At 38.4% G+C, this 144,179-nt stretch overlaps 2 protein-coding genes and 8 pseudogenes across 2 annotated transcripts; 4 read left to right on the forward strand and 6 right to left on the reverse strand.

Annotated features, from left to right (window-relative positions):
• The first annotated feature begins 8,832 nt into the window (after nucleotides 1-8,832).
• On the forward strand, nucleotides 8,833-9,772 carry LOC139031503 (olfactory receptor 4C6-like; annotated as a pseudogene).
• Nucleotides 9,773-15,032: 5,260 nt separating this feature from the next.
• On the reverse strand, nucleotides 15,033-15,920 carry LOC139037043 (olfactory receptor 4C11-like). The gene has a single exon (XM_070472884.1). It carries the CDS (start codon nucleotides 15,918-15,920, stop codon nucleotides 15,033-15,035), a length of 888 nt encoding a protein of 295 aa, XP_070328985.1.
• Nucleotides 15,921-26,342: 10,422 nt separating this feature from the next.
• On the reverse strand, nucleotides 26,343-27,256 carry LOC139037045 (olfactory receptor 4C11-like; annotated as a pseudogene).
• A 10,924-nt stretch (nucleotides 27,257-38,180) lies between these two features.
• On the forward strand, nucleotides 38,181-41,163 carry LOC139037435 (cold shock domain-containing protein E1 pseudogene; annotated as a pseudogene).
• Nucleotides 41,164-55,067: 13,904 nt separating this feature from the next.
• LOC139037046 (olfactory receptor 4C3D-like) lies at nucleotides 55,068-55,992 on the reverse strand (annotated as a pseudogene).
• Nucleotides 55,993-69,681: 13,689 nt separating this feature from the next.
• On the reverse strand, nucleotides 69,682-74,038 carry LOC139031507 (olfactory receptor 4C3D-like; annotated as a pseudogene).
• Nucleotides 74,039-79,987: 5,949 nt separating this feature from the next.
• Nucleotides 79,988-81,376, forward strand: LOC139031510 (endogenous retrovirus group K member 7 Gag polyprotein-like). Its single transcript, XM_070456921.1, has one exon. The coding sequence runs from the start codon at nucleotides 79,988-79,990 to the stop codon at nucleotides 81,374-81,376; it is 1,389 nt and encodes a 462-aa protein (XP_070313022.1).
• A 3,940-nt stretch (nucleotides 81,377-85,316) lies between these two features.
• LOC139037437 (endogenous retrovirus group PABLB member 1 Env polyprotein-like) lies at nucleotides 85,317-86,874 on the forward strand (annotated as a pseudogene).
• Nucleotides 86,875-101,855: 14,981 nt separating this feature from the next.
• LOC110150352 (olfactory receptor 4C3D-like) lies at nucleotides 101,856-102,813 on the reverse strand (annotated as a pseudogene).
• Nucleotides 102,814-122,678: 19,865 nt separating this feature from the next.
• Nucleotides 122,679-123,604, reverse strand: LOC110123255 (olfactory receptor 4C3D-like; annotated as a pseudogene).
• Between the last annotated feature and the right edge of the window lie 20,575 nt (nucleotides 123,605-144,179).

Here is a 144,179-nt window from a genome sequence, read left to right on the forward strand (position 1 = left end):
CAGTATTCTTGCCTGGGAAATTCCATGAAAAGAGGATCCTGGCATCCTCCAGTCCATGGGTGTCAAAGAATCTTACATGACTGAGCAATGAAACACACATCAGGACATAAGAAAACATTTAAATAGTATTGTTAGGTAGTTAGAATAGAAAAAGGAGTCCAAACTAGCTGTGGCTAAAAGACAAAGAAATGAAAAAGCCTGTGAAAATAGAACAAAGGAAGGTCCGCGGGCCAGAGTGAGAGCCTCAGGTGAAGCAAGCAGCCCTCCTGGCTAGCCCAGTTTACATAGGGCAGGCTCAGACACAAAAGCAAAAGCATAAAAAGAGGAGCCAAATTTGAGCTTCTGGCTTCTCAGCTCTTCACGTCTTTTGAGTTGCCCTATCCCCACTCCTCAAAGATGTATTTTCCTTAGCTTGCCAAATAAAACTGAACTGTAACACAGAGCTGTAACACTCGTCCATCCATCACTTCAAGTCTTTGCTGTGGCAAGACAGAACCAAAGAAATTACAAACTCCCCTGATAGTATCAAGTTAATGAATGGGAGTCTGCAAGAAATCTGGAGCTCAGTGGAGGAGTTGCTAAAATAATTATGATTGAGAAATAAACAGGAAAAAAAATGGCAACTGCAAATTAAGAAGTATCTATTGGAAATCTAGGAGGTAATGTAAGTCAGTTTGAATATCTCAGAGTAGAGAATCTTGATACTTAGGAATTATTTTAAAGAACCAAGTCTTGCTTTCCACTTTTGTTGTGAAACTGCTCAAGGATATCAATTTAACACCATCAAATAAAAGACAAAGCCGGTTCCAAAAGAAGAGGGGAAAATGCATGCTAACACGCATATGACTCTGCTAGATGATATCATGAGTGTCCATTCTGTAATTGAGATGACAGTGCAGAAACAAATGATTGAACATTTAATGCTGTGATCTATATTTCTGCCTGCACAGCTGCTTGCCAATTGGCTCCAATGATGTCCTTGCCCCAGGGAACACCTTTTATTAAGGTAGGTGGGTGGAAATTCACTGAATTAGGGATTAACACCACCATCAGAGGAGAATCAGCCTCAAGGGGTCAACTAGAATGATGCAAGTCTGTTCCATGTCACAGCTGCTCAAACTGGCACTGAACTCTTATAGTCCAGGTTCGTCTCCCCAAGGTGAACAGTACATTCATAATATAATTTCTAAGAAGCTGAAAGAGAAATGTTTCTACTTTGACCTCAAACTACACCCAACTGGGATGCAAACAAGGATCTAAATGATTTGGGAAGCACTGTACTTGAGCGACTTTTAGCAATCATCCCTAATTAGAGAGAATGTAAATCCTTTGGTAAACCAGAAGTGGAGAAGGAAATGGCAACCCGCTCCAGTATTCTTGCCTGGAAAATCAAAAAAGTTTATTTCTTCATTAAGAACATAAGTATTTAAGACTTCTCTTTTAAATCTCTCTTTGAAAGCAATAAAAATTCTAATTCTGCAAATTTAACCAAGAAGTAATAAATGGATGATGTCTGCTTCATTTATATCCCAGACAACTTTTCTTCATTGTGAAGAAAAAACTAAAAGGAAAGAAAACAACAACAACAACAACATCAATTTGGAATAATTTCTCTTGGTTCTTGAACTCCCTAAAGTTACCTCTTGTGAATGAAACTTGAGTTGGTAAGATCTTAGGTTAGATCTCAGATGACCTTATAATTTTTATTTATAGAATTTTCTTTTTTTGACCAACTCTTATAACTAAGTTCTAAGAAGCATCTTTATTACTTAAGTATGTCATATGTAGAGTGTTAGTTATTTCACAGAAATATAGCATAGAAATTACTTTCAACATATGGCAATCATTAATTAAATGAATTACAGTGAACAAGTAGCTAGAGTACATATATCATTCACACTCAATATCTCTTTTCTTTATCTGTAATCAATATTTATTCTCCAGCTTAGGAACTTCAGTTTTAACCTGAGTTACAATAAGTTGTTTTGCTTGATCTGCTTTTGTATCCTTTTGAGCAAACTTAAAAATTAAATGAATAGCTCTCTTATAAATGAAAATTGCTAAACAAACTAAAACATGTATTTCAAAAAACAGCATTCATAAGTAGCAAGAAAGGAAGTGGGTAATTACTGAGAAATAGTTACTAGGAATTTATTTGAGGTCCTTTATTCCAATTTCACTTTCTCTGCTTCTCCCTCTCTCCTCTGCCCCCTTTCTATTTCTCATCTCTTTCTCCATGTGACTTTGCATCTGTATCTCTCACTCTCATTTATTATTATTTTTTTTCTTTCTTCTTTTCCCCACAGTCCAAGACTTTTCTCTCTTACTCTTGGCTTCTACTCTGTTCAGGGGGGGAAAAAAGTACTACCTTTTTTTCTTAAAATGTATTATATTTAGTCAATAACATGTTGAATTCATAGTTTTAAGAATGAGAATAATTTTAATATCTCTCTATATGTCAAAACATAAGTACTGCATTTAGTTGTAAGTAGACCTACATATAGGAATGACCCTAGGGATGGTGATGCTGGTGGTTTAGTGATGTTAATGGGGGCAACTTAGGGGAACACTGGGTAAACACAAATGAGCTATTGTAGACTTAAATTTTTTAAATAACAATATTATTGTCACTTTCATTCTGAAAATGTCTACTGGAGTTAGTTGCACTCTACTAGCTAGTCCTTAGTTTTATGAAAAGAGAAAGGAGCTAGGAAGATATTTGTATGAAGAGACTGTTTTGAGTTACTATTAATTTCCTCTTTCATACTCGTTAGTGTTTGCCTTACATATTGCGGTGCTCCTTAAACAGATGGAGAAATATACCGTATTCATGGATTGGAAGAATCAATATTGTCAAAATGGCTATACTACCCAAAGTAATCTATAGATTCAATGCAATCTCTATCAAACTACCAACGTTATTTTTCACAGAACTAGAACAAATAATTTCACAATTTGTATGGAAATACAAAAAACCTCGAATAGCCAAAGTAATCCTGAAAAAGAAGAATGGAACTGGAGGAATCAATCTGCCTGACTTCAGACTCTACTACAAAGCCACAGTCATCAAGACAGTATGGTACTGGCACAAAGACAGAAATATAGATCAATGGAACAGAATAGAAAGCCCAGAGATAAATCCACGAACCTATGGTCACCTTATCTTCGACAAAGGAGGCAAGGATATACAATGGAAAAAAGATAACCTCTTTAACAAGTGGTGCTGGGAAAACTGGTCAACCACCTGTAAAAGAATGAAACTAGAACACTTTCTAACACCATACACTAAAATAAACTCAAAATGGATTAAAGATCTAAATGTAAGACCAGAAACTATAAAACTCCTAGAGGAGAACATAGGCAAAACACTCTCCGACATAAATCACAGCAGGATCCTCTATGACCCACATCCCAGAATTTCAGAAACAAAAGCAAAACTAAACAAATGGGACCTAATGAAACTTAAAAGCTTTTGCACAACAAAGGAAACTATAAGCAAGGTGAAAAGACAGCCCTCAGATTGGGAGAAAATAATAGCAAACGAAGCAACAGACAAGGGATTAATCTCAAAAATATACAAGCAACTCCTCCAGCTCAACTCCAGAAAAATAAATGACCCAATCAAAAAATGGGCCAAAGAACTAAACAGACATTTCTCCAAGGAAGACATACAGATGGCTAACAAACACATGAAAAGATGCTCAACATCACTCATTATCAGAGAAATGCAAATCAAAACCACAATGAGGTACAATTACACGCCAGTCAGGATCGCTGCTATCCAAAAGTCTACAAGCAATAAATGCTGGAGAGGGTGTGGAGAAAAGGGAACCCTCTTACACTGTTGGTGGGAATGCAAATTAGTACAGCCACTATGGAAAACAGTGTGGAGATTTCTTAAAAGCTGGAAATAGAACTGCCATATGACCCAGCAATCCCACTTCTGGGCATACACACCAAGGAAACCAGATCTGAAAGAGACACGTGCACCCCAATGTTCATCGCAGCACTGTTTATAATAGCCAAGACATGGAAGCAACCCAGATGCCCATCAGCAGACGAATGGATGAGGAAGCTGTGGTACATATACACCATGGAATATTACTCAGCCATTAAAAAGAATTCATTTGAATCAGTTCTAATGAGATGGATGAAACTGGAGCCCATTATACAGAGCGAAGTAAGCCAGAAAGATAAAGACCATTATAGTATACTAACACATATATATGGACTTTAGAAAGAGGGTAACGATAACCCTATATGCAAAACAGAAAAAGAGACTCAGATGTATAGAACAGACTTGTGGACTCTGGGAGAAGGCGAGGGTGGGATGTTTCAAGAGAACAGCATTGAAACATGTATATTATCTAGGGTGAAACAGATAACCAGCCCAGGTTGGGTACATGAGATAAGTGCTCGGGCCTGGTGCACTGGGAAGACCCAGAGGCATCGGGTGGAGAGGGAGGTGGGAGCGGGGACTGGGATGGGGAATACATGTAAATCCATGGCTAATTCATATCAATGTATAACAAAAACTACTGTAATGATGTAAAGTAATTAGCCTCCAACTAATAAAAATAAATGGAAAAAAATAAAGAGAGACTGTTTTGAATTCCTTAAGTGATAAATCTAATTGAGTTCAATACTCACAGAGTTCTATAAGCTATGAATGCACTGAATACATATAAAATTGAAAAAGCAAGTGCAAGCACCAGAACCATCTAGGTACTCAGGTGTTCCCTGGAGAATGTATATATTAGTATACTAAACAGAATTGAGAAAAAAAAAGCTAAGCCACAGTGTCAGGTTTCCTGGAATTTAAATTTAAGTCATACTACTCACTAAGTCTGAGACCTCAAGGAAGTGACAAGGTCTATAAATAATAAATGCTAATTATTATTATTACAGTTATTAGAAACAGGTATATTTATGAATTGACAAAGTAATTCTCACTGTTATTTATCTATGAAACTGGTTTAAATGTTTGTTGAAAGTTTTTCTGAATTATTTTCTAACATACAATGTATTCTCATAGGATGTAAGTTATAGAAATAAAAAAGCTCTCTGGTATAATATTGTTGAGAAAAAACATTTTGAAAGAATATATGAGTATCTATTTGGTTTAAAATGTTTATACTCTTTGATTCTGCAGTTCCATTATAAACATGTTTTTCTTGTAGAAACAGCATATACATTACATATAATCACAAGAAAATTTAATTGTACTTTTGTTAAAATATAAGAAAATTGAAATAAGGTAAATATTCCTATTCTGACATGGAGTGGTATCAATGATAATTTTTCTCATTAAAATGTAAAGTATAGTGTATATGTGTACCTACTGTATAATTATATTGTTTAGCTGCATGTATAAATATGCAAATTCAACATTTCTAAATACAAATGTACATATTAAAGAGTAAATCACTTCATTAAAATAGCTATATGGGCTTCCCTAGTGGCTCAGTGGTAAAGAACCTGCCTGCCAAGCAAGAGATGCAGGTTCAATCCTTGGTTCAGGAAGATACCCTGGACACGGAGATGGCAGCCCACTCCAGTATTCTTTCCTGGGAAATTCCGTGGACAAAGGAGCATGGGGGGCTACAGTCCACGGGATTGCAAAAGGGCTGGACACGACTTAGAAACTAAACAACAAAAATAATAGTCACCTAGCTAAAAAGTGTTGCAGAAATAAACTCTCAAACTGGTGTGTGTCAGCCAAGACCCTTGATCTCTCTTTTATTTGTACAATGTCTCTTCACTCTACTTTTGGGCCTTGGTCTACGTTGTTCCCTCTGTTAGAAACAGACCTACCCGTCCTGTCTTTTAGCCATGGTCTAGCTTTGAGGCTTACAATTTCTTTGATATTTTATTTTCTTTCATGCATTACCTTCACAATGATTCTTAATTTAATGATTTTTTAAATTTATCATCCCTGCCTTTATATAAATAAATGAATCACATCTTACAAACTTTCAAAATATTTGTTGTCAACTTAAATAATTAGGGAAAAGTGAGGGAAGTAGACTGGCAAAGAAAAAGAGACATTAATTTAAACTTTCCCTGTCTTTATTTTACCTCCTTACTGACCCACTGTGAAAGGAAATATCAGGAAGGTAATGGGTTGTGTGATGCAACCCTGGACAGGAAAGTCAAGGTACTCTTTAATTCTTGGTTTTGGCTGAAGCATATCCAGGAAAACAGATGTAGACAGTCAGGACACAGCATCGTTGTGCCTGGTGACAGAGAAATATTGCCAGACTCTCACGTCAGAGTTGCTCTCAAACCCAGAGATGAGCTGGCACCAGCATGCCCTGTGCTCCATGGCTCACTGCAGCTTCCTTCCAGCTGATAAAATGCCTTGGAAATGTAGCAGGTAGGACACCCTGAAAATGGTTGGTAAAAAAGAAATGGATAAAGGCAGTAAGCAAAGCGATCAGGAAAAAAAAGTGTGAGTCCTGCTTTTCAAAGTTTTTCTGTATGTATTACCTCCTTGGACCTTCACAACATCTCTGTAATGCAGGAAGTGAGTACGGGAGCTGGGAATTATAGGAGTCAGTAGTAGGATTTTGGATTAATCATATGCCTGCCAAGAAACTGCAAGGAAGTTAGCACAGGTTCTCTAACGCTCAGTTGCTACTTCAGAAAATCCACACAATTAAAATGCTTACATCATTTGGTTGTTTGTGACGACTGAGAAACACCAAAACAGAAGCTTTGCACATTTCCCTCAGGTAATAAGCAATACATATGCAGCATCTACAGTTTCTCATTTACTAATTGCACTGGTGCCGAAATTGAGGCTTGAGGAAGCTGAGGTTGTGTACAAAGCAGTAAATGGACTGGCAGTGACTTAGAGTTATTAATAGGTTTGCTGTGTCTGGACCCAGTGATATTCCCTGTAAACAGAAAGGCAGATATGAAAAACAAAATGATGTGAGTCTGGCAGGAAGTGGATGAGATGACAGTGAAATAAATAAAGTGATGAAACAAGGAACACTGAATAAAGAAGGGAGGGGTGCTGATGACAGGAGTTGAATGTCAGGTAGGAGTCACTCTGGTCATAGGACAAAAGGGGTACTAGATACTATTTAGAGCAGGGGCTTTTTTTTTTTTTCTTTCCTTTTTTTTTTTTTAATCAAGAAACAAATCACCTTTCTAAGGAACTCTTGCCGAGAGGCATAGTCAATGAACACGATTAAGGGTGACTATTTGTATATGAAGAGGACAGTTTCCCTCCCATCGCCTCTCATGAGTGGACCATCCTTCCACTGAAAATGAGGATACTGAGGCTAGAGGTGCCAGCAACATGCTCAAGTGATAGGCTAGATTAGTGGCACAGCCTGGAACAAAACACACTTCTCATTTCCTGACTCCTGAGCCAGGGCTCCTTATAATTCACAAGGGTGCTCTCAAGAAAGATCTCAGCTCTTGGGCTGGGAGGGAGAGGATGACATTAAGCAGTGTATAAAATGGGACTTCCGTAGTCTCCTGAGGACATTTTGCATTTTCTGTAATGGGTAGGGGTGGAGCTGGTGGTGTTGTACAGCCAGACCCTTCATCATTTGCCAAGAATTATAGTCCAAATACCAATTTGGAGTTATGCTGCTTGCAAAATTCCTAAAATAAGGCAGCCAGCTTCCCCGAAAAGTCCCAATAATAGGAAGCATATTTTCATTGTAACTGTTTTCCCTAGGTTGCAACAACTCTCCTGAAATACCACATAAATCTGTTGTCTTTTCAAGTAGTGGAAACAGTGGTTAACAATTTGAGCTGTGTGATCAAAATGCCAGCTTCATAGCATGTGAGTTACAAAATCTTATGCAAAAGATTTAACATTGCAACATTTCAATTTATCTTCTTTAAAATGGGAATAGTAATGGTACATAGTTCATATGGTATCATATGAGGTTTAAATGAGGCAATGTGTATCTTGGGACCTTGCCCAGCAGCATAGTTAGTGAACCTAAAAACTAATTATTGAATTATCCCTAATGCATTCTAGAATTCTTAACTCCATTTAGGGAACAGAGAAAACTGAAAGGAATGACTAGGACTGATTCAAGTTTGAGTGGATTACATTGTGGCCTGGGTCTTTGCTGGATTGTCATGCTTTGTGATCTTCATTAATGAGCAACATATTATTCAGAGATTATAGTTTTAGATGCATTTCATTAATTTAATATTTATAAGTAAGGCACTGAATTACTAAAGAATCATCATAACATTTGAAAAGAGTAAAGAAAGAAGAAGCTACTTCATATTTATTTGGAGATAAAGCAGGATTAGACAGTATATGGTAATATACTTAGCACAATGATTGGTAAATGATAAAATCACAACGTAATGACCAGAGGAGAAGTATTGGTATTTGAGGGCACTGATTCTGGAGTCGGAAAATATGGTTCACATTCTGCTTCACCACTCATTTGCTGTACTACCTTGGCTATGTTGCCTCAAGTCTGTGAGAATCAGTTCCCTCATCTGTAAAACAGAGTCAGTTATGGTGTTATTCTAGTGCCTGGAGTGGGTAGGTGCTGATAATCAACAATAACAGTAAAAGGGACAAATGCATTTCACATGGAAAAACCATTTAAAAAGAGAAGGAAAAGGCCTGGGGAGAACCTAGCACTAAAGAAGCAGCTCTCTTTTAAGCTCTTTATTTAGCAGGTTATTAACAGTTAAACACTGGATAATGAAAAAAAAGACACAAAAAACCAAAACAGACAAACAAAAAAGCCCATAAGTTCGGTGAGATCCTGGAAATACTTGAAATCAAATAATCACTAGTCATAAATCATGTGCTGCTTTTTCAGGTCTTCTAACTCTTAGCTGGAGCTCCTATCAGCACCTGACACATGGGACAATCAAAACAACGTGACGGAATTCATTCTTTTGGGCATTACGTGGTATCCAGAGCAGCAGAGAATACTCTCTGCCGTGTTTCTAATCATGTATGTGTCCACCGTTTTGGGAAACCTCCCCATTGTGGTAACCATGGTAATGAGTCAGCATCTGAGATCACCCATGTATTTTTTCCTTACCTCCTGTCCCTTATGGGTGTCTCTTTCTCTTCCATCATTGCCCCCAAGTTGGTTGTGGACTCCTTCTCTGAGAGCACTACCATCTCCCTGGAAGGCTGCATGCCCAGCTCTTTGCTGAGCACTTCTTCGGTGGACTGGGCATCATCCTCCTCACCGTGACCGTTGGCTATCTGTAAGCCTCTTCACTATGTGACCATCATGAGGCCTTGGATGTGCTGCCTGTTGCTGGGAGGGGCCTGGGTGGGGGATTTTTCCATGCCATAGTACAGCTTCTCTTTATGTATCAAATACCCTTCTGTGGTCCCAATACAATAGACCACTTTATATGTGATTTGTTCCCCCTATTGAAACTGGCCTGCATGGACACCCACACCCTGGGTCTGTTAGTCATCCTCAACAGTGGGGTGATGTGTGTGGCCATCTCCCTCATCCTCATCACTTCCTATGTGGTCGTCCTCTACTCCCTGAAGTCCTGCAGCTCTGAAGGGCAGCGTAAAGCCCTCTCCACCTGTGGCTCCAACCTCACTGTGGTCATCATGTCTTTTGTGCCTTGTATGTTTTTGTACGTCAGGCCTGTGGCCACCTATCCCAGAGACAAGGTGATGGCTGTGTCTGATTCCATCATCACACCCATGTTAAATCCCTTGATCTACACCCTGAGGAATACAGAAGTGAAAAATGCCATAAGAAAACTGTGGATGAAACAGGGGAGTTTGGTTGGCAAGTGACTGTCATGCTCAGAATGTCATGTGTTTCTGTTAAAGAGAACTCTGTTCTTTCAGAAATGTGGGGGTAATAAAACTATCCATTCTCCACTAACAACCAGATAGATTTCTTAAAAATATAAATCTGATTTCTGATTTATAGTTTTTGCAATTTAAAGATTATGGTACTCTTATTGCTTTCTATTATTCTTTACCTTCCCATTGCCTTCCTATTTTTTCACTTTTCCTATTTATTTTTTAATTATAATCACATGATGTCTCAGAAAATATCTCAATAGCTTAAATCAAAATGCAAATAAATGCAATTATTTTAAAAGAAATAATAGAAAGGAGAATTGATGGAAAAGTTAATTACAACAAAATTGTCAAATTTCTTGCTATTATTCCTATTTTTTTAGTTTTATTTTTAATTCATTTTCATTAACATAATTCCAAATGGATTTTGATAGTTCTATCACAAAGCTGGAAAACAAACTATCATTATCAGTACATCATTATCTGAACAAACTTCAGTAATGAGAAAATACAGCCATCTCTCAGCAGAACTACTTCCAGATAGGAATGTTTTCTGATGGTTTCTTTTTTTGTGAAAAAGTAAACTTTTTATAACCAAAGTTTAGTATCAAATTTAGATGTTTTTCTAGGACTCATTCTTAGTGACCCCCTGACTTTTGAAAGTGCAGTGTACGCAGTTTTAAAATCTTAATGAAGGTGATCTCTTATTTAGGTTCGCTAGTTCAGTTTGGAGAGGGAGGTGGGAGGGGGGACCGGGATGGGGAATACATGTAAATCCATGGCTAATTCAATGTATGACAAAAACCACTGCAATGCTGTAAAGTAATTAGCCTCCAACTAATAAAAATAAATGGGAAAAATAAAAAATAAAAAAAATAAAAAAATAAAATCTTAGAACCATTTCATTTGTTGTTTATCGATTATTTAGAATCTCCTTGCCTTGTACTAGAATTTTCTGGTTAATCTTTCTACTTCCTCTAAATCTCCAATCACATCTTGAGTGCCTCACCCGACCCCTCAGCGTACATCAGACATCCTGAGATTTGTCATTTGTCCTCGAGACTTCCCTGGCGGCTCAGACGGTCCATCTGGTACAATGCGAGAGACCTGGGTTCACTCCCTGAGTCAGGAAGACCCTCTGGAGAAGAGGATGGCACCGCGCTGCAGTACCCTTGCCTGGAGAGCCCCACGGACAGGGGAGCCCGCTGGGCCTCCGCCCGCTGGGCCGACAGAGTCCGACGCCGCTGAGCGACTTCACCTCGCTCATTAGGTTCACGAGACAGTTTGCTTCTCTCTCCGCCAAAACAAACCTTCATCTCGCTTAGCTGACTGCTTCTCTCCAACTTCCGGTACTAGATGAAGTGTCATTACTTTAGAGAGCCTTCCTCTGCGACTCTATTCAATGGTTCTTATATTCTCACCGTTACTCTCTATGTCAATGTTTTCATTTTCTTAGTAACAATGACCAAAAGCAAGTTTCTTTTGTATCATTATCCTCTGACTTTTATTACTTTCCATGCCGGTCTAAACTGGACAAGTCTCCAAGAAGGGATTTTTTTTTTTTTACTTTTTTATTTATTTTTGACTGTGCTGGGTTTTCTTTGCTGCATGGGTTTTTCTATAGCAGAGGCAAGCAGGGGCTACTTTCTAGTTCCTGTGCGTGGGCTTCCCATTGTGGTGACTTCTTTTGTTGCGGAGCATGGGGCCTAGAGCTTGTGGGCTTCAGTAGGTTCGGTTCACAGGCTCAGTCGTTGTGGTACCCGGGCTTGGTTGCTCTGTAGCACGTGTGACCTTCTTAAATCAGGAACCCGTGTCTCCTGCATTGGTAGGTGAATTCTTTACCGCTGAGATACTAAGGAAGTGCAGAAGGAGTTTTTAGGGGTTTCAGTCCTTCCACTGATTCAATTTTCAATAATTATCTGTTGGATGAATATAAAGCACAAGATCCTATATTTTTCAAGTAGCCCAATTCAGATGGTTGAGGCATAAAAAGAAACAAACATTAAAATTAAAAGTAACTGAAACAAAAAGGCAGAAAGTGAACATGATAATACAGTTAATGGAAATGGAAGGCTGTAATTACTTCATAGAAGGTACTTCATATTGGGCAGCCAGAAAAGGATTCTATTAGCATGTGTGTTTTAAACTGATTAGAATTCTGTTGATATTACCTTAAAAATATTATGAGCTATATTAACATTTTAATACGAATGAGCTGAGTAGTTACAAAAATGATCAGAAGAAAACAGTCATGTGAGGATTAGTGAGCTGAAGATTCTAGAGAGAGAAAATTCTAATTCAAGAAATATCATGGTGTTTTTGAGGAAATGTAAAATAACAGAGCAAGTGGAACATAGTGATCCAGGCAGAGAGAGGCCAGAAGCAAGATCAAAAATGTATGAGGGACTCAGATTCATATATTCAATGCTGACACCTCTGAGGTTTTATTCAAGCATGGGTAAATAATTTCCCCAGTATATTAAATTTGAGTAAACAACAAGAAAAAAGAATGAAAGTTATATTTGGATTATGTCTTGCTTACTTAAGATGACACCACCCTAATGGGAGAAATAAAGAGGAACTAGAGCCTCTTGTTGAAAGTGAAAGAGGAGAGTGAAAAATCTCTCTTAACACTCAATAAGATCATGGCATCTGGTCCCATCACATCCCATGGAAAATAGATGGAGAGAAAATGGAAGCAGTGACAGACTATTTTCTTGGGCTCCAAAATCACTGCAGATGCTGACTGTAGTCATGAAATTAAAAGATGCTTGTACCTTGGAAGGAAAGTTATGATAAATCTAGAGAGCATATTAAAAATCAGAGATGTCATTTGACAACAAAGGTATGTGTAATCAAATCTGTGGTTTATCTTGTAGTCATGTATGGATGTGAGAGTTGGACCATAAAGATTGAGTGCCGAAAACTTGATGCTTTTGAACTGTGGTGCTGGAGAAAACTCTTGAGCATTCCTGGGACAGCAAAGAGATCAAACCAGTCAACCCTAAAGGAAATCAGTCCTGAATATTCATTGGAAGGACTGATGCTTAAGCTGAAGCTCCAATACTTTGACCACCTGATGCAAGAGCTGACTCATTGAAAAATACCCTGATGCTGGGGAAAATTGAGGGCAGGAAGAGAAGGGGGTGACAGAGGATGAGATGGTTGAATGGCATCATCAACTCAATGGGCATGGGTTAGAGTGACTTCTGGGAGATAGTAAAGAAAAAGGAAGCCTGACATGGGGTTAACAGAGAGTCAGACATGACTGGGCAATTGGACAACAACAACTTAAGACCCAGTAACACTTAATGTAATCCTTATAGGACCAGGGGCGTCCCTAGGAGCTCAGCTGGTAAGGAATCTGCCTGCAACACAGGAAACCCCAGTTCAGTTCCTCGGTTGGGAAGATCCCCTGGAGAAGGAATAGGCTTCCCACTTCAGTATTTTCTTGGGCTCCCCTGGTGGCTCAGCTGGTAAGGAATCAGCCTACAGTGCAGGAGACCTGGCTTCAGTCCTTAGGTTGGGAGGTCCCCTGGAGGAGGGCATGGCAACCCACTCCAGTATTCTTGCTTAAAAAATACCCATGGACAGAGGAGCCTGTAGTCCATGGAGTCCCTAAGAATCAGACATGACTGAACAACTAAGCACAGCACAGCATAGGAGCAAATGGACATGCTTTAAAAACAGAACTTTAGACATAAAATTAGAAAAATGGGGAGTGTTTATTTGGAGGGAGCATATAACAAGTTTACAACTTGTGAATATGATATTAAAGGCTCTGACAGATGTCATTTTTGGTCTTAAATATTTTTCTTTTCCTGTTACTACTTTTTATATTAGAGCATAATAACATTTTGTCTTCATTTGATAGAAATGCTTCCCTTAAAGCAATACTTAAGTACTTGAGTATTAAATGATACTTAAATATCACAAAATAATACTCTTGGTGCCAATTTGAATTGGAATTGTAAGCTCAGGTTCTAAAATAGCATGACAGTACTTTATCATGAGATTATATATTGGTTGTGGTAGTGGGAGTGGTGAGTGAACATTATTTATATATTAAGCTATCTTCAAATACACATTTTTTGAATAACCTCATATAAAAAGTAAGATCCAATTTTGAGAAGTGCTAAGCTTTCAATTTCAGGTTCTTCCCAGAATCCTGAAACTTGAGTTTTCAGATGTTTTGGGGAAGCAAAAGAACAAAATGCTTCTTTCCTGTACACAAATAAATAGAACAGTGAAAACTTAATGATATGGGAATAGCCTGAAACTTCATTATTTCCTGCAAATGTTCATATTCCCAAAAGTGCTTCTCAAAGTATAAGGAAGATGAAGCTTCTTCTCTCCTTACGTAGATAAAACGACCACTTCTTTTCACTTGTCCTCTCTTTATAAAGCACCGTTTTCTGTCCTCTCTCCTGCCCTTCACCCTCCCTTCTGCACATTCCTGCTGCCAAACTCTTGTTTCCTCTTCCCTCTCCTTCATGAAGAGCAATGTGAAAGACTCTGGAGGGCAACTGACTGACTGGCTGTTATTTCCTATTAAGCCAAATAATAAGACTCTTCATCTTCTTAACTATTCATGATATTTTAAGAGGTTTTTCAGTGATAGTCTAGGTTTTCACTGATAGTTCAAGCTTTTGTAGGAGTTTGAGGGTCATCAGTGTAGATACACCAGTGAGGTGGATTCAGCACTGATTTCCAGAGTAACATTTTATCAGAGAATCTTCTCTAATCATTAGGTTGTCAAGACAGAAACCGTGATTCTGTAAAGTTCCAGTCCCTTATGGATAAGCTCTTATGACCACATTCTAAGAACTAGAACAAAATCTAGAAAAAGAATCAATGTGCACACACACACACACACACACACACACACACACATATTCTGTCAGTCCATTTGTCTTTGAAGAAATATTTGTACAGGGAACTAAATTATTATGTGAATATTGTCTGATGTTGATAGAATTATAGTAAGAGTCATCAGAGGTTGTTCAAAATTGTTATGGGTTTTATTTTCTAATCCAAGCCTCTCAGAATAAGGATGCTGTGTATCTCTGTCTTTATATCCATGCAGTTGGAGGCTAACTACATGTATTTCTTTACTTTTGCTTCTGGACAAAAAATATGCTATTTCTTCTGTCCATAAAGCAGAACTAAATCATTAAGGAAATATACACAAGTATTCCTGTATATACACTTATCAACTGAAGTCAAGCTTTGCTACACCATAACATTTTCATGGCATTTTCACTTCTTCATTCCATAGTGTATAGATTGGTGGGTTAAGCAAGGGTGTCCCAATAGTATAAAATACAGCCACCATCTTGTCTATTGGAAATGTGGTTGGTGGGCATGTGTATATGAATATACATAGGCCAAAAAATATGACAACCACAATGAAGTGGGAGGTGCATGTAGAAAGGGCTTTTCGCCTTCCTTCTGCACTGTGGTTTCTCAGTGAGTACAAGATGATAACATAGGAGATAAACAGCATTATGAAACACACCATGCGTATGGCCCCACTATTAGAAACAACAAGCAAATTTATCACAGACATGTCCATGCAGGCAAGTTTCAACAAGGGCTGCAAGTCACAGAAATAGTGGTCAATCACACTGGGGCCACAGAAGGGCAACCTCAAAGCCAGGAAAATCTGTGCTGAAGAGTGAATACAAGGCACCACCCAGGCTAGAATCACTGGTACACCACAGAGGTGCCAGCTCATGATGGTTGTATATCGCAAGGGTTTACAGACGGCTATGCAGTGACAAAAGGCCATGAAGATGAGCACAAAGATACCCATGCACCCAAAGAAATGGGCTCCAAAGACCTGGATCATGCACTCATTGTAGGAAATTGTTTTATCCTGAGAAAAGGCATCCACAATTAACCTGGAGGCAGTGGTTGTAGAGAAGCAGGCATCAGCAAAGGACAGATAGAATAGGAAGAAATACTTGGGACTCCCCGGTATCCTGCTTGTCTTAATAGTCATTACAATAAGAAAGTTCCCCAACAGTGTTGCAAAGTATAGAATCAAGAAGACTCCAAATGTCTCTTTCTGCTTTCCCACATCCTGTGTCAAGCCAAAGAGAATGAATTCAGTCACACTCTTATTCACTGACATGGCAAAGACTGTAGATAAGATGTAGTTGACAAAGGTTTAATCTGCAGAAAGAAGAAAAGAATAGACATCTCGGGAAGATAAGTGGACTGAATTCTGAAGTCCTAGTTTGTGTTTCATTTTCTGTTTGTTCCAAATACCTTTAATCCAATATGAATCTCTGGAAATTTGCACATGTCCTAATCTCTCCCAGATCTATCTATTGATTCAGAAGTTAGCTGCCTTGGATCAAAGATTTTTGCTTCTTGAGAATATCAGAATGAATGGTCTTTAATTTTTTTTTATTCCAACCAAGATTGAGAACTCCAGAACTAGTACTTTCCTTGGGAAATGACTTTAACACTTCAAAATTTAGCCTTCAGACAAGAAATGGAGTGCAAATACTTGCCATATCTTATTCTGAGTTTTCCTAAAAATTTAAAGACAATTTTGTACCCACATAGACAGCAATATACACATGTATATTCCAGGCATTATATATCTTTTCTATGTTCTCTAAAATCTAAATAGCACTATTTCAATATTAAGTACTAATATTATGAGAGTCCCTGCTGAAGAAACCATTCTTAGTTTGGCTCATTTTTGTGTATTTATACCTGACTCCATTGGGATCTTGGTTGAAATATGCTTTGACAATTTTTACCTATGCCTCTTGTGTTCAAGATAGCTTCACTGGTGGTCATAATATAACAAATGTGTGGATAATACACTAAGGTTTATATAATTTGGGAAACTACTATTTACCCTCTTGACTATACTCCTGAACTTACCCCACTAAAGTACTGAGCCTTTCTGCCTATGGATTTGACTTGTAAAATTTCCAATATGTGTATAATCTAATATATGATCTTACTTACACATGTCTCTCTTCACTGTAAATTTTCCAGAATACTTTCCTAAAAATATTGTTTGGAAAAAAGCCTGCAGTTCCAATATACAGTAATACAATTTTTCTATTTCAGATATGTATTAATATCATATATAGTTTGACTGAAATCATCTTTGTAGTTTCTGACTTTCACTTAGAATCATCATAACAATTTTCACATATTACTATAATTTCCATAGTTTAATTATTGACTTAATGATATAATGATATATAAAGTTTTAGAATATTGCAGAAAAATTAATGCACATACAAGCAAAACAAAGAAAGCTTATTGTATTATCTCATTTGGTTAGCAAAACTGTATTTTTATTATATGAATATTAAGTTATATTACAAGCCACATTTTACTTTTTACCACATCTTTATGAAAACATATTGTCCTTAGTATCTTTTATCTTTTGTTGTCATATTTTGTAATCTTGGTATTTTATTTACAATTAATATTAATCTAGCAAAATGATATTTCTTGGTAAAGAATACAGTTGCTGGAGTCAGTTTGTCTGGGTTCAAATTCCAGATTCACTATTTACTAGTTGCAAGATCTTGGGATAATCACTTTAGAGATAATCATGGTTGCTATGCAGATAAAATGAAGAATGATGTGGCTCATAGTAAGTAAGAACTCTGTAAGTCAGTCTCTACTACTTGCACTTTTATGACTTTGCTTCTTTTCTTCTTCTATGACTTTGTTCCTTTTTATAAAATACAAGCTGTCAATTTTCCCATTTTAATATAGTCTATATTTTGAAAAAAATTTAAAATAGTAATACAGTATCCACTCACCTTCCATAATTCCATAATTATCTTTCATTTTAAATACATAATTGAAATTATCTGGAGTTATTGTAAGGAATGTGGAAAACATTCTCCCTGTTCCTAAAAGTTTAATATGAGTTTTAAGGTACTTGGAGATAAGATCACTAATTATGAAAGTCATCACACAATCAGTGCTATAAGAGTAGAAACCATCTGCAGAGAGAAAAGTACAAATTCCTAAAGAGTACATTGGTCAGTGAAAAATTCAGAATTGTGTTAAAGAGATGAACTTTCTTTTTTTTTTCTTTTTCTTTGTTTTTTCTTTCATTTATTTATATTAGTTAGAGGCTATAAATCCATGTCTGATTCATATCAATGTATGGCAAAAACTACTACAATATTGTAAAGAGATGAATTTTAATTGAAGAAAGTCAGGTTTTAAATCAGGTCTGAGAGGTGAGTTAGCATAGAATCTGAGGCCACACAGCCTAGATTCACACTCCATTTGCTGCCTATGAGGGTATATATTCAACAAATTCCTTGATTCTATGCATTTCATTTTCTCCAGCTGTGAAAATATATGATAAAGCATTCTACCTTTAAGGGTTGCTATGAAAGTTGGATAATTCAGTATGTGCAAAACATAGAGAAGATGCAGGTATGCAGTACCTTCAGTTGCAGTGGTTACTTCCATTATGATTATGAGTGTTAGCTTTCCAAGAGGGATTTTTCATTTTCCAAAAATACCAATTCCAAATTTTTATTTACCTATAAAACAACTGCACAACTGTTTTAAACATTGTTTCTTTTCTAAGTAGCTGAAATCATATCGGCACTGTGTATCACACCAGTTTTCTCATGGTGACCAGAAGTTAGGAATGATGCTTTCAGAAGTTTTAACATGTATTTAAATATAAATAAATAAAAGTACATAACACCTTCAGTAATATGGGCCCAATATAAGAGGAAAGTAGAAGAAATATAGGCCCTTGGATGTGAAAAATTCTAGAATCCAGAGATAAAACTCAGAGGAGTGAGGGCTTTGGAAGGAGAGAGGAAAGCAATATTTTAATGGGCATGATACTGCTGCTACTAAGTCATTTCAGTCGTGTCCGACTCTGTGTGACCCCATAGACAGCAGCCCACCAGGCTCCGCCGTCCCTGGGATTCTCCAGGCAAGAACACTGGAGTGGGTTGCCATTTCCTTTTCCAATGCATGAAAGTGAAAAGTGAAAGTGAAGTCACTCAGTCATGTCCAGCTCTTCATGACCCCATGGACTGTAGCCTACTAGACTCCTCCATCCATGGGATTTTCCAGGCAAGAGTACTGGAGTGGGTTGCTTTATCAAGCAAATAAAAAGAAAATCAAACTGAAACTTTGAGTTTAGTTGGATTATTCTGATGCTGGGAAATATTGAAGGCAAGAGGAGAAGGGGGTGACAGAGGACAAGATGGTTAGACAGCATCACCGACTTAATGGACATGAATTTGAACAAACTCCAGGAGATCATGGAGGGAAGACAAGCCTGATATGCTGCAGTCCATGGAGTGGCAAAGAGTCAGACATAGCATAGCAACTGAACAGCAAAAAAGGCCTAGTAGAAAAGCTTCAAAAACTAGGTTTTCTACCTAGCCAGAGGCCATGAAAACAAGAGTGCATTGTTTAAATATTTTTTGTAGGGATATATAAAATGTAGAGGCCTTAAAAGATGTGAACAGATTTTATTATGATTTATTCATTACCTAAGAACTATAACTAAGTTGTTTAACAAAATTGTCATAAAAAAATTGAATTGGACTTTAAGTTTATCTCCAATAAAATGTCTACCTTCTTGAAGATATGCAGCTTCCAGGAGAGATATGTCTTTCTATCCCCTACACTAAGAAACTAAGTGGGAAGCATACAAGTTAATCTACTGTGGTCCCAACGAAATAAAGTCTGGACCTTCAGTGACCCCGGATATGATTTGTTGGTGATTTGGATTTCTTACTTCCTTCCCTGGAGAAGAAAATACCTACCCACTCCAGTATTCTGGCTTGGAGAATTCCATGGACTGTATAGTCCATGGGGTTGCAAAGAGTTAGACATGACAGAGCGAGTTTTACTTCTTAGAGAAGGGTCTTAAATGCTCATTTTTTATTAGTCTCATGCAAACCAGTAAAATTAGATATATCTTTCCTATATTTAATAGGATCAAGTGCTGTCATTATTATCATTTTTAAGGCTTTATTTTTTATAGTGGTTTTAGGTTCACAACAAAAGAAAGGTTCAGAGATTTCCAATACAGTCCCTGCCCTAACACGTATATAACCTCCACCCCATTATCAACTATCCCACCAGAGTGGTGTATTTGTTATACTGATGAAGCTATACTGACACATTGCAATCACCTAAAGTCCGTGGTTCACCACAGGGCTCACTCTTGGTGTACATTCTATGGATTTGAATAAATATGCAATGGTATATGTCTATTATTATAGCATTATAAAGAATATGTTCACTGCCCTAAAACATGATCATTTTTATATTTCTAAAACATAGCACACAGTTAAATCTTTTCACAAAGTAATTCATTTTCATTCAATTCTAAATAAAATGTCTCGCACAAAAAATTAGTGGATGAAAAGCAACACTTTGAGTGAGATGTCTCTGTGTGTTTTGATTGTAAGAATTATTAGCTCCTACATACCATAAAGTCAGGCTGATATTTCATAAACATCAGTACAAATGGTCATCTAGTGGTTAAGATTCCGTGCTCCCAGTGCAAGAGCACAGGTTCAATCCCTGGTCAGGGAACTAAGATTCTGCATGCCATTCAGTTCAGTTCAGTCGCTCAGTCGTGTCCGACTCTTTGCGACCCCATGAATCGCAGCACGCCAGGCCTCCCTGCCCATCACCAACTCCCGGAGTCTACTCAAACTCATGCCCATCGAGTCGGTGATGCCATCCAGCCATCTCATCCTCTGTTGTCCCCTTCTCCTCCTGCGCCCAATCCCTCCCAGCATCAGGGTCTTTTCCAATAAGTCAACTCTTCACATGAGGTGGCCAAAGTATTGGAGTTTCAGCCTCAGCATCAGTCCTTCCAATGAACACCCAAGACTGATCTCCTTTAGGATGGACTGGTTGGATCTCCTTGTAGTCCAAGGGACTCTCAAGAGTCTTCTCCAACACCACAGTTCAAAACCATCAATTTTTTGGCACTCAGCTTTCTTCACAGTCCAACTGTCACATCCATACATGACCACTGGAAAAACCATAGCCTTGACTAGACAGGCCTTTGTTGGCAAAGTAATGTGTCTGCTTTTTAATATGCCGTCTATTTTGGCCATAAATTTCCTTCCAAAGAGTAAGCATCATTTAATTTCATGGCTGCAAGCACCATCTGCAATGATTTTGGAGCCCAGAAAAATAAAGTCCAAAGAAAAAAAGAAAGAAAAGGAAAAGTGAACATTTTAAAGATATGACACATCATAAATGCAATAAAATGATTACTATAGTTTTCAAGAACAATGACTGAAATACTCACCGTGGCTCTCAGAGTCCTCTAACTCAGTGCCAGTGCTTCTGCATGCAGCAGCCAAGCCTGGCACTGTCAAATCATGTGCTTGCTAATGGCTATCCATTTTAAAGGGCATGTTTGCATGTGTGTGTGTGGGGGGGGGGGTGTATTTACTGAACTATGCAATCCTTTCAGATTTGCTTTAATATTTTTTGTTTTCATTTGATTTTACCATCTAATAAGGCAAGTTCATGTGTGTGAGTGTGTGTCTGTGTGTGTGTGTGTGTTAAATTTTTACTGGAACAGCTTTGTTTTACAAAGTTGTATTATTTTCTACTATATGAGAAACCCATAATTCCAAAAGATACATGCACCCCAATGTGTATTGCAGCACTTTTTACCATAGTCAGCACATGGAAGCAGCCTCCATCAACAGAAAAATGGATAAAGATGAGGCACATATACACAATGGAATATTACTTAGCTATAAAAGGATCAAAATTGTGCCATTTGCAGAGATGTGAATGGACCTAGAGACTGTCTTACTGAGACAAGTTCATATTATTCTATTTTGTTTCCTTCAAGTTAAGCTGGGAGGCAGGATTTAGCAGAGAATAGTCAGAGGGGAACCAGGACTGGGACTGAAGCATTTGTGCTCCATGCCAATTCTTGCTGACTCTGTTCCACACTGTTACATAAAATATCAGTTTCCAGCCATCGAGGAGGAGCCAGCATAAAACCAGAAAATCACAAGCAGGTAAAGAAGTAAACCTCTGACATGTTCAGTGCATGTTCTGACTAGTGAATGGGTGCAAATTTCAGGACAGGCCAAAGAGATCATCAGTTTAGGTGTATATCTGAAAAATAATAGTGAGGAGTAAGGGATAGAGTGATTAGACAATGGTGGCAGGAATCAGAGCAAAGGGGAAACACTGATTGTGGGGAAGAGCCAGAAAAAGAAGAAGAATCAGGGGATGAGACAGGACAAACCTCACAAGACAAGGGTGAACGAAGACCCATGTTAGGGATAAAGAGTAGTTTATCCCAGGGTTTCACTAGAGAGTTGATCTTTCTCTTCTCCAGTCCTCATATTATCGCTTACTCCAATCCGAGAAAGAGAATGTAATTTGGGGCTGTAAGTAGGGGTGATGGTGTGTCCTGGACAGAAAATGTTAGCATAATAATTAGGGCAATAAGCATCACAACATCACCAGCATCAGTGCATACTCACTGAATATCATTAATCCATGCTCTTTTCCTTTTCCTACCCCGATGCTTTGTAAATAAGAAAGGTGTATGTATAGAATACTGTGCCTCTGCTCCCTTCAATGTGTCCCCTTTTTGGATAAGAATTGGGCCTGAACCAATGTTTCATAAAGCAGAGACCAGTGAAAGAAGAGGATCCCCCAAATATTAGAATCCTCTCATCTCTGAGAGAAATGCATTTCTGGAACTTGAGGTTTCTCAGGAGACAGAACTGGACAGAGGCAACTGACCTAAAACCCAGTCTTGAATGGGAGGCAAGAAAAAGGAAACTGTTCAGTTGGGCTTGAAAACTTACCTTTTTTCTTTGTGGAAAAAAAAAAAAGAGCTATGAGCTCTTGCTCCTTCAATTCTGATTTACTATGACGATGAATCATGCTCTATTTGCAACATGTACATTGTACTCCAAATAGATCCACTCTGCTTTCTGTCGCAAGACCTATGAGGAGAGAAGATACTCCATAGACACCAACCCTTCCTATAAGGCCTGAGTTAGACACTTCAAAACGGTCTGTAATACTGGCAGAAAGATTCTTACTCTGCTCTTATAAATTTATAAAATAAATAGGAAATATTCTCACTAGTCTGTGATAAAGCTATCTCTAAATAGCCAGACCATTACCACAAATCATTCCCTTGCAGAGCATGTGAATTAAACATTCCCCCTTCCTCCAACAGATATTTATAAGGATTTCATGAAAAGTTCTTTGCCGAGGCTTTGAAGGAAAAATGTCTTCATGCTTCCCACCCAACCCTGAAGGATTTGCTAAGTGAGCTATTTAATTCAGATAATCCAGAATCACAGCAAACCATGAGGCCAATTAATCCCAGACAAGAGTGTTAAATGGGAGATTCTGCCCAGAGAGCCCTCCTCTCATCCTATTCTTTTTTTTTTTTTCATTTATTTTTATTAGTTGAAGGCTAATTACTTTACAGTATTGTAGTGGTTTTTGCCATACATTGACATGAATCAGCCATGGATTTACATGTGTTCCCCAGCCTGATCCCCCATCCCGCCTCCCTCTCCATCCCATCCCTCTGGGAATAACTGAGAGACAGAGAACAGGCTTGCAAAGATCCTTAGAAATTATCTAAGGATAATGCATGAGCACTTGTCTCATGCATCCAACCTGGGCTGGCGATCTGTTTCACCCTTGATAGTATACTTGTTTCAATGCTATTCTCTCAGATCATCCCACCCTCACCTTCTCCCACAGAGTCCAAGAGTCTGTTCTATACATCTGTGTCTCTTTTTCTGTTTTGCATATAGGGTTATCATTACCATCTTTTTAAATTCCATATATATGTGTTAATATACTGTATTGGTATTTATCTTTCTGGCTTACTTCACTCTGTATAATGGGATCCAGTTTCATCCATTTCATTCTCCTAGTTTCATATTCTAGAAACTGTTACTCTTAGATATATTAATTATTATATAAATCCTGATGATACCAGTGAAATATAACTAATGACAGTGAAAACTACTAATTTAAATTTCTATAATTCCTATAACATTTTGAAATCAGTCACTAGGATATAGGAAGGAAGAAGATAAAAATGGAAAGAAAAATGTTTTTACATACTTTTATATTTAAAAGAACTTCTTAAAATATGATTTACATACAATAGGCTGCACTATTTTAAACATACAGTAAATAACTTATGACAAATATATACACTCATATAAATGCCACCACATGAAAGGGGAATATTAATTTTGATCTTCTAGTCAAAGGACCAGACTATGGTTTTCTGTATGTCTTCTCTTCATAACTATATTCTTTATTTTTCCTTCCGCTCTTTATTATTTAGTATTATAATATGGTTCCTTCTTACGTAAGACAGACAACCCATTCCATTCTCCTCTCTAGCCTCTGGTGGTTATATATGTTTCTACACTTATTTATTTATTAGCTCAACAGGTACTTGACCATTTAGACTATGCCAGGTGCTATTCTAGGCACTGAAGATGTAATATTATTCTTAAGACACAAATTCTTACCATCATAACCAGAAAATAAAATGAATAAACTGTATGACAGGTTATAGAATGATAAGTGCTAAGGAGAAAAATTAAGCAGAGATGGAGAAATAGGAGATAGAGAAGGTTACTGGATGGGCATTGCAATTTTATGAAGTAGTCTGAAAAGTCAGTATTGCGAAGATACATTTTAATTATAGCTCAGAAGTATTGAGGGGATAAGCTATGAATATATCCAGAGGAAGAATAACTGAGAGACAGAAAACAGGCTTGCAAATATCCTTAGAAATGATCACAGCAAGAGGACAAGTTACTATCTTTAACCATAAAAAGTTGTTAACAGAAGAGAATATAATCAGATCTTACACACTCTGATTGTCAGAATCTGAAGGTCCATGAGTGCTGAGATTCCCAAAGAGACATATCATGCAAAACATCTCAAAGTGGCATCATATGAGTTCATCTGCCACAGTTTACAGTCCAGTTTTCAGATCTATAGGGAAGTCAGTCAGTACAGTCAGTCAGTTGTGTCCGACTCTTTGTGACACCATGTACTGCAGCACGCCAGTCTTCCCTGTCCATCACCAACTCCCGGAGCTTGCTCAAACTTATGTCCATTGAGTCTGTGATGCCACCGAACTACCTAATCCTTTGTCATCCCCTTCTTCTCCTGCCTTCAATCTTTCCCAGCATCAGGGTTTTTTCTAATGAGTCAGTTCTTCCCATCATGTGGCCAAAGTATTGGAGTTTCAACTATAGCAAAATAGTCTTGATTATATTTATTCTCAGAGATAGACTCAACATCTGTTCCCTTGTGGGCTGGTTCCTACTGTTAATACTCATTAGTTAACATTACTCAAACAAAAATGTAAATTTAGTGAGATACATGAAAAATATGAGCTTCTCAGGTGGCACAGAATCTGCCTGCCAATACAGGAGATGCAAGAAATGCAGGCTTTATCACTGGGTCACGAACATCTCCTAGATAAGGAAATGACAACTCACTCCAGTATTCTTGCCTGGAGAATTACATGGACAGAAGAGCCTGGCAGGGTGCAGTCCATGGGGTCTCAACACAGTCAGACATGACTGAGCAACTGAGCACACACACACACATTATGACATTAGTTCTATTTTATTTGTCAATTATTGCCTTTTTCATATGTATGATCTCATCCATGAGATGTTACTATTTACAATATAACTCTAACAGCTTTATAAAATGGTCATCCATTCAGAAGTAACCAAAGATTAGGGAAGTATCCATGAACTTAAAATACAAGAACAGTAATATATAAAAAGCTAAGAAATATGAAAATGATAATCGGCATGATGAACAAAACATATTAATGTATATATAGAGAAATTATGTATCAATACAATGAATATCTTTGTTATGAATAGAATTATCTGATTTGAATAGGAAGTGAGGCGTTATTTCCCTGTACATAGTCAGGCAAAGGAAACGCTAATTTTTAAGAGTATTAAAGAGAGGAGACAAGCACCAAATAGAGGCTTAACTAGTTGATATTTATGCTCCTTGGGGACCATAGGTTTCTGGGTGTGACATTATGCTATTGACTTTTAAGCCAGAAAGTATAAGATATAGACACAGTCATTGCAGATCTGGTTTACCAACAAAATGGATGATAGAAATCAGGGACAAACTATTAAACTTGAACAAGAAACATAAACAAACAAACAAAAAATGATGCACAAAACCAGAAGGTAAATGTATAGAAAGAACAGGATATGGCTCACAAGTAGAAACATCAAAGCAGACAGCAGAAGTGAGGAGTGGGCTTGTGCCCCCACAAAGATGATGGAACTTCGGTTTCTTTCTCTGAGACATTGGTTAAAATAATACAGATTTTGCTGGGTGCTCATTCTGCCTGTTCCCCTAAATGCTGGACTGGAACACAGTTATACTGTCCACAATAGAATGAGAACATTTTTTGTTTTCCATCAATCCAATTATACTTAAACTCTGACAAAATGAGCAGTTGGCATCTTCTGCTCTTTGCCATCTCGAGTCAGACTTTGTTGCACCATAAATTTTTCATGGCCTGTTTGACTTCTGCATTCCTCAGAGTGTAAATCAGGGGGTTGAGCAAGGGTGTCACAATAGTGTAAAACACAGCCACCATCTTGTCCACTGGAAATGCAGTTAGAGGGTGAACATATATATTTATACACAGAACAAAGAATAAGACAATAACAATAATGTGGGAGGTGCATGTGGAAAGGGCGTTCCTTCTTCTGTCTGTGCTACAGTTAGTCAGAGAATGTAAAAAGAAAACATAGGAGACAAGCAGCAACAGGAAACTCACCATGCAATGACCCCACTGTTAAACACTATGAGTAGGTTGATGACATAAGTATCCACACAAGCTAGTTTCAACAACGTCTGCATATCCCAAAAATAGTGATCAATAACACTGGGGCCACAGAAGGGTACTTTCAAAGCCAGGAGAATCTGTGCTGAAGCATGGATACAAGACCCCATCCAGGCCAGTTTCACCAGTGAGCCACAGACACACTGGCTCATGATGGCTGTGAATGCAGGGGCTTGCAAATGGCCACATAGCAATCAAAGGACATGAGGACAAGTACCAAGATCTCCATGCACCCAAAGAAGTGAAATGCAAAGATCTGGGTCATGCACTCATTGAAGGAGATGGCTTTCTTCTCAGATACAGAATCTACAATCAACCTAGGGGCAGTGGGTTGTTGAAAAACAGGCATCAAAAAAGGATAAATAGAAAAAGAAGAAGTACATAGGGCTCTGAAGTGTCTGGCTATATCGTATGGTCATCACAATTAGAAAGTTTGCCAACAGAGTCCCAAGGCATAGAAATAAGAAGGTAACAGATACTACTTTGTCCTTTAGTAGATTCTGTGTTAACCCAAGCAGAATGAACTCATTCATACTGCTGTCCACCTCCATGGTTATGGTGAATATAGAACAGACACAACTGAGAAGTGGTTCATCTGCAAAAAAAAAAAAAGTTGGAGAAATGGTGACTTAGCAGTTGCAGTGTATTTGGATGCAGAATTGCAATTTTTAGAGTTCTAGTTTCATCAAATGTATAACTTAGTGTTTCTCAGTTTTCATACACTATACTCACTCAGGAATTTTTTTAAATGTTGACATGCTTTAAACACTGGCATTGATTCAAGGTCTTCTTATGGGTTGCCAATTTTTTTTAGGGGGGGAGCAGGGAAAAGCTCTCAAGTGATTGTGCACACTACCATGGTCTGAAAACTAGTGAATTTGTTTATGATCTTAGTCAGATTATTTTAATGTCTTGATGCTCTTTCCTTATATGACAGAGAATCTAACAGATACATTATTAAGCATATGCATATGATACATATATGTGCATATAATTTGTATGCACATCAATTACTGAATAATAATACCCTTACATAACTTAGAAATAATATATTTGGAGATTCTTTCCTGAGTGAATACACTTCTTGATTTGAACAACAGTTTCTAGCCATTATTCCTGATCTCTTCAGTATCTTTGTTGGGTTATACTTAAGAAAGAAGCTTATTTTTCCCTCCTTAGGCTCACTGCAACTCTAACTTTACCTTCATTGCCAGCTAGGGAACATGAGATATTTAAGCAAATCATTGAGGCTAGCAATATTTTGGAAAATTGCTATTTATTTGACATAAACCATTACATTTGTTAGATGCATGCTAGTAAATTTCACATTCTGTGGACTCAACCTGTTATTTCACTTTCTATATTTCTGTAACTTGTGTACTATCCTCTTTCATATCTGATTCTCCTACCACTGTCATCTAGAAGATTGCATTCTTTCAATTTTTATCTCTTTAAAATGTAAGTTTAAAAATTTATTTCAGAAATTCAACATAAAAATATATCTCCTTGCTCTCCTTTACTTTTTCCTTATGTAAGTATATCTATATAATTTCAATCATCTTATATTTTCTGATTTTCCTTTTTTTTTCCATTTATTTTTATTAATTGGAGGCTAATTACTTTACAACATTGCAGTGGTTTTTGTCATACACTGAAATGAATTAGCCATGGATTTACATGTATTCCCCATCCCGGTCCCCCCTCCCACCTCCCTCTCCACCCGATCCCTCTGGGTCTTCCCAGTGCACCAGGCCCGAGTACTTGTCTCATGCATCCAACCTGGGCTGGTGATCTGTTTCACCCTAGATATACATGTTTCGATGAGGAGAACATAGGCAAAACACTCTCCGACATAAATCACAGCAGGATCCTCTATGATCCTTTTTTAACTTAAAAGCCTTTTCTCTGTTAGCTAAACTGTATTTGTAGTGTAACTATCTACTTAGCAATTATAAATAGACATGATGGTAGTCACTCGGTCATGCTTGACTCTTTGTGACACCGTGGACTCCACCAGGCTCCTCTGTCCGTAGTGTTCTCCGGCAAGCATACTGGAGTGTGTTGCCATTTCTTCCTCTGGGGGATCTTCCCAACCCAGATATCAAACCCAGGTCTCCATTGCAGACAGGTTCTTTACCAGCTGACCACAAAATTAGGGGAGCTCAAAATTAATGTATCAGAATCTTAAAGTATAAATTCTACCATTTATTTTTTGTTTTTCCAAATTTTCATCTTAATTAAAATATTTTTAATAAACTCTTCTCATATAGCTTGTGCTTATTTTAATAGTTTAATCAAAGGTATGCCAAGGGGATTGCTAATATAAATATCACTATTTTAAGTCACATGGACTGTGGCCCACCAGGCACCTCTGTCCATGGGATTTTCCAGGTAAGAATACTGGAATGGGTGGCTATTTCCTTCTCTGGGGGATCTTTCTGACCCAGGAATTGAGCCTACATCTCCTTCATTGCAAGCATGTTCTACCACTGAGCCACCAGGGAAGCCCATAATTATTGACACTATTCTCAAATAATCTTTCGATTTGGTTGCTTCAATATTTCTTAGAAAATTAATTATTGTATGGGTATATCTGCATAATAAAATTTCCAAAACTTGCAATGTATTACAGGGTGAGAAAAGTGCCCTTCAAAAATTCATACTTAATAAATCCCATGGTGGTGTTAACCACTCAGTCCTGCCAGACTCTTTGTGACCCCATGAACCCAACCAGGCTCTTCTGTCCTTGGGATTCTCCAGGCAAGTGGGCTGCCATTCCCTTCTCCAGGATATCTTTCCAAGCCAGGGATCCAACCCAGGTCTCCTGCATTGCAGGCAGATTCTTTACCATCTGAGACACCAGGGGAGCCCATAAACCAGAAGTAAAAGTTAGTTCCTTACACATTCTGCTGAGTTTTCAGATATATATCTATATATACTGTATGTATACACACACACATATATGTGAAATATTTTTATGTACAAATTAGGTCATTTTCCATTGTTTATAAAACTATAGCAATATGGCATAAATTATAAATAAAAAATTAACTTGAGGCATTATTATATTTGCTTAGTTAACAGAATTAAAATTATGAAATATATATTTTGATTAGCAATAGAGTATAACATTTTTGTATATTTTAATTTATTATATTTCATTTGTTTTGAATTTTGTATGCTATGTCTGTTTAATTTTTGATATCTTTAAGTTTTGAGCTCTTTTTTTTTTTCAACATTATGCAATAAACTCTATCAATTTTACACTCCTGTTTCCGTTTTAGTCAATCATGCCTTTAAAATTTAATGTCAAATGAGCAAATTTTAACATGAATTTTGATGTACACTTCCTCCTTCTGATTAATCATCGATTCTTTAGTGATTCAATAAAATCACTGCTGATGGTGATTGCAGCCATGAAATTAAAAGACACTTACTCCTTGGAAGGAAAGTTATGATCAACATAGATAGCATATTAAAAAAGCAGAGACATTACTTTGCCAACAAAGGTCCATCTAGTCAAGGCTATGGTTTTTCCAGTGGTCATGTACAGATGTGAGAGTTGGACTATGAAGAAAGCTGAGCACTGAAAAATTGATGCTTTTGAACTATGGTGTTGGAGAAGACTTTTGAGAGTCCCTTGGGTTGCCAGGAGATTTAACCTGTCCATGCTAAAGGAGATCAGTCCTGGATGTTCATTGGAAGGACTGATGCTGAAGCTGAAACTCCAATACTTTGGCCACCTCATGCGAAGAGTTGACTCATTGGAAAAGACCCTGATGCTGGGAGGGATTGGGGGCAGGAGGAGAAGGGGATGACAGAGGATGAGATGGCTGGATGGCATCACCGACTCGATGGACATGGGTTTGAGTAAACTCCAGGAGTTGGTGATGGACAGGGAGGCCTGGCATGCTGTGATTCATGGGGTCACAAAGAGTCAGACAAGACTGAGCGACTGAACTGAAATGAACTGAACTGAATAACACCATCAACTCAGTCATCAAATGTGTACTGAGAACCTGCTCACATCTGGAGTCAACTTACAGAGCATGAAAAGGTGTCCTCAACCTCCTCACAACGATTCTGGTGGGATACCATTTCTCTATGTAAGATTCTTAATCATTGAAAAACTACACACAACTCTGCAATAATACTAAATGAACTTTAACTCGATATCAGAAAGATCCTAGAAAATAAGTTGATTGGTCGTTAAAGGTTTAAACATGGGAAATAAGTGAAATTATGGTTTAATTGAGTTAAATTGCAATTTCCAAAAAGTTCTCTGAAAATTAAATATTCAAAAAGTTTATACAGGGTTTCCCTAAGTAAGATAAAAATATCAATATCAGTAAATCAAACTATTTAATTCTAGTAAAGTTACACATCTAAACAAAATTGATTTTCCATGCAGTTGAGCTAAAATAATATTAGTTCACTATGAGAAACTAGATATATCAAAATAATTACAAACTCTGATTGGAAGTTGCAATTTTCTCTGCTGATTATTAAAAAAATAAAATAAATCAATGATTATTTAACTTTAGTACATTAGGTTTCCAGTAGGGGATAAAAGCAAAAGAGGGAGCCCTTTGCTATGAGAAGAAGAGGAGTTAGGATAGAAGAATGATTAAATACTTTTAGAAAGGGAACATTCATTGCTTCAGGGAAAATAGATGCTCCCATCATTAAAAACTGCACTCTCCTTAAATCCAAAGGTTTTAAGAGGCAAATTTTGGGTAGGTAACAGATAACCATGACATCCAGTTCAACTAGTTCTATTTTATTTTAAGTATGCAAAGAGAAAGTTTGGAGGACATAAAAAACAGAAAAGGATCATTGACAGGATGTGTGCATTAGTTTAAATCAATATTACCTGAGAATTTTATTATTGAATTCAGCCATTATCTCCAAACTTTTCTGGACCACCCTGCCTCTTTGATTTGGGAGGGCATCATGGTAGTAGAAGGTCTTTTTCCTTCCTTGATGCTTACATTTTACTTTTACCTACTGAACTGTTAACTGATTCAAATATATTTGGTGCCAAATTTTTTCCATTCTTCTTGTTAAATAACCATCTGCCTCTACCTCCTATGTTCCATATTGTGTGTGTGTGTGTGTGTGTGTGTGTGTGAGTGTGTATGATTGAATAAGGCAATTCAAGATTAAATATTATTCTTTTTCCATAATCTTATCATTCAAACACATTTTTTCTTGTGCTATTTCATTTGACATACACATTTTTTTTGCAAGGAAACTGGACTGGCCATGAGATTCATCCATTTCTAGTTACAAAACATGACCTGTGATACAGAGTGTTTTAATTAAGGTACTTAGGGTAGAGCTAGAAAGGGATGTTACTACATAGACTCTCTCTCAGCATTCACCCTACATCTCATGTAAAATATCAAATTCTAATCATCACATAGATTGCATCTTAGAAAAGAGAAATCATGAGTCATGAGAGAAGAATTGCAATTGATACCTTAAATTTCTGTCCTGACTCCAAAACTAAGTGCATTAGGCTAATATTAAAGCAAAAAAAAAATTAAGATCTAACTAGATAATAGTGAAGAGGAGGAAAGAAGCAGCCTAATGTAGTCAGAACAGGAGAGAGGAGTGAGCGGGTACCAGGGAAAGAAGAGTCGGGGATGGGATATAGAAAGACATAGAGTGGGAAGGAGAGCAAACATCTTAGAGAAAGTCATTTTATCTGAGATTTCATCCCACAGTTCAGCTTCTTTCTTCCTGAACAACCACACCATCACTTACCCCAATTAAAGAGAGACTGTTGTTGTGTGTTGTCTCAAGGATTGTCAAGGATCTTGAAAACCCAGGTGTGTAGAAAGTGGAGCCCAATTTCATACTCTGTCCCAGAAAGATCAGCACTGACCATAGACTTTGAACCAGGAGCTCCCCGAGAGAGAAACTTCTGCCAAGCTGGCCTTCATTCCATGTGTTGCATCCTCTGTGAGCAGAGATGCATTTGAAAGGTACTTCAACTATGTGCTGAGTCCAGGGAAGGCCTAGGAAGCCTGGACCACCATAATTCTTCATTGGTAGAAAAACTCCGCAGGAGTGCTGTCATTTGTTAGAAGACAAACTGAGTATAGATTCCAAGAGATCGGTGTTTATGGCTCAGATGATAAAGAATCGCCTGCAGTACAGGAGACCTGGGTTCAATCCCTGGGTTGGGAAGATCCCTTGGAAGAGTGCAACCCACTCCAGTATTGTTGCTGGAGAATCTCATGGACAGAGGAGCCTGGCAGGCTACAGTCCATGGGGTCACAAAGAGTCAGACATGACTGAGAGACTAAGCACAACACAGAAGAAAATATTTCAGACCGATTGAGAAACTTGCCTCTTTTCTTAAAACCAAACAGATGACTTCCAACAGAGTGTATGTTTCATATCTTCAACTTTCATTTACTTAGAAAGTGAATTTTGTGAAGCTTGAATAAAACACACAAACTATACTTCATTGAGATTTGTCATTGCCTTCTATCACAAGTGATGTTGGGATGTAAAGAGTTTATGAAGAAAAGGAACTCTTCATGTAGCCATAATTCACACAGCTCCTTTCTGGAAACAATGGGTCAGACAGAACAGCAAGGTCTATATAGGAGCAGGGAGAACGCTCTGAAAATGGAGTGAACTTCTTAATTTAGTTCTTGGAAACTTAATTGGAGTAAACTATTCCTAAACTCTGAGGCCTAAACTCAGGCCTACAGAGCAATAGCTTTAGAACCTAAACATATATCTCTTGTTGAAATTTAATAAAAGGTGTTTACCCACCTCCCTCCCCACAAAAAAAAAAAAAAAAAAAAAAACTTCAACAACCCAGATAATCATGATGTTGAGAAAACGCACCTAGAGCCAGACATCCTGGACTGTGAAGTCAAGTGGGCCTTAGGAAGCATCACTATGAACAAAACTAGTGGAAGTGACGGAATTCCAGTTGAGCTCTTTCAAATCCTAAAAGATGATGCTGTGAAAGTACTGCACTTAATATGCCAGCAAATTTGGAAAACTCAGCAGTGACCACAAGACTGGAAAAGGTCACTTTTCATTCCAATCCCTAAGAAAGGCAATCCCAAAGAATGCTCAAACTACTTCACAGTTGCACTCATCTCACACTTCAGTAAAGTAATGCTCAAAATTCTCCAAGCCAGTCTTCAGTGATATGTGAACCGTGAACTTCCAGATGTTCAAGCCAGTTTTAGACAAGGCAGAGGAACCAGAGATCAAATTGCCAACATCTGTTGGATCATCAAAAGAGCAAGAGAGTTCCAGAGAAACATCTATTTCTGCTTTATTGCCTATGTCAAAGCCTTTGACTGTGTGAATCACAATAAACTGTGGAAAATTCTGAAAGAGATGGGAATACCAGACCACCTGGCCTGCCTCCTGAAAAATCTGTAAGCAGGTCAGGAAGCAACAGTTAGAACTGGACAAGGAACAACAGACTGGTTCCAAATAGGAAAAGGAGTACATCAAGACTGTATATTGTCACCCTGCTTATTTAACTTATATACAGAGTATGTCATGAGAAATGCTGGGCTTGATGAAGCACAAGCTGGAATCAAGATTGCCGGGAGAAATATCAATAACCTCAGATATGTAGATGACACCACCCTTATGGAAGGAAGTTATGAAGAACTAAAGAGCCTCTTGATGAAATTGAAAGAGGAGAGTGAAAAAGTTGGCTTAAAACTCAACATTCAGAAAACTAAGATCATGGAATCTGGTTCCATCATTTCATGACAAATAAATGAAGAAGCAGTGGAAACAATGGCAGATTTTATTTTTTTTGGGGGGGGGGGGTCCAAAATCACTTCAGATGGTGACCGCAGCCATGAAATTAAAAGACACTAACTCCTTGGGAGAAAAGTTATGACCAACACAGACAGCATATTAAAAAGCAGAGACGTTACTTTGCCAACCAAGGTCTATCTAGTCAAGGCTATGGTTTTTCCAGTAGTCATATATGGATGTGAAAGTTGAACTATAAAAAAAGTTGGGTGCTGAAGAATTAATGCTTTTGAACTGTGGCATTGGAGAAGACTCTTGAGAGTCCCTTGGACTGCAAGGAGATCCAACCAGTCCATCCTAAAGGAAATCAGTCCTGAATATTCATTGGAAGGACTGATTCTGAAGCTGAAACTCCAATACTTTGGCCACCTGATGCGAAGAGCTGACTCATTTGAAAAGATCCTGATGCTGAGAAAGATCGAAGGTGGGAGGAGAAGGGGACGACAGAGGATGAGATGGTTGGATGGCATTGCTGATTCAATGAACATAGTTTGGGTAAACTCTGGGAGTTGGAGATGGACAGGGCGGCCTAGTGTGCTGCAGTCCTTGGAGTCACAAAGAGTCAGGCGAGACTAAGTGACTGGACTGAACTGAACGGAACCCCCAACTCCAGTTTCTAATAGCTCAAGAAAAAGAAAACTTTTCCTTCAGATTCAGAAAAACTGTGAGCCGTAAAGATATTTAAAGATATTTAAGAGCAAATGAAGAGTAATTTCAAATTCTGGCTGTTTTCGTGCTAATAAAATAATTAGATTGTGAATTATTATTTCCTCCTTTTGTGTGTGTTTCTCTTGTTGAATTTCATAAATTAACCGAAAAAAATAGCGTTGAGTTTTTCACTCACCATCTGTCCCTTTCCCATGTATTTATCAAAAATTTTCTTTTATTGGATTTATGATGCTGCTGTCGTGTCCAACTCTGTGCGACCCCATAGACAGCAGCCCACCAGGCTCCCCCATCCCTGGGATTCTCCAGGCAAGAATACTGGAGTGGGTTGCCATTTCCTTCTCCAATGCATGAAAGTGAAAATTGAAAGTGAAGTCGCTCAGTCATGTCTGACTCTTAACGACCCCATGGACTGTAGCCTACCAGGCTCCTCCATCCATGGGATTCTCCAGGCAAGAGTACTGGAGTGGGTTGCCTTGGCCTTCTCTGTGGATTTATGATAGCCTAAGAAAAAACAAGTATTCTAACATGAGCTTCCTATGGAAAAATCAATTTTATACATGAAACATATGTGAGAATTTGGAAAAGCAGCAATAAAACACTGGAGACTAATATATTCTACAATTATTGAATTAGGAGTTTCTTATTGTTTCAATTAATTATTTTGAAACTATGAATGTGAATATTGAAGCCCTGACAAAGCAATTTAAAAGTTATCAAAATGCTAAATAAATACCAATCTGTTAGTAACTATTCACCACATATTATTTTATAGGCCTTTCTTTTTCATCAATGAGCTGCAAAATTTATTAACTTTTTTCTCACAATCTAAAATAGATGTAATCCTTCCTATGTATATAAATAATCACTTTCTTGGCATCCTGAATATCCTAAGTGACCCTCTGCTTCAACAGATTCCTCATAGCTTTTTTCACTTCTGTGTTTTTCACTGTGTAAATGATAGGATTTAACATGGGACAGAGGATTGCAAAGAACATAGTCACCCACTTGTCCTCAAGGTAAATGGCCACAGGACATGTGTAGGTGAACATACAAGGACCAAAAAAGAGAACCACTACTATAAAATGGGACACATGTAGAGAGGGCTTTTTGCCATCCTTCAGAGCCATGGAATTTCAAGGAGCTCAGGATAGCTATGTAGGAGGTGACTAGGATGACAAAAAGAAGCAAACACATGCCCCCACTGTTGGCTGCTACCACTATTCCCAGCCTACAGCAGTCGCTGCAGGCAAGTTTCAACAGTGAGAAGAAATCACACAAAATGGTCAATGATATTGGGACCACAGAATGTCAAGTCCATTGAGAAAAGGATCTGGACTGTACCACGCAGGATCCCTCCAATCCAGGCCACCACCACCAGGAGCTGGCAGAACTCCTGTCGCATGATGGTTGCATGATGACTGTGTAGTGCAAAGCGTTGCAAATGGCCGCATAGTGGTCATAGGCCATGCCAGTGAGGACAGTGATCTCTGATCCTCCTATGAAGTGCTCCAAAAAGAGCTGAGTTTGGCAGCCACCCCAGGAGATGGTTTTCCTCTGGTACAACAGATCAATCATCATTTTGGGCATGCTCACAGAGGTGAAGGAAGTATCTAATGAGGCCAAGTAAGTGAGAAAGAAGTACATGGGAACAGAAACTGTGGGACTGAGGGAGATAGTGATGACAATGAGCAGATTGGCCAACACAGTAAACAGGAAGATGAACAAAAAGACAACAAAGAGTATTTTCTGCAGGTGTGGATTCTGTGGGAGTCCCAGGAAGACAAATTCAGTCACTTTGTTGGGAGGCCCGAGGACATCCATTCAGTAAGTAATACCTTTCTGAGCCTGTATTACCTACAAAGAATAAAGAATGATACTTGTTAATCATGAAAGCATTGTTATCTGACTGTCTCAGAATAAAAACAGTGCAGTCACGGTGACAGTGGAGCATATCCTTGGTAATTTGCCCCAGTTCTCCTTTCAAGTCTTTCTTATTTTTTCCCATGATGTTTTCCATTTCTTCAAACACTCAGAGCTTGTCACCTGTAAAACATCTCTAGGACAATGTTTGAGGTTATAATTTACTGATAAAGCATTGGGCTGTCTCCATGAGATCTGGATTCTCCTAGTGGTTTCAACTCTGTGACTCTATAGTCATCTAAGTGCTCCGAACTTCCATGAATTCCTCTGTGTCTGTGAGGCTACTAATTGTAATTTTCAGATGTGTCTTATAAGCTGAGAAGTGCTACACACAAGTAAGAGTTATTTCCTCTTGCATGAAAATTTACTTTTGAAATCTCACATCTGTGGAAAGAAAATTATGATCAAGTGTCTGTCATAAACAGGGAGTTTAGGGAAGTGTACATAAGTCCTTGTTGACAAAAACTCACTGGTACCTACAAGAACACGTTAGCTATTCAGGCGTGTTTCATCACTGTCCCTCCCATAGTGGCTGGCATAATGTCTACAGTGTCTGAAACCTACTAGGTGATGAGTGTTTGACACTGAATTGCCATCTTCCAAGGATCAGCATATGCCTCCTTCTCCAAACCATAATCTCAGATGAAATCCAAGTGTTCTTGTCCTTCGGCTCTGTTCATCTATAATCTCTCTACTTTATGAGAAAATTAAATAGACATTTGAAAGGAAGCTGCATTCTAGTGTAATAGCTTCTGAGTGAAAAAGTTGGTTTAAAATTCAACATTCAGAAAGGTAAGATTAGGCATTTGGTCCCAACACTTCATGCCAAGTAGTTGGGGAAACAGTGGAAACAGTGACAGACTTAATTTTCGGGGGCTCCAAAATCACTGCAGATGGTGACTGCAGCCATAAAATTAAAAGAGGCTTACTCCTTGGAAGGAAAATTATGACCAACCTAGACAGCACACTAAAAAGAAGAGACATTACTTTGACAACAAAGGTGTGTCTAGTCAAAGCTGTGGTTTTTCCAGTAGTCATGTATAGATGTGAGAGTTGGATTATAAAAAAAAGCTGAGGTACCGGGCCGTGCTGCTTATGGCGGCGCTGGAGAGGGGGCGCTGAGCTGTTGGGTATGAAGTGTAACAGAACAGACTTTACCACCTGAAACTGCTGCTTCAAGTTCAGATCAGGCAAGGAACAAACCTCGAAACAACCAACAAGACCAAAGAAGAGTACACTTAAGTTGAAGACACAACACTTGATCTGAAACAAGAAGTTTGTGCCTACTCAACAGCTTTGAAAGAGCACTTCCCAACGCTGCTAGTAGTCTTTGTTTTCTTCAGTGCTGTACTGTGAGATTGCCCGGTGCAGCAGCAGTTGTATTCTTTATTAGCTTGATAGATCGTTTTCTCTCGCTCTTTTTTTTTTTAATACTAGCAACTTTCATTCTTTGAAACGTCTGCTGAAAAAGAAGAATCAGCAAATACTACTGAAAGTGCAATATTTGATTATCACTGCGAGATGAGCTTTGATCCAAACCTTCTCCACAACAATGGACATAATGGGTACCCCAATGGTACTTCAGCAGCACTGCGTGAAACTGGGGTTATTGAAAAACTGCTAACCTCTTATGGATTTATTCAGTGTTCAGAACGTCAAGCTAGACTTTTCTTCCACTGTTCACAGTATAATGGCAACCTGCAGGACTTAAAAGTAGGAGATGATGTTGAATTTGAAGTATCATCTGACCGGCGGACTGGGAAACCCATTGCTGTTAAACTGGTGAAGATAAAACAAGAAATCCTCCCTGAAGAACGAATTAATGGACAAGTTGTGTGCGCTGTTCCTCACAACTTAGAGAGTAAATCTCCAGCTGCCCCGGGTCAGAGTCCAACAGGGAGTGTATGCTACGAACGTAATGGGAAAGTGTTTTATCTGACTTACACCCCTGAAGATGTTGAAGGGAATGTTCAGCTGGAAACTGGAGATAAAATAAACTTTGTAATTGATAACAATAAACATACTGGTGCTGTAAGTGCTCGTAATATTATGCTGTTGAAAAAGAAACAAGCTCGCTATCAGGGAGTAGTTTGTGCCATGAAAGAGGCGTTTGGCTTTATTGAAAGAGGAGATATTGTAAAGGAGATATTCTTTCACTATAGTGAATTTAAGGGTGACTTAGAATCCTTACAGCCTGGAGATGACGTGGAATTCACAATCAAGGACCGAAATGGTAAAGAAGTTGCAACAGATGTCAGACTTTTGCCTCAAGGAACAGTCATTTTTGAAGATATCAGCATTGAACATTTTGAAGGAACTGTAACCAAAGTTATCCCCAAAGTACCCAGTAAAAACCAGAATGACCCATTGCCAGGACGCATCAAAGTTGATTTTGTGATTCCTAAAGAACTTCCCTTTGGAGACAAAGATACAAAATCCAAGGTGACCCTGTTGGAAGGTGACCACGTTAGGTTTAATATTTCAACAGACCGTCGTGACAAATTAGAACGAGCAACCAACATAGAAGTTCTATCAAATACATTTCAGTTCACTAATGAAGCCAGAGAGATGGGTGTAATTGCTGCCATGAGAGATGGTTTTGGTTTCATCAAGTGTGTGGATCGTGATGCTCGTATGTTCTTCCACTTCAGTGAAATTCTGGATGGGAACCAGCTTCATATTGCAGATGAAGTAGAGTTTACTGTGGTTCCTGATATGCTGTCTGCCCAAAGAAATCATGCTATTAGGATTAAAAAACTTCCCAAGGGCACGGTTTCGTTCCACTCCCATTCAGATCATCGTTTTCTGGGCACTGTAGAAAAAGAGGCCACTTTTTCGAATCCTAAAACCACTAGCCCAAATAAAGGCAAAGAAAAGGAAGCTGAGGATGGCATTATTGCTTATGATGATTGTGGAGTGAAATTGACTATTGCTTTTCAAGCCAAGGATGTGGAAGGATCTACTTCTCCTCAAATAGGAGACAAGGTTGAATTTAGTATTAGTGACAAACAGAGGCCTGGACAGCAGATTGCAACTTGTGTGCGACTCTTAGGTCGTAATTCGAACTCCAAGAGGCTCTTGGGTTATGTGGCAACTTTGAAGGATAATTTTGGATTTATTGAAACAGCCAATCATGATAAGGAAATCTTTTTCCATTACAGTGAGTTCTCTGGTGATGTTGATAGCCTGGAACTGGGGGACATGGTCGAGTACAGCTTGTCCAAAGGAAAAGGCAACAAAGTCAGTGCAGAAAAAGTGAACAAAACACACTCAGTGAATGGCATTACTGAGGAAGCTGATCCCACCATCTACTCTGGTAAAGTCATTCGCCCCTTGAGGAGTGTTGATCCAACACAGACTGAATACCAAGGAATGATTGAGATCGTGGACGAAGGGGATATGAAAGGTGAGGTCTATCCATTTGGCATAGTTGGGATGGCCAACAAAGGGGACTGCCTACAGAAAGGGGAGAGCGTCAAGTTCCAGTTGTGTGTTCTGGGCCAGAATGCACAGACTATGGCCTACAACATCACACCTCTGCGCAGGGCTACAGTGGAGTGTGTGAAAGATCAGTTTGGCTTCATTAACTATGAAGTAGGAGATAGCAAGAAGCTCTTTTTCCATGTGAAAGAAGTTCAGGATGGCATTGAGCTACAGGCAGGAGATGAGGTGGAATTCTCAGTGATTCTTAATCAGCGCACTGGCAAGTGCAGTGCTTGTAATGTTTGGCGAGTCTGCGAGGGCCCCAAGGCTGTTGCAGCTCCACGACCTGATAGGTTGGTCATTCGCTTGAAGAATATCACCCTGGATGACGCCAGTGCTCCTCGCCTGATGGTTCTTCATCAGCCAAGCGGACCAGATAACTCAATGGAATTTGGTGCAGAAAGAAAGATCTGTCAAGCTGGTGTCATTGACTAACCACATCCACAAAGCACATCATTAATCCACTATGATCAAGTTGGGGGGATTCTGGTGAAGGGTTCTGAATATCTCCCTCTTCATCCCTCCCAAAATCTGGAATACTTACTCTATTGAGCTATTACACCAGTTTTAACACCTTCCTCGTGTTATGTTTAAAAAAATAAATAAATTTAAGAAAACCATTTTAAAATTAAAAAAAAAAAGCTGAGCACTTATGAATTGATGCTTTTGAACTGTGGTGTTTGAGAAGAGTCTTGAGAATCCCTTGGACTGCAAGAAGATCCAACCAGTCCATCCTAAAGGAAATCGGTCCTGAATATTCATTGGAAGGACTGATGCTGAAGTTGAAGCTCCAATACTCTGGCCACCTGATGCGAAGAGCTGACTCATTTGAAAAGACACTGATGCTGGGAAAGACTGAAGATGGGAGAAAGGGACAGCGGAGGATGAGATGGTTGGATGACATCAGAAACTCAATGGACATGAGTTTGGATAAACTCTGGGAGTTGGTGATGGACAGGGCAGCCTGAAGTGCTGCAGTCCATGGGGTCACAAAGAGTCGGACATGACTGAGCAACTAAATTGAATTGAACTGACACACTCTCTAGAGTGAAGATGGAAATATTTAATTGACCCTTGGAAAATTCATTTTATGAGTCATTTTACTTTCAAGATAATTAGTTTGCAAATTGATAATTTATATTCTTCAATATTATGTTCTCTGTGTGTGTGTGTGTGTGTGTGTGTGTGTGTGTGTATGCTCATGAATGCTCAGTAGTGTCCAACTCTTTACAATCCTATGGACTGTAGCCCACCAGGCTCCTCCATCCATGAAATTTTCCAAGCAAGAATAATGGAATGGGTTACCATTTCCTGTTCTACACACAATTTAACATAGTCATATTCTGTGAATTTACAGTTTCAGTAGACTTGCTAAAAAAAAATATTCTTGCATAGGTGTTCAGTACACAAGGATCTATCAAGTAAAGAAAATTACTCTTTTTCAGAGTTCTAAAAATAACCAAAAAAATTAATGAGGAGAACAGAAATAGTTGGCTAGAAAATTTAGTCAATGCACTATACATATATATACCAATGACAACAAATAGTATTTAGTTAATTCAGTTGCTCAGTCATGTCTGACTCTTTGTGACCCCATGGACTGCAGCATGCCAGGCCTCCCTGTCCATCAGCAACTCCCAGAGTTTCCTCAAACTTGTCGATCACAAAGGTGATGCCTTCCAACCATCTCATCCTCTGTCGTCCCCTTCTTGTCCCGCCTTCAATCTTTCCCATCATCAGGGTCTTTTCAAATGAGTCAGCTCTTTGCAGCAGGTGGCCAAAGTATTGGAGTTTCATCTTCAACATCAGTCCTTCCAATGAATATTTAGGACTGATTTCCTTTAGGATGGACTGGTTGGATCTCCTTGCCGTCCAAGGGACTCTCAAGAGTCTTCTCCAACACCACAGTTCAAAAGATTCAATTCTTCAGTGGTCAGCTTTCTTTTTACTATGAAATCCATTACTTAATAGTTCCTACTACAAGTTCATTCATTTGACAAATATTTATTGGACACTTACTATATATATTGGACTTACCTGGTGGCTCAGACAGTAAAATGTCTGTCTACAATGCGAGAGACCTAGGTTCAATTCCTGGGTCGGGAATATTCCCTGGAGAAGGAAATGGCAACCCACTCCAGTACTCTTGCCTAGAAAATACCATGGACAGAGGAGCCTGGTGTAGGCTACTGTCCATGGTGTCACAAAGAGTCGGACATGACTGAGCAAATTCACTTTCACTTTACTATATATATTAGGGTATACTACTCACAAAATTTCATAAAATTTTCATTATCAATTGTTATTAATTCCTGAAATTTTATTACCAAACAGCAGCAGCACATCCATCTGTGATATGAATGACCTTCTCACTCTTCATGCTTTCTCCCATCTTTCTAGAGCATCCATTATCCGTCACTCCTAGTTACAGGATGAGTATGTGCTAAGTTGCTCCAGTCATGTCTGACACTGAGATCCCATGGACTGTAGCCTGCCAGGCTCTTCTGTCCTTGGGATTCTCCACACAAGAATACTGGAGTGGATTGCCATGCCCTCCTCCATGCCATCTTCCCAACCCAGGAATTTAACCAATGGTCTCTTGTGTCTTCTGCACTAACAGGCAGGTTCTTTACCACTAGCACCACCTGGGAAATCCAGTTACAGGATACTGCAATACTAATAGAGTGAGAAATTTGGGGATATAAATTTGCCAGAGAGAAGAGAAATAAATATAATCAAATGTATTTGGTAAAACGTGTCTTTCTCTTTTGAAGATTAATAAAGAACTTTACTTTTAATTATCTAAGATGAAAATTTTATACAAATATGAAATCAAATTGCAGCAGCTTCATTGTCAGTCCCCATTCTGAGGTAGGATTTCACAACAGATCAAAAAGACTAGAGTGTAAATAAAGTAATATTTAAACATAACAACTGTGAATAAATATAAATTACTTTCCTTGTTTTTCCTTGACTCCACAATACTCTTTCAAGGAATAAGCCCTAGTGTAAAATATTTTTAAAAGAGAAAGATCCCTGTGTACAAATATGTTCAACACAATTATTAAGAGCTATGGAAAATTAGAAACAGTGTGGAGAAAATTAGAAACAGTGTTCTTCAAAAGTGAAGAACAAAATAATTAAAATATAATCACTTTTTTTAAATAATACATAGTTTTTAACAAAGTTGCATTCAAAATTGTGTGTTGTCATAGAAAATGAAGTTGTAATATTAAGTGGGGAAATTTTGGATGCATATTTGAATTGTATAGTTACTCTAAATTATTTCAATGAAACTAATTATATTATTATTCCAATGAATTTAAATATATATTTAAAATATAAAAGACCCCAAAATATTTTTACTTCTAAAGTGTTAGTATTGTAGTTGAGTTTAATTCTAGCTTGATATTTTGTATGCTTAAGAAGGATTTATATCTCAGGTAAGCTTGGGTGAGCAACGATCATATTATTTGCAACATACATTTAAATATGAGAATCTAAGATTATATAATTTCATAAAATGATCTCACCTATGAATATGCCTGACATAGGTCCATGGTCAAGCCCCAGGCAGCTGCTAGTTCACTAGGAAAGAAGTATTAAGTTATAAGATTAAAAATGCCAACTAGCTCAGCTGCAATACGTGTCTTTTTTGATTTATAAATGGTATCATTGGATAAGCCTTAAAAACAGTACCACATATCCTCTTTGTGGGCAAAATCTAGGAAGTTTCTTATCTGTGACTAATTGACCTCAGGGGTATTTCTCCATCATTAGCAGATCTTGGTAACAACCCAATTATTTCAAATAAGGCATCTGAACATCAGAGAAGAGCTTTTACAATATTCATCTTCAATTTTAAACTTCATCCTTAAGTCTACATGAAAACAAAACACCATCACAAAATACAAAAGAAAAGCACCAAGTTGATGATTTATAAACTTGGATACTTGATAGTAAATGAGCTTAAAAATGGAGTCTGAATTTTTGATACCATATAAATAAAACACTTAGGTGTGTAGCTATCTGATTTTTAGATTTTATTGGACTATTTTATTTGTACTGATCTACCAATTATGGTAATCATAATTTCTAAATATTGCTTTCAGATGTACACTAAATGATTATTGTGAACTCTATTGTATTATTAACACTTCACGCTAGATAAAGTTTACAGTACTTCTTCAAAATAGATGTTTCTTGTTCCAGTTCTGGAATTAGACTAACATGATAATAATGAAAATTATTCCATTGTTCAAATATATCCAAATATGGTAGAATGCACTTGCCATTTAAATTTAATCCTACAGCATATCCACAATATATAAAAAAATTAGGAAATAATACTCACAGTTTGTATAAGAAAATGTAAGAAAGGAAATAAAATACCATTTACCAAGGGAAAATAAGAAGCCATATAACTGAATCATAGCGCAGGACCCTTATCTTTAAATTATATTTTTTATGACTAAAGTGTCATGAGACTCTTCAGCTGCCACCAATTGTGAAGTCCATTTTAATTACTTAGTCAAAGAAATAAAACTGATATTAAAATTATTTGGCAAATAAATTCAATACAGAAATATTTTTATGTAAAATCACAGTTATTGCAAGATGTTCAAATATGCTTCTTTAATAAGAACTCTAGATAACTCTGTAGATAACTCTAGACGGACCCTCTTGAGAAACTTGCATGCAAGTCAGGAAGCAACAGTCAGAACTGGACATGGAACAGCAGACTGGCTCCAAATTGGAAAAGGAGTACATCAAGGCTGTATATTGTCACCCTGCTTATTTAACTTATATGCAGAGTACATCATGAGAAACTCTGGGCTGGAAGAAGCACAAGCTGGAATCAAGATTGCCAGGAGAAATATCAATAACCTCAGATATGCAGATGACACCACCCTTATGGCAGAAAGTGAAGAGGAACTAAAAAGCCTCTTGATGAAAGTGAAAGAGGAGAGTGAAAAAATTGGCTTAAAGCTTAGCATTCAGAAAACTAAGATCATGGCATCTGGTCCTGTCACTTCAGAGGAAATAGATGGGGAGACAGTGGAAACACTGTCAGACTTCAATTTGGGGGGCTCTAAAATCACATCAGATGGTGCTTGCAGCCATGAAATTAAAAGATGCTTACTCTTGGAAGGAAAGTTATGACCAACCTAGATAGCATATTCAAAAGCAGAGGCATTACTTTGCCAACAAAGGTCCATCTGGTCAAGGCTATGGTTTTTCCAGTGGTCATGTATGGATGTGAGAGTTCAACTGTGAAGAAAGCTGAGAGCCAAAAAATTGATGCTTTTGACTGTGGTGTTGGAGAAGACTCTTGAGAGTCCTTTGGACTGCAAGGAGATCCTACCAGTCCATCCTAAAGATCAGTCCTGGGTGTTCATTGGAAGGACTGATGCTCAAGCTGAAACTCCAGTACTTTGGCCACATCATGGAAGAGTTGACTCATTGGAGAAGACCCTGATGCTGGGAGGGATTGGAGGTAGGAGGAGAATGGGAAGACAGAGGATGAGATGGTTCAGTGGCATCACCGACTTGATGGACGTGAGTTTGAGTAGACTCCGGGAGTTGGTGATGGACAGGGAGGCCTGGGGTGCTGCGATTCACGGGGTCGGAAAGAGTCGGACACAACTGAGTGACTGAACTGAACTGAACTGAACTGAACTGACAAGTACATGCTTGTCACCATCCCCAACTCATGGAAGACTGAAATCCATTCAACCATGGCCAATTCAATGTTCATTCAGCCTGGAATTTAATAGTTACAGTGCTAGACAGAGAGGTTTCTTGAGAACCCCTAAATTGCCCTAGTCCAGTTCCCCAAAGCTTAGAGAAGCATAAAAGGGGAAGAGAGCATACTTAGATGTAAAACAGTGAGGGTTGTTCATGAAAATCATTTTCAAAGAAGAGTTCTGGAGCTATGCAGTCTGTAGTAACATAGATTCTGCACTTGAGAGACAAACCAGAAAGAAAGAAGAACAAAAATGTATGGATCATTTCACAGCTGATGAGAAAGTAGTTTTGGTCTGTTTTGATGTTTGAGAGTTTTAGGAACTAATTTCACAAAAAAAAACAGGTTCATATCAAAATGTTTTTATGGGCAGATTCATGAACTTCAATAGGTAGAGAAACATGTTCTCAAGATAGCAAAGCACTCAAGAGAGAGCTCATGTCGTATTAGTCCATCCGAAGGAATGTTTATCCCAGAAGGATATCTCATATGTTGTTTATGAGGAATGGAAAGTTCTAGGAGGTAGGCTGCGGTACCATAGTTCAGTTCAGTCGCTCAGCCGTGGCCGACTCTTTGCGACCCCATGAATCACAGCAGCCCAGGCCTCCCTGTCCAGCACAAACTCCCAGAGTTCACCCGAACTCATGCCCATCAAGTCAGTGATGCCATCCAATCATCTCATCATCTGTCCTCCCATTCTCCTCCTGCCCCCAATCCCTCCCAGCATCAGGGTCTTTTCCAATGATTCAACTCTTCACATGAGGTGGTCAAAGTATTGGAATTTCAGCTTCAGCATCAGTCCTTCCAATGAACACCCAGGACCTATCTCCTTCAGGATGGACTGGTTGGATCTCCCTGCCGTCCAAGGGACTTTCAAGAGTCTTCTCCAACACCACAGTTCAAAAGCATCAAATTTTTGGCCCTCAGCTTTCTTCACAGTCGAATTCTCACATCCATACATGACCACTGGAAAAACTATAGCCTTGACCAGATGGACCTTTGTTGCAAAGCAATGTCTCTGCTTTTGAATATGCTATCTAGGTTGGTCATAACTTTCTTTCCAAGGAGTAAGCGTCTTTTAATTTCATGGCTGCAATCACCATCTGCAGTTTTCTTTGGAACCCAAAAAAATGAAGTCTGACACTGTTTCCACTCTCTCCCCATCTATTTCCCATGAGGTGACAGGACCAGATGCCATGATCTTAGTTTTCTGAATGTTGAGCTTTAAGCCAACTTTTTCACTCTCCTCTTTCACTTTCATCCAGAGGCTTTTTAGTTCCTCTTCACTTTCTGCCATAAGGGTGGTGTCATCTGCATATCTGAGGTTATTGATATTTCTCCTGGCAATCTTGATTCCAGCTTGTGCTTCTTCCAGCCCAGAGTTTCTCATGATGTACTCTGCATATAAGTTAAATAAGCAGGGTGACAATATACAGCCTTGATGTACTCCTTTTCCAATTTGGAGCCAGTCTGCTGTTCCATGTCCAGTTCTGACTGTTGCTTCCTGACTTGCATACAGGTTTCTCAAGAGGCAGGTCAGGTGGTCTGGTATTCCCATCTCTTTCAGAATTTTCCACAGTTTATTGTGATCCACACAGTCAAAGGCTTTGACATAGTCAATAAAGCAGAAATGGATGTTTCACTTGAACTCTCTTGCTTTTTTGATGATCCAGTGGATATTGGCAATTTGATCTCTGGTTCCTCTTCCTTTTCTAAAACCAGCTTGAACATCTGGAAGGTCTTGTTTCACATATTGCTGAAGCCTGGCTTGGAGAATTTTGAGCATTACTTTGCTAGCGTGCGAGATGAGTGCAATTGTGCGGTAGTTTGAGCATTCTTTGGGATTGCCTTTCTTAGGGATTGCAATGAAAACTGACCTTTCCAGTCCTCTGGCCACTGTTGAGTTTTCCAAATTTGCTGGCATATTGAGTGCAGCACTTTCACAGCATCATCTTTCAGGATTTGAAGTAGCTCAACTGGAATTTCATCACATCCACTAGCTTTGTTTGTAGTGATGCTTTCTAAGGCCCACTTCACTTCACAACCCTCCAATTTTGCCTCTAATTGAAGTAGAAACAAAAATAGCAATATTTATGACAATAAACCCATTAGCTTGGGTAGAAATACAGAACTTAGAAGCAACTTGCAATTTGAGCTGTTTAAGGCTCTAGAGTATAATGTTGCATAATGTAGAATAAAACTCATATCTCCTGTTTCCAAAAGTGGTTCTCTTACTCACTATCATATATTCTTAATAATATGCTTTCTGAATATTTTTCTATCATGGAGTCTGTTAATTTCTTAAATAATATATTATTATGTGTAAAACAGATAGCCAGTGGGAAGCTGGGAAAGACTGAAGGGAAAAGGAGAAGGGGGTGATGGAGGATGCAATGGTTAGATAGCATCACTGACTCAATGGGCACGGATATCAGCAAACTCTTGGAGATAGTGGAGGACAAAAGAGCCTGGCATGCTGTAGTCCATGGGGTTGCAAAGACTCAGGCACAAAATAGCAACTGAACAACAACAAAATGGAAAGTTGTAGAACACAGGGAGATCAGGTCAGTGCTCTGTGATGATCTAGAAGGGTGGGAAGTGGAAGTGGGAGGGAGGCTCAAGAAGGAGTGCATATATTTATACATACATACATATATATATATATATATATATATATATACATATATATATACGTATATATATAATTTTAGAGCAAAAATTAACACAACACTGTAAAGCAATAACTCCCCAAGTAAAAAATAATACATAAAAATAAACATAGCAAAAAATAAACATGTGGTACCCTTGAAATAAGAGGCTGGACCTTTCTGTCAAAAAAGGTAGCTATACACACTTCTGTGACATATATACACATTTATACTTGAGAAGCACATTTCATTTTTGAAAAGAGCCAGAATTAACTCATAACAAAGCCTTCTAAGTTATCTAAGTTAGCTGAGAAATGCTTTCTTCGGTTAACTGTGGAGTATTGATTTTTATCTGGTTTTTATTATTCCTTATAAATAATCTTCTAAAGATGTTGGAAAAGATTGAAAGCAGGAGGAGAAGGGGATGACAGAGGATGAGGTGGTTGGATGGCATCACCAACTCAATGGACATGAGTTTGGGTAAACTCCGGGAGTTGGTGATGGACAGGGACGCCTGGCGTGCTGTAGTCCATGGGGTCGCAAAGAGTCCAAGACTGAGCGACTGAACTGAACTGAAAGTAGTTTTCAAAGAGGATTGCAAATTCAGTGAACTACATGTAAGCCAAAATTCTAACACTTATATAGTAATATGCTTCTTTCTATATAACAGTTCACATCATCCTCGATACTAGTAAGTCATGCAGATGTCTTAGAAACAACTGCTTAGACTTTTAAGCATAAAAACAACTTTTATGAATATGTATTTAGAAAAGAGAAGTTTTAAATTTCTATGATATGAAAGAGGTTCTGATGAAATATCTCTTCTCTGGTATCTTTGAAATGGTTAAAAGAGTATCAGACTTAGATTTTGAAGAATGCATATCTGAATACTAGCTCTGTTTCTGATATTAGACAGATAATTGAATAAAGACTTTCTGCTCCTTTGGATTTTGTGTGAAGCCCAATTGGATGAAATAAGTTATATCCTTCCTTGGTTCTGAAGGAGCTGAAGTCACGTATTAGAACCAGATAAGTTATGAAAGAAGAGAGGGGATTTTTTTAATGTATTGTAATTTAATCTTTTCCTTTATCCAATCAATCAAAACAATGTATAGGTGCTAAGTCGTTCGAGTCATGTCCAGCTCTTTGTGACCCTGTGGACTATAGCCCACCAGACTCCTCTGTCCATGGGATTCTCCAGGCAAGAGTACTGGAGTGGGTTGCTATGTTCTCCTCCAGGGAATCTTTCTGACCCAAGGATCACACTTGCATCTCTTGTTTCCTGCACTAGTGGGTAGGGTCTTTACTTCTAGCCCCAGCTAGGAAGCCCAAACCAGGAGTATAGTGTACCAGTTTATGTCCAATGTAGCACATACATTGTGATGACCAAGTTTAAAAAGGCCTAGTTTCCTGCCCCCAGTGATATAACATATAAAGATGCATCAAAAAATTCCAGTCCAATGGAAAAACAGCTATTATAAAAATATTGGCAAAATACTAAGGGTAACAGGGTAGGAATATACCCATCAAAATGAAATCAGAGAATTTAGTTCAGATTTAAGGAAATAGTGATAGACCAAATAAAGATGGAAAGGGAATTCTATGGAAATATGCACCATTATGAGGTCACAAAGGGAAAATTATTGAAGCACAAAGGAATTTACACATCAAGTGTGAATAGATCAAACTGTGAATAGAAGATCATTGACTTGGATTGTATAAGAAATCACAGAGATGTCTTTCAGTGGCTCTTTACTTGGATGTTCCCATTTCCTGAACTATGAGTGCTGAGGCTATCAAATGCTGAGTCTCTAGCTCTGACATCTACCCTTATTTTCAAATTTTTGTTTGGCATATCTCCAATTTGGGACATCTGCATTTGAATATCAATGTAGTATATTAATAATAATTTAAAAATTCCACAATTTAAAAGTGTACCCTATCTTGTTAAGTTGTACGCAGTTCAATGCCATTGCTCAGACAATAATCTCACAGTGTTCTTCACTCCCTTATTGATTTCCTATGACTCATTCATGCCTTTGGCAAATCCTGTTGTCCCTACTTTCAGAATGTATCCCTGATTTGATCATTCCTGCCCCAACTCCATCCTGGCCTCTGCAGCAGCCTCCTGAGAGTTTTGTCTTCTTTTCTTCTGTCCTCTAACAATTTGTTATCCTGAAGCAGTCCAAACAATTGATCTTCTTTCAGTCTTGCTCTGATTGTATCTCTCCAGTGTTACAGTTTAATATATCACTTTCAACATTTACTGTAATAAGACAGAAATCTCCTTTTATTTATTCAAAGAAACAGAGGCTTACCCCATCTCATTAATTTCCCAAAAGTCAAACATGTTAAATGATAAAACCAGAATTGGAATCAAAGCTTTACTTATTTCAAAACACTATAATTTCTTACATAATAAAGATACACAGCTGTGAAGCCCAATTCCAAATATAAGGTGTTTTTGTCACCATCTGCAGGCTTGATGTGATGTGATGTGGAGGCTTCAGTGTGACTGAAGACTTTTTACTCAGAATTCATCTTTCATCCAGGATGACAAGGAACTGCTGACAGACTGCACTATTACTTGTAGAAATATTTTATTTCATTTAACTGTGTCTCCATTTTCTCCACGGAGTCTCTGATTATTCAGAAAACTGTTATTATTTACACTGTAGATTGTCTAAATGAAATTCAACAGTGCTCACAAAGAATCAAATGTTCACCATGTTAGGATAATTTATGCAAAAACAAACAAAAAACAAAAAACAGCAAACCCTATGTATACCTAGGAAGATAGCAACTAGCCATTCCCTAGGGAAATTTATTTTATTAACTACTTTTCCAACTAACTCCAAAATAGAAAATACCATTCAGTTGCTTAATTCTTCTCATTCTATCATGTTGGTGTGGCCAGACTAGATGACTTGAAATTTGGGGAGACATTATTATGTTTTATTTTCTTTATTTTATGCATTGTTTTAAGGCTAATGAAGGACCTACCCCAAATTTTATAGCATTTCTTAAAAGGGTATCATCTTTTTGCCCCAATAGAGTTGAAGATGACTGTACATGTTATCCATTTCTAACTACCTGTATCATTAAATCTTAGAACTGAAATCTGTCCAAAACTGATTCTTGATCAATTAAGTACACCAGGATTTTTCCACTAAATTTAAAAATTACGTTGTTCAGTTGCTCAGTCATGTCCAACTCTTTGTGACCTGTGCATGCAAAGTCTCCCTCAATAATCCTGTTTCAGTTCAGTTCAGTTCAGTCTCTCAGTCATATACGACTCTTTGTGATCCCCGTGGACTGCAGCATGCCAGGCTTCCCTGTCCTTCACCATCTCCCAGAACTTGCTCAGACTCATGTCCATTGAGTCCATGATGGTATCCAACCATCTCATCATCTGTGTAGAAACACTACTAAATCATATCACTGATTAAGGTCTGTAAGTTGTGATGAGATGATTGGATAGCATCACCAACTCAATGGACATGAGTTTGAGTAGGCTCTGGGAGTTGGTGTTGGACAGGGAAGACTGGCATGCTGCAGTCCATGGGGTCACAAAGAGTTGAACACGACTGAGTGACTGAACTGAACTGAAAATGTAACAGTGATAGAAGAAAAATATTTTATAACTATTTTCAGACTATTTACAGTTAAGAACGAAGTACCAGACCAGTTGTTTTGCTTCAGCAAAGATGAATATATCATGTATTTTTCTACTTGCCATTGCAAGTTCTTTTTTCTTTTTAGTTAGTATTCAATGTATTCTGCCTTGATGTTTGGTCTATACATAAAAATTTATCACCAATTCAGATATAGTGATTAAATATTTATCCAATTATTAAATTGGATAATACTACCTATTTTAATGACTTCCCAGGTGGCTCAGATGGTAAAGCATCTGACTACAATGTGGGAGACCCAGGTTCGATCCCTGGGTTGTGAAGATCCCCTGGAGAAGGAAATGACAACCCACTCCAGTACTTTTGCCTGGAAAATCCCATGGCCAGAGGAGCATGGTAGGCTACAGTCCATGGGATTGCAAAGAGTCAGACATGACTGAGCGACGTCACTTTTCACTTCACCAATTTTAATACACAAAAATATGCTATGGCTGAGGGCATTGTAATTAATAAAACAGGGTAATATCATATGAAAGTTTCCTCTTGCATGAGTATTATACTCATATAACAGATTTCACAACAGAGACAGTGACAGTTTAATAAAGTAGTTATAGTCATATTCAGTCCCTTCATGGATCACAACCTTGTCTTGACAAAGCAATTTGCACAACTCAATGAAGCTATAAGCCATGCCTTGCAGGGCCACCCAAGATGGATGGATCATAGTGAAGAGTTCTGACAAAATATGGTCCACTGGAGGAAGAAATGGCAGCCCACTCCATATTCCTACAAGGGGAACCCCATGAATGGTATGAAAAGACAAAAGCTATGACACTGGATGAGCCCCCCAGTCAGAAGGTATCCAATATGCTACTGGGGAAGCATGGAGGGCAATTACTAATAGCTTCAGGAAGAATGAAGTGACTGGGCCAAAGCAGAAGTGATACTCAATTGTGGATGTGTCTGGAGGTAAAAGTAAAGTCCAATGCTGTAAGTGAAAATATTGCATAGAAAACTGGAATTTTAGGCATATGGATCAAGGTAAATTGGATATGGTCAAGCAGGAGATGCAAGATTGAACATAGACATCTTAGAAATCAGTGAACTAAAAGGGACTTGAATTTAATAAAGATGGCCATTATATCTACTACTGTGGACAAGAATCCCTTAGAAGAAGTGGAGTCAGCCTCAGAGTTAGCAAAAGAATAAGAGATGCAGTATTTGGGCAATCTCTAAAACAACAGAATCATCTCAGTTTGCTTCCAAGGCAACCCATTCGACATCAGTGTAGTGCAAGTCTATGTCCCAACTACTGATGCTGAAGAAGCTGAAGTTGATTGGTTCTGTGAAGACCTACATGACCTTTTAAATCTAATACCAAAAAAAAAGATGGCATTTTTATTATAGGGGATTGGAATGCAAATGTAGAAAGTCAAGAGATATTCAGGATAACAGGCAAGTTTGGTCTTGGAGTAAAAAATGAAACAGGGCAAAGACTAACAGAATTTTGTCAAGAAAACACACTGGTCATAGCAAGCACCCTTTTAAATGACGCAAGAGATGACTCTACATATGGATATCACCATATGGTCGATATCACAATCAGATTGATTCACTGCAGAACTTGACTGCAGCCATGAAATTAAAAGGCAATTGCTCCCTGGAAGGAAAGCTATGACAGATCTACTGTATATTAAAAAGCAGACATGGCACTTTGCAAGCAGATGTCCATATAGTCACAGCTATGGTGTTTCCAGTACTCATACACAGATGTGAGCTTTGGACCATAAAGAAGGCTGTGCCCGGAGGAATAATGCTTTTGAACTGTGGTGTTGGAGAAGACTCTTGAGACTCCCTTGGAGTGCATGGAGATCAAACAAATCAATCGTACAGGAAATGAACACTAACTATTAATTGGGAGAACGGACGCTGCAACTGAAGCTCCAATACTTTGGCAATCTCATAGAAAGGATCAACTCATTGGAAAAGACCCTGATGATGGGAAAGATTGAAGGCAAAAAGATAAAAGAGGCAGCAGAAGATAACATGGTTAGATAGCATCACTGATTCAATGGACATGAATCTGAGCAAAATCCAGGAGATAGTGGAGGACACAGGAGCCTGGCATGCTACCATTCATGAGGTGGCAAAGAGCAGACACAACTTAGTGACTGAACAACAAAAACAACATGGGCTTTCCTGGTGGCTCAGTGGTAAAGAATCTGCCTGCCAATGCAGGAGAAACTAGTTTGATCCCCGGGTTGCAAAGATCCTCTGGTGAAGGAAATGACAACCCTCTTCAGTATTCTTGCCTGGGAAATCCCATGGAGAGAGGAGTCTGACTGGTGACAGTCTATGGGGTTGCAGAGTCTGACATGACTTAACAACTGAGTACTCACACATAACTCTCCCTATGTACATAAATCATCACTTTACTGGCATTTGGAGCAACCTAAACTACTCTCCTCTTCAACAGATTCCTCATGGCTTTTTTCACCTCTGTGTTTCTCACTGTGTAAATGATAGGATTTAACATGGGAGTGAGGATTGCAGAGAACATAGTCACCACTTGTCCACAGGATGAGTGGCCACAGGACGTGTGTAGGTGAACACACAAGGCAGAAAAAAGAGCACCACTACTGTAAAGTGGGTGCCACGTGTAGAGAGGGCTTTGTGTCGTCCTTCAGAGCCATGGATTTCAGGGAGCTAAGGATGACTATGTAGGAACTGAGTAACATGAAAAAAATGAGCAAGCACATGCCCCCACTGTTAGCTGCCACCACAATCCCAGGTATGTAGGTGTCACTGCAGGAAAGTTCCAACAGTGAGAAGAAATCACACATGAAGTGGTCAGTGACATTGGGACCACAGAAGGTCAAGACCATCAAGAAAAGAATCTGCACAGTGGCATGTAGGATCCCTCAGATCCAGGCCACCACCACCAGGAGCTGGCAGAGCCCCTGTCGCATGATGGTCGTGTAGTGCAGAGGCTTGCAGATGGCCACATAGAGGTCATAGGCCATGACAGTGAGGACGATCACCTCCAATGCTGCCAGGAAATGTTCTACAAAGACCTGAGTCATGCATCCTCACCAGGAGATGACTCTCCTTTGGTGAAATAGGTCAACAATCAATTTGGGGGTGGTAACAGATGTGAAGGAGGCATCTAATAAGGCCAAGTAAGTGAGAAGGAAGTACATGGGAGCAGAAAGTGTGGGGCTGAGGGAGATGGTGATGACAATGAGCAGGTTGGCCAGCACAGTGAAGAGGAAAATGAACAGAAAGACAATGAAGAGTATTTTCTGCACGTGTGGATTCTGTGTGAGTCTCAGGAGAACAAATTCAGTCACATTGTTGGGAGGCCTGAGGACATCCATTCAGTAAGCAACAGCTTCTTGGGATAAAGAATGATACTCATTAACCATGAAAGGCTTGTGATCTGACTTTCTTAGAACAAAATAGTCACTGAGGAACATGTCCTTGGAGCTTTTGCACTGTACTCGTTTCAGTTCTTTTTTATTTTCACCATCATATTTTGCATCTCTTTAGACATCTTGTACCTGTCACTTGTAAAACATCAGTAGGGCCACATTTGGTGTGTAATTTGCCAAGAAAACACTGGGCTGTCTACATGAGATTTGGATTCTCCTACTGGTTCCAACTCCTTTGGACTAAGTCACCTCAGTGTCCCATGCTTCCCAAGCCCTACTCTGTGTCTGTGAGGTAACAAATTGCAATTTTCAGAGGTATCTTGTAAGCTGAGAAGTGCTATACGCAGGCAAGAGTTATTCCCTCTTCCATGAGAATTTATATTCCAACCCTCAGGTCAAACTGTGGAAAGAAAAAAATATGGTTAAGAAATATCTATCACATGAAGGGAATTTAGTGAGATGTGTATAAGTCCTTGGAGACACATGCTCCCTAGTACCTACCAGGACACATAAGCTATTCATCACTTACCATAGTGCCTGGAATGTCTGCACTGCCTGAAACCTAATGAGTGATGAGTAAGGGCTTGGTATATAAATGCCCATTCTCGAAGGGTAAGCATATGTCTGCTTCCCCAAACCATAAACTCAGCAAGAATTCAAGTGCTCTTGTCCTTCAGCTTTGTTTATCTGTAATCTCTCTACTTTATAAGAAACAGATAAACATTTGAAAGGAAGCTACACTCCAGTATAACAGTTTCTGACACACTCCCTAGAGTAACCATCAAAGTATTTAATTGCTTCTATGAAAGTGCACATATTGGGTCATTTTTCTTTCAAGATAGTGTGTTTGTTTATTGGTTTTTTTTTTAATTCTTCAAAATTCTGCTCCACATACAATTTAGCATTGCCATATTCTATAAATTATAGCTTTAGAAGACTTGGATTAAAACATAAACTCTTGCATAGATATTCAACACACAAGGATCTATCAGGCATAGGAAATCCTTATTTTCAAAGCTCTAACAATAAAAATTACTACAATATTGTAAAGTAATTAGCCTTCAATTAATAAAAATAAAGGGAAAAAACAATAAAAATTTAACAAGGAGAACAGAAAGAAGTATTCTGCTAGATAAATTAGAGTGATACCTAATACACTATACATATAAACATATATATCAATACACCAACTATCAAAGCATGTGTATGATCCATTGCTTACTATTAACTCCTATTCCTTCATCAAACAAATATTTATTAAACCCTTGCATATTAATACATATTAATGTATGTTGCTCACATAAAATCATGAAAAGTGATGTTATTGAATTTGTATCATCAAGCAGCAGCAGCACATCTATCCATGACCTGCATGCGCTTCCCGCTCCTTTATGTTTCTGCTCCATGCATGCTCACGCCTTCTGTCTTCCCACAGCAGCAGTCTCCCATCATTCCTGGTTACAGGATGTGCTACTAATACAATTTGTATTAGTAAATTAGTAAATTTGTAAATTAGTAAATTTGTCAAAGAGAAGAAAAATAAATATAATTAAACATATTCCATACAGCATGTCTTTTCAAAGATAAACAGAAACTTTTTTTTAATTTTCCAAGATGAAAATTGTATGCATATGTGGGAACACAATGCAGCAGCTTCACTGAACTCCTCCTTCTTTAGTGGGATCTCCCAGCAGATCAAAGAAGAGATGGTATAAAGTAAGAATTAAACACATTCATAGAAATGCTTTATAAACAACTATGAAACAAAATAAATTACTTTTTAAATTTTTCTTTGGCTCCATAATACTTTTTCTAGGAATAAAGGTTAATGTAAAATATTTTAAGAGAAACATCACTATGCACAAATATGTTCAACATAATCATTAACAGCTGTGGAAAATTTAGAAAGGGTGTGAAATGTTCCACAGTGGAGAAAAGGATAATTAAAATATAGTGGATCCTTTTGAATAATTTGTAGTTTTTAACAGAGATGCTTTTAAAATTGTGCAATATCATTAAAAATTTATCAGTTGTAATATTAAGTGAGGAAAATTTTGGGTGCATATTTTAATTGTATAGCTATTCTAACTTATTCATTGTAGCTAATTATATTATGAGCTCAACTAATTTAAATACATATCAATAAAAAAATATTCTAAAATAATTTTACTTCTAAATTGCTTAGTACTGTAGTCAATTCTACCTTTCTTGATGTTGTGTATGCTTAAGAAGGTTTTAAACCTCAGGTAAATTTGGATGAGTGATTATATAATTTGAAACATACATTTATACCTGAGAATATATGATTATGTGATTTCAAAAAATAATCTCACCTATGAAAATGTCTGACCTAGTGCCATGGCCAGGCCCCAGGCAGCTGTTAGTTCCCCAGGAAAGAAGTAAAGTCATAAGATTAAAAATGTCAGCTAACTCGGTGTCTCTTGATTGTACCTTTGGATAAGTCTTAAAAGCACTACCACATATCCTATTTGTGGGCAAAGTCTATGAAGTTTCTTATGTGTGGCTAATTGGAACTCATGGGTATTTTTCCATCATTAGCAGGTCTTCCTAACAACCCAATTATTTCTTAACAACATCAGAGAAGTACTTTTATAGTATTCTTTTTTAATTTTAAACCTCATCTTTAAGTCTATGTGAAAATAAAGTGGAAAGGGTTAGTTACTCAGTAATGTCCGACTCTTTGTGACCCCTTAAACTGTAGCCAATCAGATTCCCCTATCCATGGGATTCTCCAGGCAAGAGTACTAGAGCAGGTTGCCATTTCCTACTCCAGAGGATCTTCCTAACATAGGAACTGATCCCAGGTCTCCTGCATTTGGGCAGATTCTTTAAAACATAGTCACAAAAGAAAAACATAGCAACAAGTTGAACACTTATGGACTTGGATATTTGATAGTAAATGAGCTTAAATACAGAGTCTGAGTATTTGGTACTTATAAATTAAATGTTTCAGTGCATTGTTATCAGATTTTTAAATATGTATTATATTATTTTATTTTGAAGAGATGGTTAGATAGCATCACCTACTCAATGAACATAAATCTGAGCAATCTCCCAGAGACAATGAAAGACAGGGAAGCCTGGCATGCTGTAGGCAATGGAGTCGCAATGAGTCAGACACAGTTTAGTGACTGAACAACAATTTTATTTTAACTGATCTACCATTCATGGAAACCCACTCCAGTACTCTTGCCCGGAAAATCCTGTGGACGGAGAGTGTGGTAGGCTACAGTCCATGGGGTCGCAAAGAGTCGGACACAACTGAGCGACTTCACTTCACCATTCATGATAGGCTTCTCTGTTGGCTCAGCAGTAAGAAATCTGTATGCCAGTGCAGGAGACATGTTCAATCCTTGGGTTAGGAAGATCCCCTGGAAAAGGAAATGGAAACCGTTCCAGTATCTTTGCCTAGGAAATCTCATGGACAGAGGAACATGGAGAGTCCATGGGATAGCAAAGAATAGGACACTATGAAAAAACGTTAACAACCATTCATAGTAGCCATAATTTCTAAATATTGCATTTGGTTATATGTTAAGTGATAATTATGAACCTCATTATAAATTTAGTGCTTCATACCAGATAAATGTTATGGTACTTCTTCAAAGTAGTTGTTTCTTCTGTCAATTGCAGAAATAGATGAACATGATAATGATGAAAATAAATCTATCTTTCAATTATATTCAGAGATGGTAAAATGCATTTGTCATTTAAATGTAATCTTATAATATCCATATAAGGTATTAAAAGTAGGAAATAAAATTCAGAATTTATATAAAAAAAAACACAAGAAAGGGAATAGAAACACATGCACCATGGAGAAATAAGAAACCAGGCCATTAAATCCTGGGACAGGACAATTATCTTTAAATTATGTTTTTATGACTAAAGTATCATGATACTCTTATATTGCCACCAACTGCGAGGCCCATTATAATTATCTAGTAAAAGAGATAAAACTGACATTAAAAATGTTTGGTAGCAAAATTCAATTCAATTCAGGAATACTTTTATTTTTTTATTTTCTTTTTCGTTTATTTTTATTAGTTGGAGGCTAATTACTTTACAAAGCCAGGCGAGCGTCCGAGAGGAGATACCCCACGTCCAGGGTATGGAGCAGCTGCTGTGCTTTGCTGGAGCAGCTGTAAAGAGATACCCCACATCCAAGGTAAGAGAAACCCGAGTAAGACAGTCAGCCAAGAGAGGGCGTCAGAGGACAGACAGACTGAAAGCACAATCACAGAAAACTAACCAATCTAATCACATGGACCACAGCCTTGTCTAACTCAATGAAACTAAGCCATGCCGTGTGAGGCCACCCAAGATGGACGGGTCATGGTGGAGAGTTCAGACAAAATGTGGTCCACTGGAGAAAGGAATGGCAAACCACTTCAGTATTCTTGCCTTGAGAACCCCATGAACAGTATGAAAATGCAAAAAGATAGGACACTGAAACATGAACTCCCCAGGTCGGTAGGTGCCCAACATGCTACTGGAGATCAGTGGAGAAATAGCTCCAGAAAGAATGAAGGGACGGAACCAAAACAAAAACAACACCCAGTTGGGGATGAGACTGGTGATGGAAGCAAGGTCCGATGCTGTACAGAGCAGTATTGCATAGGAACCTAAAATGTTAAGTCCATGAATCAAGGCAAATTGGAAGTGATCAAACAGGAGATGGCAAGAGTGAACGTTGATATTTTAGGAATCAGCGAACTAAAATGGACTGGAATGGGTGAATTTGACTCAGATGACCATTATATCTACTACTGTGGAAAAGAATCCCTTAGAAGAAAGGGAACAGCCATCATAGTCAACAAGAGTCTGAAATGCAGCACTTGGATGCAATCTAAAAAATGACAGAATGACCTCTGTTCATTTCCAACATAAATCATTCAATATCATGGTAATCCAAGTATATACTCTGGCCAGTAATGCTGAAGAATCTGAAATTGAATGATTCTATGAAGACCTACAAGACCTTCTAGAACTAACACCCAAAAAAGATGTCTTTTTCACTACAGGGGACTGGAAAGGAAAAGAAGGAAGTCAAGAAAAACCTTGAATAACAGGCAAATTTGGCCTTGGAGTACAAAATGAAGCAGGGCAAAGGCTTATAGAATTTTGCCAAGAGAATGCACTGATCATAGCAAACACCCTCTTCCCACGTCATAATAGAAGACTCTACACATGGACACCACCAGATGTCCAACACCGAAATCAGATTGACTATATGCTTTCCAGCCAAAGATGGAGAAGATCTATACAGTCAGCAAAAACAAGACCGGGAGCTGACTGTGGCTCAGATCATGAACTCTTTATTGCCAAATTCAGACTTACATTGAAGAAGGTAGGAAAACCACCATACCAATCAGGTATGATCTAAATCAAATCCCTTATGATGATACAGTGGAAGTGAGAAATAGGTTTAAAGGACTAGATCTGACAGAGTGCCAGAAGAACTATGGATGGGGGTTCATGACATTGTACAGGAGGCAGGGATCAAGACCATCCCCAAGGAAAAGAAATGCAAAAAAGCAAAATGGCTCTCTGAGGAAGCCTTACAAATAGCTGTGAAAAGAAGAAAAGTGAAAAGCAAAGGAGAAAAGGAAAGATATACCCATTTGAGTGCAAAGTTCCAGAGAACAGCAAGGAGAGATAAGAAAGCCTTCCTCGGTGATCAGTGCAAAGAAATAGAGGAAAACAATAGAATGGGAAAGACGAGAGATCTCTTCAAGAAAATTAGAGATACCAAGGGAATATTTCAGGCAAAGATGGGCTCAATAAAGGACAGAAATGGTATGTACCTAACAGAAGCAAAAAATATTAAGAAGAGGTGGGAAGAATACACAGAAGAACTGTACAAAAAAGACCATTGTGACCCAAATAATCATGATGGTGTGATCACTCAATAGATCAAAACATCCTGGGATGTGAAGTCAAGTGGGTCTTGGGAAGCATCATTACAAACAAAGCTAGTGGAGGTGATGGGTTTCCAGTTGAGCTATTTCAAATCCTAAAATATGATGCTGGGAAAGTGCTGCACTCAATATGCCAGCAAATTTGGAAAACTCAGCAGTGGCCACAGGACTGGGAAAGGTCAATTTTTATCCCCATCCCTAAGAAAGACAATGTGAAAGAATGTTCAAACTACCATACAATTGCACTCATCTTACATGCTAGCAAAGTAATGCTAAAAATTCTCCAAGCCAGGCTTAAACAATATGTAATACATGAACTTACAGATGCCCAAGCTGACTTTAGAAAAGGGAGAGGAACCAGAGATCATATTGTCAATATCTGCTGGATCATTGAGAAAGTAATAGAGTTTCAGAAAAACATCTATTTCTGCTTTATTGACTGTGAAAGCCTTTGACAGTGTGGATCACAATAAACTGTGGAAAATTCTGAAAAAGTTGGGAGTACCAGGCCACCTGGCCTGCCTCTTGAGAAATCTGTATGCAGGTCAGGAAGCAGCAGTTAGAACTGGACATGGAACAACAGACTGGTTCCAAATAGGAAAAGGAGTACATCAAGGCTGTATATTGTCACCCTGCTTATTCAACTTATATGCAGAGTACATCATGAGAAACGCTGGGCTGAATGAAGCACAAGCCAGAATCAAGACTTCCAGGAGAAATATCAATAACCTCAGATATGCAGATGATACTACCCTTATGACAGAAAGAGAAGAGGAACTAAAGAGTCTCTTGATGAAAGTGAAAGAGTGAAATAGTTGGCTTAAAACTCCACATTCAGAAAACTAAGATCATGACATCTGGTCCCATCACTTCATGTCAAATGCATAGAGAAACGGTGGAAACAGTGACAGACTTTATTTTATTGGGCTCCAAAATCACAGCAGATGGTGACTGCAGCCACGAAATTAAAAGACGCTTGCTCTTTGGAAGAAAAGTTATGACCAACTAGACAGCATATTAAAAAGCAGAGACATCACTTTGCCAACAGAGGTCCATCTAGTCAACGCTATGTTTTTTCCTGTAGTCACGTATGGGTGTGAGAGTTGGACCATAAAGAAAGCTGAGTGCCGAAGAAGTGATGCTTTTGAACTGTGGTGTTGGAGAAGACTCTTGAGAGTCCCTTGGACTGCAAGGAGATCCAACCAGTCCATCCTAAAGGAAATCAGTCCTGAATATTCATTTGAAGGTCTCATGCTGAAGCTGAAACTCCAACACTATGGCCACCTGATGCGAAGAACTGACTCATTTGAAAAGACCCTGATGCTGGGAAAGATTGAACATGGGAGGAGAAGGGGACGACAGAGTATGAGATTGTTAGATGGTATCACCAGCTCAATGGACATGATTTTGAGTGAACTCTGGGAGTTGGTGATAGACAGGTAGGCCTGGTGTGCTGTGGTCCATGGGGTTGCAAAGTGTTGGAGTGACAGAACTGGACTGAACTGAGAAAACCCTTAGCAGAGAAAGAAACACAGGCATTGAAAGCAAAATAATTAAATTAATTTCTCACATTAACAAATACACAAGATTCTGAACATGATACTTATGTTCCTTCCTTTGGATGTTTTCTTTGGGGATTTTTTTTAACTTGTTAATAAGCTTTTTGAGTCACATCCTGAGAAGTGCTCAATCTAGGACTAATCATGTCCCACTACTGATGTAAAATCTTTCTGAGTATTCAACCAACAGCACTGTCTCTGTGAACTATGAGGTTTTCCAGCTGGTGAGAATAAACACTATTCCTGGCCCAGTGTTAGCTCCAAGCCCTCTTCTTTGTAATCCAACTGGTTAAATCTTCCTCCAGCCTCAGGGATTTTCCTCAAATGCGAGCACAGATCAGTACTCTGATGAAATTTGAGTGAATGAATAATCTCTCTCTCTCCCACAACTCTCTCTAGACTCCAGAACTATAGTTGTATCCTCTGCAGTATTTTGCCCTCAGAATTTTAGCTGCCTTGGTGTCCTCAGACCCTGAACTTAATCTCTTCAACTCAGAAAGTCTTTGGGGATTTTTTTTGATGTATCCCTCTCTGTACCAAAACATGAAATATTTTAAAAGTAATAAACAGGGAAACACTTGGAACTCAACTAATTTTCCATCTCTCAGGGATCACTGCCACTTAATTCTTACATGTAGTACCTCAAAAATAATTGTTTTCTATTTTTTCTGACCTGTTTGCTTGTTTCTTAAAAAGTGTACATGTATATTTACAGTAGTTTTAATCATAAGTTAAAATAGCTGCAAACAGGCAAAATATATCTTAATCAAGAAAAGTTTAAGAACTGTGACACATCCACAAAGTGGAATGCTAATTAGCAATAAAATGAATAAACTACTGATAAATACAAGGATACATGTAAAACTCAAATGCATAACACTATGAGAAAAATCCATATTTAAGTGTACAGAAGAGGCATAATCCTTATACAGAAAATGCAGATAACTGAATCAAAATTTTTAGATCTAATAAGTAAATCCAACAAATTTTCATGGTACAAAATCAATCCTGCAAAAATGAATTGCATTTACATATTTAACCATGAAATATATAAAAAGAAAATTAAGAAACTAATTCCATTTAAAATAACATCAGTAAGAATAACATATATAGGAATAAAGTAAATAAAGTAAATTAAACATGAATTAGTTTAAAATTGGTAACTGTATAAAATTTTCATTGACTAATTCATGGCATATTATTTATTGGCTCCCTAGTTTAAACATATGCTGTCTTTCAACATTCAGTGTTAAACTGGAAATTATTCAGCTTATTTATCAGCAAAGAATTGTTATTAATAAATAGCCTGAACATATAGTTTATTCTTTAATTATAATTATCACCAATCTGTTAAAGAAATGGAAGTGAAGTGAAGTGAAGTCTCTCAGTCGTGTCCAATTCTTTGCGACCCCATGGACTGCAGCCTGCCAGGCTCCTCCATCCATGGGATTTTCCAAGGAAGAATACTGGAGTGGGTTGCTCATTCCCCCTTCAAAAGAAATGGAAACTATGTATCAAATTTATGAAGACTTACATTCTAAGGAGATTAGCCCTAATGCTAATTTACTAACTTTATAATGGATAATACACTAATTTAAAACTTGGTCTGCTTTTTTTTCTTTCCAGAGCTTATTTATAACATTAGTCATTTCAGAATGTCTTAGACTGTAGATAAATGGGTTGGGCATTAATGGGTTCTTAGACTGTAGATTAACTGAGTGTATATGATACACTCAATTATTTTTTAATGGGGAAGCTCTTAGCACGTCTTCCATACATAAAAATACAAGAACAAAGAAGCAGAAGACCACAGTGATGTGGGAACCACAGATGTGAAGGACTTTCTGCCTCCCTTCCTGACTCAGGTTCTTCGGAGAATGCAGGATGATTCCATAGGTGATGAGTAAGAGCAGAAACACAACAGTGCAGATCAGTCCCCCACTGGCCAGCACTAAGAGGCCAATAATACAGGTGTTAGTAAATATGGGTTTCAATAACAGGTGCATGTCACACATAAAGTGATCAATGACATTGGGACCACAGAATGGGAGCCCACAAGCAGTGCTAAATTGCATTATTGAGTGCAGGGAACTTCCAACCCAGGACACTAGCAGCAGTAAAGCACATATCCTCTGTCTCATGCACTTATATCTATGAGTTCAAGGTCCCACTGAGAGTTTTAGTCATGACAATGTGCAGGTGGACCACCATTGTCAAAATATAGAAAAGCAAGAGCTAGGCCCAAGAGGACAAAGGAAGATATACTGTTCCTTGGTCTCATCTAGTCTGAATAGTACCTGAGTTCACATAGTAGAAGAAGCTACCCTACAAAATGAAGGGGAAAACTTTTAAATGTATTATAAGTTAACCTTTTTCTTTACCCATTCAACTAAAACAATGTGTTCAGTTCAGTTCACTTCAGTTCAGTCACTCAGTTGTGTCCGACTCTTTGTGATCCCATGAACTGCAGCACACCAGGCCTCCCTGTCCACCACCAACTCAGCTTTCTTTATAGTCTAACTCTCACACCCATACATGGCTACTGGAAAAACCATAGCCTTAACTAGATGGAGCTTTGTCGGCAAAGTAATGTCTCTGCTTTTGAATATGCTATCTAGGTTGGTCATAACCTTCCTTCCAAGGAGTAAGTGTCTTAATTTTATGGTTGCAGTCACCATCTGCAGTGATTTTGGAGCTCAAAAAAAAATAGTCTGTCACTGTTTCCCCATCAATTTGCCATGAAGTGATGGGACCGGATGCCATGATCTTAGTTTTCTGAATGTGAAGTTTTAAGCCAATTTTTTCACTCTCCTCTTTCACTTTCATCAAGAGGCTCTTCAATTCTTCATCACTTTCTGCCATAAGGGTGGTGTCATCTGCATATCTGAGGTAATTGATATTCCTCCCAGCAATCTTGATTCCAGTTTGTTTTTCATCCATGATGTATCAATTTGTGTCCAATTTGGTACAGATATTGTGATGGCCAAGTTAAAAAAGGCCTGCTTCCCTGCCTCCAGTGATATAATGCCTCAAAGAATTCTAGATCAAATCAAAAAGTGCTATTTCAATAATATTGAAAAAATACTAAGGGTAACAGTGTAGTGAAAATGTTAGTTGCTTAGTTTTATCTGACTCTTTGCAACTCTATTAACTGTAGCCTGCCATGGAATTCCTCTGTCCATGGAATTCTCCAGGTGAGAATACTGAAGTAGGTCCCCATTCCCTTCTCCAGGGAATCTTCCCAGGTCTTGACACAGGGTTCAAATCCTGGTCTCCGACATTGCAAGCAGATTCTTTACTGTCTGAGCCACCAGGGAAGCCTGGCATAGGAATATATCATCTGAACTGTGTAGAAGTATATTATTCAAATGGGAATCAGAGAAGTCTTCTCAAAAAAAGCATTGCTTAGTTTCAATTTAAAGGAGTCTCAACTAAAGCTGATTGAAAGAATAAATAAAGAAGGCAGAAGAATTTCACAGAAATGTGCACCATTTATAAAGTCACAAAGGTGTAATTATTGAAATACACTTCAAAAAACGTGTACACTTAGCATGAGTAGATCAACCTGTGACTAGAGTTCAGTGTCTTTGGTTTTCTTGAAACTCATTGAGTCTTCCTTAGGGTCTTTACTGGATGTTCCTGTTTCCTGACCTATAAATACTGATGTCATCCAATGTTATACCTTCAGACTCAACCTCTACCCTTATTTTCAAATTTTGGTATGTAATATCTACAGTTTTGGACATCTATACTGGAATATCAATTTAGTATGTGTAACACATGGGAAATAGATGGGGAAACAGTGGAAACAGTGTCAGACTTTATTATTTTGGGCTCCAAAATCACTGCAGATGGTGATTGCAGCCATGAAATTAAGATGCTTACTTCTTGGAAGGAAGGTTATGACCAACATAGATAGCATATTAAAAAGCGGAGACATTACTTTGTCAACAAAGGTCTGTCTAGTCAAGGCTATGGTTTTTCCAGTCTCATGTATGAATGTGAGAGTTGAACTGTGAAGAAAGCTGAGCGCCAAAATATTGATGGTTTTGAACTGTGGTGTTGGAGAAGACTCTTGAGAGTCCCTTGGACTGCAAGGAGATCCAATCAGTCCATCCTAAAGGAGACCAGTCCTGGGTGTTCATTGGAAGGACTGATGCTGAAGCTGAAACTCCAATACTTTGGCCACCTCATGTGAAGAGTTGACTCATTGGAAAAGACCCTGATGCTGGGAGGGATTGAGGGCAGGAGGAGAAGGGGACAACAAAGGATGAGGTGGCTGGATGGCATCACCGACTCGATGGACATGAGTTTGAGTAAACTCCAAGAGTTTGTGATGGACAGGAAGGCCTGGGGTGCTGTGATTCATGGGGTCGCAAAGAGTCGGACATGACTGAGCGACTGAACTGAACTGAACTGAATATAAAGTTTAAAATTTTTCACAATACAAAAGTTGTACCCTATCTCATTAAATGGTACCACCTTCAATGTTATTGCTCAGACAATAAATTTCACTCTTTTTCACTCCCCTATTGATCTCCTATGACCTATTTAAACCTTTAGCAAATCCATCTGTCTCTACTTTTTAAATGTATCACAAACTTGATGATTCTCTACCCCATCTTCTTCGTGGCCATGGCAGAAGCCTCCTGCCAGTTATGCCTACTAGTATTCTGACTTCTAACAATCTGTTTTCTTGAAGCAGCCCAACAGTTCTCTTTAATGTTATTCTGATTATATTGTTCCACTGCTCCAAACTCCCACATGCTAAGTCACTTCTGTTGTGTCCCACTCTCTGCAACTCTATGGATGGTAGCCCGCCAGGTTCATCTCTCCATGGAATTCCCCAGGCAAGAATACTAGAGTGGGTCACCACACCCTCTTTCAGGGCAGTTTTCCTATCCAGGGATCAAACCCATATTTCTTACATCTCTTACATTGGCAGGGTTTTTGTTTTTGTTTTGTTTTGTTTTGTTTTTTTAACTACTAGTGTCACCTGGATTTCAATCATTACTCACAGTTTAATGTATCTCTTTTAACATTTATATTCTAAAGGACAGGTCCCCATGTTTAATTTGAAGAATCTAAGGCTTAGACATGAAGTGAAGTGTTAGTCATTCAGTCAGGCCCAACTCTTTGCAACCCCATGGACTGCAGTCAACCAGATTCCTTTGTCCATGGGATTTTCCAGGCAAGGATTCTGGAGTGGGTTGTCCTTTCCTTCTCCAGGGGATCTTTCTGATCCAGGGATCGAACCCAGGTCTCATGCTCAGCAGGCAGATTCTTTACCAACTGAACTACATAGGAAGTCCCCTAAGGCTTAGAACATCTCATTAATTTCCTGAATGTCAAAAATTTTAAGTGATAAAACCATAATTGGAATCAAAGTTTCATTTATTTCAAAATAATTTAATTTCTTGCATATTAAAGAAAGTTACACAGTTATGAAGCCTGATTCCCAGTAATTACTATTCTCATATTTTGGAGGCATGCTTTTAATGTGATTGAAGAGTTTTAAGTTACTCACAAAGACTTAAAATTCTTCCAATTTCCTCCAAGTAATGTATACAAAGAATTTAGTAAAGTAGCAGTAAGAGTCTGGAGAAAAACATACTCTACAATCATCAAACTAAGGGTTATCATTGTCTTCATTACCTATTCTGAATCTATGAACATGAACACTGAAGTCTTGGCAAAGTGCTTTAATTGATCAAAAAGCCAAATAAGTACCTGGCAAGTATTTTTTTCTCCTGGCAAGTATTAAGTACTCAACAAATGTTACTTTCTGATCTTTTGTCCCTCTATCATGGATATACCAAATTTCTTAATGTTTTTATTTTTTTCTCCCCCACATGTTACAAAAAGTGTAATCTTCCATATGCATATAAATCATCATTTTCTTGGCTTTGGTAGTGGTTTAGTTGTGAGGTCATGTCGACTTTTGTAATCCCATCGACTGTAGCCCATCAAGCTCCTCTGTCGGTGGGATTCTCCAGGTGAGGATATTGGAGTGGGTTGCCATTTCCTTCTCCAGAGGATCTTCCCAACCCAGTATTGAACCCTGATCTCCTCCATTGCAGGAAAACTCTTTACCAACTGAGCTATGAGGGAAATCTCTTGGCATTGTATAAAAACTAATTTAACCTACTCTTGAACAAACTCCTTGTGGCATTTTTTACCTCTGTGTTTCTCACTGTGTGTCATAGGCTTTGAAATGGGAGTGAGGATTATAAAGAAAATAGTCACCCACTTGTCCACAGGGTACATGGCCACAGAAAATGTGTAGGTGAGAATCAGTTCAATTCAGTTCAATTCAGTCACTCAGTCCTGTCCGACTCTTTGCGACCCCATGAATCACAGCACGCCAGGCCTCCCTGTCCATCACAAACACCTGGAGCTTACTCAAGCTCATGTCCATCGAGTTGGTGATGCCATCCAGCCATCTCATCCTCTTTTGTCCCCTTCTCCTCCTGCCCTCAACCCCTCCCAGCATCAGGGCCTTTTCCAACGAGTCAACTCTTCACGTGAGATGGCCAAAGTATTGGGAGCTTCAGCTGAAGCATCAGTCCTTCCAATGAACACCAAGGACTTATCTCCTTCAAGACAGACTGGTTGGATCTCCTTGCAGTCCAAGGGACTCTCAAGAGTCTTCTCCAATACCATAGTTCAAAAGCATCAGTTTTTTGGCACTCAGCTTTCTTCACAGTCAAACTCTCACATCCATACATGACCACTGGAAAGACTATAGCCTTGACCAGATGGACCTTGGTTGGCAGAGTAATGTCTCTGCTTTTTAATGTGCTATCTATGTTGGTCATAACTTTCCTTCCAAGGAGTAAGTGTCTTTTAATTTCATGGCTGCAATCACCATCTGCAGTGATTTTGGAGCCCAAAAAATTAAAGTCTGACACTGTTTCCACTCTCTCCCCATCTATTTCCCATTAGGTAATGGGACCAGATGCCATGATCTTAGTTTTCTGAATGTTAAGCTTTAAGCCAACTTTTTCACTCTCCTCTTTCATCAAGAGGCTTTTTAGTTCCTCTTCACTCTCTGCCATAAGGGTGGTGTCATCTGCATATCTGAGGTTATTGATTCTTCTCCTGGCAATCTTGATTCCAGCTTGTGCTTCTTCCAGCCCAGTGTTTCTCATGATGTACTCTGCATATAAGTTAAATAAGCAGGGTGACAATATACAGCCTTGATGTACTCCTTTTCCAATTTGGAGCCAGTCTGTTGTTCCATGTCCAGTTCTAACTGTTGCTTCCTGACCTGCATACAGGTTTCTCAAGAGGCAGGTCAGGTGGTCTGGTATTCCCATCTCTTTCAGAATTTTCCACAGTTTATTGTGATGCACACAGTAGAAGGCTTTGACGTAGTCAATAAAACAGAAATAGATGTTTTTTCTGGAACTCTCTTGCTCTTTTGATGATCCAGCAGATATTGGCAATTTGATCTCTGGTTCCTCTACCTCTTCTAAATTCAGTTTGAGCATTTGCAAGTCCTCGGCTCACGTATTGCTGAAGCCTGGCTTGGAGAATTTTGAGCATTACCTTACTAGCATGTGAGATGAGTGCAATAGTGCAGTAGTTTGAGCATTCTTTGGGATTGCCTTTCTTAGGGATTGGAATGAAAACTGACCTTTTCCAGTCCTGTGGCCACTGCTGAATTTTCCAAATTTGCCAGCATATTGAGTGTAGCACTTTCACAGCATCATCTTTCAGGATTTGAAATAGCTCAACTGGAATTCCATCACATCCACTAGCTTTGGTTCATAGTGATGCTTTCTAAGGCCCAGTAGACTTCACTTTTCAGGATGTCTGGCTCGAGGTGAATGGTCACACCATTGTGATTATCTGGGTTGTGAAGATCTTTTTTGTACAGTTCTTCTGTGTGTTCTTGCCACCTCTTCTTAATGTCTTCTCTTTCTGTTAGGTACATGCCATTTCTGTCCTTTATCGAACCCATCTTTGCCTGAAATGTTCCCTTGGTATCTCTAATTTTCTTGAAGATATCTCTAGTTTTTCCCATTCTGTGGTTTTCCTCTATTCCTTTGCATTGATCGCTGAGGAAGGCTTTCTTATCTCTCCTGGCTATTCTTTGGAACTCTGCATTCAAACGGGAATATCTTTCATTTTCTCCTTTGCTTTTCTCTTCTCTTCTTTTCACAGCTAGTTGTAAGGCCTCCTCAGACAACCATTTTGCCTTTTCGCACTTCTTTTCCGTGGGGATGGTCTTGATCCCTGTCTCCTGTACAATGTCATGAACCTCCATCCATAGTTCATCAGGCTCTCTATCTATCAGATCTAGTCCCTTAAATCTATTTCTCACTTCCACTGTATAGTCATAAGGGATTTGATTTAGGTCATACCTGAATGGTCTAGTGGTTATCCCTACTTTCTTCAGTTTAAGTCTGAATTTGGCAATAAGCAGTTCATGATCTGAGCCACAGTCAGCTTCCAGTCTTGTTCTTACTGACTGTATAGAGCTTCTCCATCTTTGGCTGGAAAGCATATAATCAATCTGATTTTAGTGTTGACCATCTGATGATGTCCATGTGTAAAGTCTTCAATTGTGTTGTTGGAAGAGAGTGTTTGCTATGACCAGTGCGTTCTCTTGGCAAAACTCTGTTAGCCTTTGCTCTGCTTCATTCCATACTCCAAGGCCAAATTTGCCTGTTACTCCAGGTGTTTCTTGACTTACTACTTTTGCATTCCAGTCCCCTATAATGAAAAGGACATCTTTTTTGGGTGTTAGTTCTAAAAGGTCTTGTAGGTAGAACCATTCAACTTCAGCTTCTTTAGCATTACTGGTGGGGTATAGGCTTGGATTACTGTGATATTGAACGGTTTGCCTTGGAAACGAACAGAGATCATTCTGCCTTTTTGAGATTGCATCCAATCACTGCATTTTGGACTCTTTTGTTGACTATGCTGGCTACTCCATTTCTTCTAAAGGATTCCTGACCATAGTAGTAGATATAATGGTCATCTGAGTTAAATTCATCCATTCCAGTCCATTTTAGTTCACTGATTCCTAGAATGTTGACATTCAGTCGTGCCATCTCCTGTTTGACCACTTCCAATTTGCCTTGATTCACGGACCTAACATTCCAGGTTCCTATGCAATATTGCTCTTTACAGCATTGGACCTTGCTTCTATCACGAGTCCCATCCACAACTGGGTATTGTTTTTGCTTTGGCTCCATCCCTTCATTCTTTCTGGAGTTATTTCTCCACTGATCTCCAGTAGCATATTGGGCACCTACTGACCTGGGGAGTTCCTCTTTCAGTATCCTATCATTTTGCCTTCTCATACTGTGCATGGGGCCCTCAAGGCAAGAATACTGAAGTGGTTTGCCATTCCCTTCTTCAGTGGACCACATTCTGTCAGACCTCTCCACCATGACCCGACAGTATTGGGTGGCCCCACATGGCATGGCTTAGTTTCATTGAGCTAGACAAGACTGTGGTCCTATGATCAAGTTGGCTAGTTTTCTGTGATTATGGTTTTAATGTGTCTGCCCTCTAATGCCCTCTCGCAACACCTACCATCTTACTTGGGTTTCTCTTACCTTGGACGTGGGGTATCTCTTCATGGCTGCTCCAGCAAAGTGCAGTCCCTGCTCCTTACTTTGAATGAGAGGTATCTTCTCTCAACTGCCCCTCCTGACCTTGAACGTGGAGTAGCTCCTCTCGGCCCTCCTGTGCCCGTGGTTGGTGAATATACAAGAACCAAAAAAGAGCACCACTACTATAAAGTGGGAGCCACATGTAGAGAGGGCTTTGCATCATCCATCAGAGCCATGGGATTTCAGGGAGCTCAAGATGATGATGTAGGAGATGAGGAGTGGGAAAAATATGAGTAAACACATGCCTCCACTGTTAGTTGCCACCACCATTCCCAGCATGTATGTGTCACTGAAGGCAAGTTTCAACAGTGAGAAAAAATCACATCTGAAATGGTCAATGACATTGGAACCACAGAAGATCATGTCATCCATTAAGAGAATCTGCACATTGGCAAGCAGAATCCCCCCCCATCCAGGCCACCACCACCAGGAGCTGGCAGAGCCCCTGCCACATGATGGTAGTGTAGTGCAGAGGCTTGCAGATGGCCATGTAGCGGTCATAGGCCATAACAGTGAGGACGATGGCCTTTGATCCTGCCAGGAAGTGCTCTAAAAAGAGCTGAGTCAGACAGCCACCCCAAGAAATGGTTCTCCTCTGGTACAGCAGGTCAGTGATCATATTGGGGGTGCTGACAGAGGTGAAGGAGGCATCTAATAAGGCCAAGTAAGTGAGAAAAAAGTACATAGGAGCCGAAAGTGTAGAGCTGAAGGAGATGGCGATGACAATGAGCAAGTTTGCGAGCACAGTGAATAGGAAAATTAACAAAAAGAAAATGAAGAATATTTTATGCAAATGTGGATTCTGTGTGAGTCCCAAGAGAATGAATTCGGTCACATTGTTGGGAGACATGATGAGCTCCATCCAGCAAGTAACACCTTCCTGGGGACTGAATTACCTACAGTGAGTAAAGAACGCTGCCTATGAATCATGAGAGGATTGTAGCTTGAACTTCTTAGAACAAAACTGAAGCAGTCACAGTGACTGTGGCACCTGTCCTTGGCACTTTTGCACCAGTAATTTTTTCAACACTCTCATTTTTTTTTCCATGATGCTTTCATCTTTTCAGACATCTAATACTTATCACCAGTAAAGCACATATAGAGCAATAGTTCACATTTAATATGCTTAGAAAACACTGATCTATCTACATGAGATCTGGATTTTAGATCTCTTTCTGGTTCTAACTTCATGTGGCTGCTAAGTAATTTCAGAATCCCATGTTTTCTGAGCCTTTTTCTGTGTATGTGTGGTTACACATTGAAATTCTCAGATGTATCTTGTAAACTAAGCATTGTCCCAAAGAGGTAAGAGTTTCTCCCTCTTCATGAGAATTTTCATTTGAACCCTCAACTGACCTATGCAAACAAAGATACCACCATAAATCTCTATCATAAGCAGGCAGTTTTGGGAAATGCTTTGAGATGCCCCCTCCCTGGGACCTATCAGAATACACATACAATTCAAATGTGTTTCTTCACTTGCTGCAGTGCCTGAAACCTATGACATGATGAGTAAATGCTTAGGGAATTGCCATTTTCCATGGATAAGATTAATCCTGCTTCCCCATGCCATAAACATGGAGGGATTTAAGTGTTTTTGTTCTCCTGCTCTGTTTACTGTTACTTTCTATGAGAAAAATGAACTTTATAAAGGTGGCAATTTTCCAGTTTAATTATTTCTCACACACTTTAGAGGTTAAGTGTGGAAATATTCTTGCTTCGAGGAAAGGGTATTTACTGGGTCCTTTTACTTTAAAGATAATTATGGTATTTTTAATTGATATTTTTGTTCTTAAAACTCTGACCCACATGCAATATAATATAAATATATAAAGTAAATTTACAACTTCAGTAGACATGGATAAAATCTCTTGTATATGTGTTCAATACAGTAGCATCTATCAAGCAAAGGAAATCCTCATTTTCAGAGTTTAAAAAAAAATAATGGGAGAAGCAGGAAGAAACAGTCCACTAGATAATGTAAAAATAGTACTTGCATGGTCAGTTGCTTCAGTCTTGTCCAACTCATTGCGACCTCATGGACTGTAGCCTACCAGGCTCCAATGTCCATGGGATTTTCCTAGCCAGAATGATGGAGTGCGTTGCCATGTCCTCCTCTAGGGGATCCTCACGACCCAGGGATCAAACCCAAGTCTCCTGCATCTCCTGCATTGCAGGTGTGTTCTTTACCCCTGAACCACAAATAATGTACTACCTACACACAGACTAACACAAACACATATCAAATTGATTACTTATCATGCATACCATAAATTCATTCATTCAGCAAATATTTATTTATACAACTTACTATGTATCCTAATGTGTATGTTTGATTACACAAAGCTGTAAAATTTTTCCTTGTTAAGTGCCCTTAATGCTTGAAATTTTATTGCCAAACATCAGCACTTCATGCATCCATGATAGACATGACCTTCCCACTCATCTGTATTTCTGCTACATGCATGTTCAGCCACAGGAGGATAAGGTTTTGTGCTTCCCTTCATAAGATTCTTCAGGAAGTGCAGAATCATACCACAGAGATGAGTAAGGCCATGAAGATGATCACAGATTGTCCCATCATTGGCAATCTGTGAGGCCAATAACGTAAGTGTCAGTGCAGACACACCTTAACTGTGGATACATGTCACAGGTGAAGTGGTCAATGATATGAGAGCCATAGAAGGGAAAGTTGTGAACAAAGAGAATATGAACTACAGCAAGTAAAACACCACCAGCCTGGGCCAATAGCAGCATAAGAACACGCACTTTCTCATTTATGATTATCAAATAATACAAGGCTTTGCAGATGGCCACACAGTGTTCACAGATCATGACCACCAGAGTAAAATCTCCATATGTCTAAATAAGTGTTCAGTAAATAGCTGGGTCATGCAACTTGAAATGGTTTTCTTCTCATAGAGTGAGTTTATGATCAAATTTGAGGTGACTATAGAAGAATAAACAGCTTCCATAAGTGATAAGTAGCCAAGAAAGAAATACATAGGGGCATCCAAGGTTGGGGTGAACACCACAGTCAGGACAATTAGTAGGTTGTCCACCATGCTCACAATGTAGATGAGCAAGAACAGCACAAACAGTATTTTGTGACCCTGGACACTCTGAGTGAGTCCCAAGAGGACAAACTCTTATATTGTTACTTTGTTCCATAGGTTCTTCTGTATGTCTCATTTCTGAGCTCAGGACAAAATTACCTGTAAATATAATTATTAATGGTGAGCTCCTGAAATCTTATGATAATTTATTTATTCAACAAATAAGCAGTATGACTTATTATGTTTTGGTACTTTCAGATATTATAATCAAGGCTTTTAAAACATTATCCCTCAAATCAATAATCTGTTATACTGATAGAGATGCAAGTGATTAGAGATATATGTGGAAAAGGACACATTATTAAAGAGATGAGATGTCACAACTAGTTCTCCATCTGGAAGTTAAATAAATTGTACATACAGCTAATATATTTTACAAAAATAAAAATTGGTTAAAGTTTTTTTTTAAAGTAGGGCAAAATTTACTCCCTATTTACTGTTCATTTCATAAAGGAGGTGACGCTCATTATAGAATTGAAAGAATCTTTTTACCCAATCACTGAAATCCAAATAGATACATTGACAATTTCACTATTTTAAGAATTTAGGAAGTGATACCACAACACTAGTAGACAAAATAGTTTGAAGAAAGACTTTCATGTTATATGACATACACAAAGTTAATATTTAATATAAAGATCTTTAACAAATGATAAAAATAAAGAATATAAAATAAATAAAAATATGAACAGACAAATAAGGAAAAGCTTCAAATGGCCAACAAGCATAATTTAAAATGTTAAAGCTCACCCATGAACAGATAAGTAGCAATTGAAGCCATAGCTTGCTTACCATGGTATTGACTTGGGTTTTTGAAAGTCACTCAATCAAGGTCTACAGATTCCACCTCATCTTTAAACTTTTAACAGATTAACAGACAACATTTAGAGAACATATTAGTTAAACCTATCATCAGTTTTACAAACATCTGCCTATGAAAATAGCCCAAATAATTATATTTGAAATAAATGTCTAAGAGTGTATTTCAGAAGGTAAATGTATTCCATATCTTTAGAATAAAAATATATCCAAAAAGAGCATTACAGAATAGAATATTTTTAATAATCATTTAAAATATTTTACATATTTAATAATATTTAAATATTTGATAATCACAAAAGCTTTAACATGGCTGATTATGAAAATCACAGAGATTCTTAAAAGGCTTCATTCTCATACCACCAATTTACTCTGGCAAAGTGGAAAGGCTAGTTCAGAATTTTATGTCTAAATACACTTTCTGGGATACCTTTATAAGGAGAAAGCCGTTCAGTCCACGCTCTGGATTCTGATCCTTCTCCCTTGTTTTTCAGGCCCTGAGGCCATCTCTGGGAACACAGAGAGCCAGGTACACACAGCGTCACTGGGCCTTGAACTGGTTCCATGTGACCAACTCTTTCCTGCTTGCAGGAAATCTAATGCATCTCAATTATTCAGAGAAAATACTACTTTTCAAATTGTTGGCATTTTCAAAATGAATATGAATGCCCTATTGTCTAAAGAATCCTTAATCTTGACGGTGAACAGAAACTCAAAATATTCATTGTGGGCCAAATTCGTCCTGATAACAAACAAATGTTAATCAATGCTCATTGGAGATTGGAGATTAAACTACAAATTGTGTAAAAATTGTTTAAAATAAAATATTTGCTGTTTTTGTTTATATCATCAAAGTGAAATAGTGAAATAGCCTATTTTTATTTTGAGCCTCAATCAGTTACACTGTCCTGTCTTCATACAACATAGTTGAACTTTGGGTTTCCTGAAGGATGGAGAATAATTTCATATATGTACATTATTATGTTTTGAGTCCAACGTTTTAATTTGTAGAAACTTCTCATGTGAGCACTGCTACAGACAAATCCTGTCTGAGGTAGGGGCAAAGGATCCTAAACGCTTTGTCTGCATTTAACTATGAGACCTACTATTGAGTCATTCAATTAGTGCATCTCCAATTTTTTTAAAAAAATGGTGATTCTTGTCTAATTAAAATCATTGGGACCTTAATCATAATTTTGAGGGTAGACTCTTTATCTCCAGTGATGACACCAGGATAATTACCATGTATAACTAGACTAACAGAACTCTATCTCTGGGGGGAAAATCATTTAAGATTTAAAAAAAAGAAAAAGACAAAACAAAACTTGAAATTGTATCACCTAAAAGAAAATGTACAGTCTGGGGAGAACTGAAATAACTTCAAAATATGAATATATTTACTTTTAAGCTTTGTCTTTGAAGATGATATCTGAACAAATTTTCAAATATTATAAATGTTAATTTCAGAACCAGTTACTTATGGTCTATTTCAAATACTGATAAAGGTTGTCACATGATTTCAGACATGCAAGTTGATAGAATCTGTGATGGTATCAAAGTGGGGAAAGAGAAAATATTTGTGGGACTATTCCATTCACCTCAAAGTGCTCAACATTCACCAAAGTAGAAAATATACTGGACCATGACAGAAGTTGCAATACATTTTTAAGGACTTAAATCATACAGCATACATATATTATAATAATTTAGTTCAGTAGTTCAACTAGAAATCAATAACAAAATATAACTTTTTTCAATTTTTAAAACTTAAACATCAATAGCCTAAAATTACAGTGAATATTTTCAAAATATATTGTCAACAGAAAGATAATGATAATATGTAGATAAAAGCTATATGAAGGTATCTGGGAAAGATATAAATATATACATGATATAACTATATATATATAAATTAACTGGATGTAGATAAAGGAGTGCTTAGAGAAAAATTTATAGATTTAAATGAAATATTAGAAAACAATGCATATTTTTAAGGGAAGAACAAAGCTTCTACCTCAAGATGCTAAAAAATAAAAATTAGGGGGGCGGTCCTAAGATGGCAGAGAAATAGGATGGGGAAAGCACTTTCTCCCCCACAAATTCATCAAAAGAACATTTGAATGCTGAGAAAACTCCACTAAACAACTTCTGAATGCTGGCAGAGGACATCAGGCACCCAGAAAGGCAGCCTATTTTCTTCAAAAGGACGTAGGACAAAATATAAAAGATAAAAAGAGAGACAAAAGAGGTAGGGACAGAGATCCGTTCCAGGAAGGGCATCTTAAAAAAAAGAAGTTTCTAAATGCGGGGAGCTGGCCTGCTCAAGGCCCAAAAAGGCCCTGGGAAAGCCTTGAAAGAGGCCATTCCCTGTCCCGCCACCCCATGATAAAGTAGTAAAACATTTGCTGGGTCTCCTTTGTTCTTCCTTGAGAAAAACATAGTAGTGAACTTCACTTAGTAGTTTTATCTTGGAATGCCAAAAACAAGATGTAAGCTTCTGCAATCACTTAAGACAAAGAATTGTATTGATGTGACAAACATCAGATGGCATTTATTATGAACTATGTTTTCTGCTTGTACTAGTATAAAGGTAGCTGTTTTACTCAATAAAATCGCTGACTTGTTTAAAGAGCATTCAGCCCTCTTGACCCCATTCTTTACTATCGGCTTTTTTCTCAGGCTTCCATGCTGTTGCGATCGGGACTAGTTCTCTTTGCCAGCTGGTCCTGGCAGGTGGCGCCCTGAGCAGGGACCCGATCGGACTACACGGTCGCAGCCGCCTGGAAACGTGAGTACAGAGGGGATCCCGAAAAAAAAGAAACGTGAGTACGGATTTTTTCAGGGCAGATAGGGTTTTTTAGTCGAGAGTATAAACTATGGGTCAAGGTAGTAGTAGAGAGCTTTTTGTAACTATGCTTAAGACTATGTTAAAGGTGAGAGGAGTTACTGTTGCTAAACATAAATTAGAAAAGTTTTTGTTGTTTGTAGAAGAAGTTTGTCCTTGGTTTCCTGAGGATGGGACTGTGAATATAGAAACTTGGAAGAAGGTAGGGGAGCAAATTCAGCAGTATTATTCTTTACATGGGGCTGAGAAGGTACCGTTAGATGCCTATTCATTATGGACACTTAGAGACTGTTTGGACCCTGAACATGAAAGCAAAAAATTGGAGACTGCGTTAAAGAATATAATTGGCAAACCTCCCACCTTGCCTACTGCTCCTCCTTCGGAGCATGGTTCTGATATGGCAGAAAAAACCCCTGTACAGAGTTCCTCTGACTCTGATTCTGAATTAGACCCTGCTGAGCAAGCAGAAGATCCATGGGAGTTATTTGCTGCTGAAAAAACCGCTGTTAAAACACAGGCGGAATTATCCCCTTTTTCAGAGGTTAAAGAATTGCTTACAGCTATGACTAAATGCCTTGATACTCTTAACCTAAAGCTTTTTTCCCAGCCCTTATGTCTCTCTAATCAGTTACCATCGCAGCCTCCGTCCATTATTGCAGGATTAGACCCACAGATTGCTGATATGCAAAAGGGGTCTGAGGCTCCCGCACAGGCATTATCTGTAAAAAACACCTCCGAACTGTCCCCCTTCCAACTTGCAATTCACCAGGCGAGGCAACAGGGAGAAACTTTAGAAGGATTTCCCATCCTGTTCCCCGTCCTTGAAGACACTCAACAACGAAGATATTATGAACCCCTGCCATTTAAACAAATTAAAGAATTAAAACAAGCCTGTGCCCAGTATGGACCAACTGCTCCTTTTAGTATGTCCATCATTGAGAATTTAAATAGTCAATATTTACCTCCTAATGATTGGAAGCAGGTCTCTAGGGCCTGCCTCTCAGGGAGAGATTATTTGTTACAGAAATCAGAATTTGGAGAACAATGTGGAAATTTTGCAGACAGAAATAGATGGAATGGACTGCAAGTGAGTTTTGAAATGCTTATGGGGGAGGGAGCATATAGGGCTACTAATCAGCAATTGAATTATCCCCCTGAAGCTTATCCCCAAATAAATGAGGCAGCTTTGATAGCTTGGAAGCATCTTCCTACATCTAATAAAAAATCTGAAGATTTATCAAAAATAAGACAGGGCCCTGACGAGCCTTATCAGGATTTTGTGGCTCGTCTCATTGACTCAGTATCACGAGTCATAGGAGACAAAGAAGCTGGTACAGTTTTAACCCATCAGCTTGCTTATGAAAATGCTAACTCTGCTTGCCAGGCTGCTTTGAGACCCTACAGAAAAAAGGGGCAATAGCTGATTATATCCGGATTTGTGCAGATATTGGGCCATCATATATGCAAGGTTTAACTATCGCAGCTGCTCTTCAGGGAAAACCTGTTAAAGAAATATTGTATCAACAAGCTAACAAAGGAAAGGTTAAGAATAGAGTTAACGGGCTGCCTGGCAGTTGTTTCTCCTGCGGACAGATAGGACACCGAGCTATACAATGCCCCCAAAAGAAAGGAGAAATGACCAATAAACAAACTGAAGGCCCTAATTTATGTCCCAGATGTAAAAAGGGACAACACTGGGCAAGAGATTGTAGATCTAAAACAGATATCAATGGAAAACCGCTTGCACCTGTGTCAGGAAACTGGGTGAGGGGCCAGCCCCAGGCCCTGAAACAATGTTATGGGGCAATTCAGGAAAATCATCAGAGAACGATTTCCAACCCAGAGTCAAAGATCTCTATAGAGCCACCTCAGGCAGCGCAGGATTGGACCTCTGTTCCTCCACCTATACAGTACTAACTCCTGAAATGGGAATGCAAATGCTACCCACTGGGGTTTATGGGCCGTTGCCACAAAATTCCGTGGGTTTGCTATTAGGAAGAAGCAGTTGGACTATGAAAGGATTACAAATCGCCCCTGGAGTAATTGATTTGGATTTTACTGGGGAAATAAAAATTATGGCTTGCGCCCCAAAAAACATTGTTAGTATCCCTTCTGGACAGCGCATAGCTCAATTGGTCATGCTGCCTACTATACCCATGGGGAAAATAAAAAATGCTCAACCTCAGGAAGGTGCATGTTTTGGGTCACCTGATGCTTATTGGAATCAAAATATAAAAGAAACTCACCCAGAATTAGAACTACTTATTAATGGGCACAAATTCGTGGGGATATTGGATACTGGGGCTGATGTTTCTGTAATATCTTTAAATGATTGGCAAAAAAATTGGAATAAGCAAGTAACCATCTCCACCTTACGGGGAATTGGCCAGTCTCATAACCCCAAACAGAGTTCTGAATTGCTTAGGTGGAAGGATGCTGTGGGTCATGAAGGATATATCCAGCCTTACATTTTACCTAACATTCCTGTTAATCTGTGGGGAAGAGATGTTATGAAACAAATGGGAGTTTATATATTCGCCCCAAACGATGCTGTTAGTCAGATGCTTTTGAATCAGGGGTTATTACCTAATCAGGGATTAGGAAAAAATGGAGAAGGAAATTTGTCACCTATTCAAACTAAAACTTTGCCTCTTTCGATCAGGATTAGGATATTTTTAGGGGAGGCCATTGTATCTCCTGCGGCTCATGCGGATGCGATTACCTGGAAAAGTGACGTGCCAGTCTGGGTCGATCAATGGCCTCTCACAAAAGAAAAAATATTAGCCGCAGAACAATTGGTGCAGGAACAATTGGCGCTTGGTCATATTGAACACTAATTCACCATGGAACTCTCCTATTTTTGTAATTAAAAAGAAATCTGGTAAATGGAGATTACTACAAGATCTTAGAAAAGTTAATGAGACCATGGTTATTATGGGACCCTTGCAGCCTGGTCTCCCTTCTCCTATAGCTATTCCAAAAGGGACTTATAAATTAATCATTGATTTAAAAGATTGTTTTTATACTATACTACTGGCACTGCAAGATTGTCCTCGTTTTGCTTTTAGCATCCCTGCTAATAACTTTCATCAACCCATGAAGCATTATCCATGAAAAGCACTCCCTCAAGGCATGGCTAACAGCCCCACTTTGTGTCAAAAATTTGTTGCTAAAGCCTTGGAACCTACTCGTCAAAAATATCCTTCTTTATATATGATTCATTATATGGATGACATTTTACTAGCTCATTCTAATGAAAGTATTTTGTTGTCTGCCTTTTCCGGCTTGCAGGCTAATCTGCAGCACTATGGCCTTCAAATAGCTCCTGAGAAAGTTCAACATAGCCCACCTTATTCTTATTTAGGCTTTAGACTAGAAGGGGAGACTTTTAAAGCTCAAAAATTGGAACTTCATAAAGATAATTTGAAAACATTGAACGATTTTCAAAAATTATTAGGAGATATTAATTGGATTCGTCCCTATTTGAAAATCACTACTGGAGAATTAAAACCCCTGTTTGATATTCTTAAAGGACCTTCAGACCCACGTCGCCTCGGGTTTTGACTGATGAAGGACGCCAAGCTTTAAATATAGTAGAAAAAGCTTTGGCTGCTCAAACAAGCTCTCATTGTGATTATACAAGAGAATGGGGCTTGTATATACTTCCTTCTAAACATACCCTTACAGCTGTTCTCTTTCAAGAGTCCCCTCTTTATTGGATACATTTGCCTGTTTCCCCTGCTCGAGTACTCACCCCTTATTTTGATCTAGTCAGTAATCTTATCGCTAAGGGCCATCAGGATTCCAGAGAATTATTGGGGAGAGACCCATACTTTATTTGTTTACCATTTACAAAGGAACAACAGAACTGGCTATTCCAGTTCAGTGATTCCTGGAATGCAGCCCTAGCTCATTTTGCCGGCAGATTAGAAAATCATTTTCCCGCTAATAAGCTGCTACACTTTGCTAGTCAACACGACTTTGTGTTTCCTTCCGTAGTTGTTTCACAGCCACTTAAAGATGCAGTCACCGTATTCACCGATGGATCCTCAAAGGGGAAGGCTGCTTATGTTATTAATGATACTGTTACCTCCTGGTTTACAGGCTGTTCCTCTGCACAAGAAGTAGAATTATGCACCGTGTTTGCTGTTTTACAACACTTTGCCTCTGAACCTTTGAATATTTTTTCTGATAGCCATTATATTATTAGAGCTCTTAATCAATTGGAAACTGTTCCTTTTATTTATACTGTTAATTCAGCGATTCAGCAACTATTTCATGATATAAAAGCTCTTTTACATCAAAGGATTTACAAATGCTTTTTTGGCCATATTCGTGCTTATTCAAGTTTACCTGGAGCACTTACTTCTGGAAATGCATTAGCTGATTCAGCCACTCATATTTTCCTTTCCCAGACCCAACTCGCAGAACGTTCTCACCAATTACATCATCAAAACAACAATACCCTCAGATTACAATTTAAAATACCCCGTGAAGCCGCCAGGCAAATAGTTAAACTCTGTCCTGTTTGTCCTCAACTCCTTCCTGTTCCTCACTATGGTGTGAACCCCCGTGGCCTCCTTCCCAACCATTTATGGCAGATGGATGTTACTCACGTTCTTTCCTTCGGTAAATTGAAATATGTTCATGTTAATATAGATACTTTTTCTGGATATATTTTTGCCTCTTTACAAACAGGAGAAGCAGCTCGACATTGTATCACACACTGCCTTGCAGCATTCTCCGTTATGGGAACTCCAAAGACCATCAAAACGGACAATGGACCTGGATATACTTCTGCCGCTTTTCTTAATTTTTGCTCCCGTCTCTCCATCTCTCTTAAAATAGGCATCCCCTACAATCCCCAAGGCCAAGGCATCATTGAACGAGCTCATCAGACATTAAAACATCAGCTTTTAAAATTAAAGAAGGAGGAGTTATATCCCCTCACACCATATAATTACTTATATCATGCTCTTTTCATTCTTAATTTTTTAAATTTGGACTCTGAAGGCAAAACTGCAGCACAGAGATTCTGGTCCCCAGCCGCTATTAACAAACTTTTCATAACTTGGAAAGATCCAATTACTAATCAGTGGCATGGTCCTGACCCTGTTTTGATATGGGGACGAGGACATGTTTGTGTTTTTCCACAGGATGCCGAAACACTGTGCTGGCTCCCGGAGAGGCTGGTATGCCAGACGGAGACGGTCACTGACTGCTCGACTGGAAAGGCTGAGGATACAAGAGAGGAATGTTCTGCCAACAAATCAACAACTGCATGAATTCGTGGAACAAGCCAGACACATTGCGGTGGATACAATCCACACACACACTTCTCTATCCTACCTGGTGCTTGCGTTGGCGTGTGCTGTCATGAATCAAGCCTTTCCTAGAGCCGAAGAAAATGTTTTTCTTTCTTGGGCTCATTCTTATGCTGATTTTCATAATACCTCTTCTTGTTGGGTATGCACTGCCATGCCTCTGTCAGTTGTGAATGGCTTACCATGGTGGGTTTTGCCGATGAGTCAGGAAGAATTACCTGCGGTGTGTGAATTTTTAAAACAATATAAGCAGATTCACCTTAGCCTTAATTCTCTTAATATTACAGCTTTGACCTGGTGTAATTCGAAACCTTATGATTCCTGGATTAGATTTAATGCCAACCAAAGCCTTGGGACAATTTCTGCTGCCTTTAATCAGTATGTTACTTCCTCCAGCAAAGGACAAGATCACGCCAGCCGATATTTTGGGGACTATTATCAGATTTGGGATGAATACTTTTGGATGACCCTGGAAAAAGGACAATTGCTGAAACCAGCACACATTTGCTGGGAACAACAAGAACCATCAACCCAACTTTGGAGAAAGAAATTTAGGCAGACATTTGTTAAAACATATGGGTATTACTCCTAATTCTTTGTGTGAACACATAATTGATGTTACTTTTTCCGTCAAAACATCCACACCTTGGCCAAGATCTGATTGGCTTTATAACCCAGGCATTAGATGGGTTGCTCCTAACGGAACAAGATGGATTTGTGGTCCTAATGTCTGGCCATGGCTGCCTGTGGGCTGGGTAGGAAAGGTGCAGCCTTGGATTTGTGTTTGCTCAATACTAATTGAGCAAATTAGTTTACTAATTTTACTAAAATTAGTTTACTAATACTTGGCAGTATTAGTCATAAGCCCATCAAGAACCCTGCCAACCTTCCCTTTTTGGGAGCGCGATGGACTCGAGCTGTATTTCATTGGTATGATTATTTGGCAGCAGCTTTTGTTCCCTCTATTGGAGGGATCGACATAATGACCCATGTTGATGCCTTAACTAATTTTACTCAACAAGCCTTATTAGACACTAAAAAGGCTATTGAGGCTCTAAATGAAGAACAGAAACAAATGAGAAAGGCCGTTTTACAAAACCACATGGCTTTAGATATTATTACTGCTGCTCAAGGTGGGACTTGCGCTGTAATAAAAGTAGAATGTTGTGTGTATATCCCAGATTTATCTTCCAATGTGTCTGATGCTGTAAATGATCTTAAACATCAAATATCTTCTATGCAAGATTCCTCTCCTTCTTTTGGGAGCAAGTTAAATCCTGGTTTATGAGTGATTTGATGGGAAACCCTGCTCATAGTGCTTGTTGTTGTGCTCTGTTTTCTTTGTTGTGGACCATGCTTTTTACAATGCATTATGAATCTGGTTACTGAAAGGATTATGAAATTTTCCTGTATTTTGAAAAAATAACCTTGTCTACTTTTTCTCGAGGAATATGTAAGAAGGCTCGGCCTTTAATAAATAAAAAAGGGGGAGATGTGGGGAGCCGGCCTGCTCAAGGCCCAAAAAGGCCCTGGGAAAGCCTTGAAAGAGGCCATTCCCTGTCCCGCCACCCCATGATAAAGTAGTAAAACATTTGCTGGGTCTCCTTTGTTCTTCCTTGAGAAAAACATAATAGTGAACTTCACTTAGTAGTTTTATCTTGGAATGCCAAAAACAAGATGTAAGCTTCTGCAATCACTTAAGACAAAGAATTGTATTGATGTGACAAACACCAGATGGCTTTTTTTATGAACTATGTTTTCTGCTTGTACTAGTATAAAGGTAGCTGTTTTACTCAATAAAATCGCTGACTTGTTTAAAGAGCATTCAGCCCTCTTGACCCCATTCTTTACTATCGGCTTTTTTCTCAGGCTTCCGTGCCATTGCAATCGGGACTTGTTCTCTTTGCCGGCTGGTCCCCGCATCTAAACACCAGGAAACTCTCAGCGGCGGGTCTGTGGCAAGCCTTAGAACCTCAGAGGGCAACATATACAGGAGGAAAAATAAATAAACAAATAAATAATTAAAACCCACGATTATGTGCCTAACGGCAACTCCCAGCAGCCAAGACACTCCCATCTGCCACTAGCAAGTAGGAGCTGGACAGGAAGGCGCGGGCTGCATCGCTTAAGGTAAGGACCAGGCCTGAATGCCCCGAGGGCAACCTGAGGGAGCTAACTTGAGATAGCAACCCAGACTGTGGGATAGCTATCCTGCAAAAAAAAAAAAAAAAAAAACCCTAACCTAAGACACCACCAGGCCCACTCACAGAACAAAGGACTAATCAGAGCTAGCCAGCTGTGGACCGTCCCATCCCCCACCGGAGACAGGCAGGCAAGTGCAGCCAGAGCCAGAAGGGGGCAATCGCGGCCCCTGAGAGGCATCCTCTAACAAGCTGCAAGCAGGCTTCATAGCTAACCAAGGCTTCTAGGGATTTTGGATGGTCGACATCCACCGGGAGGGTTGCAGCCAGAGATCAGCTCCCCAGAGGAGACACATGGCACACTTGAGAAGGCGTGACAGTTGTACACCCAGAAAACCGAGGGGCTGGGATGGGGGAGGTGATAAGACACAGCCTCCAACCGGGGGCAACTGCACTAGCCATGCACCTGGTCACGTGAGCTGCTCGGACCTCGGAAGGGCGCAAAATGCAGGCCCAACTGAGTCTGCACCTTTGGGGAGTACTAGAGAACCTGAACCTGAGCAGTTTACAACTCAGGGTCCACCTCAGAGAGTTCCTGGCAGAGCAAACAAGAGCCTGAGCAGTGTAGCCCGGGAAAGCACACATGCCGTAAGTGGGGGCAAACCCAACATGGCTGAGACACTGCGTGCACTCCCCACACATGCCAGTGATATTTGTTTGCAGTGTCAACCCCCACCACCACCACCACAGCACGACTGAACAACTGAGCCTTAAAAAAGTGACCACCACCGCCCTTCTTGTGTCAGGGTGGAAATTAGACAGTGAAGAGACCAACAAACAGAAGAAGCTAAAATAAACAGAGGGAACCGCTTTGGAAGTGGCAGGTGCAACAGATTAAAACCCTGTAGTTAGCACCGACTACATAGGAATGGGGCCTATAGATCTTGAGAAGTATAAACCAGATCAAGGAAATATCTGAAAATGAACTGACCCCACACTGTCTGCAACAGCTATAGAGAAAGTCCTAGAAATATTTTTACTATTATTATTTTTTTAAATTTTATTTTTTTATTTTTAAGTCCTCTATTACTCCTTAAATTTTCATTTTTATAACCTACTATTACTTGCCAAAAAAGACCCTATTTTTAAAGCAAACTTCATATATATATATACACATATATATGTATAAAATAATTTTTGTGACTTTGTTTTTTTTTTTTTTTTTTCAATATTGTATTTTTGAGACTCTAACCTCTAGATTTTTAATCTTTGCTTTTTGGTATTTGTTATCAATTTTGTACCTATAAGAACCCAATCTTCAGTACCCATTTTTACTTGGGAGCAAGATTATTGGCTTGATTGCTCTCTGCCTGCTTTGACTCTTCTTTTTCTCCACTAGATCGCCTCTATCTCCTCCCTCCCCCTTCTCTTCTCTACCCAACTCTGTGAATCTCTTTGTGTGTTCCCAGATGTGGAGAACACTTAGGGAACTGATTCCTGGCTGGATCTGTCTCTCTCCTTTTGATTTCCCCTTTTATCCTCTTGGCCACCTCTGTCTCCTTCCTCCCTCTTCTCTTCTTTGTGTAACTCCATGAACATCTCTGAGGGATCCAGACTGTGGATTCCACATAGGGAAGTGATTATTGGCTAGCATGTTCTCTCCCCTTTTGATTCCCTCTCTTCTCCTCCTGGTCACCTCTATCTCCCTCCTCCCTCTTCTCTTCTCCATGTCACTCTCTGTACCTCTCTGGGTGTCCTTCACTGTAGAGAAGCTTTTCATCATTAACCTAGATGTTTTATCATTGGAGCTGTATAGATGAAGAAGTCTTGAGGCTACTGTAAGAATAAGACCGAAAACCAGAAGCAGGAAGCTTAAGTCCAAATCTTGAGAACACAAGAGAACTCCTGAATCGAGGAAACATTAAATGATAGGAGCTAATCAAATGCCTCCATTCCTACACTGAAATCAAGCACCACCCAAGGGCCAACAAGTTCCAGAGCAAGACATACCATGCAAACTCTCCAGCAACACAGGAACATAGCCCTGAGCTTCAATATACAGGCTGCCCAAAGTCACACCAAACCCAATGACATCTCAAAACTCACTCCTGGACACTTCATTGCATTCTAGAGAGAAGAAATCCAGCTCTACCCACCAGAACGTGAATGCAAGCTTCCCTAACCAGGAAACCTTGACAAGCCACCCATCCAACCCCACCCACAGCGAGGAACCTCCACAATAAAAAGCAACCACAAACTGCAAGAATACAGAAAGACCACCCCAAACACAGCAATATAAACAAGATGAAAATGCAGAGAAATACTCAGCAGGTATAGGAACAGGATAAATGACCACAAAACCAAATAAAAGAGGAAGAGATAGGGAATCTACCTGATAAAGAATTCCAAATAATGATAGTGAAAATCATCCAAAATCTTGAAAACAAAATGGAGTTACAGATAAATAGCCTGGAGACAAAGATTGAGAAGAGGCAAGGACCTAGAAGAAATAAAAAAGAGCCAATATATAATTAATAATGCAATAAATGAGATCAAAAGCACTCTGGAAGGGAACCAACAGTAGAATAACGAAGGCCGAAAATAGTATAAGTGAGGTGGAAGACAGAATGGTAGAAATAAATGAAGCAGAGAGGAAAAAGGAAAAAAATAATTAAAAGAAATGAGGACAACCTCAGAGACCTCTGGGACAATGTTAAACACCCAACATTCGAATCATATGAGTCCAAAAAGAAGACTAAAAAAAAGACCATAAGAAAATATTTGAGGATATAGTAGTTGAAAACTCCCTAAAATGGGGAAGGAACTAGTCACCCAATTCCAGGAAACCCAGAGAGTCCTGAACAGGATAAACCCAAGGTGAAACACCCCAAAACACATATTAATCAAATTAACAAAGATCAAACACAAAGAACAAATATTCAAAGCAGCAAGGGAAAAACAACAAATAACACACAAGGGGATTCCCATAAGGATAAAAGCTGATCTTTCAATAGAAACTCTTCAAGCCAGAAGGGAATGGCAGGACATACTTAAAATGACGAAAGAGAAAAACCTACAACCCAGATTACTGTACCCAGCGAGGATCCCATTCACATATGAAGGAGAAATCAAAAGCTTTACAGACAAGCAAAAGCTGAGAGAATTCAGCACCACCAAACCAGCTCTCCAACAAATGCTAAAGGATCTTCTCTAGACAGGAAACAAAGAAAGGGTATATAAACTCGAACCCAAAACAACAAAGTGAATGGCAACAGGATCATACTTATCAATAATTACCTTAAATGTAAATGGGTTGAATGCCCCAACCAAAAGACAAAGACTGGCTGAATGAATACAAAAACAAGATCCCTATATATGTTGTCTACAAGAGACCCACTTCTAAACAATGGACACATACAGGCTGAAAGTGAAGGCCTGGGAAAAGATATTCCACACAAATAGAGACCAAAAGAAAGCAAGTAGCAATACTCATATCAGATAAAATAGACTTTCAAATAAAGGCTGTGAAAAGAGACAAAGAAGGACACTACATAATGAAGAAAGGATCAATCCAAGAAGAAGATATAACAATTATAAATATATATGCACCCAATATAGGAGCACTGCAATATGTAAGGCAAATGCTAACAAGTATGAAAGGGGAAATTAACAATAACACAATAATAGTGGGAGACTTTAATACCCCACTCACACCTATGGATAGATCAACTAAACAGAAAATTAACAAGGAAACACAAACTTTAAATGATACAATAGACCAGTTAGACCTAATTGATATCTACAGGACATTTCATCCCAAAACAATGAATTTCATCTTTTTCTCAAATGCACACGGAACCTTCTCCAGGATAAATCTTATCCTGGGCCATAAATCTAACCTTAGTAAATTTAAAAAAAAAAATTTGAAATCAGTCCAAGCATCTTTTCTGACCACAATGCAGTAAGATTAGATGTCAATTACAGGAGAAAAGCTATTTAAAATTACAACAGATGGAGGCTGAACAACACGCTGCTGAATAACCAACAAATCACAGAAGAATTCAAAAAAGAAATCAAAATATGCATAGAAACAAATGAAAATGAAAACACAACAACTCAAAACCTATGGGACACTGTAAAAGCAGTGCTAAGGGGAAGATTCATACCAATAAAAGCTTACCTCAAGAAACAAGAAAAAGGTCAAATAAATAACCTAACTTTACATCTAAAACAACTAGAAAAGGAAGAAATGAAGAACCCCAGGGTTAGTAGAAGGAAAGAAATCTTAAAAATTAGGACAGAAATAAATGCAAAAGAAACAAAAGAGACCATAGCAAAAATCAACAAAGCCAAAAGCTGGTTCTTTGAGAAGAGAAGTAAAATTGACAAACCATTAGCCAGACTCATCAAGAAACAAATGGAGAAGAATCAAATCAACAAAATTAGAAATGAAAATAGAGAGATCACAACAGACAATACAGAAATACAAAGGATCATAAGAGACTACTATCAGCAACTATATACCAATAAAATGAACAACTTGGAAGAAATGGGCAAATTCTTAGAAAAGTACAACTTTCTTAAACTGAACCAGAAAGTAGAAAATCTTAACAGACCCATCACAAGCATAGAAATTGAAACTGTAATCAGAAATCATCCAGCAAACAAAAGCCCAGGACCAGACGGCTTCATAGCTGAATTCTACCAAAAATTTAGAGAAGAGCTAACACCTATGCTACTTAAACTCTTCCAGAAAATTGCAGAGGAAGGTAAACTTCCAAACTCATTCTATGATGCCACCATCACCCTAACACCAAAACCAGGCAAACATTCCATAAATAGAGAAAACTACAGGCCAATATCACTGATGAACATAGATGCAAAAATCCTTAACAAAATTCTAGCAAACAGAATCCAACAACATATTCAAAAGATCATACATCATGACCAAGTGGGCTTTATCCCAGGGATGCAAGGATTCTTCAGTATTCACAAATCAACCAACATAATACACCACATTAACAAATTGAAAGATAAAAACCATATGATTATCTTAACAGATGGAGAGAAATCCTTTGACAAAATTCAACATCCATTTATGATGAAAACCCTCCAGAAAGCAGGAATAGAAGGAACATATCTCAACATAATAAAAGCTATATATGACAAACCCACAGCAAACATTATCCTCAATGGTGAAAAATTGAAAGCATTTCCCCTAAAGTCAGGAACAAGACAAGGGTGCCCACTCTCACAACTACTATTCAACAGAGTTTTGGAAGTTTTGGCCACAGCAATCAGAGCAGAAAAAGAAATAAAAGGAATCCAGATTGGAAAAGAAGTAAAACTCTCACTGTTTGCAGATGACATGATCCTCTTACATAGAACCCTAAAGACTCCACCAGAAAATTATTAGAGCTAGTCATATATATTATTTGTATATAATAAAGTTGCAGGATATAAAATTAGCACACCAAAATTCCTTGCATTCCTATATGCTACCAATGAGAAAACAGAGAAATTAAGGAAACAATTCCATTCACCATTGCAATGAAAAGAATAAAACACTTAAGAATATATCTACCTAAAGAAACATATAGAAAACTATAAGACCCTAGTGAAAGAAATCAAAAAGAACACAAATAGATGGATAAATATACCACGTTTGTGGATTGGAAGAGTCAATATAGTGAAAATGAGTATACTACGAAAAACAATCCATAGATTCAATGCAATCCCTATCAAAATACCAAAGGTATTTTTCAAAAGAACTAGAACGAATAATTTCACAATTTGTATGAAAAAACCTCGAATAGCCAAAGCAATCTTGAGAAAGAAGAATGGAACTGGAGGAATCAACCTGCCTGACTTCAGGTTCTACTACAAAGCCACAGTCATCAAGACAATATGGTGCTGGCACAAAGACAGAAATATAGATCAATGGAACAAAATAGAAAGCCCAGAGATAAATCCACACACCTGTGGACACCTTATCTTCAACGAAGGAGGCAAGAATATACAATGGAGAAAAGACAATCTCTTTAACAAGTGGTGGTGCTGGGAAAACTGGTCAACCACTTGTAAAAGAATGAAACTAGAACACTTTCTAACACCATATACAAAAATAAACTCAAAATGGATTAAAGATCTAAACGTAAGACCAGAAACTATAAAACTCCTAGAGGAAAACATAGGCAAAACACTCTCCGACATAAATCACAGCAGGATCCTCTATGACCCACCTCCCAGAGTATTGGAAATAAAAGCAAAAACAAACAAATGGGGCCTAATTAAACTTAAAATTTTTTGCATAACAAAGGAAACTGTAAGCAAGGTGAAAAAACAGCATTTAGAATGGGAGACTATAACAGCAAATGAAGCAACTGACAAAGAATTAATATCAAAAATATAAAAGCAGCACCTGCAACTCAACTCCAAAAGAATAAGTGATCCAATCAAAAAATGGGCCAAAGACTAAACAGACATTTATCCAAAGAAGACATACAGATGGCTGAAACATGAAAAGATGCTCAACGTCACTCATTATCAGAGAAATGCAAATCAAAACCACAGTGAGGTACCATTTCATGCCAGTCAGAATGGCTGCTATCCAAAAGTCTACAAGTAATAAATACTGGAGAGGGTGTGGAGAAAAGGGAATGCTCTTTCACTGCTAGTGGGAATACAAACTAGTACAGCTACTATGGAGAACAGTGTGGAAATTCCTTAAAAAACTGGAAATAGAACTGCCCTACAACCCAGCAATCCCACTGCTGGGCATACACACCAAGGAAACCAGAATTGAGAGAGACATGTGTACCCCAATGTTCATCACAGCACTCTTTACAGGACATGGAAACAACCTAGATGCCCCTCAGCAGACGAATGGATAAGAAAGCCATGGTACACATACACAATGGAATATTACTCAGCCATTAAAAAGAATACATTTGAATCAATTCTAATGAGGTGGATGAACCGGCAGCCTATTACACAAAGTGAAGTAAGCCAGAAAGAAAAACACCAATATAGTATACTAACACATATATATGGAATTTAGAAAGATGGTAATAATAACCCTATGTGTGAGACAGCAAAAGAGACACAGAGGTATAGAACAGTCTTTTGGACTCTGTTGGAGAGGGCGAGGGTGGGATGATTTGGGAGAATGTCATTGAAACATGTATATTATCATACATGAAATGAATCGCCAATCAAGGTTCAATGCATGATACAGGGTGCTCAGGGCTGGTGCACTGCATTGTCCCAGAGGGATGGCATGGGGAGAGAGGTGGGAGGGGGGTTCAGGATGGGGAACACATGTACACCGGTGGCAGATTCATGTCAATGTATGGCAAAACCACTATAATATTGTAAAGTAATTAGCCTCTAATTAAAATGAATATATATTAAAAATAATAATAAATAAATAAATAAAATCTTCCAAAAAAAAAAAAGACAAACCCAACAGAAGCAAGTTCACATATAAACCCAAATACATATTGGAATTTGGTATAAATAAAATGCAATTCAAAAAAAATAAAATAAAATAAAATGCAGTTCAAATCAGTATTAAAATTAATCAATCAAAAAATTAAAATTAAAATAAACCCAGCAAACATTGTATTTTGGAAACACTGTTGAGAAGACAGACATCATTCACAGAGTAAGTGTTTGAAAATAATGAATCTATTTAAAACCAGGTACTGATACTTTTGAACACTGATAAATTGATACGTTTCTAGAAAAATGGACCAAGAAAAAAAGTAAGGAAAAACAAGTTATCAAAATCAGGATGGAAGACAGGGTCATAAATTCAGATTCTACAGATCTTAAAAAGTTAATAAAATGACATGCTAAATGAATTTTTGGTAATACATTTACCAACTAAAGGCAAATAGACAGCAAATAGAAGGTCGTGTGAAAAACACAACCTTCCAAAGACACACAGAAGAGTAATTAAAAATCGGAATAACCTAATACCTAAATAAATTGTTTATAATCTTACATTTTCCCCCAAAAAAATTTCATTCCCATGTAGCTTTAATTAGTCAATTCTATATAACATCTAATCCAGACAACTAACAGGTTCATTCTTATATAAACACTTTCAAAGAAGGGAGAAAATTAATATACTTTCTAATGCATTTTATGCACCCAGTGTAACCTTTATACCAGCAAAACACATGGGCAAGGATTTCACAAGGGTAACAATTCATAAATATTTCACATTAGCAAAGATACAAAATTCTGAACAGGATACTTTTGGATCTTTTCTTTTTGATTTTTTTTTATAAAGCTTGTTGATATGATATTTGAGGCAAATCTTGGGAAGTCCTCAGTCAAGGGCTTATCATGGCCCACTACTGATTCAAAACATTCCTAGCCTTCAACCAACAGTACCATCCCTGTAAGACTAGGCTCTCTTCCTGGTGTGTGTACCAAGCACTCTTCTCTAATTCATCAGGTAAATCTTTCCCATCAGATATTTTCCTCAGATATATGCTCTGATCACTACTCTGGTGAATAGCTGTGAGGGACCCTCTTTAGTTCTCCAGAATTCTTTTCTCTCTCTCTCTCTCTCTCTCTCTCTCTCTCTCTCTCTCACACACACACACACACACACACACACACACACACATGGACTACATGCCCTCCCCCCAGGCCCCCAGGGCTGTAAGACTACCTTCTGCATTATTCTACTCTCAATGCTATCCTCAGACCCTGAATTCAAGGAGTCTACCAGGAGTTTTTGAGGCATTCCTCTCTGTAGAGCAACATGGAAACTTTTTAAAGGAAAAACTTTTTAAACTTTTTGTAGGAAAAATCCTACAACTCAATTGGTTTCCTTTCTCTCAGTGATCACTGTCATTTATTTCTCATACTTACAATCTTGAAAATAATTATTTCCCTTTTTTTCTGGTTTGCATGTTTTACAGAAATCTACATTAGAGCAGCTATAATCATAAGTTCAAATAGCAGAAAACAGCTAAAATATCGGTTAACTGATAAGAAATAAACTGTGATACATCCATAAATTGAAATATTACTCAGCAATAAAATGAATAACTTACGGATGAACACATTGGTATGCATAAACCTCATAAGCATGTTACTAAGAGCAAGTAACCATATTTAACAGAGGAGACAGTCTTACATATAGAAAATGCAAATAATTGCACCAAACCTGTTAGAACTACTAAACAAATCCAATAGTGCTTCAAAATACAAATATAAATATAAATGTTAACTCTATGGCATAACAAAGGGAAAAGCTCTATAGAAATAGCACCTTTATAGTTCTTCAAGGTGCTACCCAGGCCAAACAGAATATCAAGTACTTCAGTGATTGTGCTCAGTCATTCAGTTGGGTCTGACTCTGTGATCTGCCAGGTTCCTGTATCCATGAGATTTCCCAGGCAAGAATACTGGAGTGGGTTGCCAATTCCTTTTCCCAGGGATCTTCCTGACCCAGGGATCAAACAGTTTCTCTTGCATCTTCTATATCAGCAAGTGAATTCTTTTCCACTACACCTCCTGGGAAGGTTCTCTGAGATTTCACATTGGATAAACGAGAGTTATGTTACTGAAGAAGGAAAATAAGTTAGATTGGGAGACTGATATAAGGGAAATGGGATGATCACAAAAGAGTTCTGTGAAAGCGAATCACAGGCAGTTAGAACAGCAGGGGAACTCGAGGGCCAGGGTTTAGATGCATAGGTCAAAGTCAGGGACAGACAGGCACAGGCTGGCAGGAGGGAGCTGAGATCCCAGGAGAGGTCTCTGGCCAGAAGCTGAGTTGAAAAGAGGTTAGCCGATTGGAGGCCCAGTGAAGAAGGGGAAGTGAAAAGCACAGGGCACCCGGAACCAGAACCAACTAGAGGAGCAAGAGAGCAGTGAGACTGTGGACGGCAAGGTTCCCATCCTGGGGACCCAGAAGGACAGGCACTGAGGACACAGAGGACAGGGCGCGGAAGGCCACACTCAGGAAGAAGACTCTCGAGACTCTGGAGGCGGGATGTGGTGCCAGAGAACGAGACCTACCCCTAGCTCCACACAGACACAGCAGGGCAGCGCTCTTCTGCCCATCAGGTCACCAGCCAGGGCCACAGCCTCTCAGTGCTGGTTCCTGAAAGGAGAGGCTCCAGGATCCACCAGGTACACTGTCTGGAAAGTCTCCCCAGGGGTCAGGTCCCACCGCCATGCTGCCTGCAGCTTCAGTTCAGCAGATCTTGCCTGCTCTATGTTGTTTGCTTCTCATCTAAACATCTCTTTTACCCAAGTGTCCCTTCCTTTGAAATGCAACCATTTGAATTTCATTTCTTGAGCCTATTATATTCCGCTTTTCATGATGCCCATGAAGGATAATACATCTGCCAAAAAGAGATCAGCAGATGACTTTCCCTTGACATAAATGGAATCAGGAGTGTGTGACAAACCTGGGAAATTGAGATCAACAGAGAGATGAAGGAAAGAAATCTCCCCTCCAAAGAAAAACAGAAGAATGCCTCAAAGACAGTCTTCACAATGTGGCCAATGATCAGACCTGTGTTTTGATATTTTCCCAACAAGGCGTATCATGAAGTGGGATGAGTAGAGGAAGCAGAGTCTAAAAGACGTCATGTTCTTACTTAACTTTATTGAGTCACTTTTGTCTTGTATAAAATGGATAGAAATCTATCTAATACTTGTTCCTACAGTAATAAAGTATATAAAGAACCTGTCAAAATGTATGCCTCATAGTTTACCTTCAACAGTAGCTAGCTCACTTCCCTAGGTAACACCTAACATTTTCACCAAATAAAGTTCCAGATTAAACCAAATATGTTTATACAACAGATCCAAACATTATATCTCACTGATTTTTAGGAGAAACACACTCCCTAAATGTATATTTTTGATGAATCAAAAATAGTCACATGGCAGTTGGTTCTCAGGACAGATTCTTGATGATGTGTAAAGGAAGAACTAAAGGAGCTTTAAATTTGCCCACAATCTAGTACAATTGCATCCACTGTGAATGCCAGACTGCCTTGCATTTCCTCCCTCAGTTTTCATACCTTCCATATTTTCTGTTGACAATTTACAATTTGTGCTGCATTAATTTTACTCCTCCACTGAGCCTCTGGTATAGACCCTAAAACATAACCATTGGCCTTAGTTTTTCTCTCTTTAAATGCTCTCATTGCTCTTAGAGTAGAAACCACATTTACTCAAGATTTATCCTGTCCTTGAAGAAAAATGAAACTGGAAGTTTAATCACTCAATGGTGTCCAACTCTTTGAGATTCCCTGGATCATAGTCTGCCAGGCCCCTCTGCCCACGGGATTCGCCAAGTAAAAGTGCTGGAGTGTGTAGCCATTCACCATCTGCAGGGGATCTTCCTGATCTAGGAATTGAGCCCGGGTCTCCTCTACTGCAGTCATATTCTTTACCATCTGAGCCACCAGGAAAGCTCACAAATACTGGAGCTGGTATCCTATCCCTTCACTGGGGGATATGACCAACCCAGGAACTGAGCTGATGTCACCTGCATCAGGTGAGTTCTCTACCAGCTGAGTTATCTGGGTATACATATGTATATTTCAAATCATGAAAGATGATGCTTGAAAGTGCTGCACTCAATATGCCAGCAAACTTGGAAAGCTCGGCAGTGACCACAGGACTGGAAAAGGTCAGTTTTCATTCCAATCCCTAAGAAAGGCAACCCCAAAGAATGCTCAAACTACCGCATAATTGCACTCATCTCACACACTAGTAAAGTAATGCTCAAAATTCTCCAAGCCAGGCTTCAGCAATATGTGAACTGTGAACTTCCAGATGTTCAAGCTGGTTTTAGAAAAGGCAGAGGAACCAGAGATCAAATTGCCAACATCTGCTGGATCATCAAAAAAGCAAGAGAGTTCCAGAAAAACATCTATTTCTGTTTTACTGACTATGCCAAAGTCTTCAACTGTGTGCATCACAATGAACTGTGGAAAATTCTGAAGGAGATGGGAATACCAGACCACCTGACCTGTCTCTTGAGAAACCTGTATGCAGGTCAGAATGCCACAGTTCGAACTGGACATGGAACAACAGACTGGTTCCAAATAGGAAAAGGAGTACATCAAGCCTGTATATTGTCACCCTGTTTATTTAATTTACATGCAGAGTACATCATGAGAAACGCTGGGCTGTAAGAAGCACAAGCTGGAATCAAGATAGCCAGAAAAAATATCAATAACCTCAGATATGCAGATGACACCACCCTTATGGCATAAAGTGAAGAGAAACTAAAAAGCCTCTTGATGAAAGTGAAAGAGGAGAGTGAAAAAGTTGGCTTAAAGCTTAACATTCAGAAAACTAAGATCATGGCATCTGGTCCCATCACTTCAGGGGAAATAGATGGGGAGACAGTGGAAACAGTGTCAGACTTTAATTTGGGGGGCTCCAAAATCACTTCAGATGGTGACTGCAGCCATGAAATTAAAAGACGCTTACTCCTTGGAAGGAAAGTTATAACCAACCTAGATAGCATATTCAAAAGCAGAGACATTACTTTACCAACAAAGGTCCATCTGGTCGAGGCTATGGTTTTTCCAGTGGTCATGTATGGATGTGAGAGTTGGACTATGAAGAAGGCCGAGTGCCGAAAAATTGATGCTTTTGAACTGTGGTGTTGGAGAAGACTCTTGAGAGTCCCTTGGACTGCAAGGAGATCCAACCAGTCCATCCTAAAGGAGATCAGTCCTGGGTGTTCATTGGAAGGACTGATGCTGAAGCTGAAACTCCAGTACTTTGGCCACCTCATGCGAAGAGTTGACTCTGGAAAAGACCCTGATGCTGGGAGGGATTGGGGGCAGGAGGAGAAGGGGACGACAGAGGATGAGATGGGTGGAAGGCAACACCGACTCGATGGACATGGGTTTGAGTAAACTCCGGGATTTGGTGATGGACAGGGAGGCCTGGCGTGTTGCGATTCATGGGGTCACAAAGAGTCGGACATGACTGAGCGACTGAACAGAACTGAACTGACATACTTTTTCAGATTCCTTTTCTTTATGGATTACCATTACTATACTCATTCTGGTCCTTGTAAAAGTGAAGTGGCATAACAAACCTTCAAAAAGAGAATAAACTTGCACTGCAGAAATATATTGTTACATATGAGACAAGGCTGAAGCATACTGACACCATCTACTCAAAGGACAGAGTCAATCATTAAGACTGCCGAAAATTTTCTCACTTAATAGACCTAAACATAAAACAGATAACTCTGTTTCATTTTAAAGCAAGTAAGACTGAGCTTTAAAGACTTGGATTGATATTTTATAGGTGAAACTGTTGACAGGAAACTGCATTCCAGTGTAATATTCCTGACATATTTTAGAGGGAAACACATGTGATATGAGTCAAGTAAATTAGTAAGTTAGTAAACCTCTATTTGCTTCTCTTTGTGCCTAATAGATAATAAAGGGTTCATGTAATGTAAATATATGTATCTGACCTACAGAACAATAGTTTGGAACCTACCCATATGCTTTTTTTGTTGAGATTTATAAAAATTCATACCTTGTTTCAACTGGTTCCTGAAGTCTTGGTATGGAACATAAAAATATTCCTTTATACACAAGAAAAATGTGAGTCATAAAGGTGTTTAACAAAATAGAGCAAATTAAGAATGCTTTCAAATTTTCTGAATTATTCTTTGTTAAGAAAATAATTAGAGATTGTGAATTATTCCGTCTTCCCCAGTGGCTCAGAGCTAAAAGAATCTGCCTGCAATGTAGGAGACACAGGAGATGTGAATTCAATCCCTGGGTCAGGAATATACCTTGGAGGAGGAAATGGCAACAAATCCCAGTATTCTTGCCTAGAAAATCCCATGGACAGAGGAGCCTGGCAGGCTAAATTCCATGAGGTCTCAGGGAGTTGGACACGACTGAGGGACTAACATACACAGAGAGTGAGTTATTCTTTCCTTTTGATTAGTTCATAGTGCAGAAAAAATTCCAGCTGCTATTCCTTTCCTCGATTGTTCCTTCTCCACATATCTACCTAAGAATTTCTATCCCTTATTTGCTTTACATCAAGTGAAGCAAAAATAGAAGAAGTTCTGAGATCAAAGTCCTATGGACAAGCCTATTTCATCCAATTAACATATATGAAGAATTTGGTAAGTAGCTAAGATAATGGAGAAAAACTTCCTCTACAATCATCAAACCAAGGGTATATAGTAGTTTTTTCCATTGCTTATTCTGAATCTAATAACACAAACATGGAAACCTCAGGAAAATATATTGAAACTTACCAAAAATACCTAAAATATGTGTAGTCAATATTAAATAATCAACAAATGTTAACTTCTGGGCCTTATATTTTTGTCAATGATGGAAAAAATTCTTAATTGTTTCCCATAACTTACAACACGAATAATCATCCCTGTTATGTAAATCATTATTCTCTTGGCATCATGAACAGCCTAAGTCACTCTCTTCTTTAACAAACTCCTCATGGCATTTTTCACTTCTGTGTTTCTCACTGTGTAAATGATAGGATTTAACAAGGGAGTGAGGATTCCATAAAACACTGTCACCAACTTGTCGGCAGGGTAAGTGGCCACAGGACGTGTGTAAGTGAATACACATGGTCCAAAAAAGAGCATCACTACTGTAAAGTGGGAGCCACATGTAGAGAGGGCTTTGCGTCGTCCTTCAGAACTATAGGATTTCAGGGAGCTCAGAATGACTATGTAGGAGATGAGGAGCAGGAAAAAAATGAGTAAGGCCATGCCCCCAGTGTTAGCTGCCACCACCAATCCAAGCCTGTAGGTGTCACTGCAGGAAATTTCCAATAGTGAGGAGAAATCACACATGAAGTGATCAATGACATTGATACTACAGAAGGTCAAATCTACTGTGAAAAGAATCTGCACGGTTGCATGCATGATCCCCCCGATCCAGGCCACCACCACCAGGAGCTGGCAGAGCCCCTGTCACATGATGGTCGTGTAGTGCAGAGGCTTGCAGATGGCCACGTAGCGGTCATAGGCCATGACAGTGAGGAGTGATGATCTCTGATCCTCCCAGGAAGTGCTCCAAAAACAGCTGAGTCAGACAGCCACCCCAGGAGATGGTTCTCCTCTGGTACAGCAGATCAAAAGTCATTTTAGGGGTGCTGACGGAGGTCAAGGAGGCATCTAACAAGGACAAATGGGTGAGAAAGAAGTACATGGGAGTGGACAGTGTGGGGCTGAGGGAGATGGTGGTGACAATGAAAAGATTGGCCAAGACAGTGAACAGGAAAATGAACAGAAAGACAACGAAGAGTATTTTCTGCAAGTGTGGATTCTATGTGAGTCCCAGGAGAACAAATTCAGTCACATTGTTGGGAAGGCTGAAGAAATCCATTTAGGAAGTAGCATGTTCTTGGTGTCCCAATTATCTACAAGGAATAAAAAATGACACTTATTAATCATGAAAGGATTGTGTTCTAAACTTCTTAGAAAAAAAACAAACAAACAAAAAGAAAACAACAGTCTATTCACTGTAACTGTGGAACATTTCCTCAGCACTTTGCCCCAGTACTTATTTCAAGCCTTTCTTATTTTCTCCATAATACCTTCCATCTCTTCAGACACTTAGCCCCTGTCCCCTGTGAAACACCTCCACAGCAATATTTTATGTGTAATTTTCTGAGAAAACACTGGGCTGTCTACATGAGATCTGAATTCTCATTCTGGTTCTCACTCGATGTGACTCTGCAAAGCTATCAGAGTGTCCCACGCTTCTGAGTTTTCCTCTGTGTCTGTGAGGTTACAAATTATAATTCTCAGATGTAACTTTTAAGTTTACAATTGTTTCAAAGAATTAAGAATTTTTCCCCCTTCCATGAGAATTTACATTTGAAATTCTCAGCTCTAACGTGGAAGGAAAGGCACCATCAATAAGTACATCTGTTATAAGAAGGGAGTTTAAGAAAATATGTATCAGTCATTGGGAGACACTCTACCTGGTATCAACCAGAACACATAAATCATTCCATTGTTTACTCACTTATCTCTAGCGCCTGACATGATGTCTGCAGTGCCTGAAACCAATTGCATGGGTTCTCATTTGTGTCCCACTTTTTTTGACCCCATGGACTGTAGTCTGCCCACCAGGTTCCTCTGTCCATGGAATTTTCCAGGTCAGAATACAGGAGTGGGTTGTCATTTCCTACTTCAGGGGATCTTCCCCATCCAGGGACTGAACCTGTATCTTCTCTCTTCTTCTTTTTTTTTTTTTTTTTTTCATTTATTTTTACTAATTGGAGGCTAATTGCTTTACAATATTTTAGTGGTTTTTGCCATACATTGACATGAATCAGCCATGGATTTACATACGTTCCCCATGCTGAACCCCCCTCCCACCTCCCTCCCCATCCCATCCCTCTGGGTCATCCCATCTTCTGCATTTCTGCATTGGAAGATAGATTCATTACCCCTGCACCACCTGGGAAGCCCCTGAAACCTGTTAGGTGATGAGTAAATACTTAGTGAATTGCCTTTTGCCCTGAGTAACGTATAACTGCACCCCCTGACCATAAACCTATGATAAATTCAAGTGTTCTATTCCCCCTGCTCTGTTTACCATTAGTCTTGACTTTATGAGAACCATAAATATTTGAAAGGAAGCTGCACTCCAGTTTAATAGTTCCTGATACACTATTAAATGTGTGTAATAAATGTGAATACATTTAGTTATCTCTAGGAAAGAGCATGTTACTTGGTTATTTTACCTTCAATTTAATTATGGTGTTTGTTTATTGCTATTTTTTAGTCTTCAAAATTGTGTTCCGCATACAGTTTGACATAGTTATATTCAGTAAATTTACAGCTTCTGTAGATGTGGATAAACAACTCGTGTTAAGTACACACAGATCTTTCACGCAGAAGATATCTTTATTTTCAAAGTTCTGAAAATAAAAATTTTATGTGGAAAACAGAAAGAAATAGATTGGTAGGTAAGATAGAAAGTTAATGTGCTACACATATAACATGTATACACAGACTAATACAAACATATACGAAATCTTCTACTTAAGTACCTATTACATGCTTACTCATACAACAAATGTTTATTGATCACTTATTGTGTATGTTAATGTATGTTTATTCACACAATGTCATGCATGAAGAATGTCCTAGTTAGATGCCGTTAATGCCTAAAATTTCATTACCAAACAGCAGCAAGTCGTCCATCCATGGTAGGAATGGAATTCCCACACCTTTATGTTTCTGCTGCATACAGCCCCATGTCTTCTTCTCCCAACTTCCCATGGCATTAATTTTCCTGGTCCTAGGCTACCGCATTACCATTAATAATAGAATAAAAAATTTGGGAAACATTTTCTAAAGAAAATAGAAGAGAAAACATAAATATAAAATGTATTCTGCAAAACATATGTCTTTCTTTTCAAAGATAAGTGGATAAACTTATTTTTTAAATTACCCAGAGGAAAATTTTATACCTACATAAAAAATGTGCAGCAGCTCCTTTGCATTTTCTTCTTTTCAGGTGGGATTCTCCCAACAGAATAGAAAGGATATAGTGTATATAAAGTAAGAGTTAAACCTAATTAATAAAAATTTTTGAAATAAACATGAAAAAATATAAACCACTTTTCCATTTTTCTTTGGCTCTACAATATTCATTCTAGGAATAAACCCTGACAGAAAATATAAGGCTTTTATAAAAATATATTTAAAATATATAAAAAATATATCTATAAAATATAAAAATATATTTAAAGAAAAAAATAATTTATAATTATGTTCAACACAAATATTAGGAGCTGCATAAATTTTAGAAACAAAATGGAATGTTAAAAATTAGAGAAATGGATAATTAAATATAGGGCATTACTTTGCTTATTGTGTAGATTTTTTAAATTGTGCAGTATCACTGGAAGATTCTTAATTTGTAATATAAAGTGGAGAAAATCTAGATGCAAATTTGAATTGCATAATTATTCTAACTAGTGTATTATTCAAACTACATTTAAATAAATATTAACAAGAAAAAAAAGACCCAAAACTTTCTATTTCTAAATTAATGATATTATATATGTGTCTATCTTTCTTAAAATTTTATATGCTGAAAATGGGATTTTGATTTCAGGTGAAAATAAGTGGTGATTACATGATTTGTAAGATCCATTTAAACCCAAAAACCTATGATTATACAATTTCCTAGAAAAAAAAACCTCACCTGTGCTCACCTATATGTGACATGGATCCTTGGCCAGGGCCTCAGGCAGCTCTTAGTTCACCAAGAAAAAAGTGAAGTTGTAAGATTTTAAAATGTCAACTAGCTCAGCTACAATAAGTATCTTTGTTGGTTTATAAATGATACCTTTGGATGAGCCTTATTTTGTTTATAGGAAAATCTGCAGTTTCCTAGCTGTGGCTAATAGGACCCAAGAGGTACTCCACCATCATTAGCAGACCTTTCCAAGTACTCAATTATTTCATGTAAATTAACTGAAGAGCACAGGAGAACTTTCATAGAACCCATCTTTAATTTTGAACTCTTCTTGTGTCTACAAGAAGATAAAACACTATGACAAGAGTAAGAAAATAGTTGAGTAGTTATGAATTTAGATATTTGATAACATATTTATTATGAGTTCTTAATATTTAATATTATACAATTTAAACATCTGTGGGCAACTGATTTTTAAATTTTATTATAATAATTATTTTTAAATTGATCTACTATTCATGCTAATCATAATTTTAAAATATTGCTTTCAGATATACATTCATTTATAATTATAAATCCTACTGCAATATTGTCACTTCACATCAGGTAAAGTGTACAGTCTTTGAATTCTTTCCTGTGTCAATTCTGGAATTAGATTAGCATGATAATGTTGAAGATAATTCTATTCTTCAATTATACTGAGATATGTTGAAACACATTTATTGAAGTCAATTAAATTAATCATACAATATTCATATGGAATATGAAAACTAGGCAATAATATTCACAATTTATAACAAGGAAATATTAGGCAGGAAAGAATAATGCCATTTGACAAGGAGAAATAAGAAACCAGGAGACCAAATCTGGGACCAGGATCCTTATCTAAATTATTTTACAACTGAAGTGACATGACACATTTATGCTGCCACCTACTGTAAGGCCCATTACAATTGTCTATGTAAATAAATAAATACTGATTTGATATTTGAAATAATTTTATAAATAAACTTAAATACATTCACCTCAGAAATATTTCTGTATAGATTAGCACTCATTAGGCTTATTTTAATATGTTTTCATTACTAAGAAGAAAAATAAACTGTACCTAAAGCTTGATTATAGGGGTTTCCCTGTTGGCTCAGATAGCTAATAATCTGCCTACAATGAGGAAGACCTGGGTTCTATCCTAGGGTTGGGAGGATCCCCTGGAGAAGGGAATGGCAGCCCACTTCAGCATTCTTGCCTGGGAAATCCCATGGACAGAGGAACCTGGCAGGCTACAATCCATGGGGTCGCAAAGAGTTAGATCCTACTGAGTGACTAATACTTGAGCTCCCCTGTGGCTCAGATGGTAAAGAATCTGCTTGCAATGTGGGAGACCTGGGTTGAGACCTGGGTTTGATCCCTAGGTCTGGAAGATGCCCCAGAGAAGGAAATGACTACATACTCCAGTATGCTTGACTGGAGAACCCCATCAACAGAGAAGCCTGGCAGGCTACAGTAGTCCATGCGGTCGCAAAGATTCAGACATGACTGAGTGACTAACTGGTTGGTTGGTAAAGTCCAGTTGGCTCCAGAGAATGTGAGCAGCATGTACAATGAAAGAAAAGAGTTTTAAGAAAGTGAAACCATTTGATCAAACTTATATTCACTGGACTCTCCAATATTAGGGTGCACAAATAATATTTGTGATGTTAGATGTCAAAGATAGATTGGGAATTTGAAATTATCTAAGCAACTATTAGTGCTATGGATTTTCCTGAAGTGTCATCATGAAAATGTCATGACCTTGTCTTTATATTTGGAATGAAAGTCAGATCAGAGAAATAGCATGCACTGACAAAGTCATCATTCCCAACCTCATAAAAGATTAAAACACATAGGCCCATCTAGTCAAGGCTGTGGTTTTTCCAGTGGCAATGTATGGATGTGAGAGTCGGACTATAAAGAAGGCTGAGTGCCGAAGAATTGATGCTTTTGAACTGTGGTGTTGGAGAAGACTCTTGAGGGTCCCTTGGACTGCAAGGAGATCCAACCAGTCCACCCTAAAGGAGATCAGTCCTGGGTGTCCATTGGGGGGACTGATGTTGAAGCTGAAACTACAATACTTTGGCCACCTCATGCGAAGAGTTGACTCATTTGAAAAGACCCTGATGCTGGGAAGGTTTGAGGGCAGGAGGAGATGGAGATGACAAAGGATAAGATGGTTGGATGGCATCACTGACTCGATGGACATGGGTTTGGGTGGACTCTGGGAGTTGGTGATGGACAGGGAGGTCTGGCGTGCTGCGGTTCATGGGGTCACAAAGAGTCAGACACGACTGAGCGGCTGAACTTAACTGAACTGAACTGAACAGAATTGTCTGTTAAGTGGCCATCTAGCCTCTACTTAAATAGTTACAGTGCTGGGTAGAGAAATTGATTTATAATCCCTACACCTGTCTATACAACTCCCCAAGCCCGAGAATGGCATAGAAAGGAAAGAGAGTGGAATCAGTTCCAAATCATAGAAGGTTTCCATGAAAATGTTCTTCAAAAGACACATTCCTGGAGCTATACCAGGAAAGTCTCTTTCCCAATTACAAGTTCAAGGACACAGTGATTTAAAATTACAGAGAGACAGCAACTAAGATTCTCAAAACTGAAGGGTAAACCAGAAGGAAAGCAAGATAAATTATATATGGATCTTATTATAGTTGATCAGAAATTAGTTGAAGGATGGTTTGATTTTTGTTGTCAGGGACTAATTTCACAAAAACAAGGTAGCTGCTAAAGTATTCTTATGAGCAGCTTCATGCATTTCAATAGGTAGACAAACATATTCTCAAAATAACAAAGCCCTCAGGAACAGAGATCCTGTTGTTTTAGTCCAATCCAAGGAATCTTTCATCACAGAAGGACAAGGACATCTCCAAAGTTTTTTTTTTACCAGGAATGGAAATGTTTTGGGGAGGTGAACTGTCATCTCATAACTCCTCCAATTTTACTTCTAATTGAAGTAGAAGCAAATAAATAGTTTTTATGGCACTAAACATATTGTTCTGGGTAGAATTACAGAACTGGGAAACACCTTTCAATTTACCTAAGCAAAGTGCTTGTAGAAACAGGGAAAGCTGTCTAAGGGTATAGAAGATGATGGCATAGTCTGAAAGAAAACTAATGTCTCCTGATCCTGAAGCTAATGTCCTTACTCTCCATCACATATTCATGACAACAATGTTTGCTAAATATTGTTATGATTTCTTTTTTTTTAATTTAGCAACAATTTTTTTCATAGTTTTAAAAAATGTATTGATGTGTTGTTCATTTACAAATTTGTGTCAATTTCTACTACCTAGAAAAGTGATTCAGTTTTATATATATATATATTCAGTCATTTTCATATCCTTTTCCAATGTGATTTATCACAGGATATTGAATATAATGCCCTTGTTTTACAGTAGGACATTGTTGTTTATCCATCCTATATATAGTAATTTGTATTTGCTAACCCCAAACTCCCAATCCATCCCTCCTCAACACTCTTTCTCCCATGGCAACCACAAGCCTGTTGCATGTTTGTGAGTCTGTTTTTGTTTTATAGATAAGCTCCTTTGTGCCATATTTTGTCAAGAAATTCCACATATAATGATATCATATGGTATTTGCCTTTATTTTTCTGACTTATCTCACTTAGTTTTATAATCTCTAAGTTCATCCATGGTGCTGCAAATGGCATCATTTTATTCTTGTTTATGGCTAAGTAGTATTCTAGTCCATTGCTTTCTCAATAAAACCTATGGCACCATGAAGTGGGAGATTGGAACTTTCTGTAAAAAGAGGAAATATATCTATTATACACACACACACACACACACACACACACACACATTTGTATCTTGTTAGCAGACTTCATTTACAAAAAGAACCAAAATTAATTTAAAATAAAGTCTCATAAGTTTGGCACTTGTTTAGCTGAGAAATACTTCCTTTGATCAACTGTGGAGTAATGATTCCTGGTATATGTATATATTGTGTGTATACCCTGTATTATTTCAATTACTATAAAATAGAGGTTCTGATGAAAGGTTTGTTGTCTTTGATACCTTTTGAAACTTTTGAAAGTATCAAATTTGGATTTAGAAGAATGCAGATCTGAATACTAGCTTTTTCTCTGATACTGGGCAGATTACTGAACTTCTCTGAACTTCATTGCTCTTCATCAGTGAAGTTGGAATGCTTATAATTAATATAATAATCATAATAAATATAACAATTTCTTATCTAAAATTATATTTCTGTTTAATCACATTCTAATGGCACTTTTTGTCCTTTCTTTCCTTACTGTACATATAACAAGGTTTAAAATGGCAGTGACTAGAGTATAACATACTGCTATGGCTTTTTCCTGGGAAAAGTAGCTCCCGGTTGCAGATACCAGTAGACAGGGCTTTTTTTTCCCCCCTCCCTGAAGAGCTGTGAATCCTCAAGGAGCACAGGACGACAACATAGGATACCAACAACATTGTAAGAGTGATTACATGGATACTCCTACAATTTGAGCAACCAAGAGACCAGCAGAAAGTATCAGTGAACACAAGTTTTTTCAGGAGGACATTTTCACACATGAACTGATACATGATATTGGGGCCACAGAACCAGAGCCAGGAAGTGACTAAGACCTATCCCGTCTAGTAGAGAAAGCCTATTACCCAACACACCCCTCCAGGGGGCAGCATAGAGCGTGGTTCATGATGGTTACATAGTGCGGGGACATAGTGGATACATAGTGCGGGGACATAGTGCGGGGACATAAGGAGGATGATAGCTGAAGTTCCTGAAAACTAAAAGGTCAATTAGATCTGTGCCATGTAGCCACTGAAGGGGAAAATTTTAATCAGAGAGGGAATCAGTTAGCATTTTAAGATCTATGGAAGAGGAGTAGCGTGGATCCATCAAGAACAGGAAGGCCAAGAAGAAACACATCAGGGAGTCCAAAGTCTGGCTGCCGATGGTAGTCACCACAGTGAGCAGATTGCCCATGACAATGACAATGTAGGGGATAAGTAACAACAAAAATAGATCTCTCTGCAGCAGGGGATTCTGTGTAACTCCCATTAGAATGAATTCAGTCCACGGTCATTCTGTCTTCCTTCATTTCAATGCTCATTATGAATTCAGAAGTGGAGAATTATCTTATAAAGACAGTATTTTTAATACCAAACTGATAAGAAATATATAATATGGGTTTTAGGTAAGTCCAAAGCATTTTAGTAATAGATGCTATTTTTTCCATGGTATGTAGGAGGACCAGAAACATACTATATTTTCTAGTTTATGAAAAGAGTGAACTTCTGAAGCTGTTTTATTCAGCTTATTACATGTGCATGCACACTAAGTCTCTTCAGGTGTGTCTGACTCTTTGCAACCCTATGGACTGAAGCCTGCCAGGGTCCTCTGTCCATGTAATTCTCCAGGCAAGAATACAGGAGTGGGTTGCCATGTCTTCCTCCAGGGGATCTTCCCATCCTAGGGATCGAACCCACATCTCTGATGTCTTCTGCATTGTCAGGCAGGTTCTTTACCACTAGCACCACTTGGGAAGCCCTCAGCTTATCACAAGGATGCTCAGATTCTTCCACATCTTCTGAAAAGTGGTCCCTGGGTCTTTGCTGGAGCACAACCAGGCACAGGAAGCTGAGTTCATCAGTAATAAACTTGATTGCTTTTCAGCCAATAAGAAACACTCAGAACTCTTTCTTAAATACAAAAAAAAAACTGTAAAAGTTTTGATTGTGATTCTATATCTGTTAATATACAGATTAAGTCTAATTCACTGTCCTCTTCCATATGAGACATTTAAATAAGCCTAAGACATAGTCTGTATCTGCCTTCACCCCTTTATCACCAGCACTTGGTTCAGTGTCTGACTCATACTGGTATTCAATACAATTAGCTGAATATATAAGTTAGAAGACTTTCATTCCCCATGTTTTCCTTTTTCCTCCCCAGTAATTTGCCAAATAATATTTACTCTTTTTTTATTCTGTGTGCTATTTCACCATGCTTTTTCTGTTCTATTTTGTTTGGATTTTTTTTCTATCAAATCAAATTGTAAAAATCCCCTTTATAACCTGTTTTGAGGTCAAATGTTCTTAAAGAACCTTCTCACTTCTTTTTTCATCATTTGTGATATTCAAAGATTACAAGTTTTCAGATGATGAAGGACTTTTCTCTTGAGAGATGTTATTATTTAGTAAATTACAAAGTTTTTCTTTTTCTTGCAAATTGCAAAGTTTTTTGAATGAGAGATCATTATTATAGAAAATAATCAAAACTTAATATCAACTGCTTCATATATACTAGGCATGGTGCAAAGGATTTTATTAAAATAATTTCATTTAACATGTTGAAAACAAGTTATATGTTGTTGTAAGATAGGAAATTTGAGACAGAGAAGGCCAGCAATGTGCCTGTCCCAAGTGCATAGAGTGGGTGAGGAGCAGACCAAAAGATACAATTCAAGACTAACTGATCTCAAATCTTTAAAAATAAAACAATAATAATTTATTTGTGGTTGCTCTGGGTCTTTTGTTGCTGTGCTTGGGCTTTCTCTAGATTCAGAGAGCAGAGGCTACTCTCCAGCTGTGGGGCATGGGCTTCTCACTGTAGGGGCTTCTTCTGTTGCGGAGCACAGGCTCTCAGCCCAAAGTCCTCAATGCTTGCAGCACGTGGGCTCAGCAGCTGCAGTGTGCAGGCTCTAGCACACGTGGTCTTCAGTAACTGCAGCACTCAGGCTCAGTTATTGTGTTCTGCAGGTCCCAGAGCTCTGGCTCAGTAGTTGTGGCACATGGACTCAGCTGTTTCATGGCATGATGGAATCCTTGTCCCCTGCATTGTCAGGCAGATTCTTATCCACTGTGCCACCAGGAAAGTCCTAATCCCAAGTCTTGATCTTGGTTTTGACCCCACATTACCTCACATGTAAAAACTTACCAAATAGTAAGCGGGAGGTTTCTTTAACATCCATCTGTCAACAAAGACTTTCAGAAGACTGTTTCTCATGGAGACCATAAATCATTTGGGAATTTGGAAAATGTCAGTTTCTTCCACTGAGAATTTCCCATCTCCTCTCTCAGGCAGGATTAAGAATTATACAGGTATTTTCCTTACTCTGATAAGTTAGTTAATAAGACATTACTAAACCTGTGCATTTCTAATCTGCCCTAAATTTGCTATTAAAAGGAAATATCATGCATTGAACACTTATTATTGACAATCATTTTTCATATTTAATTTAAAAATAACTACATGAGATGAAAATATTATTCTTATTTCATAAATAGAAAATCTGAGGCTCTAAAATTGCTTTCACTTGTCTAGGATGGTGTACCAGTAACAATAGAATTAAAAGCCCATTACTGTTGTTTCATTTCTGAGTTATTAGCTGTCTTATTTAAGAGCTCTCAGAAATCAGCAATCTCTGGAAAATGTTGGACACATTTCAACAGAGCAGAATAACTATCCTGGATATCATATTATATTTTAAGTGAGCTTTTTGGGAATTCAAACACATGGGGGCCAAATTTTGGTCTACAAATAAGCAAACAGATAATAAATCTTTGGCACTGAGAAATAATAGTTTGTTGTTGTTGTTGTTGTTGTTCAATCTTGAAGTTCTGTTGGACTGTCTGTTACCTGTGGACTGTAGCACACCAGGCTCCTGTCCTTCACTATCTCCCAGAGTTTGCTCAAGTTCTTGTCCTTAGAATTTAATTATTCTTTATTGTGCACACAAAGGATCTGAGACTCAGAAAATGAAAGCAATATTTCTAAAATTGCACATTCTGATACCGGCAGATTAAAGATAAGAATTCAGGTTACTTAAATCCCAGTCTGTTTTATCTTTGCCTTATATGGAATAGCTGATATCTCACTTGTTAGAGAGTAATGAAAACAATAGGAATTGTTTTGTTTGTCTAGTTGATGTATGTAACTACTTCAATGAGCTTCACTGTTTTCCAGTGAGACCTGCCTAGGGAAATGAAGATGTTAAGAGACTATAGGCAAATAAATCCTTTGGCTCAATCCTATAGGGTTTTATCATATAAATATAAATCACTTTATATGATGTGTTTTCTTTGTGGCTCAGTCTGTAAATAGGGAATGGCTACCCACTCCGGTATTCTTGTCTGGAAAATTCCATGGACAGAGGAGCCTGGTGGGCTACAGTCCATGGGGTCACAAAGAGTCAGACACAACTGAGTGATTAACACTTTTAAAGACTAACAATATGGTATTTTTTAAGTTTCCATTTTCCACACTGATTTAGCATGGCTCTCCATTTGTTGCTAAACCAAAAAATTAATTACACAGCAATGGGATAAGACTTATTCCCTACACTCTCAAATCTCTTTAGGAGCACAAGAATATGGTGCTTCTTTGTGCTAACTGTTTAGGAATGGGAGGTTTCTTTCCCAAAAGCATTCTATTCAGTCTTGTATTATAATGACTTTACTCAAGCATTGGGGACCCAATACGGAAATATATGCCCTCTAGGACACTCATACGCTACTAGATATTCAGAATTGGTCCAGTGTAAGAGCATCAGGTCAATGTTTTGTCACTTTGGAAATGTTAAGAAACAAAAAAATGAGTTGGAAGACTAGAAAGGGGAACTCCTAAACCCTGCCACATAGCAGAGCCTAACAGGAAGAGGAAAGACTCTGCTTTCCTGTCAAGGGCCTAAGGCAGTGAAAAGTCATGGGCTCTTTATTTACCAGAGCCCACCGCCCCTCTCAACTTCCCTTTCCCTTCCGTAAAAGCATTGCTCTTCCTTTCTCTCGGGGGTGGTTGCACATTTTCCTCCATGACTGCAAGCCTCAAATTGCAATTTTTGCTGATCTCCAATAAACCTGTCTTTTGGAGAAATGTCTGTCAGTCTATTTGCGTACATAACAACCGTCAGTAGAATTTCTGACTGGTGGAGGACAGTGCCATTCTGCCAGCCAGGAGTGAGCTTTGGCTTAGAACCTACTTCAAGTGATCTCCAAAAAGATTTGAGTGTTTTTATTTGCTCAGAGCATGATTAACTGGTAAATAGTCTCAGACCCACAGAGAGAAAATTAGTTGAAGGTCTACAGCACCTGTTTGAGGTGATATTACAGAGTTCTTATTTTAAAAATGCTTGATGTCTCCCTTCTTCAAAATTCTCTGGGTTTGGAGGTGACTTGATGAGGAGCCACGATTTTGCTGAATTGAATTCTGGTTATTCAGTACAGATCTCCATTCACCAAACCTAGTGTAAGGTGTATGATAAAGATTGTTTATATATATATATAGATAGATAGATAGATATTATATAGCAACATGTTTACCATAGTAATATTAGCTATCACATTCACCACCTCACATAATTATTGTTTGTGTGTATGAGTTGAGAACATTTAAGATCTACTGCTAGCAAATTTCAGCACATAAACAGTATTGTTAATTGTTGTCACCATGCTGTGCATTGGGCTTTCCTCATAGCTCAGTTGGTAAAGAATCCACTGGCAATGCAGGAGATCCTGGTTTGATTCCTGGGTTGAGATCTGCTGGAGAAGGGATAGGCTACCCACTCCAGTATTCTTGGGCTTCCCTTGTGGCTCAGCTGGTAAAGAATCCACATTCAATGCTGGAGATCTGGGTTCAATCCCTGGGTTGGGAAGATCCCTTGGAGAAGGGAAAGGCTACCCACTTCAGTATTCTGGTCTGGAGAATCCCATGGACTGTATGGTCCATGTGGTTGCAGAGAGTCGGACATGGCTAAGTGGCTTTCACATACACACTATAACCCCAAACATCAGAGTGCTACCTTCATGACTTAGTCATTTCCCAAATGTCCCCCTTCACATACTACCACATTAGAAAGGATTTAAATTATGATTCTGGAGAGAGTAGCAGACTTTCATTTTTATAGCAACACCCAAAATGGAGGAACAAATTACCTAAGATTTGATAATGTTTGCTAATTTTTGGTGAATAGTACTGTGTTTGAGAAGACCTTGACAAATACAAGAAATATAAGAAATTTGAATATAAGAACTCTCTCTGCAAAAGGTATAAAAATCATGATATGAGGTTTCTCCTTTAGTGTCATTTACTAGTGGAAAGCATCCATTACCCCATATCCTTCAGTTCAATTCAGTCGTTCAGTCATGTCTGATTCTTTGTGACCCCATGAACCACAGCACGCCAGGCCTCCCTGTCCGTCACAAGCTCCCGGAGTTTACTCAAACCCATTTCCATCGGGTCGGTGATGCCATCCAGCCATCTCATCCTCTGTCGCCCCCTTCTCCTCCTGCCCCCAATCCCTCCCAGCATCAGGGTCTTTTCCAATGAGTCAACTCTTCGTATGAGGTGGCCAAAGTACTGGAGTTTCAGCTTCAGCATCAGTCCTTCCAATGAACACCCAGGACTGATCTCCTTGAGGATGGACTGGTTGGATCTCCTTGCAGCCCAAGGGACTCTCAAGAGTCTTCTCCAACACCATAGTTCAAAAGCATCAATGTTTCGGTGCTCAGCTTTCTTCACAGTCCAACTCTCACAACCATACATGACCACTGGAAAAACCATAGCCTTGACCAGACAGAACTTTGTTGGCAAAATAATGTCTCTGCTTTTGAATATGCTATCTAGGTTGGTCATAACTTTCCTTCCAAGGAGTAAGCATCTTTTAATTTCATATCCTTAGCCCCACACAAATCCAGAACAATAACTTTCTTCAATCACATGCTTCTAACCATATTAGAGGCAGTTAATATTCTATTTCAAGACTGTTTTCTGAGAGAGAGGGAGGATTTCATGAACGATGTCTCTGTCAAAGAAAACAATATAGTCTGGTAATAAAACCTGGCAATCAGTGTTAGTGATGTCCTGATGGTTTAGAGGGTAAAGAATTATCCTGCAATGCAGGAGGCACAGGAACCACAGGTTCTATCCCTGGGTCAGGAAGATCCCCTGGAGAAGGAAATTGCATCCCACTCCAGTATTCTTGCCTGCAAAATTCCATGGACAGAAGAGCCTGCTGAGCTACAGTCTATGAGGTCACAAAGAGTCAGACATGACTGACCAACTAAGCACATGCCTGCTGGTCTCATAAATGGTTTGGCTGTTTGTGTTAGTCACTCAGTCATGTCTGACTCTTTGTGACCCATGGACTGTAGCCTGCCATGCCCCAGATGTCTCTGACCATGCAATTCTCCAGGCGAGAGTACTGGAAGTGAAGTGAAGTGAAGTCGCTCAGTCGTGTCAGACTCTTTGCGACCCCGTGGATTGTAGCCTACCAGTCTCCTCCGTCCATGGGATTCTCCAGGCAAGAATACTGGAGGGGGTTGCCAAATCTGTGTTCCATTAATAAGAGCAATAAGAATGGCATATATTTTCAGAATCTTTCTCAACAATGATATCACTTTAAACATCTGCTGTCAAGTTCCGTGGTGCATATTTGAAGCTAATGTATGATGAATCATGCTAAAGTTATTCATAAAAACCAGAGCCTGCATCTCTATAGGAGTTATGAAACATTATAAACAAAGAGATGGGGATATTGAAAAATAGTGGAAGTTTTACCAGATATTCTAGAGTATCAGAGAAGGTGAAACAATCATCTTTATTAAAGTTTAATTCCTAAAAAAAGCTAGTAAACTTTAGGAGATAATGTGATTGCCCAATTGGCAAATAAGTAAGATTTGGTTTTTTTTCTGCATGTATACCATGTTTATACATATTATTTTTAGAGCCTCTTTATGATAAATATTGCAACTCTGAAACATTCTTAGACCTTAATATTTTAAGCAGCATAAACAAAATAGAATATGAAGAGTGTCTTACAGATGCAAGAGTAACCCATGTGCCTAAATATTAATATGTGCTGTCTTTGTGTGTAGAACAGTGAACCAATATTTTATGTCATATTTCTTATATTATTTTTTGAAATCTGCAATGAGCCCTGTTAATCTTAAAAGGTCACTTTTTAAAGAAAGAAACATGATAAAATCTTCCACTAATTAAATAAATTTAAAATATTAACTATAGCTTAATTCATCATATAGAAAATAAATCTGTAGTCTCAAAAGAGACATTTTAGAACCATAAACTATTCATATTTTCTGAAGAAATTGTGGGAATCATTAAAAAATGTGTTTTGAGCATAATATATCCTTTAACTAAAAATAATGAAAATATTAAATGTATATTTTGATCATTAAGACTCTTCCCAAATAAATCTGCTCATTATGCTCAACTTATTAAAGATGAGAAGATATTTATTCCAGTTAAATAATCACACATAGCTTTCCTTGGAGGAAAAAATCCTCCATAAAAAATAGATGATTAGTTTTTTTTAAAGAGGAATAAATTAGGGGATGGGGTGGAGAGGGAGGTGGGAGAGGGGACCGGGATGGGGAATACATGTAAATCCATGGCTAATTCATTTCAATGTATGACAAAAACCACTGCAATGTTGTAAAGTAATTAGCCTCCAACTAATAAAAATAAATGGAAAAAAAAAGAGGAATAAATTTAAGCAAGGAGGTGAAAGTATGATGCACTGAAAAATATATGACTTGATGAAAGAAATTAAAGACACAAGAAAAGAAACTTCATTTTCATGAAATGGAAGAATAAACATTGGTAAAAGTGGCTACTTTTACCAAACAGTGTGAAGGAGATCAGCTATCCAAGAAAAAATGTAAAATTTACTCATAAGCAGTTCACAGAAAAGGAATACAAATCATTTGAAATATGCAAAAAAAAAAAAAAGCCTAAATTAATGGCATTCTGGCAATAACAGTGAATATCAACATTTTAAATGCATAAAACAGTGACACAACAATTCCATTTCCAGGAGCTTATATGCAGAAAACTTCAAAATTTCATTGCAGAATTATTTAAAGTTGAAAAAGACTGGGGAAAACTTGAAGAAGGCCAGATGAATTAATTGCAGTGTATTTTTCTTAAGAAGTTAAGTAGTAGGAGGAAAGTAGAATGAGTTAGACCTATAGAAACTGGTATCTAAAAATATTCAGGAGGTTGAATAGTAAAAGGCACAATTTATACACTGAAACAGAAATGCATATATATGAAAATACCGTGTGTTGTATTTGGAAGTGAAAGTCACTCAGTTGTGTCGAACTCTTTGTAACCCTATGAACTGTAGCCTGCCAGGCTCCCCTGTCAATGGAATTCTCCAGGCAAGAATGGTGGAGTGAGTTACCATTGCCTTCTCCAGAGGCTCTTCCCAACCCAGGGATCAAATTTGAGCCTCCTGCACTACAGGCAGATTCTTCACCTCTGAGCCACAGGAAATCCCAAAATTTATACACTGAAACATAAGCACAAATAAATATATAAAAATGCACTGCATTTGCACATTTTTACTTGAAGAATCCTAGCAACAAAGTGTAATGACTGCACAGGAAGTACTGGGAGAATCTGGTATGGGGCGGGGAAAAGTTTAATTCTATGTTACTTCATTGTGTGTGTGTGTGTGTTTGCCAACACATATTAAGCATCATGTTTCCAATTTTTATTTTAAAAATTTGAAATATATTAACTTTCTTACGGAAGATAAATGTAATTGAATAAAAAGGATATCTTCACAGAACTAAATATTTTAACCAGTACAATAAATAAAATGAAGGCAAAAGTAAGAATACAGTTAAAAAGAAAAGAAAAAACAAGAAAGTAGTAAAAGTACAAGCAGACATTGATTTAAAATCAGTAACTTTATAAAATTTCATTGATAAATGCATTACTTGTCATTTATTGACTCCTTACTATAAATGCATCCTACTTTTCCAGGTACAGTGATAAATCAAACAGACTGGTTCCAAATAGGGAAAGGAGTATGTCAAGTCTGTATATTGTCACCCTGCTTATTTAACATATATGCAGAGTACATCATGAGAAATGCTGGGCTGGAGGAAGCCTAAGCTGCAATCAAGATTGCCAGGAAAAATAGCAATAACCTCAGATATGCATATGACACCACCCTTACGGCAGAAAGTGAAGAAGAACTAAAGAACTCCTTAATGAAAGTCAAAGAGGAGAGAGAAAAAGTTGGCTTAAAACCCGACATTCAGAAAACTAAGATCATGGCATCTGGTCCCATCACTTCATAGCAAATAGATGGGGAAACAGTGGAAACACTGACAGACTTTCTTTCGTTGAGCTCCAAAATCACTGCAGATGGTGACTGCAGTCATGAAATTAAAATATGCTTGTTCCTTGGGAAAAAAACTATGACCGACTAGACAGCATATTAAAAAGCAGAGACATTACTTTGTCAACAAAGGTCCGTCTAGTCAAGGCTATGGTTTTTCCAGTAGTCATGTATGGATGTGAGAGTTGGGCTATAAGGAAAGCTGAGTGCCAAAGAATGATGCTTCTGAACTGTGGACTGGAGAAGACTCTTGAGAGTTCCTGGGCTGCAAGGAGATCCAACCAGTCCATCCTAAAGGAGATCAGTCCTAAATATTCATTGGAAGGACTGATGCTGAAGCTGAAACTCCAATACTTTTGCCACCTCATGCGAAGAGTTGACTCATTGGAAAAGACCCTGATGCTGGGAGGGGTTGGGGGCAGGAGGAGAAGGGGATGACAGAGGATAAGATGGTTGGATGGCATCACTGACTCAGTGGACATGAATTTGAGTAATCTCCAGGAGCTGGTGAGGGACAGGCAAGTCTGGTGTGCTGCAGTCCATGGGGTCGCAAAGAGTCAGACACGACTGAGTGACTGAACTGAACTGAATGTATTTTTTAAATGGTATTTTTTAAATGGATAGAGGAGCATTGCAGATATCTCCCACTTTCTGAAATTTCAACTTAGCCACTTAATTTTTAGGAAGATGTATATAAATGCTTAATTTAGCTAATAGAAATATAACTGAAGGGAATGTTTTTGTACCCCCAAAAAATCCATTATCATAATAATATTGGTGGATTTTTTAACTTTTTCAGTTTTTCTTTTTTTTTAAGTACAGTTAATTTGCAATGTTGCATTAGTTTCAAGTGAATAATAATGTGATTCAATTATATATATATATATATATATATAGAGAGAGAGAGAGAGTCATAAATATTTTTGTGTGTTTGTGTATGTGTGTATATATATTTTTTTCAGATATTTTTCCATTATTGGTTACCATTGTTGCAGAAATTTGGCTTCTGGACAGTGTTGCCAGATTAAACCTCTGGGACAAAATTTTTGGTAAAGTAGAAAGAAATAGCTTTATTGCTTTGACTGGCAAATGGAACTACAGTGCACTAGTGCCCTCAAGAATGTGTGTCCCCCTTGGAGATGGTAGTGAAGAGTTACAGTGTTTCAGAAGCAGGGCTTGTATAGCTCATGGACTTTCCTCTGATTGGTTGGTGGTGAGGTAAGTGGGAGTCACATCATCAGCCATCTGGTTCTAAAGTCTGCATCTTCTAAAGTCATGCATTTAGTTTCTTGCACCTGGTAGGAGTTTCCAGTGTCTGCAAAGAACATAGCTCAGAATCTTTTGTATAGACCTATAACAAGAACTAAAAGTTATTGACTTTGTTTAATGGTGAAACTATTATCATTTTGTTTTTCTTGACTATTTTCCTTTCCTTCTGCATTTACTTACTTCTCTGAGTAAATTTATTCTTTGCCAGAAATTTTCTACAGACAAAAGGACAGTAGTTGACATGGCCAGGAGTCTATTCTTGGAGGCTTCCTAGGGTGCTTCTACGCTACACCAATATCATTTTGAAAGAAAGACCATAATAGTTGGTCTTCTGTAAAAGAGAAGTGGTATAAGTTGAACTTTCAAAATGAGGGGAAAAACTGCAATGCTAAAGTACATACCTACATGTGAGATAAAGCTAGAACATATTGACATCATAGTCTTGAAGGACAAACTAAACCTTTAAGACTACTGATCTTATCTGTAGACTTACACAAACCATAGGCACTATTTCTCATTTGAAAGAAAATAAGACTGATTTTTAAAGACATAGATTGGAAGTTTACAGCTGAAACTTTTGAAAGGAAGTTGTTTTCATTACAATAGCTTCTCACACTATTGTGAGAGTATTGTGAGTCAAGTAGATTAGTAAACCTCTCGGCTTCAATTTACTTCTCTGTAAAGTGGGGATAATGATAATGGAACCACTAGTTTACTACATGTATATATAAACTGAGGTGAATGTACCTGATAGTTAAAGTGTTCATTTAATGTAAATATTAATATTTGTAGGAGGCCTACAGAGCAACAGCCTTGGAACCTAACTATGCTTTTATGTTGAGATTTGTAAAAGATGCTTAACTTTTTTCAAATGCTTCTTCAAGTTTTAGTATAGAAAGACAAAATGTTCCCTTTATATTCAAGAAACACTGTGATCCATGAAGTTAAGAAAATAAGAGCATATTGAATAATTTCAAATTTTCTGGTTTATTTTTCATTCCAAAGAACTAGAGATAGATTATGAATTATCTGTTTTTCCTGTTGTGAGTGTCTCTCTTTTTGCTTTTGGTAAATTCAAAGTACATTAAGAAAAAACATAAACTGTGATTCCCACACTCAAATGTCCCTTCCCCATGTATCTGCTGAAGAATTTCTGTCCCCTATTTGCTTTAACACAGACTAAGCAAAAAAGGGAAAAAAACATTTTTTTGAGATCAAGATTCTATGAAAAAAGCCAATTTCATCCAAGTAACATATATGAAGAATTTACTAAAGCAGCAGTAAGACTCTGGAGAAAAAACTTATTCTACAGTCACCAAAGTAGGGGTTTATGCTTGTTCTTTCCATCGTCTTTCTGAATCTATGAACATGAACATTGAAGCCTTGGTAAAGTGCAGTAACATGTATGAATATGTCTAAAATATACCTATTCATTAAATCATCAATAAGTACTAGATTCTAGACATTTATTTTCTGCCAGTGACTGGCAAATTCTTAGTATTATTTCACAAATTACAATGGGGACAATCCTCCCTAGGTACATAAATGATCATTTAATTGGCTCATGACTACTCTAAGTCATTCTCTTCTTCAACAAATTCCTCATGGCATTTTTAACCTCTGCATTTCTCACTGTATAAATAATAGGATTTAGCATGGGAGTAAAGATTGCAAAGAACACAGCCCCCCACTTGTCTGTACGGTAAGTGGCTACAGGGCGCAAGTGAGTTAATATACAAGGGACAAAAAAGCACACCACTACTGTAAAGTGGGCACCACACGTAGAGAGTGCTTTGTGCGTCCTTCAGAGCCATGGGATTTCAGGGAGCTCAGGATGACTATGTAAGAGCCCAATAACATTGAGAAAATAAGCACGCACATGCCCCCGCTGTTAGTTGCCACCACCATTCCGGGTTGGTAGGTGTCGCTGCAGGCAAGTTCCATCAGGGAGAAGAAGTCACACATGAAGTGGTCAATGACATTGGGACCACAGAAGGTCAAGTCGACCATAAAGAGAATCTGCACAGTGGCATGTAGGATCCCCCCGATCCAGGATACCACCACCAGGAGGTGGCAGAGACCTTTTCGCATAATGGTCGTGTAGTGCAGAGGTTTGCAAATAGCGGCATAGCGGTCATAGGCCATGGCGATGAGAAGGATGATCTCTGATGCTCCCAGGAAGTGCTCCACAAAGAGCTGAGTCAGGCAGCCACCCCAGGAGATGGTTCTCCTCTGGCGCAGCAGGTCAATGATCAATTTGGGCGTGCTCACACAGGTGAAGAAGGCATCTAAGAAGGACAAGTGAGTGAGAAAGAAGTACATGGGAGCGGAAAGCGTGGGGCTGAGGGAGATGGTGATGACAATGAAAAGATTGGCCAGCACAGTGAATAAGAAAATGAACAGAAAGACAATGAAGAGTAGTTTCTGTAAGTGTGGATTCTGCGTGAGTCCCAGGAGAACAAATTCAGTCACGTTGTTGGGCAGTGTAAGGACGTCCATTAAGGAAATAACCATCTTTCCTGGGCCCCTAATTACCTACGACGGAAAAAAAGAGTGATACCTTTTAATCATGAAAGGATTGTGGTCTGAATTTCTGAGAACAAAAATAGCGCAGTCATTTTTAACAGTGGAGCATGTCCTTGGCACTTTTGTCCCAGTACTTCTTTCAGGTCTTCCTACTTCTTACAGGATGGCCTTTTAGCTTCAGACACCTGTCCCCTGTCAACTGTAAAACATCTATAGGGGCAAGATCTGATGTGCAGTTTACTGAGAAAACACCGGGCTCTCTACATGAGACCTGGATTCTCATTCTGGATCCAACTCCACGTGCTGTTCTAAGTCATCGCAGTACTCCATGACTCCAGCCCTCCTCTATGTCTATCATCTTACAAATTATAATTCCCAGATGTATCTTGTAAGCTGAGAAGTGCTGCCCACGAGTAAGAGTTATTTTCTCTTTCATGGGTATTTACATTTGAAACCTTGGCTCCAAGAGTGGAAAGGAAGACAACATCAATAAATATCTGTCATAAACTAGATGTTTTGGGAGGTGATTATAAGTCCTTGGTGACACCCTCTGTCTGGTCCCTTTCAGAACACACATACTATTCAAGGGTGTTTCCTCACTTACCTCAGTGCCTGGAATAGCGTCTGCAGTGCCTGAAACTTACTAGATGATACTAGATGATGCATAAATACTTTGTGAATTGCCATTTTCCATGTGTAAGAGTATGGCTCTTCCCCAGAATGTAAGGGCTTCTCTGGTGACTCAACTGTAAAAGATCCAGCTGCAATTCAGGAGACCCAGGTTCAGTCCCAGGGTCAGGAAGATTGCCTGGAGGAAGAAATGGCACCCCACTTCAGTAATTTTGCCTGGGAAATCCCATGGACAGAGGAGCCTGGCCAGCTACCATTCATGGGGTTCCAAAAGAGTCAGACACAACTTTGCAACTAAACAACAGCAACAAGACTGTAAACCTAAGGGGGACTAGTGCTCTTTTTCTCTTGCTCTGTTTATCATTTTTCTCTACTTGATGAGGAAGATAAATAAACATTTGAAAGGCACTGCTTTCTAGTTTAATAGTTTTTGACACCCTTTATGGGGTAAGTATGAAAATAATTCATTGCCTCTGGGAAAGAATATATTATTGGATCATTTTACTTTCAAGATAATTATGCCATTTTTATTGATATTTTTATTCTGTAAAACTCTGTTCCACATATAATTTAACATAATGATATTCAGTCATATTCAGGCTAGCTTCTCTAGACTTGGATTGAAAAAATATTTGCATGAAGTTGTTCAGTACACAAGAATTTTTTAAGCAAAGGAAATCCTTATTTTCAGAGTTCTAAAAATAAAATTTAATGTAGAGAACAGAACAAAAAGTCTTCTAGGTAAAACAGATAATGTACTACACATATAAACATGTACACACAGACTCAGCTTCCCAGGTGGCTAGTGGTAAAGAATCTGCCTGCCAAAGCAGGAGATGTGTGTTCAATCCCTGGATCAGGAAGATCCCCTAGAGAATGGAAAGGCAACCCACTCCAGTATTCTTGCCTGGGAAATTCCATGGACAGAACACCCTACAGTCACAGATCACAAAGAATCAGACACACTGTAGTAACTAAACAACAGTAATATACAGACTAACAGAAACATATATAAAATCTTTTACTTGTGATAAGTACTTATTACAAGTTCACTTATTCAATAAGCATCTATAGGAAGATTAGTGTGCATGTTAATATATATTGTTCACACAGTCATAAAGAGCATCCCTGTTAAATACACTTAACTGCTGAAATTTAATTACCAAAGAGCAGCAAGGCATCCTTCCATGATAAGCATGAGTTACCCATTCTTTATGTTTCTGCTACATGCATTCTCATGCCTTCTTCTCCTGTCTTCCCATAGTACCCAACATCATCATTCCTGGTTACAGGATACCTCATTACTAAAAGAATAAGAAATCTGGCAACATAACTTCTCAACAAAAAGAGATGAGAAAATTTAAATATAATGAAATATATTCTACAAAAAAATAAGTTTTTCTTTTCCAAGATAAGGGGGTACAGAGGTTTATTGTGCAATCACCTAAATTAAATCTTATACATATGTGGAAACAAAGTGCAGCAGTTCGACTACATTTCCTTATTCTGAGGCGGGATCCCCCAACAGATCAGAAAATAGTGAAATGACCAGTTTAGATGCAATTACCTAAAGTTTTTTGAAAATAACTAGGGAAGCAGAAATAACTTTTTCATATTTCTTTGTCTCCACAATACTCTACTAATAAATCCTATAGAAAATATTTTTAGAGAAGAAATATTAATATTTATAAGTATGCTCGACACAGTTGTTATGATCAGTGGAAAATTTAGAAATGATATGGATTGATCCACACTGGAGAAATAGATGATTACAATATAGTGCATCTCTTTAATCAATGTGTACTTTTTAACAGGTGCTTTTTAAAAATTGTGAAATATCATACTAACATTCTGTAAAGTCAAGAAAATTGTAGATGCTCTCTTAAATTGTATAATTATTCTGACTAATTTAATTCTAACTAATTGCAGTATGATTCTAACTAACTTAAAATCATATCAATACAAAGAGGCCCTGAGGTGTTTTTACATCTAAGTTGGTGTTTTGTACTTGAGTCTGTCATTCTTGATGTTTCCTATGATGAAAAAGGAGTTTCAGTGTCAGGTGAGGATAAGGGGTAACTATATGATTTGTCAGTTATATTTAATTCTCAGAGTCCATGATCACACAATTTCCTGGGGAAAAAAAAGACTCACCTGTGAACGTGTCTGACAATAGGTTCTGGCAACACTAGCTTCACCAAGAAAGAAGTAAAACTGTAAACCAGCAAAATACCAACTAGCCTAGCTACAGTAAGCATACTTTCTGATTTATAAGTGCTATCCTTGGATAAGCTCTCAAAGCACTGCTATATATCCTATTTGGGACAAATTCTGTAAAGTTTCTTAGCTGTGGCTAAAAGGACCTCAGAGGCATTACATCATCTTTAGCAGCTCTGCCAATGATTCAAGTATTGCAGGTAAATTAATACAACAGTGGAGGAGAAGTTCTATAGTACTCATCTTTAATTTTGAACTTTTCCTTGAGTCTACATGAAGGTCAAATGCTATAAGAGGAAAAAACATTTGAATACTTATGAAATTAGGTTTTTGATAACAAGTGAGCTTAATGTGGAGATTGAATACTTAGTATTATATAAGTAAATATTTAGGCAGTCAACTATCTGAGTTTTAAAGTTTTATTATAATATTTAAATTGATCTACAATCCATGCCAGTCATAATTTTTAAATACTGCCTTCAGATTTACTTTGAGTGATCAGTTCTAAGCCCTATTATAATAGTGACACTTCACATCAGGTAAATTTTACAGTAATTTTTCAAAGTAGTTCTTTCTTGTGCCAATTTTGAATTTAGATTGACATGATAATGATGAATAATTTACTCTTCAATTGCATTCAGAGATGGTAATTTTTTTTCATTTAAATTTAATTGAACAACATCCTTATGCAGTAAAAAAAAAAATAGGCAATGCTATTGACAATTTATAACAAGGAAATAGAAGATGGGGGATAAAAAAGCCATTTGCCAAGGGGAAATAAGATGACAGTTCACTAGATCCTGGACCAGGATCCTTACTGTTAAATTAATATTTTAGGAGAAAACATGTTTATGCTGTAATATGTAAACATTACATGTTTATGTTGCCACCAACTGTAAAGCTCAACATTATTATCTACTGAAAGAAATCAGTACTAACATTTGAAATAATTTTGTAAATGAATGTAATACTGTTTGACTCAGGAATATTCCTGCACAGAAGCAGCCTCACTCAACAGGTTCAAATACGCTTCATTAATAAGAAAAACAAATTGGACATAGCAGTCAACTGGTTTCAGAGAATCTGGTCATTATGAACAACATGTGTCACACATGAAAAGAGTTTAGGATAACTGAAAACTTGTGACTAAACCTAGTTTGACTCAGTTCAGTTCAGTTCACTTGCCCAGTTATGTCCGATTCTTTGCAACCCCATGAATCGCAGCACGCCAGGCCTCCCTGTCCATCACAAATTCCTGGAGTGTACTCAAACTCATGTCCATCGAGTCGGTGATGCCATCCAGCCATCTCATCCTTGTCCCCTTCTCCTCTACCCACAATCCCTCCCAGCATCAGGGCCTTCTCCAATGAGTCAACTCTTTGCGTGAGGTGGCAAAACTATTGGAGTTTCAGCTTCAGCATCAGTCCTTCCAATGAACACCCAGGACTGATCTCCTTGAGGATGGACTGGTTGGATCTCCTCGCAGCCCAAGGGACTCTCAAGAGTCTTCTCTAACACCACAGTTCAAAAGCGTCAATGTTTTGGCGCTCAGCTTTCTTCAGAGTCCAACTCTCACATCCATACATGACCACTGGAAAAACCATAGCCTTGGCCAGATGGACCTTTGTTGGTAAAGTAATGTCTCTACAATATGCTATCAAGGTACATAACTTTCCTTCCAAGGAGTAAGCGTCTTTTAATTTCATGGCTGCAAGCACCATCTGCAATGATTTTGGAGGCCAAAAATATAAAGTCTGACACTGTTTCCACTGTCTCCCCATCTATTTCCCATGAGGTGATGGGACCAGATGCCATGATCTTAGTTTTCTGACCGTTGAGCTTTAAGCCAACTTTTTCTGTCTCCTCTTTCACTTTCATCCAGAGGCTTTTTGTTTCCTCTTCACTTTCTGCCATAAGGGTGGTGTCATCTGCATATCTGAGGTTATTGGTATTTCTTCTGGCAATCTTGATTCCAGGTTGTGCTTCTTCCAGCCCAGCGTTTCTCATGATGCACTCTGCATATAAATTAAATAAGCAGGGTGACAATATACAGCCTTGACATACTGTTTTTCCTATTTGGAATCAGTCTGTTGTTCCATGTCCAGTTCGAACTGTTGCTTCCTGATCTGCATACAGGTTTCTCAAGAGGTGGGTCAGGTGGTCTGGTATTCCCAACTTTTTCAGAATTTTCCACAGTTTATTGTGATCCACACGGTCGAAGGCTTTGGTGTAGTCAATGAAGCCGAAATAGATGTTTTTCTGGAGCTTTCTTGTTTTTTCGATGATCCAGCGGATGTTGGCAATTTGATCTCTAGTTCCTGTACCTTTTCTAAAACTAGCTTGAGCATCTGAAAGTTCAAGGTTCACGTATTACTGAAGCCTGGCTTGAAGAATTTTGAGCATTACTTTACTAGCGTGTGAGATGAGTGCAATTGTGCGGTAGTTTGAGCATTCTTTGGGATTGCCTTTCTTAGGGATTGGAATGAAAACTGACCTTTTCCAGTCCTGTGGCCACTGCTGAGTTTTACCAAATTTGCTGGCATATTGAGTGCAGCACTTTCACAGCATCATCTTTTAGGATTTGAAATAGCTTAACTGAATTCCATCACCTCCACTAGCTTTGTTCATAGTGATACCTCCTAAGGCACACTTGACTTCGCAATCCAGGATGTCTGGCTCTAATTTGATAATGACACCATCATGATTATCTGGGTCACGAGTTTATTTTTTTGTATAGTTCGCCTGTGTATTCTTGCTACCTCTTTTTAATATCCTCTGCTTCTGTTAGGTCCACAACATTTCTGTCCTTTGTTGTGACCATCTTTGCTACTCATGTAGTGGAAGGCTGAATCTTTCTATCAAAAGAAGAAACTATAAACACATCAATGACATATACACAGACTTGTATTTTAGTAGCTAACCTCATTTTGGAAAAGAGCTGAAATTCATTCATAACAAAGTTTTGTTTACCTGAGTAATACTTTCTTTGGGCAATTGAAGAGTAAAGATCCCTGTGTTCTTTTTATATATCTCTTATAAATAATCTTGTAAAGCAGTTTTCAAATAAGACTTCCAATTCAAGGAAATAAGTGTTAAAGCAACTTTCTAATAAGTGAAATGTTTTCTGTATATATTTGACTATGTGTTTTTCAACACACTTTCATTTGCTGGCTCTAAATAATTGTTAACATAACAGTGTAACTTATTCTGGCATATAAACAGAGTTTGTCATCAATCAAACACCAGCCCTGAAGGGATTCTGTATAATAGATACATTAGAGGAGATGGAATAAGAGTATTCACGCTTGAAGATGACATGTATTTTATGATCCAGTTATTTAATCTTTCTGATCATCCACTATTTGTTTGTTGTTTTTTTTTTTTCTTTTCATTTATTTTCACCAGTTGGAGGCTAGCCACTTCACAACACTGCAGTGGTTTTTGCCATAGATTGACATGAATTAGCCATGGATTAACATGTATTCCCCATCCCAATCCCCCCTCCCACCTCCCTCTCCACCCGATCCCTCTGGGTCATTCCAGTGCACCAGGCCCGAGTACTTGTCTCATGCATCCAACCTGGGCTGGTGATCTGTTTCACCCTAGATAATATACATGTTTTGATGCTGTTCTCTCAAAACATCCCACCCTCGCCTTCTCCCACAGAGTCCAAAAGTCTGTTGTATACATCTGTGTCTCTTTTTCTGTTTTGCATATAGGGTTAAGGTTACCATCTTTCTAAATTCCATATATATGTGTCAGTATACTGTAATGGTCTTTATCTTTCTGGCTTACTTCACTCTGTATAATGGGCTCCAGTTTCATCCATCTCATTAGAACTGATTCCGAGGAATTCTTTTTAATCACTGAGTGATATTCCATGGTGTATATGTACCACAGCTTCCTCATCCATTCGTCTGCTGATGGGCATCTAGGTTGCTTCCATGCCCTAGCTATTATAAACAGTGCTGTGATGAACATTGGGGTGCACGTGTCTCTTTCAGATCGGGTTTTCTCAGTGTGTATGCCCAGAACTGGGATTGCTGGGTCATATGGCAGTTCTATTTCCAGATTTTTAAGAAATATACACACTGTTCTCCATAGCAGCTGTACTAGTTTGCATTCCCACCAACAGTGTAAGAGGGTTTCCTTTTCTCCACACCCTCTCCAGCATTTATTGCTTGTACACTTTTGAATAGCAGCCATCCTGACTGGTGTGTAATGGTACCTCATTGTGGTTGTGATTTGCATTTCTCTGATAATGATTGATGTTGAGCATCTTTTCATGTGTTTGTTAGCCATCTGTATGTCTTCTTTGGAGAAATGTCTGTTTAGTTCTTTGGCCCATTTTTTAATTGGGTCATTTATTTTTCTGGAGTTGAGCTGGAGGAGTTGCTTGTATATTTTTGAGATTAATCCTTTGTCTGTTGCTTCGTTTGCTATTATTTTCTCCCAATCTGAGGGCTGTTTTTCACCTTGCTTACAGTTTCCTTTGTTGTGCAAAACCTTTTAAGTTTCATTAGGTCCCATTTGTTTATTTATACTTTTATTTCCAATATTCTGGGATGTGGGTCATAGAGGATCCTGCTGTGATTTATGTCGGAGAGTGTTTTGCCTATGTTCTCCTCTAGGAGTTTTATAGTTTCTGGTCTTACATTTCGATCTTTAATCCATTTTGAGTTTGTTTTTGTGTATGGTGTCAGAAAGTGTTCTAGTTTCATTCTTTTACAAGTGGTTGACCAGTTTTCCCAGCACCACTTGTTAAAGAGGTTGTCTTTTTTCCATTGTATGTCCTTGCCTCCTTTGTCGAAGATAAGGTGGCCATAGGCTTGTGGATTTATCTCTGGGCTTTCTATTCTGTTCCATTGATCTATATTTCTGTCTTTGTGCCAGTACCATACTGTCTTGATGACTGTGGCTTTGTAGTATAGTCTGGAGTCTGGCAGGTTGATTCCTCCAGTTCCATTCTTCTTTCTCAATGTTACTTTCGCTAGTCGAGGTTTTTTGTATTTCCATACAAATTGTGAAATTATTTGTTCTAGTTCTGTGAAAAATACCGTTCTTAGCTTGATATGGATTGCATTGAATCCATAGATTGCTTTGGGTAGTATAGCCATTTTGACAATATTGATTCTTCCAATCCATAAACACGGTGTATTTCTCCATCTGTTTGTGTCCTCTTTCATTTCTTTCATCAGTGTTTTATAGTTTTCTATGTATAGGTCTTTTGTTTCTTTAGGTAGATATACTCCTAAGTATTTTATTCTTTTTGTTGCAATGGTGAATGGTATTGATTCCTTAATTTCTCTTTCTGTTTTCTCATTGTTAGTGTATAGGAATGCAGGGGATTTCTGTGTGCTAATTTTATATCCTGCAACTTTACTGTATTTGTTGATTAGCTCCAGTAATTTTCTGGTAGAGTCTTTAGGGTTTTCTATGTAGAGGATCATGTCATCTGCAAATAGTAAGAGTTTCACTTCTTCTTTTCCTATCTGGATTCCTTTTACTTCTTTTTCTGCTCTGATTGCTGTGGCCAACACTTCCAAAACTATGTTGAATAGTAGTGGTGAGAGTGGGCACCCTTGTCTTGTTCCTGATTTCAGGGGAAATGCTTTCAATTTTTCACCTTTGAGGATAATTTTTGCTGTGGGTTTGTTATATATAGCTTTTATTATGTTGAGATATGTTCCTTCTATTCCTGCTTTCTGGAGAGTTTTAATCATAAATGGATGTTGAATTTTGGATGTTGACTTTTTCTGCATCTATTGAGGTAATCATATGGTTTTTATCTTTCAATTTGTTAATGTGGTGTATTACATTGATTGATTTGCAGATATTAAAGAATCCTTGCATCCCTGGGATAAAGCCCACTTGTTCATGGTGTATAAGTTTTTTAATATGTTGTTGGATTCTGTTTTGCGAGAATCTTAAGAATTTTTGCATCTATGTTCATCAGTGATATTGGCCTGTAGTTTTCCTTTTTTTATGGCATCTTTGTCTGGTTTTGGAATTAGGGTGATGGTGGCCTCATAGAATGAGTTTGGAAGTTTGCCTTCTTCTGCAATTTTCTGGAAGAGTTTGAGTAAGATAGGTGTTAACTCTTCTCTAAATTCTGGTAGAATTCAGCTGTGAAGCCATCTGGTCCTGGGCTTTTGTTTCCTGGAAGATTTCTGATTACAGTTTCAGTTTCCATGCTTGTGATGGGTATGTTAAGATCTTCTATTTCTTCCTGGTTCAGTTTTGGAAAGTTATACTTTTCTAAGAATTTGTCCATTTCTTCCAAGTTGTCCATTTTATTGGCATAGAGCTGCTGGTAGTAATCTCTTATGATCCTTTGTATTTCGGTGTTGTCTGTTGTGATCTCTCCATTTTCATTTCTAATTTTGTTAATTGGTTCTTCTCCCTTTGTTTCTTAATGAGTCTTGCTAATGGTTTGTCAATTTTGTTGTTTTTTTTTTTGTTTTTTGGTTTTTTTTTTTTTGTTTTTGTTTTTTTCTCAAAAAAACCAGCTTTTGGCTTTGTTGATTTTTGCTATGGTCTCTTTAGTTTCTTTTGCATTTATTTCTGCCTTAATTTTTAAGATTTCTTTCTTTCTACTAACCCTGGGGTTTATCATTTCTTCCTTCTCTAGTTGCTTTAGGTGTAGAGTTAGGTTATATTTGACTTTTTTCTTGTTTCTTGAGGTAAGCCTGTAATGCTATGAATCTTCCCCTTACCACTATTTTTACAGTGTCCCATAGGTTTTGGGTTACTGTGTTTTCATTTTCATTCATTTTGATGCATATTTTTATTTCTTTTTGGATTTCTTCTATGATTTGTTGGTTATTCAGAAGCGTGTTGTTTAGCCTCCATATGTTTGAATTTTTAATAATTGTTTTTCCTGTAATTGAGATCTAATCTTACTACACTGTGGTCAGAAAAGATGACTGGAATGATTTCAATTTTTTTGAGTTTACCAAGGCTAGATGTATGGCCCTGGATGTGATCAATTCTGCAGAAGGTTTCTTGTGCACTTGAGAAAAAGGTTAGGTTGATTGTTTTGGGGTGAAATGTCCTATAGATATCAATTAAGTCTAGCTGGTCCATTGTGTCATTTAAAGTTTGTGTTTCCTTGTTAATTTTCTGTTTAGTTGATCTATCCATAGTTGTGAGTGGGGTATTAAAGTCTCCCACTATTATTGTGTTACTATTAATTTTTCTCTCATACTCGTTAGCGTTTGCCTTACATATTGTGGTGCTCCTATGTTGGGTGCATATATATTTATAATTGTTATATCTTCTTCTTGGATTGATCCTTTGATCATTATGTAGTGTCCTTCTTTGTCTCTTTGCACAGCCTTTATTTGAAAGCCTATTTTATCTGATATGATTATTGTGACTCCTGCTTTCTTTTGGTCTCCATTTGCGTGGAATATTTTTTTCCAGCCCTTCACTTTTAGTCTGTATGCGTCCCTTTTTTTGAGGTGGGTCTCTTGTAGACAGCATATATAGGGTTCTTGTTTTTGTATCCATTCAGCCAGTCTTTGTCTTTTGGTTGGGGCATTCAACCCATTTACATTTAAGGTAATTATTGATAGGTGTGGTTCCGGTGTCATTTAGTTTGTTGTTTTGGGTTCGCGTTTATACAACCTTTCTGTGTTTCCTGTCTAGAGAAGATCCTTTAGCATTTGTTGAAGAGCTGATTTGGTGGTGCTGAATTCTCTCAGCTTTTGCTTGTCTGTAAAGCTTTTGAATTCTCCTTCGTATCTGAATGAGATCCTTGCTGGGCACAGTAATCTGGGTTGTAGGTTATTCTCTTTCATGACTTTAAGTATGTCCTGCCATTCCCTTCTGGCCTGAAGGGTTTCTATTGATAGATCAGCTGTTATCCTTATGGGAATCCCCTTGTGTGTTATTTGTTGTTTCTCCCTTGCTGCTTTTAATATTTGTTCTTTGTGTTTGATCTTTGTTAATTTGATTAATATGTGTCTTGGGGTGTTTCACCTTGGATTTATCCTGTTTGGGACTCTCTCGGTTTCTTGGCCCTGTGTAACTATTTCGTTCCCCATTTTAGGGAAGTTTTCAGCTATTATCTCCTCGAGTATTTTCTCACAGCCTTTCTTTTTGTCTTCTTCTGGGACTTCTATGATTCGAATGTTGGGGCGTTTCACATTGTCCCAGAGGTCCCTGAGGTTGTCCTCATTTCTTTTGATTCTTTGTTATTTTTTCCTCTCTGCTTCATTTATTTCCACCATTTTATCTTCTACCTCACTTATCCTATCTTCTGTCTCCATTATTCTACTGTTGGTTCCCTCCAGAGTGTTTTTTATCTCATTCTTGCATCTTCTCAATCTTTGTCTCCAGGCTATTTATCTGTAACTCCATTTTGTTTTCAAGATTTTGGATCATTTTTATTACCATTATTCTAAATTCTTTTTCAGGTAGTTTCCCTTTCTCCTCCTCTTTTGTTTGACTTGGTGGGCATTTTTCATGTTCCTTTACCTGTTGAGTATTTCTCTGCCTTTTAATCTTGTTTAGATTGCTGTGTCTGGAGTGGGCTTTCTGTATTCTGGTGGTCTGTGGTTCCTTTTTATTGTGGAAATTTCACCCAATGGTTGGACGATTGGCTTCTCAAGGTTTCCTGGTTAGGGAAGTTTGTGTCGGTGTTCTGGTGCATGGAACTGGGTTTCTTCTCTCTGGAATGTAATGGAGTGTCCAGTAATGAGTGTTGAGATGGGTCTATGTGTTAGGTGTGACTTTGGGCAGCCTGTATGTTGACACTCAGGTCTATGTTCCTGCGTTGCTGGAGAATTTGCATGGTATGTCTTGCTCTGGAACTTATTGGCTCTTGGGTGGTTGTTGATTTCAATATAGGTATGGAGGCTTTTGGATGGTCCCTTATTACTTAATGCTCCATGTAGTCAGGAGTTTTCTGGTGTTCTCAGGTTTTGGGCTTAAGTCTCCTGTCTCTGGGTTTCAGTTTTATTCTTCCAGTAGTCTCAATACTTCTCCAAATATACAGCACTGATAATAAAACTTCTAGGTTAATGGTGAAAAGATTCTCCCCCGTGAGGGACACCCAGAGAGGTTCACAGAGTTACATGAAGAAGAGGAGAGGGAGGAGGGAGATAGAGATGAGCAGGAGGAGAAAAAGGGGGACTCAAGAGAAGAGAGACAGATCTACGCAGTTCTCTGTTCCCAAAGTGTTCTCCGTAGCCCTGACACCCACAAAGATTGACAGAATTGAATTGGGAAGAGAAGGGGGAAAGGAGGAAATAGAGGTGTTCTGAGGTAGAAAACAGAGAGTCAAAAGTGGGAAAGAGTAACAAACACACTCCTGAATAAAAATGGGAACTGAATATTGGATTCTTAAATGTCCAAAATTTATATCACATACTGAAAAACAAAGGTTAAAAATCTAGAGTAGAGGTTAGACTCTTAAAAATACAATATTAAAAACAAAAACACAAAAAATTTAAGAAATATATATGAAGTTCGCTTTAAAAATAGGGCTTTTCTTTTTTTTTTTTTTTTTTTTTTTTTTGCAAGGTTATAGTGAAATGAAAATGAAAATTAAGGAGTAATAGAGGAGTAATAGAGGACTTTAAAAGAAAATAAGAGCAAAAACGAAAGAAAAAAAAGAAAAAAAGTGTTCCTAATTTTAAAAATCGTAAAAATATATGAAAATGAAAGTTAAGGAGTAATGGGGAAGTAATAGGGAATTTTACAAGAGAAAAAATAAAAAAGAAAAAAAAAAGGTAACAATATATCTAGGAATTTCTCTGGAGCTGTTGCGGTCAGTGTGGGTTCGGTTCAGTTTCAGATAGCTCCTCTTTCCAGCTTACACTTCTTGATATCTATAGGCCCCTTCCGGTGTAGACGGTGTTACCTACGGGTATTTTACTCTGTTGCACCGGTCCCTTCTGAAGCAGTTCCCTTTGTTTATTTGGCTTCTGTTTGCCGGTCTCTTCAGTGTCTAATTTCCGCCCTGACACAGGTGGGCCTTATTCAGGTTCGCTAGTTCAGTCATGCTGCAGGGAGGGTGGGGCGCTGCAGACAGATATCGCTGTGTGTGGGTAGCTCTCACCGTGTTCCGGCCACACTGGGTTTGCCCCACTCACGGGTGTGTGCTTTCCCCGTCTACACTGCTCAGGTTCCTGGCTGCTCTATATGGAGCGTGCCCTGCGTTGCGTGCGGTTCCAGTTTTCAGGTCCACAAAAACGCGGACTCGGTTGCGCCTCTGTTTTGTGCCTTCCCCGCCCGAGCAGCTCAGGCAGCCAGGAGCTTGATGGGCACACTCTCCCCGGGTGCGGTGCACCTTCTCCCCTCTGCAGTCCCAGCCTCAGTTTCCGCCCACGCCAGTCAGGTGCGTGCGCCTTGTGTTTAGCCGTGACCCTCCCAGCAGATGTCAACCATCCAGAATCTCAGGAAGTCTTTGGTTAGAAACTGGAGGCCTGTTTGCAGTGTGGTAGGGGATGCCATCTCTGGGGCAGAGTTTGCCCCTTTCCCCTCCCCCCACCTCAGGCGGGGATGGGCTGGTCCACCACCAGCTAGCTCTTCTCTGGACTTGCTCCATCCTTTTGTTCTGCAAACGGCCGCTGTGTGTTCGGGCTGGTTAATATTCTCTCTCTCTCTTGCTATCCCACAGTTTAAGTTGCTATCTCACAAAAGCTCCCTCCGATTGATCTCAGGGCCTTCGGGCCCAGTCCTTACCCTAAGCAATGCTGCCCACTCCTCTCCGTTCCACCCCCACTTGCTGGTGGTGGATGCGAGCGTCTGGGGTACTTTTCTGCTGGGAGTTGCTTTTAGGCATGTAATCTGTGGGTTTTATTTATTTTTCCTCCCAGTTAGGTTGCCCTCCGAAATTCAAAAACTTCCCCCAGACCCGCCAGTGTGACAGTTTCCTGGTGCTTGGAAACTTCCTCTATTAAGACTCCCTTCCTGGGACAGGTCTCCATCCCTAACTCTTTTGTCTTTCTTTTTATCTTTTATATTTTGTCCTACCTCCTTTTGAAGACAATGGGCTGCTTTTCTGGGCACCTGATGTCCTCTGCTAGCGATCAGAAGTTGTTTTGTGAAGTTTGCTCAGCGTTCAACTGTTCTTTTGATGAATTTATAGAGGAGAAAGTGGTCTCCCCATCCTATTCCTCTGCCATCTTGACTACTCCCTCCTCCCTCCACTGTTTTCTATAAAGTAAGTTCACTAAATTTTAATTTTATGTATTTGTGTTATTTGGAAATGCTTTAAAATTTAGCCATCAGTTTAAATATAATGCAATTAATTTCCATAATCACTGACAACTTTACCCAACAGGGCAAGAAATGAAATATAATTTAAATATTAGGACTATCAAGTGTGTGTCAAGAGAGTATTGGCAAGTATCTTCCTTCTATTTTATATTTCACATCATCATTAATGCTGGTAAGCCATACAGCTTTCTGAATACCAACTACTTAAATCACAGGCACCTTATACAACTCTCTAATGAGAAAGGAAAAATAAAACTTCTATTACTAAAAAGGAAGAGGAAGTCTGATGAAATACTGTTTTTGGTGATGTCTTTTGAAGTGTTTGAAAAATTATCACATTTAAATTTAGGAGAATACAGATTTAAATACTACCTCTGCCTACATTGCAGAAGTCCTGTTAGTGTCAGATTAGGGGCTTGGGAATGTCTTTATAGTAACAAAAGATGAAAATAAAAAGATCATGAAAATATACAGATTGCCTTTGCCTTCTCCAGGGAATCTTCCCAACCCAGGAATTGAACCCAGGTCTCCCTCATTGCAGCAGGATTCTTTACCAACTGAGTTATCAATATCAGTAAAACATCAATAAAATATGAACATATAAAGATCATGATAGAAATAAAATCTTCATATTGGCTCACTGAAATTGTATTCCAGTTTAATAACATTTTAATGACAGTTTTGCCCTCTATATTCCTTACTGTATAGATAACAGTTTTACTGCTATGATTTTACCCACGGGAAAAGTAGTTACTGGTTGCAGATACATAAATATATAGGTTACAGAAAACATGACAACAACTCTGATGTGGAAGCCACAGGTAGACAGGGCTTTGTGCTCCCCATGAGTCTTCAACATGCACAGGAAAAACACACAGAATATCAATGACATTACAAAAGCATTGACAAGGAGTGCCAACATCGGCAGCAACTAAGAAACCATCAAGGAAAGTGTCAGTGCAGACATGGTGTATTGGGGGAAAATGTCACACATGAAATGGTCCATGATGTTGGGGCCACAGAATGGGACCCAGAAAATGACTAGGTTCTGCACACTCAATTGTTGAAAACACATTGCCCGACACACTTCCACCAGGGGGAAGCATATGTAATGGTTCATGATGGTGACATAATGCAAATATAGCACATACACACTGCAGATGGCCACCTCTTGGTCATAGGCTATGGCCACAAAAGGACAATCTCTGAAGCTCCCAAGAAATGTTCAATGAAAAGCTGTGCCATGCAACCCCTGAAGGAGACAGCTTTTGAATCAGAAAGCAAATCAACTATCATTTTTGGTATTATGAAAGAGAAATAGCAGGCATCTATAAAGGACCGGAAAGTCAGGAAGAAATTCAACAAGGAGTTCAAAGGCTAGCTGCAGATTATAGCGACCACAGAAAGCAGGTTGCCCATGACAGTAACAATGTAAGTGATAAATAACATAAAAGTAGAATCCTCTGTATCTGAGGATTCTGGGTAAGTCCCATTAGAATGACTTCAGTCACATTCATCTTGTTTTATTCCATTTCAGTGCTGTTGACGAATTCAGAAGTGGAGAACTGATCTGTAAACACAAAACTTTTAATAGCAAAGAGATGAGAAATTTATATTTTGGGTTCCCAAGTAAGACTAACACACTTTAATAATACATGTTATTTTCTGCTTGGTGTGTAGGTGGAGAAGAAGCATGCTACCTTTTATATTTTATAGGAAGAGTAAACTTTCAAGGACATTTGATTCAGCTTACTACAAGGATGACCAGGTCCTTCTTCCACACCTTCTGATAAGTGGTCCCTGGTTCTTTGCTGGAGGATACCTAGGTCCAGGTGCTCACCAAGTAATAAACTGAGAGCTTCTCAAGCAAGAAAAATGTTAAAAACACTTCCTTAAAAGTTAAAATACCTTGTACAACAACTGGATGTGACCTAAATACTGTTTATACACAGTCTAATTTACTCCTTTCTTCCATGTAAAAGCACTTAAATAAGTCTGAGATATAGGCCTGTATCTGCTGTCACCTCTTATCAATTATCACTTAAGTCAGAGTCTGACTCACACTGTTGTTCAATAAAATTAGGTGAATAAATTAAGTTGGAAGACTCTCCCTCTGTTTTCCTTTTTCGAGCCAACTCCAAAAATGGTGCTTACTCTCTTTCTTAAAAAGACATAACAAACAAAAAACAATTAAATAAACTGTTGGAAAAATGGATAGATATATTCCTTTCCCCCACTAGAATCTCTCACTTTCTCCACCCTGAGCAGCCCTTGTCCCTGGTCTGCTTCAACCATCTCTCTTACCTCCTAGCCAAGATGTAGCACTAGCTGAATATTAGTAGTCAGGTGAGAAGAAAATAAGAAATGTTATGGGGTTTACAGTCCTGGTTCCTGTTATGGTTTGTCAGTGGCTGGGTGCCTTTAGCTGAGGCTGCACCTTTTAGATGGGCCTTCAGGTTCCTGTGATCTCTCTTCCCTCAATCTCACAGGCCTTATTGTGGTAATGACTTCCTACTATAGCTGGGTCCTTGATGGTACTATATTATCCCTTATCAGTTTCCTCCAATTCTATCCATAACTTAATAGGTTATCATGTTAAACTATTTTCAATTTCCCATTTTAAACATCTTTTTTTCTTGTCAGTTTTCCAATGGGTATAAAAAGTTTGTTTGCAGATGACTGTAGTCATGAAATTAAAAGATGTTTGCTCCTTGGAAGAATATCTTTGACAACCCTAAACAGCATATGAAAAAGCTGTGATACTACTTTGCCAAAAAGGTCCATATAGTTAAAGCTATGGTTTTTCCATTAATCATGTATGAATGTGAGAGTTGGACCATAAAGAAGGCTGAGCACCAAAGAATTGATGCTTTTAAACTGTGGTGTTGGAGAAAACTCTTGAGAATCCCTTGGACTACAAATAGGTCAAACCAGTCAATCCTAAAGGAAATCAATCCTTATTATTCATTGGAAGGACTGATGCTGAAGGTGAAGCTCCAATACTTTGGCTACCTGATGTGAAGAGCTGACTCATTTGAAAAGACCCTGATGCTGGGAAAGGTTGAAGGCAGGAGGAGAAGGGGAAGATAGAAGAGGAGATGGTAGGGTGGCATCACCAACTTGATGGACCTGAGTTTGAGCAGGCTCTGGGATTTGGTCAAGAACAGGGAAATTTGGAGTTCTGCAGTTCATGTGGTCTCAAAGAGTTGGACACAGCTGAGTGACTGAACAACAGCAACAATAAGCTGGAATTTCATCACCTTCACTAGATTTGTTGGTAAGAATTAGGATCCTGAAATCAGTTCCTGAATTTATCAAATTATCTAAAGATCTGTTCCACCAGTTTCCCTGGAGCACTGAGTGCCTCACTGAATTCCCTGAATCCCCTTCAGGGTGTTTTGAAGGTCAGCAGCTATAGCAGCACAGGATTCAATGTCCACAAAGGCAGATGGCAAATGCTCTTTTTGTTGTTCAGTAATTGGCAAATACACTTGGTGTATTCAGTCAGAGTGCCAATTTATAGTTAACAGTGCTGTATCATCCCTTATTGGTTTCCCTCAACATCATCCATATCTTGATAAACTATTGAAAGGTTGTTGCTGAACAATAAGACGCCGGGATTCTTGGCCTCTGGAGGAGACGAATTCAATCCGGGGCCAGAGACGAGGCTGGTTTGCTCAGAGCTTTTGTGTAATAAAGTTTTATTAAAGTATAAAGGAGATAGAGAAAGCTTCTGACATAGGCATCAGAAGTGGGGCAGAAAGAGTGCCCCCCTGCTAGTCTTCAGCTGGATGTTATACAGTCACTAGCAGTCTGTTAGTGAAAAGAAAGGAATGTCTTAAAACTCAGAATGGCACCAGATAATTCATCCCAGGCCATAAAATGATTGACTTGAATCTTGTAGAAGGGCAGATTACCATACAAATTGTTTCATTTACATAGATTAGGGGAACAATATCTAAGTATAACATACTGGTTTGTCAAGTAGGTTGAGCTATTTGGCAGAACCAACTTGAAGAAGGAGTCTGGGGTACATTAACATAACTTAAGACAAACATTTCCATAAGAAAATTGTATTGGTTAACTCAAGGTTTGAGAATAGTTAGCTTCAGGTAAAACCAGGTGTCATGGCAACACAGTATTTCAAGAAAAACTTCCTTTTAAATTTGTATAGAGAAGGAAAAAATATCGCTAGTTTGTTCCCTCCTGCTGTGTAAGAGAGATAAAAACGTCTGGCACTTGCAGCCTATTTCCTCTGTTTGGCGACCACTGGCCTTCCTGCCTGTTACCCTCTCACTATCATTTTAAACTCGTTTAATATCCCATTTAAAATATGCTATGTTCTTTTGTGTTTTCCAATGGAATAAGGGAGTTTGTGTTTTCTTTCTTTGTAAAAATTTAATATGTGAGAAAACATATTCCCTTTAACAAATTTATTTTATTTTTGAAGCATCTGTACTTCTTTTGATAAATAACTGCGAAATAAACTTAACTTTGATCTGAAACAATTAGTCTGAAAGACTGATACATAACATAAAGATTATTGGGTGTCTTCATGGAAATCTATGTGTTACTTTTTAACACTGTCACGGAGTTATGTGATTCTATGGAATTCATACCTTATACTGCCTTTAGCTAGTTTATAAATCACTAAGTTATAGATGAATGGTAAAAATTCAAATAATTATATTGATAAAAATGCAAGTTTTGGGTTGATATTTGTTTGATTTTCCTTACCATTCTAGTGAAAAACAGTTTTGCATTTATTTTAAATTCATGACACTTCCCTAAATGAACAATGTAAGAGCAGATTTTCCTTTTGACTGAAGCAACAGTTAGAACTGGACATGGAACAGTTAGAACATGGACTGGAACATAGACTGGTTCCAAATAGGAAAAGGAGTATGTCAAGGCTGTATATTGTCACCCTGCTTATTTAACTTATATGCAGAGTGCATCATGAGAAATGCTGGGCTGGAGGAAGCACAAGTTGGAATCAAGATTGCCAGGGGAAATATCAATAACCTCAGATATGCAGATGACACCACCCTTATGGCAGAAAGTGAAGAAGAACTAAAAAGCCTCTTGATGAAAGTGAAAGAGGAGAGTGAAAAAGTTGGCTTAAAGCATAACATTCAGAAAACTAAGATCACGGCATCTGGTCCCATCACCTCATGGGAAATAGATGGGGAAACAGTGGAAACAGTGTCAGACTTTATTTTGGGGGGCTTCAAAATCACTGCAGATGGTACTTACAGCCATGAAATTAAAAGATGCTTACTCCTTGGAAGGAAAGTTATGACCAACCTAAATAGCATATTAAAAAGCAGAGACTACTTTGCCAAGAAGGTCTGTCTGGCCAAGGCTATGGCTTTTCCAGTGGTCATGTATGGATGTGAGAGTTGGACTCTGAAGAAAGCTGAGCACCTAAGAATTAATGCTTTTGAACTGTGGTGTTGGAGAAGACTCTTGAGAGTCCCTTGGACTGCAAGGAGATCCAACCAGTACATCCTCAAGGAGATCAGTCCTGGGTGTTCATTGGAAGGACTGATGATGAAGTTGAAACTCCAATACTTTGGCCACCTCATGCGAAGAGTTGACTCATTGGGAAAGACCCTGATGCTGGGAGGGATTGGGGACAGGAGGAGAAACTGACGACAGAGGATGAAATGGCCGAGTGGCATTACCGACTCGATGGACATGAATTTGCGTAAATTCCTGGAGTTTATGATGGACAGGGAGGCCTGGCGTGCTGCGATTCATGGGGTCGCAAAGAGTTGGACAAGACTGAGCGACTGAACTGAACTGAACTGATGACTCTAGGCAAACCTGATAAACTTAGAATGATACTATGGTATCCCATTTGGGAAAAAAGTAAGACTTGGTTATTTTTCTGCACATGCATCATATTCAATTAATTTTGTTAATTAACATCCTAAAAATAATTAATATTGCACACTGAAATATTCTTCATCAATCGTATTGTACTAAGACATAGAAACAAAATAATACATGTAAAGTATCTTGCAGATACAAAAGTAAGTCATCTAAATCAAATATTAATATGGGCTGTCTTTGTGTGAAGAGGAGTAAACTGAGATGTATATAATACTTCTTAATCTACTTTTTTCTGAAATCTGTAATACACCCCATTAATTTTGAAAAAGATCACATTATTTAAGAGAAAAGTATGAGGAAAAACTTAAACTAAATAAATAAATTCGCAGTACTAACTATGACTTAACTCATCATATAGCTTAGCAGCAGCAACTCATCATATCAGGGGAGTGTGTAATTTCATTAGTTCTGCCTCACTGCAGCAAAGATTGGAAACTGCAGACCAGTGTTATAGCTTGGTTACAGCTCAGAGTTTTATTCAGCAACTAAAGGAAACTACACCCTGGATGTGTGAGGGCAGGGGGTCCCAAAGGAAAGGACTCAATCTGTCTTAACTTTCTCTTTTTATACATTT

Source organism: Odocoileus virginianus, chromosome 2, assembly GCF_023699985.2.
Source record: "Odocoileus virginianus isolate 20LAN1187 ecotype Illinois chromosome 2, Ovbor_1.2, whole genome shotgun sequence".
Taxonomy (NCBI): domain Eukaryota; kingdom Metazoa; phylum Chordata; class Mammalia; order Artiodactyla; family Cervidae; genus Odocoileus; species Odocoileus virginianus.

Bases quoted from the DNA above. Each gene is read 5' to 3' on its own strand.
- LOC139031510 (XM_070456921.1), top strand. From the start codon at position 79,988: ATGGGTCAAGGTAGTAGTAGAGAGCTTTTTGTAACTATGCTTAAGACT.
- LOC139037043 (XM_070472884.1), bottom strand. From the start codon at position 15,920: ATGTCAGTGAATAAGAGTGTGACTGAATTCATTCTCTTTGGCTTGACA.